General features: G+C 45.3%; 7 protein-coding genes and 1 long non-coding RNA gene across 26 annotated transcripts; 3 read left to right on the forward strand and 5 right to left on the reverse strand.

Annotated features, from left to right (window-relative positions):
• Positions 1–8,982: 8,982 nt before the first annotated feature.
• On the reverse strand, positions 8,983–18,486 carry SFXN3 (sideroflexin 3). Of its 4 annotated transcripts, none has more exons than XM_079137313.1 (11): positions 18,288–18,486; positions 15,988–16,151; positions 15,052–15,226; positions 14,645–14,739; positions 14,219–14,294; positions 13,978–14,063; positions 13,004–13,131; positions 12,771–12,820; positions 11,460–11,509; positions 10,704–10,751; positions 8,983–10,457 (listed from the first exon to the last, which is right to left on the reverse strand). In XM_079137313.1, exons 1-11 carry the CDS (start codon positions 18,315–18,317, stop codon positions 10,361–10,363), a joined length of 999 nt encoding a protein of 332 aa, XP_078993439.1. In that variant the 5' UTR covers positions 18,318–18,486; the 3' UTR covers positions 8,983–10,360. The 4 variants fall into 4 exon arrangements, with proteins under 4 accessions (XP_078993439.1, XP_078993438.1, XP_078993441.1 ...); XM_079137312.1 differs by having other exon boundaries at positions 14,645–14,743; positions 15,056–15,226; positions 18,288–18,485; XM_079137315.1 differs by lacking the exon at positions 18,288–18,486 and adding an exon at positions 18,236–18,254 and having other exon boundaries at positions 14,645–14,743; positions 15,056–15,226.
• Positions 18,487–18,591: 105 nt separating this feature from the next.
• Positions 18,592–36,282, forward strand: PDZD7 (PDZ domain containing 7). Of its 9 annotated transcripts, XM_079137307.1 has the most exons (17): positions 18,723–18,970; positions 19,279–19,669; positions 23,091–23,231; positions 23,499–23,673; positions 24,203–24,379; positions 24,635–24,782; positions 26,023–26,083; positions 26,491–26,886; positions 27,358–27,555; positions 29,423–29,473; positions 30,062–30,231; positions 33,263–33,354; positions 33,476–33,567; positions 33,704–33,775; positions 34,507–35,103; positions 35,374–35,474; positions 35,885–36,282. In XM_079137307.1, the coding sequence occupies exons 2-17, from the start codon at positions 19,444–19,446 to the stop codon at positions 36,266–36,268; spliced, it is 3,081 nt and encodes a 1,026-aa protein (XP_078993433.1). In that variant the 5' UTR covers positions 18,723–18,970; positions 19,279–19,443; the 3' UTR covers positions 36,269–36,282. The 9 variants fall into 9 exon arrangements, 4 of the variants coding, with proteins under 4 accessions (XP_078993434.1, XP_078993435.1, XP_078993436.1 ...); XR_013763367.1 differs by lacking the exons at positions 18,723–18,970; positions 33,263–33,354; positions 33,476–33,567; ... (2 more) ...; positions 35,374–35,474; positions 35,885–36,282 and adding exons at positions 18,592–18,673; positions 29,035–29,129 and having other exon boundaries at positions 29,426–29,522; positions 30,062–30,194; XR_013763368.1 differs by lacking the exons at positions 18,723–18,970; positions 33,263–33,354; positions 33,476–33,567; ... (2 more) ...; positions 35,374–35,474; positions 35,885–36,282 and adding exons at positions 18,592–18,673; positions 29,035–29,129 and having other exon boundaries at positions 27,330–27,555; positions 29,426–29,473; positions 30,062–30,107.
• A 532-nt stretch (positions 36,283–36,814) lies between these two features.
• On the reverse strand, positions 36,815–46,803 carry LZTS2 (leucine zipper tumor suppressor 2). 3 transcript variants are annotated; one of them, XM_079137317.1, is made up of 5 exons: positions 46,663–46,803; positions 40,950–41,399; positions 39,664–40,326; positions 38,886–39,155; positions 36,815–38,171 (listed from the first exon to the last, which is right to left on the reverse strand). In XM_079137317.1, the coding sequence occupies exons 2-5, from the start codon at positions 41,355–41,357 to the stop codon at positions 37,488–37,490; spliced, it is 2,025 nt and encodes a 674-aa protein (XP_078993443.1). In that variant the 5' UTR covers positions 41,358–41,399; positions 46,663–46,803; the 3' UTR covers positions 36,815–37,487. The 3 variants fall into 3 exon arrangements, with proteins under 3 accessions (XP_078993443.1, XP_078993444.1, XP_078993442.1); XM_079137318.1 differs by lacking the exon at positions 46,663–46,803 and adding an exon at positions 43,895–44,389; XM_079137316.1 differs by lacking the exon at positions 46,663–46,803 and adding an exon at positions 43,944–44,388.
• A 2,336-nt stretch (positions 46,804–49,139) lies between these two features.
• TWNK (twinkle mtDNA helicase) lies at positions 49,140–54,562 on the reverse strand. 2 transcript variants are annotated; one of them, XM_079137453.1, is made up of 6 exons: positions 52,917–54,562; positions 52,670–52,796; positions 52,246–52,486; positions 51,894–52,001; positions 51,218–51,359; positions 49,140–50,338 (listed from the first exon to the last, which is right to left on the reverse strand). In XM_079137453.1, exons 1-6 carry the CDS (start codon positions 53,910–53,912, stop codon positions 50,072–50,074), a joined length of 1,881 nt encoding a protein of 626 aa, XP_078993579.1. In that variant the 5' UTR covers positions 53,913–54,562; the 3' UTR covers positions 49,140–50,071. The 2 variants fall into 2 exon arrangements, with proteins under 2 accessions (XP_078993579.1, XP_078993578.1); XM_079137452.1 differs by having other exon boundaries at positions 52,670–54,560.
• Positions 54,563–54,629: 67 nt separating this feature from the next.
• MRPL43 (mitochondrial ribosomal protein L43) lies at positions 54,630–55,446 on the forward strand. Its single transcript, XM_079137454.1, has 3 exons — positions 54,630–54,815; positions 54,919–55,025; positions 55,130–55,446. The coding sequence occupies exons 1-3, from the start codon at positions 54,685–54,687 to the stop codon at positions 55,369–55,371; spliced, it is 480 nt and encodes a 159-aa protein (XP_078993580.1). The 5' UTR covers positions 54,630–54,684; the 3' UTR covers positions 55,372–55,446.
• Positions 55,447–56,625: 1,179 nt separating this feature from the next.
• On the reverse strand, positions 56,626–69,857 carry SEMA4G (semaphorin 4G). Of its 4 annotated transcripts, none has more exons than XM_079137450.1 (16): positions 69,746–69,857; positions 66,302–66,802; positions 66,062–66,210; positions 65,753–65,815; positions 63,180–63,278; positions 62,981–63,074; positions 62,725–62,838; positions 62,356–62,525; positions 62,104–62,273; positions 61,676–61,820; positions 61,328–61,550; positions 60,981–61,096; positions 60,699–60,859; positions 60,460–60,521; positions 57,858–58,911; positions 56,626–57,726 (listed from the first exon to the last, which is right to left on the reverse strand). In XM_079137450.1, exons 2-15 carry the CDS (start codon positions 66,423–66,425, stop codon positions 58,082–58,084), a joined length of 2,520 nt encoding a protein of 839 aa, XP_078993576.1. In that variant the 5' UTR covers positions 66,426–66,802; positions 69,746–69,857; the 3' UTR covers positions 56,626–57,726; positions 57,858–58,081. The 4 variants fall into 4 exon arrangements, with proteins under 4 accessions (XP_078993576.1, XP_078993574.1, XP_078993575.1 ...); XM_079137448.1 differs by having other exon boundaries at positions 57,854–58,911; XM_079137449.1 differs by lacking the exon at positions 69,746–69,857 and adding an exon at positions 69,414–69,555 and having other exon boundaries at positions 57,854–58,911.
• LOC306659731 lies at positions 67,820–70,959 on the forward strand. Of its 2 annotated transcripts, none has more exons than XR_013763401.1 (2): positions 67,820–69,293; positions 69,434–70,959. It is a non-coding gene; the product is annotated as an uncharacterized lncRNA (long non-coding RNA). The 2 variants fall into 2 exon arrangements; XR_013763402.1 differs by having other exon boundaries at positions 67,820–69,286.
• Positions 70,960–77,755: 6,796 nt separating this feature from the next.
• SLF2 (SMC5-SMC6 complex localization factor 2) lies at positions 77,756–120,918 on the reverse strand. Its single transcript, XM_079137975.1, is given in 22 exon segments — positions 77,756–78,526; positions 81,503–81,571; positions 83,925–84,011; positions 85,425–85,502; positions 85,851–85,982; positions 87,307–87,394; positions 88,198–88,295; positions 90,152–90,328; positions 90,910–90,938; positions 90,941–91,011; positions 97,170–97,290; positions 97,293–97,310; positions 98,544–98,619; positions 101,887–101,989; positions 103,345–103,512; positions 104,100–104,222; positions 108,065–108,135; positions 109,103–110,088; positions 113,629–113,686; positions 115,026–115,765; positions 116,526–116,569; positions 119,448–120,918. Coding segments are annotated over 22 exon segments (3,513 nt in total). The 5' UTR covers positions 119,588–120,918; the 3' UTR covers positions 77,756–78,490.
• Positions 120,919–132,945: the final 12,027 nt, after the last annotated feature.

The following is a 132,945-nucleotide window of genomic DNA, read 5'->3' on the forward strand; positions in this document are numbered from 1 at the left end:
GCGCTGAGCTAGCAGCGCCGCCCCGGAATCTGGGCTCATCTCCCTGCCCCGGAGCCGGGCAACTATTAATCTTGGTTGACGGTTTCTCACGTCCTAATTGGGAGGTGGGGGAAGCAGCCCAATACGCCCTAAAGGTAGAAGCGGCTAATGGGCCTCTTCATCACCGCCAGGAGCCGGTCCCCTGCGGAGCGCAAGGGCGCTGCAGCAGGTGAGACTCGGAACTGGCGGAGGCCCTTAATGAAGCTGCACGAGGTGGGGCGAACTTAGAGGAGCTCGAGGGGAGGGAGGCGGTTCCAGGTGAGAGGAAGGTTCGTCCCCCCAGCGCAGACAGCACAGCTCGGGGACTCAGTTGGCCTCACTTTACCTGAGGAGGGCTTCCGGTTCGCAGTGCAGGTGGCGGGGCGGCGCGGGGTGGGTAGAATGCTGAGTAGACCTCACAGACATGGATATTTTCAGAGGTGACAGGGATTGGTTGGGATTTGGAGAAGAAGGATGAGATCGGGCTCTCCCTGTAATAGCAAGGACCGGGCACAAAGTGGTCGCACTGAAACTCCGCATAACAGCGGGTCCCTGACTGCCTAGCTTCCTGGCTCATACATTAAAGATGCCTAGGTGCCGAGGCTGCGGCGCCAAAAACATGAAGACAATTTTTAATCCCGAGCAAAAAGATACCAGGAGATGGGGGATGCGGAGGGAAAATGACCTGCAAGGCCTGACCCAACATATGTCGGGGATGATGTTAGGAGCAAGTGTGAATTGCTGGACCTTCATATCCGTGATCCAGAGGGTCCAGTCTTTCCATAACCGCATTCCTAACCCCTCTGTGGCTCAGTTTCCCTTCAGAGGCGGGTTTGTGAGTTCCTCAATCCTCCAACTCCCAAGATAGTACCTCTTTTAGCATATTCTAGAGAGATTCGAAATAGTCAACACCCCCTCCCCCATCCTGACCCAAACTGCCCTGGAGATGGGGGCTGGGCCCACCCAGACACCGGCAGCCGCTCCTTGGCCCTCCCCTGGGACCCGCCTAGTGCTGAAGCCCAGGCTTCTCTGCCGGTTTTGCTGTCTCTGGCTCGCTGTCAGCCTCTCTCCCGCCCCATCCCGCATCCCGCCGCATCAGAAATATATTGTATTCTCACCTAATCCTGTTCAATTACAGCATAATAAAACACATAATAAAAACCTAATTCATTTTTCTCCGCGCCCCCCATCTCCCGGAATCTTCTTACTCGGGATTAAAAATTTGTCTTCATGTTTGTGGCACCGCAGTCCAGCGCCTCGGCATCTTTAATGTATGAGCCAGGGAGTTAGGGACCCGCGGTTTCTTCGGTCGTCGTGCCCGACGGCGCCTGCTAGTCACTTGAGGATACCGGTGAGGAGGGAGGGAGGGCCATAGCCTTGCGAGAGGCCCCAGTAGCACATACCCTCTCCTTTCTCCGGCTAGGGGCGTTCAGAGGTCCCAGATTTCCAAAGGTTGGGAGGATGGCACCTCTTCCGTCCAACAGATCCCGTGTGGCCTCCAGGAGGCGCAGTGTGGAGCCGTGCTCTGGATCCAATTTGCCAAGGAAACTAGGCCTAGGGAGATGCAGAAAAGGGGCCTCCTTTTCTTTTGACCGCCTGAGCTAGCCTGGCCAGTGAAGCTCTGATTTCTAAATCTCATCACTATTCCAACCACCATGTCAGTCTCTATGGGCTCCCTCATACCTTCTGTTCACACTGTGAATGTGAATTCAGTAAGAGGTTGGTATATAGCTCAGAGATACATGCTTGCCTAGCATGCAGTGAGGCCTTGAGTTCATCCCCAGTCCTACAAAAATGAAAAGAAGAATCCAGTAAAAGAAAATTTCCTACCAAAGCACAGTACATGGTGAGTTTACAGATCTGAGACCCAAATATAACCCCAATGGTATTCTTTCATTGCTTCATTTCTTCATTCATTTACACCAGAGGTTCCCAAATTTCCTACATTCATGGAACACTTAGTTTCTCTGTATTTTTTATCCCACAGCATCCTAGCTCAAAAGAAATATTTAACTGGATGTGGTAGCACACCTATATTTCCAGCTACTGAAGAGACTGAGGCAGGAGGACTGCTTGAATCCAGGAGTTGGAGGCCAGCCTGGACAACAGTGAATGAGATGCCATCTCAAAAAGAAGAGAGAGGGAGAGAGAGAGAGAGAGAGAGAGAGAGAGAGAGAGAGAGAGAGAGAGAGAGAGAGAGAGAGATTCAACTGTTCCTTTAAATACGTAGGTCCCAACAACTTAAGTTTTTATGTCCTAATAACTTTGTAGCTGTTTAAAAAACTAATGCACATAAATTGGAGGCAAAAATAATTTTTTGTGTGTGGTACTGAGGATTAAACCCAGGGCCTCATGCATGCTAGGCAAGTGTTCTACTGTTGAGCTGTATCTCCAATCAGAATATTTTTATTTCATTCTTAACCCCAATTACTTACTAATGAGATGTATACACCTGTTGGACTCTGCATAACCTCAGAAAACCTGAAGTCACCTTGGACACTGCCACCCTCATTTCCTTTTTCACGTTGACTCTTGTTTTAGTTCTTTTAAATCACAGCACCCATTGAAAGCCAGTTATGCAAATATATCATTAAATGTTCAATCTCATGTTCAATCTCTGAAGTACTTTATGCAGTGTCCAACAATGGGGTATTGCTGTATTTTCCTTAAAATTTAAATGTCTTTCAGTAGTCCTGTGAGTTCATTGTGGTACCCTCAGGACCATTTGAAAACTGCAGATTTAGGAAGTCTGCCCATTCTCTTTGTGCAACAAGCCTCCTTAAGTTGTGTTGGAAAACTTTAGACAACTGAACCCAGGTCATCTATTTAGCCAAAGGAAAATAACTTTAATCTTATCTACAATTTGGAGGTTGGATATATGCCGAGGAGTCTAACGGCCTGGGGATTCAGGTGTTGGAAACCACCTTACAGAAATGGGGCATGGAAAGAAAATCACTATCAGTGATGTGTAAGCCTAGAAGGATGAACCAGACTCAGCTGAAGACTTCAATATTGCAGAAAGTGATGTTTCCAGGAATACTGTAGGGTGATGCTTTATCTTACTCCACCACTACTTAGCACCAGCATCCCATCCCACTGTGCCTGGAAAGAAGGTCGTGAAAATGGAACTTTATCACCAAGGCCCAAACCACCAGGCTCTGGAACCACTCTATAGGAACTGGACAACTGTAAGGTGAAGGCATCTCCCTTCCAGCATGCTTTCAATGACGGCAGCTTGGTGCCAGCCCCAAGAAGCTGCAGAGGAGAGGGTGAATCAGGAAGTGACGAAGGAAATAGGCATTGACATGTGCAGGGAAACAGATAAACCAGCTGGAGAAAGTGGCTCTTATTACATGTACTAAACTCTTTACCATACCATCTTCTGCACTTAGAATTCCTGGAGAGACATAAGAGGGAGGGTCATCCTCTTGTTGACTCATATCTTGAGACAAGTTTTACATTGCTCAGGGGACTTTTCAAGCCATGATCCCCATAAGATTCTTATATACCTTACTGGGAGAATGATCACGCTCCCGGCCCCCTCCAGGCTGAAAATCACTAGAGGTCTGAGCCATTGTTTCTCCCGTGGATGTGGCATGTTTTTTACGTTGGTTGAAATGTAAAACAAACTGCCTTTGTAACCTTATCTAGGATCAACATAGGAGTGGGGTTTAGGGCACTTTGGGATTCCACATTCATTTATTCAGTACCTACTGTAGATCAGGCACTATTGTAGATGCTGGGGCATATAAAAGTGAAGATTTAAGTTGTTTCTTAATCTGGGCTTTAGGTTTGCGAGATGAAAACGTTCTGGGCTCTGTTTCAGGACTACATAAAACTACACTTAACACTACTGTACATTTAAAATGGTTAAGATGATTTTATATGTTTTTAAAATGTTTTTGTGGGGGAGGTAACAGGAATTGACCCAGGGGCACTCAACTACTAAGCTACATCCCCAGACTTTTTTTTTTTTTTTTTTTTTCTTTCCTTGAGACAGGGTCTCACTAAGTTGCTTAGGGCCTTATTAAGACTGACTTTGAACTTGCCATCCTCCTGTCTCACCCTCCTGAGCCACTGGGATTACAGGCATGTGCCACCACACCTAGCCAAGATGGTAATTTTTATTTAAAAAAAAAAAAGTGAAGGTTGGGGCTATAAATAGTAGGGTATTTGCCTGGCATAGTGAGGTCCCAAGTTTGATTTCCAGCACCAAAAAAAAAAAAAAAAAAAAAAAAGTGAAGATATGGGAACTTCTCTCGGGGGATTTTCATTTAAGCTAGAGAGAAACATCTATATAGGACCAATAATAATATATGTTGTAGTAAATACCAATTAGGGTGATAACCAGCTCACAAGTGTTGCCCTTCTTTAGGAATAGTCCCAACCTCAGAGGAGAACCTGAAGTTATGATGTCCAATGTCCTTTCAACCTGACCCTGAACCCTGGCTACCACCAAGAGGTAGACAACTGATCTGAACTGTGCCCATAAACCCCAGCTGCTGAGACTCCAAGCTGCCTAGCTTCCTGATCTTTCCACGGCTTGTTAGTTAGCACCATCTCTGCTTATGAGAGTGATAGCCAAATCCTTCCAATATATTCCTCTATTTACTGATGCTAAACACAATCATTTTCTCTATTGCTTTCAACAAAATAACTTTAATTAAAATTCAAACCTGCTGAGGCAGGAGAATTGCAAATTCCAGGCCAGGCTCAGCAACTTAAACAGAACCTATCTCAAAAATAAATAAATAAATAAATAAATAAACAAATAAATAAGAAAGGGCTGGGAATGAAGCTCAATGGTAAGCATCCCTTGGTTCCCAGTACAAAACAAAACAGGGCTGAAGGTGCAGCTAAGTGGCAGAGTGCTTGCCTAGTATGCCCCAGGCCCTGGGTTCAACCTCCGGCATCGCAAAACAAAAATCAGAAGTACTCCTTCTAGGAAATAAAAATATTGTTAATTGCCAATTAAGTGAAGATTTTCTGGTGATGGGGGGGCCTTCAGTCAGAAAGCAAATAACATAAGTGGTTAATTAATAGATCAACATAGCAAACTTTTGTTCCATAGGTAAGCACTTTACTCTGAAGGAGCTTCCTGGTGCCTGTTAGGTAAGGGGTTATTTTCCTATTGGATGTGTTGGGGTAGGGTAGGGTTGTGTGTGTAGCCCAAGCTATGCTGGGTTCCTTCCATGTTGTTCCAGTAGTTAAACAGTTGCAAAATCTAGCGGTTTGAGAAGATTGGAAGACAAGATAGAAGCAGCCCAGCCAGGCCCGGAGCAGGGTCTATCATTGTCCTCCACAGCCTGGGTGGGAACTGGAACTCCAGGGACCCCCAAACAGGAAAAAGATGTGCTTAAAGGAAAAGAGAAGGGAGCACTCCAGGAAAAGAATGATCCGGCCAGGCCAAGATTTCTCCATAATTTATAGCAAAAGGTTGTCCCCGCATCAGGCCCTGAGATCCGGCAACGTCCATATTAAAGAACAAGGACTAGAAGAAGGGCCTTAATACTCGTCTGGCACAGGCTGCGTCTCTGCAGGTGAGAAGGTCCCAGAGGTCCATTTCACAGAGTAGGCACAGAGCCACAGTGAACAGAACTCAGTAAAGGCTTCCTGAACGATTGGGTGCAAAGGCGAAGAGAAAGAGTGAGAGGCTGGCGCGGAGTTAGAGCCAACAGCCTGGGAGGCAGCGGAAAAAATATCAGGGTTTGGGCAGGAGAGGCCTCGCATAATTCTTCCAAAACCCCGTGGATGTCACAGAAGGAAGTCAAAGGGCGAACGCTTTGTGGAGAGTATACCTGGCTAGGATTTGTCCCTTGAGAGCCTTTGAAGTACCCTGTTGCTAACTTGCTTCATTTGAGAAGCTGGTGTGAAACTAGGAAGGACAAGTGACAGGAAAGCATTTCTTCCTAACCGACCCACTGGTGCCCTGGGTGGGTGCTGGTGGGTTTTGAAACTGGAAAGGAGGTGGATTTGGTGGACTTAACTGTCCAGGACTAGGTCGGCGGGGAACCGGATCTGAGTCGCAGGTTTCACACTCGGGAAGGTGAGCTGGACTCGGTCCTAGTGGCGGTAAAACCGTTGCACAGGAAACCGGAAGGAAGCGGAACTGAGCTTAGCTTTCAGTGACTGCAGCCACAGCTGGAGGCGGGCCCGTTTCGGACGTGTCTACGTCCTGTGGGGCGTGGCTTATCCAAGACTGAATTGCCCTGGGGGCGGAGCTCGAAACTGGCCGACTTAAAGTGGGAAGAAAAGGTGCTTTATTCTAACTGTAGGGCACCGGACTAGGCTAAAGTCTGACTGGTACAGCCCCACAGGACCGGAGCTGAAGCTGGCCTTAACCATCTACCCTTAGGATGCCGGCCTGCCTCATCAGTCCCAGTGATCCGGGAAAGATGTGCCCACTTGACCCTCTCCCATGGCCAGGCTGGGCCAGGGCCCCAGGATTCAGGCTGTTATTTTCCCTTAGAATGTGGGTAGGGAGGGTTGTGGTCTTTCTGGCCTTAATAATAGGCAAGGTAGAGGGTTTGAAGCAGAGACAAGATTAAGGGAGGAAGACTAGGGAGGGAAGGCCAAGGACACCTGTATACTTTCCCAGAAAAGTTTCCTGAAGTCTGAGCACTGGAAGAGGGGAAGCCCAACTAAGAATGGAACGAAGTAAATTTCCAATGAGAAAGTGGTGTCCCTGCTCAAGTGCTGATTTCTGAGGAAAATTCCAAATACATAGAAACAATGTGGAGAGTATATCTGGCTAGGATTTATCCCTTGAGAGCCTTTGAAGTACCCTGTTGCCAATTTTTGCTTCATTTGAGAAGCTGGTGTGGAACTAGGACGGACAGGTGACAGGAAAGCATTCCTTCCTAACCGACTCACTGGTGCCCTGCCAGTTTTCTCTGATGCAGTTTAGCATTATCGGTACAGCATAGATAATTGTTATAAAACATTCTTACCAGATTTGTTTTGCAGAGATTCCTGCACCTCACTCCTCAAATGGGTTTATCCTACATAGATTCTCCAGTAAAAGTCCAAGACTTCTTTTCAAGGGGATTCCCAGAGGCCAAAGCTTAACTATAGAAAGAACTTTCCAGAACTGCCCAGGGATCCAGCAGGCTTGGTGGGAGGTGCATGATTGGCAGAATGGGATGGAATTGAAACTGGTCATCTAACTGTTATCCCATATTCATTCAATCAAGAATAGGAATTTTTGCTTACATGCAGACTCTAGCACTCTCAAGTTTGGATCTGGTGTGATGGCATACACCTGTAATCCCAGCTACTGAGGAGGCTGAGGTAGGAGAATCACAAATTGAAAGCCACTCTGGGCAATGTAGCAAGACCCTGTCTCAAAATTTAAAATTCAAAAAGGCCTAGAGATATAGCTCGGTGGTAGATTGCTTGCACAGTATACACAAGGTCCTGGTTTCAGTTCCCAGCACTACCAAAGGGGGAAAAAAAAGACTCTAACGTTTGGAAACTCCATAGTGATGTTAGTGACAGTATGTTTGTTTTAGAGGAGGAAAAGTTTTATTTGGGATTTGGGGCTCATAGTTTCAGAATTCTGAATTCATAGACTGCTGATTTCATTGCTCTGGGTCCAAAGTGAGGCAGAACATCATGGTGGAAGGGTGTGGTGGAGGAAAGCCAGTCAGGACATGATCATCAGGAAGCAACTAGTGAGAGGTTTATTTTACAATCGTGGATCTGTTGGTTTTGCAACAGACAGGGAGGAGATGCCCTGGATGTCAAAGGGACCAGAAAAGTGACCTCAAGTTTGGCTGGCGGGTGAGAAGTACAGCAGAGTGGCTTCAAAGTCACAGACCTCAACTTGAATCGCAGTTTGCTGTGGGTAACTTTCTTAATGTCTCTAAACTTGTGTTTTTGCTAAGAATGGGCATAACAAGCCAGGTTTGGTGGAATATACCTGTAATCCCAGCTACTCAGGAAGCTGAGGCAGGAGGATTGCAAGTTCCAGGCCAAACTCTACAACTTAGCAAGACCCTGTCTCAAAATAAAAAGGGAAATGTAGCTCAGTGGTAGAGCACCCTATGTTCTATCCCTAGAAATATAAAGAAATAAAGAAAGAATAACAAAAATATGGCCACTTGGCAGGGATGGTTGTGAAGAACAAGAGTCCTTAAAACTTGGCATCATTGATCCTGGGACCACACAGCAGAACTCAGGAAACAGGAGCTAGTATCAACCCCAATTCCCAGACAAGTACCCCAAGACGAGTGAGTAACCCCAGGCCAAGGTTTACTTCCAGCTGCTCTAGGACCAATCAGTCCTAAAAATATTCCCCTACCACCTAATGTGAGATATTTAGGCTGAAAAAGGAAAGGTGAGGGTTATCTAGCTGCAGGGAGTGGGGAGTAGATTTTATTATAGACTCACTTATGTTTATTCCCAAAATCTAAGACTTAGGAGAAGAGTGGTAACTACAAACTGTTGAATGGTGGCTCTTAGCAGCTATGTATAGGCATGAACTTTCAGCATCATTTTTCAAAAAGGGAGGGAGAAAGAGAGAGAGAGATTACATGAGTAGGGAGGGTTTGGAGGGCCCCCAGGGTGGTAGAAAGGGGTAACTGCCAGGTCTGTTTCTATGGTGAATTGATGGGGTGTGAAGGTGTGTTGGTTCCCTAACAGCTTCTCTCATGCAGCTGGACAGACCTTGGCCTTCTCTCCAGAGGCTTCCTTGGGGACCACATGTCACCATTCAATACAGATGCCTGAAGGAAACCAAAAAGCCCAGAATCTGAATTGATAATGTAGGTTTGTGATCAGCACTACTGGCAAAGACAAATATAAAGGTGCTATTGAAAGAACTGATTTTTCAAATCTCAGAGTGCCCTCTACTGGGCGATGAGGATCCCTACAGACAGGTAGGAACCCAGACTTTGGGAGAGAAGGGGAAGCTGAAACTCTTCCTGGGCATTCAGGACATGGAATCAAGTGAAGATCAAGAAGTAGACATATTTGCAGTTTATTGACTAACCATGGTATCGTAGCTGTTATCACCGGGTATGGTGGATTAGAGGGAGAGGGAAAGTGATCTCAGAAGATCCACTGGGACCCTTTTATCCACCCCACCCACTCTTCAGCCAGAGGTCATGGGAATCGGAGTCCAGGTTTAACTCTACTTTCTGAATTCACTGCTACCCATTCCATCCCCAAGCCATCTTCCATTTGGTCCAGACATTGAACCTGGGCCCTTCCTCTTCTTGAATGTGAGGGTAGAAGAAGGGCCAAGCCTCAAGAAAGAGAAGGGCTGAGGGCAGAGCTTAGTAATAGAGCATTTGCTTAGCATGTGTGAGGCCCTGGGCTTGAACCCCAGCACCACAAAAGAAGAGAAGGAAGGAGCCAATGGGGGAGTTATGGTGACTGTCTTACAGGTCCATGGAACACAAAATTCTCTGTCTTTAAATTACAAGCTTCAGGCCTGTGGAGTTTAAGCACCATTCCCATACATGTCCCCTGTGAGCAGGTGTGATGGTAACTCCTAGAGGAGAAGGCTCACTCGGCCCGTGTGGTTTTCCGTTCAGGAGAGGAGTTGGGATTGTCAGATACGCATTTGAGATTATGATGTCAGAGCAAACCAACAAATCCTCAAATTGTGCCTAAAGATGCCCACATGGGAGAAACAAGGGCAGTACAGGACACTGACACTCCTTTGTTCTGGTAAAGAAAAGGAGAGGATGTGGATCTCTTCCAGGAGGTTGGGTATGGTACCAAAGGGACACATAAGTCCCTGCCTCCTGGCTTCAAACATGACTTCCTCTGCTGGCCCAGGTCTTGAGCTAGCTTTGGCAGTTAGGTGCCAGAAATCTGAAGTATTCAGTCCAGTTTGGCCTGCTTGTGTCCCTCAGTCTCTGTCCTGAGATCCCAGGGCTCTTCCTGTGTCCAGAAAGGGTGAGGTGCTGTCAGAAATGACTTGGCCCATGGAACAATTTAGGAAAGGAAAAAAAGTCCCACCTGTAACCTGGCTTGCTGGTAGGTGGACAGGAGGCTGAGGAGGGAAGCCAGATATCAGAACATCCCACGGCAGGATGTCTGCTCTCAGCTTCCAGGACCAAATGTATAATCATATATGTGTATCATGTATGTATGTGTGCAGACACACAAGCACAGGAAGGGAGGGGTCATGTGACCCTGCTCTGAAATCAGAGGAAAGAAAAAGACTTATGGGGGACACTTCCCCCAGCCTAATGAATTGCTGCTCTCAGTGACGGCTCACCTACCATGCCCGCTGCCCAGTACCAGGCTGATGGGCAGCGGCATAGAAGGGAAGGGAGGCACTAAAGCAGCAGCTCAGGGAAGTGAGGTAGAGGACAGAGGCTGACCCTCCTCAAAGCCCCTTGTTGTAGTAAACCACCTCGGTGCCAGGGTTTTGCTCATGGATCTGAGCTCTCAGCTCCGGCTCCAGCCTGTTCACTTGTATGGAGCTGCAACAGAACAGCACAGGACCCAGACCCTCAGGCCCAGAATCACCACCCCTCCTCCTCCCAGGCCCAACTTCCCTCTCCTTCTGCTTCCAGAAGGGATGGCTCACTGTCATTACCCCACCCCCCAAATCAATTGAGTACTTGCCAGACCTCCCAGGAAAACACCAAAGAGCCCCAGGGTCACTTGATCCAGAAATGTGGGGACCTGTTCAGAGATCCCAGCCAAGCCCAGGGGGCAGCACTTACCTTCTCTGGGGGAACAGGGCACAGCACAGGGGAGTGGCAAATATCAGGCTGGGGGAGAAGAGTGTTAGAAAAGTTTGTGAAACTTTGGTCTCAGAGTGCTCCCTTCCTGCACCCTACCTGACGGAGCTAGCCTAGAGGTAGAGATTGGTTGTTTTGGGGTTTTTTTTTTTTTTTTCTGTGCTGGGGATCAAACCCAGGGCCCCATGCATGCTAAGCTGCCCTATACCACTGAGCTACACCTCCAGCCCTCAGAGGAGATATTGATTAAAACCCAAAGAATCTTTTAGGATCATTAAACCCAACCCTGTTATTAGGTTCTGGCTGGGTAAAGTGTTTCCCAAGTATTGATTCAAACCCCTGAGGCCAAAAAATGGCAGAATCAGAAACTAAATGGGCAGGAGACTTCTGGGTGGTACCAGAGGGTATATTTCCATGGTTCTCCCCTGGTAGATAAAGACTGGAACCCCTCAACTGAATCTGACCTTCAAGGACAGGGACCGGGCTGGGGAGATAGCTCAGTTGGTAGAGTGCTTGCCTCACAAGCACAAGGTCCTGGGTTCAATCCCCAGCACCGCAAAAAAAAAAAAAAGGGACAGGACCACCCCTAACACACACACTGCAGTATGCCCTGCAGTGTCCAGGACCAATACCAGAGTGGATGATGCATATAAATGTCTTAAAGGCAATAAATACCTGCCCACATTCACAAGGGAAAGGTGCTCCCATGTGCCCCCAGCTAACTCCTTGTACACTTACCAGAAGCCCACCAGTCCCACCTGCAGGGGTGCCCCCAGCCAGGGGCGGCGCTGTGGGAGACAGACAATGGAATGGCTCATATCCCTTACCCCCTGAACCCCCATCCCATTTTACCCACCAAGGCTCTATCTCATCAACCCTGTCTTTGAACCTTTAGACACATGGCACTTTTCTCTCTTCCAAGCCCATACAGGATTGGAACCTCCAGATGACAACCTTTCCTGCCAGCCAGTCCCATTTCCTGCCATCTCTTCATATATTCTCATCTCTTAGAACCAATTCTCATGGAATCCTTCAACACTAAACTCTTGATTTTCAGAACAGGTTCCACCCCCTACCACACAGTATGCCCTATGGGTGTCCAAGATACATACATACCAGCTGGATAGCTGAGTGATGTCTTTACTTCATACATTTGTTTTCTTTCCTCCCTTCCTCCAGGAGTTGCTTTCAGGAAGCCTCCTCTGAACCTCTACTCACTTCCTCTGATCCCAGGGGCATGCATCTCTCCCTTTACCCACACATCTGCTCGGCAAACGCTCCTTCATTCACTTCAGTCACAGAACCCACTACTGTTCCTCAAATGTGCAATCTTTTTCCTACCTCAGGGCCTTTGCTCTGGCTCTTTTCTCTACCTGAAACATCCTTCTCTGAGCTCTTTGCCTGGCTGTCTCCTTCTCATCCTTTGGGTCTAAGAGACCCTTCTCTGGTGTTTCCTATAAATCATATATCAGAACTCATAATAATAGTTGTTGGTTGCTTCTTTCTTTATTGGTTTCTACACTAGAGCATAAACTTCATGAGGAGAGGGACAATGACCATCTTGTTCCATGCTGGCTCCATAGCTCTAAAACATATCTGATGCATAATCAGTACTCAGTGAATATTTGTGAATAAATAATTCAAGGAAGGAGCCAGATTTTATATTCCTGTGCCTTGCTTCTCTGTTGTGTGTGTGTTGGGGGGGGGTGCAGATAGAGAGTGTGTGTGTTGGTGACATAGCGGGTGACAACATGACTCTATGAAGCATGACTGAGTCATGTCACACACAGTTCATCCCTGTGTGTGACAGGGATGCCTCCAGAGTGACACTAGCTTCTCTTGGGAGAGAAACTATTTCCTTCTTTCCCTAGTCTCCTCTTGTTCCCTCAAGTGTTCCTTCACTACAGCCCAATTCATTCTTGCTGAATGGATGAAGGTTCAGGGCCAAAAGAAGAGGTAGATAGACTTAGGCTCAGGCCAGGCGAGAGAGAGGGGACTGGTCACTTCTCTCAGATACCACCACTTCCAGAATGGGAGTGAGACACCTACCTTTAGGAGGTCTTTCTTCTCTAAAGTATCCATGATCACTGGGGGAATGGCTGAGAGGACAGCAGGGTAGGGAGAGAGGGAGTTAGTGGAGTGACAGTTGGGAACCCAAAAGAAGGGGACCCCCTTCACAGCTCCTCTTACTCTTCCCCGCTGAGTTCCAAATGTCCCCTAAGAACCTCAGCCCCCACTTCTCTCAGAGCTTCCCATGCCTCACCCAGCCACCCCTATCTCACCCATGGCAGGAATCGCCATGCAGATTCTTGATACCACCACCTGGAAAATGCCCTGCTTGGCTGCAGTCACTGAGTGGCCAAGCCTCTGGCCTGCCTCATCAGTCACAGGGATGCCCACCTGCAGCTCCCTAGGAAGAGAAGAGGGCTGCAGTCAGATTGCAGGGCCCAAGTCCCACCTGCAGTGCCTGAATGGGAAGCTGCTTCTCAGAGTCCCCTCAAGTATCCCGACTTAAAGGCTGCTTCTCTGCTGGGCACAGTGGTGTATGCCTGTAATCCCAGCAACTTGACAAGCTGAGGCAGGAGGATCATGAGTTTGAGGCCAGCCTGTGCAACTTACCTGTCTCAGAGAGAGAGAAAAAGACTGGTTCTCCTACCCAAGGATCCCAGGGTATAGAGATTCAGCTTGACATGACTACAGCCATCTTGAATCATAACCACCATGGTTACCCCTGAGTAACCCTGATTGTTTTTTCCTGTACAGTTTCTCAGAATATATAAACAGACAAAACCATTAGAGTAATGTGTGGAGCTTTACTACTTGGACTCTGTTGCTGTCAGTGCTAGAAACATGCTTGATGTCCTTGATAATGGCTTAAGATAAATCAGGTATATTTTGGCTTAGATTAAATCACTTTTGTCCTATTACATATGCCTACTCCAGATCTAAATCATGGGGAAACACTGATATTGCTGCTGCCTAGGACAGTGCTTCTGTCTAGTAAGTCCCCAATAAATTGCACTCTGTACAATCCTGGATCTGTCTGCCTTGTTCCTCAGTCTCACAGCACCTTGGGGCCAGTTCTCCTACATTGGGACTGGGTTGTTCTGGAACACAGCGTCAGACTGAGGTAGGGCCCAGAAGCTCATGTCCAGTGAAGGAGAGAGGTTTGTCCCTATGCTGGTCTGGTCTGCACGACTGGATGGTGCATCAAAGCATGCTGGGCATGTTCGTGCCAGGAGTCAGGTCTACTCACCTCTGCCTCATCAGTGGGATGTTGATGCAGTTGGCAGCAGCCACAGCTGCAAAGGGCACAAATCTGCCAACCAAGGGAGGCAGGTGCTGGTGGGGTGGAAAGGAGTTTTTTAGTGGCTCATGGAGTGGGAAGGGACTCTTGGGGGAGAGATGGGAGCCTGTAGGTCAGGAATGGATGGTAATGGGAAAAAGGAAGGTAGATAAAGGATGAATGGGGAGCCTAGTGGAGGGGGAGTCTTTACCTTGGTGAGGGATTTGAGTCCCAGAGCTGTGGCCACAGCCCCAGTGGTGGCACTCACATAGGCTGTTCCCAGCTGCCTGTGGATGAAAGAACCAGGTGACAAGGGAGAGTGGAAGAGTCCAGCATATGGCTCTTTCCTTAAGGAAGATGCCAAATCCTTAGTGGATGAGGCTAGGAGGGTGGCCTCATTGCAGAGGAATCCCTGCCCCAGCTCCAGCATAGACTTACCTGGAAGCCCTGCTCCCTCCCTTCAGAGGGGAGCAGGTCCCGAACAGCATACACAAGAGGGCCTCATGCCCTCAGTGAGCCAGGGAGAGTGAGGAATGGCTAGACTGGGAGGAGAGCTGAGCCCCTGGCTGCAGGGCCCAAGGAAAGCACAGTGGGCTGGGAGAAGGCACCACAGTTTTTCCCAGGGACTGGCACTCACTGCACAGTGATGGGAGCATCGCCGCTGCGGTTGGAGTAGTTAACAACAGCATTGAAGGACTGGTTCACCCACTGCCAGAACACCACGGTTGGGGTCTTCCTGAGGGAACAAAGTTAGTACTTACGTCTTCTCCCTCTACGGTGTCCCTCATCCTTGGACCCCTGTAGTGAAATCCCAAAGGTTACTCCCAAGCCCTCAGGAGGATCTAGGCGATGATCCTAGACCCTGGTCTAGTGGACCCACTGTCTCTGGGGTAGGGAGACCTCCGGGGCTGAGTTCTGAGGAATGGGAGGGATTCTAACACAAGCTCCTGCCCACCCACTATTCTCTACCCAAATTGGCCCAGAGAGGAGACACCTACTTATACTCCAGCTTGGATCACTCAGGAAGGGGATATGGGATAAGACTTGCCTGTAGAAGGTAAGCATGCAGCCAGTGATGGTCATGTTCATGGGCACCTGGGCTGACATGCGGCCAATCAGGACCACCTTCTCCCCTGTGTCTGGATGGAAGGCAGAGTCATACACATACTTGGCCTTCCACAGCTGGTCCTCGGTGAGCCCTGGGGTCACTACACCAGCCCTGCAGAAGGTGACAAGGAACCGACAGGCTGTTCTAAGAGGCAGATCTAGCCTCTAAGGTTCTGTTTGCCCTGCTCAGAGAACTCTGGGCAGAGGGCTAGGAACTTTGATCCCCCAATCTCAGAATAAAGGAGCTCCATGACTCGGGAAGAGTCAAAGCTTCCCAGAAGTGGAGGCTCCTGGTTCAATTTCCCTTCTAGCCACACATTTTCTGCTAGGTTATAGGTGAAGGTATTTTTGTGACAAGTCAAAAATGGCTGGGAGCATCACAAGAACTTTTGCTCCTGAGGACAAAAGGGATGCTCTCTTACCTCCTTGGGACTCTACTTTGAGCTAGTCATTCTTGTAGACAGTAGCAGGAAAAGTTCCTACGGTGGTTTGTGAAACATAGAGCAGCCTTCCACTCATAAATATCAATGTCACTTCTTCAACCCAAATACCATAAAGTACTTTAGATTAAAGCTCTGTGCCATAATTGTTTGTGGTGCCAGCAAAAAGAACCAGAGTGAAGGGGTTGTGGAATGGGACAAGGTTACTCTTTTCTTTTAAATGTATTTTTTAGTTTAGATGGACACAATACCTTTATTTAATTTATTTTTATGTGGTGCTGTGCATCAAACCCAGTGCCTCATACATGCTAGGTACCACAGAGCTACAACCCCAGCCCAAGGTTACTCTTAATCTTAGGAAGGCAGGTACAAAATGTACTAGATTAATGGCAGTGAATGACACCCTAAGATTACAGTGTCAGATGGGGGTCACCTGTAGTTCTGCACAATGTTCCGAGAAGCTTCCAGCTGTGCCCCAGACAACAGCAGATTTCGAGGATCAGTAACAGTGAAGAAGTGCCGGGCTCTGCCCAGGAAAGTGCTCTGGTCCCAGCGAGGTTCCTGGATGTTGATATCTAAGGGCAATTCACCCATTTTCTGCAAGACAAGGACAAGGGTCAGAGGACTTCAAGGAGGGAGTCCAAGTGGTTCACCTGGGGAAGCTTTGATGGCTCTGCACTAGTCTCTGAACCTATCACCTTTCCCTTCAAGAGCTGAAGGTGACTCCAGAAATAAGCAAGGGTAGGGGAGGAGTTGTTTCCTAGACAATGTCCTGGCCAGGGACCTACAGCCACTGGAAGAGGGGGAGGAGAAGACCAGAATCAGGAAAATAGGTTTCCATGGGCTCTGGCCTGGCGCAAATTTTCATGAGTAAGGATTTACATGTGTGTGGTTGATGCATGAGCAACAACTAATCCTGTGCAGATACTTGTGAGCTCTGCTTGCACAGAAATGTGTAATATATGCATTACACAGCCATGTCCATGTCAGCTTCAGGCCCCCGCTGCCCTAATACCCAGATACAAACCCCCTCGGCTATTTGGGAAGATGGCAAAGACATCCCACGTTCCAGCCCCTGATTGGAGGACAACCTGGAACAGGGCTTATCTGTTCCAGATCTCAAACAGGGGACTCGATCAGCCATGTGCATTCACATGGGTATGCATATGTTCCCTGTTCAAACCCATTTCCCCCAAGCCACACTGAGTGACCCAATGCTTTCCCTGTTGCCTGACTGGGCAAGACTGGCACAGACACCCATCTGCTTCTCTCGGAACCACCCATCTCCAGAAAGCAGGATTCAGTGGATACCCTGCCACCCAGCACTGAGAGGAAAGCTGGGAGCAGCCATCTGGCCAGGCTAGGCAAAATCCTGCAGAATGACTAATCCCCTCCAACCCCACTTCCTCCCTCAGACAGGCACACCCAACTCTCTCGCACTCACACTCACATACCCACACACAAAGACAGGCACGCCCTACCTAGACATACAAACAAGTTGGACACAATACACCAACCACAAAGACTCTTACACTCACACACACACAGAGCACAGATCCATCAGTTGCAGACGCTCAATGACACTCCTCCCCTCAGCCAACCTCCCCTTGTGCACGGGCTCCACAGAGGCCAAGATACTGAATCCCACAGGACAAAGAGCACGTTTCCAGGCAGGCATCCTTCTCCAACCCCCAGCCTCTACCCTCCACTCTCCTAACTCCCCAGCCTTGCCTAGACAGGGAGCACTCACGCTTTCCGGGGTTGCCTGCCTCTGCAGTTCTCAGACCCGCCTTCCTTTCCGCGCGGCTGCGGCCCTCACAGCCATCAAACCCGACGTCACGCATGACGCTGAGCAACGGGGAGGGGCGGCGGCTCCCCCTGGCTTGTTCGCCTAGCCTGCCCCAAACCTGACAGGCCCTGGGGGCAGTAGATGTCACTTGGGGCTATGCCCCCAGCCCAGGCTGCCAGGACTAGGTCCTACGCGGCCTCCTAGAACGAATCATACTGCAGGGATCAGTTCTGCGCCCCCCCCCCTCCCCAGGCAGAGAGAGGAGAGGAGGAGCCGCATCGCTGCCCGCCTCGCGTGCAATGCTCTGGCGGGCCTCCAGAGGCACCCTGTCCCTGCAGCTGGGGTATGAGTGCACTTGGCGCAGGTGGGTGGTGTGAAGGGGCGGTCTTCTGATGGTGAGCCCGCCCCGAGGGACTCGGGTTACTGATTGTTTACTGGACGGCTGTCTTCGATCGCCTCGGGTGCTGGGCCCCCTGGGGTCCTAGCACGGTACCCACAAGCTCCTCTCTCAGCACCTCGATATTCAGCATCCCTTCACAGCAGAGTTCTTGTCGTGCCGCCCTCTTCTGCTCTCCCTCCCTGACTCCTAACTCCACTGTGCCCCCAGTATCTTTATACCTCCAACCCTCATCCCTGCACCACATATCTTAGCCCAGTCCCTGGGATGTGGATGGCCAGAAGGCTCAGGTAGCCTCTATCTACCTCTAAGGAAATACAGCAAAAGGGTTCTTCCTTCCCATAGTGTTCAGGGACAACTGCCCTGCCCTGCGACCTTTCCAGGGTGGCCTGAGAGACACCTTCTAACATAGAAGGATGCAAGTGACAAAGGCAACCCTCATGCACGCGCGCGCGCACGCACACACACAATTCACCCAGTCACCATACAGCACACCTGCTACACGCCCAGGCGCCAGCCTGCGCCCTAGATCATCGCGGGCTCATACCCTGGCTCTTCCCTGATGACATCCCCCCATGGAGGCCTCAGGAGTGACCACGGAGGGGTGGCATTTCCACGAGCCCGGGATAGCGTGGCCCGGAGAAGACGAGTTCCAGCGGGTGTGGGGCGAGCCGAGAGCCAAGCCCTAGGTGCGCGTGACGGGTTCGGGCAGAGCCCTGTGGCCCCAAACCCAGGTGACAAGCGGCAGACTCTGGCGCCCAAGGGAGGTGCTGGGAGTGAGTGACTGGCGGTCCCACCAGCCAATGGGAGTCCAGGGCCGCGCAGGCCAGCCCTATTCCCGCAGCCCTGCAGGACGTGGGCGGGGTCCCTGGTTGCTGCAGTGGCTGGCGCCTGCGGGTGCTCAAAACCCGCTGCGATCTCACACCCGAGCAGGTGAGGGGGCCAAGCTCGAGAAGTGGGGCCCGGGAGGGCCAGGCCTGGAGTACGGTTTTCGTTCTGGGTGCTAGATCTGCTCTGGGAGACTTGGCCATGGGTTTTTCGCGGAGTATTGTGGGACCCTCGCCAGCAGATCCTCCAACCAAGCGTGGGAGAGGGTCTCGCAGCAGCTTTAGACCCGGAGCAACAACCTGCGGCCAGGGCATCTCCCGGGCCTGGGCCGCAGCTGTCCCAGGTCCTGAAGCCCTGCCCTGAAGGCTGGCCCTTACCCGTATACATAGAAGAGGTATTGCAGTGAGTTGTCCTAACCCTTTGTTTTCCCCACATCGCTGCAAGCCCCAGGGCCCGAAATAATCTCATTTCCCAGCTGAGCGCAGAGATGAGGAGAGTTCCCCACACACCTTTCATATAAATGGCTCCAAAGGTCCGAGATTATGCCTGGTCCTGGCAGACCCCTGGCCCAGGGTGGGAGAGGTGGGGGGCTAGGGAGACTAAGATATGGGAGGGCAAGATGCTCAAACCAGGGGGAGGGATGGCAGTTTGGGGGAAAGTAGGAACAACTGTTCACACCCTCTCACCCAATCTACGCTCTCCCTGCCCAGGTCTGGAACCCACACTCCTGAGAAGTGGTGCAAGTAAAGGAATTCCACCTCTTTGAGACCCCACTCTGCACAGAAGACTCATGGAGCCCAGAGCACTGGGGGTTGGCCTCTGGAGGGTTGGCAGATTCCTTCTAGATCTATAGGGTGCCAGCCCAGTCAGCCACTATGGCACATGGCTTCACAATGGGCTTTGACCCACTGGGTCTAGGAGAACTCAGTGCTAGCTCTCTGAGCTCCCTCTCCTCCCGAGGCCACCTGGGCAGCGACTTGGGCTCCACCGCAACGCGATACCTGTTGAGGAAGCAGCAGCGACTGCTGAATGGGCCCCCCCGTGGAATCCGAGCCTCATCACCCATGGGCCGAGTCATTCTCATCAACTCCCCCATCGAAGGTGGGTGCGGGGCCCAGTCACTAGCTTGGCCTGGGGAAGGCTAGGGTAGAGGACAGTAGGAACTAAGTAGGAGGCAGAGGAGCCAAGATGATTAGGGGGACTCAAGAGATGGGAGTCTTAGGGAAGTGGGGCTCTGAGAACGCATACACTCTTCCTTGCTTACCCTTGCCTATCCTTCAGGCCAATCCTTTAGGGCTCTAGGATTGTAGACCAGTCGGATTTAGAAGGTAGGGACAGGATGGCAGGGAAAGCTGTGTGTAGAGAAGTGAGCAAGGTTAGGTATTGATCAGGTCCCTTCCTCCCATGAACTCTGTTTCTCTCCTGGTCCATTTGTGTGTGCTTTGTGGGGTGAAGTAGGATGGAAAAGGACATCTTCCAGCAAAGAACCAATTGAATGAGAAGCTCTGTGCCTAACTCTGAGGAGTCAATACGTACACAGGCTTCAGGAGCAGAAGGAAAGGCCTGAAGGCAGAGCAGCAAATGTTCATTCAGAAGAGGGTATAGAGAGGAGGGTTGAGGGCCACAGAGGGCGGCCTGGGTCTGGGCCCTAACAGAGGGCATGACCTGAGCTGGTGTAATTGCCGGATGCTGCGTCATTGCACACCAATTCTGCCCTGATTAGGTCCTGTGGAGGACCTAGGGAGTTGAGCCTCAATTCCAGAAACGTACATTGTAGCAGGACTTAGAGACAAAGCAACAAGAACAACAGGTGGTAGGGTGCAGCTATCACCCACAAAGGTTGGAGTGAAAAGCATGAAGCATGTGGGTCAGGCCCTTTGGAGAGTGCCTGGTTGCAATGACAGATGTGAGGCGGCAAAGATCTGGTGGATGCGACAGGACCTTGACTGCCAGGCGGGGAGCAGGGCCCTCTGGGCCTGGGCTTTCTGTGGGCAGGACCAGATAAATATCTCCAGCTCCTCTCCTCTTTCTTAGCCAGCAACACTCCCCTGACTGGATCCCAGACTGGACTTCTCAGTCCTTGCTCCTCTCCTCTGACCCAGCTGGGCACCTCTGCCCCACTCCCCAGCACATTCACACCATTACCCACCACAGTGTGCCTCACCTTCAGGTGAGCAGCAGGGCACTGCTGAGGGTCACCACTGTCATTCTGGTCATGGAGCAGAAGTCCCCAGAGGAGCTAGGAGATGTGTGAGGGGGGAGGCCCTGCAGCACTGCCCTTATGGTTGCCACTCTGCTAAAACAACTGTGCCGCCAGCAGGTGGCACAAACTGTGCAGCCAGCAGGTGGCACAAGCCCGTAATCCCAGCTACTTGGAGGCTGAGGCAGGAGGCTCACAAGAGTCCAGTCTGGCAATTCAGTTTATATTTTGAGACCCTGTCTTAAAATTTAAAAAATTAAAAAGGACTAGCCTAGTGGTAGAACCTTACACCCTGGGTTTAATGCCCTACACACACACACACACACACACACACACACACACACACACACACATAATCACTGGGCCTCACTCCTGAGTTTCTGGTTCTGGGTCTGTGGCAAAGCCCAGGAAATTCACCTTTTTAAATATGTTCACAAGTGACACTGATGCTGCCGGTCCCACCACATCCTGGGAACCTCTGTGATAGGGACCAACTGGGAGGAGGGCTAGGAGTCCAGGAAGGCTGCCCTGAGAAAGTGGTGTCTAAGGAGGGAGGGAATGAAGAAGGGAACTGGCCTATGCAGGTCGAGGCAAGGGTATTGTAGGCAGAGGGGACACGAAAAGGGTGGGCTTCCAAGAGTAACAGGAAGGAGGTCAGTGTGGCCAAAGTTCAGTGAGGGAGAGAGGCCAGAGGTGGGCAGAGGAAGCCTGTGAGTGACATTGCTGGGCCCAGGGAGGAGTCTGGAGTTCCTCTAAAAGCTAGAAGAGGGGCAGGAGTCGACATTTTTCATCAGGGGAAAGGCATGCCCTAGTACAAATGCAGGCTCTGGCCACTGTGGAGAGGATGGAAAGGGCAAGACCAGAAGGGCCCAGATGGAATTCCTGGAGGGTGGGTTGGTGACCAGGGCTAGGGAAGGAGAATGAGAGAGTTCCATCCTCAGAGAATTCAACTTCTGGGCTCAAACTTCAGGCCCTAGGGGGCCCCAGGAAGGGACTGAAGAGGAAGTGTGCTGGGGCTGGGCGCAAAAGACTCCTGGGTGGAGGCTGAAGTGTCCTGTGACTATAGTCTACTGGGAAACCCCACAATCACCCAGATCTCTGTCCTGCACTGTCCCTGCTCAGGCTGCCCTTGGGGACATCTGTCTAATGTCTGAGCTGGCCATGCACTGTAACCTGATTTCTGTTAGATCAAATTGAAGTGTGTGTGTGTGTGTGTGTGTGTGTGTGTGTGATTTTTCCCTCTCAAATACCTCTGGGTAAGCCTTTCCTGAGAAGAAATCTCTTCTCACTTGGGACCCAACTTATCCTTAGGTTTTCTTGCTTTTCTCTTCCCAGAAGTTGTCCTCAGGTCCTGCCTCTGAGCCTGGCTTGCTCCAATCCCTCTTCAATGCTTCCTTTCCTTCCATGCATTCAAATCCCATCCATCAGTCCTCTAAGAAGACTCCCCTTATAACTCAGGCCCCAGGACACCCCCACACCTTCTGACTTACCCCAGCACTGGACAGAGAAGGTAGCTCTGGGCACACCATGCAGCATGGTGCTGTTTGGGGTTTCTCCCCTCAGGTAGCCAGGTAGTTAGTTCCTCCATGCTTATCCCAGAAGCATAGGGTCTACAAGATGGAAGTGGCCTCAGCACTCCTTCTGAAACATCCCAGTCCGGGATTTACCAGGTCTGAGCTTGCATACCATTTGCGATCTGTCCCAGGAAACCCATTCCATTTCTGGCAGCCACATGTTTCTGAAAGGTTTTCCTTACACAATATGTCTCCATCTAACTCTACCACATGGGCTTGGTTCTGCCCTCTGGGTTCCACAGACAAAAATATCTAATGCCTTCTGGAGGATAGCTCTACAGCTATTTGAAGTTACAGCTGATCCACTTGTTTCTGTTGCAAGCAGAAGAGCCCAGCCTCCCTAAACTGTGCCCCAAAGAATGGAATTTGAACCTTCTTTTCTGTCTATCTGGCCCTCAGAGTGGCAACAGTTTTAGGAATGTGGGCACAGGAGGCTCAGTAAGCATTATACACACACACAGACACACACACATGCACACACACACACACACACACACACAGAGCACACAAAGGAGCAGAGTCCTGTCCTGCTGTTCTCACCTGCTCCCACCTCCCACACGCTCCATGGCCCAGGGTCAAAATCACCCAAAGGGGACTTGGAAATTGACCCCCTCCCCATTTAGGGCCTTCAGTACCTATGTGGCTCTGCCCAGCAATCCACTTTGTGCAGGACCCAAATTGGGGAACCCAGGGGTCCTCTGTGCCCAAAAGAAACATGGGAATCTTGCCTGTGTCCCCATCCCCACAGCCAACAGTGATGAAAGTGACATCATCCATGCAGTCCATGTGCAGAAGAGCCCAGCAGGGAGGCTGGGTTTCAGTGTGCGGGGAGGCTCCGAGCATGGCCTGGGCATCTTTGTCAGCAAAGTGGAGGAGGGGAGCAGTGCAGGTGAGCAGCCCCGGAAGCTGCTGGCTTAGGGGGAGGCAGGGGATGCTATGGTCAGCAATGAGGGAAAGTCCTCAGCTCTGAAGGGCTGGATCTCATGGGAGATGAGGCGGGCCCTCCCTTGGGCAGAGTGGATCAAGGGACAGAGATTCCTTAATAGGCAATACTCAGAGCCTACTCTGAGGATCTGCACTTTGAGGGAGGAAGCTCCGTGCCCCAGGGAACTCTGTCTGGTGGGGAGGTCAGCCCCCTCCCGACTCCCTGGTGCAGAGCGCGCTGGCCTGTGCGTCGGGGACAAGATCACAGAGGTGAACGGACTGAGCCTGGAGAGCACCACGATGGGCAGCGCCGTGAAGGTGCTGACAGGCAGCAGCCGCCTGCACATGATGGTACGGCGCATGGGCCGGGTGCCGGGCATCAAATTCTCCAAGGAGAAAACCACGTGGTGAGCAGCCCCAGCGCTCCCAAACCCCACCACCCCTGAGCAGGAGACGCCAGAAACACTCCAATTCCCGGGCAATCCAATAGACTGAGTCTCCCTCCCTGCCCTACTTCAATGGCACTGCTGTCCAACACCAAGGCCCTGTTCCCTCATTGCTGCTGCTGTGAAACTAGGGCACAGTATCAGCACCTCCCCTACAGGGGCATTGGAAGGAGTAGAAATAGGGCCCTGGCACTGGGGGTGTGGTTTAACGTAGAGTGCACGCTCAGTGAGCTCGAGGCCCTGGGTTCCATCTCCAGCACCAAGAAAAAAAGAAATAAGAAATGGGGCCCTGCATATTGCAGCTGTTCAATAAAGAGGTGATTAGGATGGCCCCCCAGATTCAACACAACTATGTCCCACTGAGGATCCTAGGCCTGGGATGTCCCCGGGAGGCAGCCTCCCTTTCCCATGCAGCTATTAGGGCTGCTGGAGGGGAGATGGGTGGTGGCGGCTGGGGACCCCACCTGAGGGCCCCTTGCTGTTGTCCCAGGGTGGACGTTGTGAACCGGAGGCTGGTGGTGGAGAAGTGCAGTTCCACTCCGTCCAACAGCAGCTCGGAGGATGGCGCAAGGCGCATAGTCCACCTGTACACGACCTCGGATGACTTCTGCTTGGGCTTCAACATCCGAGGGGGCAAGGAGTTTGGTCTGGGCATCTATGTGTCCAAGTGAGGACAGGGACAGGGTTGAAATGGAGTAACTAGAGGTTGGGCTGGGAATGGGACTGGGGATGGCCTGCAAATGAGGCCTGATCAACTACATGTCCAAATGAGGGCCCAGGTCAGGGGCGGACCTGATGGGGGATGAGGTTACCAGGAGGTCACCAGGAGGAGGGATGAGGTCCCATATCCAAGTGAAAGGTGACTAAATCGGGGTGAGGGAGACAGACCAGAGTCTCATCAACTGACACCTGTCTGACCCAGAGTGGACCATGGTGGGCTGGCCGAGGAGAATGGCATCAAGGTGGGGGACCAGGTCTTGGCCGCCAATGGTGTCAGGTTCGACGACATCAGCCACAGCCAGGCCGTGGAGGTGCTGAAAGGCCAAACGCACATCATGTTGACCATCAAGGTGGGCAGGACTCTGGGAGTCAGGGAGAAGCCAGAGTAGTGGAAGTACTTCCCAGACTACCCTAGTTCTTAATTGTGCTCCTTGCTTTCCCCATATGACATTTCCATGGCCACATGTAAGGGAGAGAAGGTATTGTTCGAATTCCCCTTTTGAAAAAGAAGAAACTGAGGCTTGGAGAGGCATAGTCAGTGATTGTGCTGGTCAGTAGCCTAGCCTGGCTCCAGTCCTGCTCCCAGGATTCCTAAAGCAGCACCCTTTCTTCTGAATGGTGGAGGCCTAGGGTTGAAGGAGCAAATGTCCTGCCCACAAGGGTGGAGTGGTAGCTGTGGCTTTGGGCAAAGTCCTGGTGGTATGTACCCTCAGGCCACAGGGCAGGGAGCCCTAGGCTGGGGCCAGAGATCAGATTTCAGGGGAGGCAGCTGGATTCATTATTCATGTAGGTCTCACGCTTGCCTGAGGATCAGGTCCTTCTCACTCTGCAGGAGGGATGCCTCACTCTCCCCTGATGCCAACTGGTGGCCCCTACTCTGCCTTCTCCTTCATCACCGGGTCTTGCCCATCTCAACATTCAGTGCTTCCTCCACCCCCACCATTTCCCATCTCTCCCACATCCCATTTCTCCCTTTCCTTCCTCGAATTCTCCCAGACCCCCTCCTCACTCCTGCTCTGTCCATTATTCATTCGTTTAACAATAATTTTGAGGGCTGGGGTTATACTCAGTGGTACAGTTCTTCCCTAGCAGGATCAAGGTCCTGGATACAATTCCCAGCACTGCATAAAACAAAAATGAAACACAATAGTTTTGAGCACCTACTGTGTGCTGGATGCTATGCCAGGTACTGGGGCTTCAGCAATGAACAGGACAGACAAGGTCTCTGTTCCTGGGGGGAAACTAACAAACCAGATGCTTGTAGACTGTGACAAATGCCACCAGGAAATTAACAGAGAGGCGGAATGGAGTAATTTAGGAAGATCCCTATAACCAGGGGACATCAGGGTAGGCCTCTCTGAGGAAGTGACAAAGAACAAGAGTGAGCTGAAGGAAGAGAATACAGGCAGAAGGAAGGGCAGATGCAAAGACCCTGCAGTACAAGGGAACTTGGCATGCTTAGAAATGAAGTGGCCAATGTGATTAGAGCAGGGGATTCAGAGGGGAAAAATGGAAAGTAAAATTTACTCCTGTCCCATTTCTTACCTTCCCTTCTCACCTGCTCCTCCTTACCCACTGTGACCTCCCCAGGAGACAGGCCGGTACCCTGCCTACAAGGAGATGGTTTCTGAGTACTGTTGGCTGGACCGACGTAAGTGGCTTAAGTCCCCAAAGTTGGAGGGAATGGGCTAAGGCCTAAGGGTGGGGCCAGGATTTCTAAAGAAGGAAAGGACAGGGACCAAGATCCACTCAGGACCCTCACATTGCCTAGAGCTGTTTCTGCTTCTTGGACCCTCCACTGAGGTCTTGCAGATTCAATTCCAGGCTCTACCACGGCCCTGAGCCCCAGAGAGTGAATAGAGAAGTGCTTTGCCTGACGTTTCTCACAAGCCAGAGGCAAGACTGCAGAGTTGCCGGTGGCTTTAACCTTGGCGGCTGCCTGACCTTCCTTCCTCTACCCGCAAGCCCCAGGGTGATCTGCAAGCCTCGCAGAGTGCTGGGTAAACCAGTCATGTGCCCAGGTGCTGCAGGTGCCCCTGCCTTGCCATCTCCCTGCAGTGAGCAATGGGGTGCTGCAGCAGCTGTCACCTGCCTCTGAGAGCAGCTCCAGTGTCTCCTCATGTGCCTCCAGCGCCCCCTATAGCTCGGGCTCCCTGCCCTCCGACCGCATGGATGTCTGCCTGGGGCCTGATGACCTGGGCAGCCATGGACCAGGTTGGGGACGGGCAGACACGGCCATGCAGACAGAGCCTGATGTGGGGGGCTGTGTGGAGACTTGGTGCAGCGTGCGGCCGACAGTCATCCTCAGGGACACAGCCATCCGCTCCGATGGACCCCCTCCTGCCCGCCGCCTTGACTCTGCCCTCTCAGAGTCCCCCAAGACTGCTCTGCTGCTGGCCCTCAGCCGACCCCGGCCCCCCATCACACGCTCCCAGAGCCACCTGACTCTATGGGGTACGTGGGGGATGGGAGGCCGTTTCTTTCTCTATAGCCCCTGGTCCAAAACCTGCCTCATACTCTGTCCCAGGCCCCACGCCTCTTTTTGCCTCAGATCTTGACCCAGGCTCAGCTCCAAAACATACTCAGACCCTGCTCTAGGCTCCATTTTAAACCAGCCCTGGGCCCCAAACCCGCCCTCAGTCCTAGCCCCAGCTTTGATCCCCAAACCAGCCCTAACCCCTGTCCTTTCAATTTGGAGTACCCAGTCCTGTTTCCCTAAGCCCCAGATTCCTCACATAGCTGCACTTGTGTGATGCAGGAGGGGTGGAAACTGCAGGAGGACCCCAAACCTTTCCCACCCTACACGGCTGCAGACCTGTCTGCCACCCCCACTCTCCCTTTTCTCTGCCCCTTCCCACACCCCTGCCCCTCGTCCTTCCCTTCTGCCCACCCTCCAGCCCCCCGGGTGCTCCCTCGTGTCTGCAGAGGAGAAGAAACAGCGGAAGAAGGAGAAGTCGGGGTCCCCTGGGGAGAAGGGGGCCCTGCAGCGCTCCAAGACTCTGATGAACCTCTTCTTCAAGGGAGGGCGGCAGGGGCGGCTTGCAGGGGATGGGCCCAGAGAAACCTGGACACTGGACAGCAGGAGCCCAGCCAAAGTCCGCCCTCACCTGGACCTGGAGAAAGGTAGGTGCTGGATTGGTCCGACAGGGAAGATGGGGCAAAGTCCAGCAGCTGGGGCCTCTGGCATACCACGTCACCATTCAATCTGGAGAGCCTCAGTGTCCTCATAGTTAAATGGGAGTAATAATACCTGTTTCTTCAGAGTACCAGGGAGTAAGTGAATTAGTGAACCTAAATCACTTCCTACATTGTCTGGCACACAGAAGGTGCTCAGAAAATGTGGTAGTCGTTGTCATCTTGCCCTACCTCCCATTTTAAAGAAAGGGAAAATTACAGAGTCACAACACAGCAAGGAAGCTCTTGGTGGTGGCAGTAGTGGGACTTGCTTTGCCAGGCATCTGGCTTCTCAGGCCCAATCCAATTCTAGAACCATCCTTGAGCAAGACCATTTCTAGATCAGGGCCTAGGCAGAAGGGCTAGCTCAGGCTGAACTCACCCGGGCTTCCTAAGGACACTCCTAAGAGGGCTGTTCTCCCTGGTAAGGCCCAGAGATCATACCAAAAGTGATGAGTTAAGACTCTTAGAGTTGTATCTGACAGAAACTCAGCCCAAACTAGCTTTAAAAATCACCTCTTGCCAGGTGTGGTGGTGCATGCCTGTCATCCCAGTGACTCAGGAAGCTGAGACAGGAAGACTGCAAACTTGAGGCCAGCCTCAGCAACTTAGCAAGACCCTAAGCAACTTACCGAGGTCCTGTTTCAAAAGAAAAAATAGAAAGAAAGAAAGAAAAAAGGCACCTCTTGGCAGACTTGGTGATGCACACCTGTAATCCCAGCTGAGACAGGAGGATCATAAGTTTGAGGCCTGCCCAGTAATTCAGCAAGGCCATAAGCAGATTTTTTATTTAAAAAATAAAAAAGGGCTGAGGATGTGGCTCCCGGGCTAATCGCCTCTGGGTACAATCCCTGGTACCAAAAACAAAAACAAACGCAAAAAAATAAACCCACCTCTTAGCTCACTACTAACTTAATCAGGTTTAAAGGTCTGAACAATGTCACCACATGTGTCCCCCTCCACCTTTTGGTTTCATTTTCTGGTGGGTCGGTTTAGCAGACTTCACTGATTTGGAGGTAAGATGGCCGCTATTGTTTCACAACCCCCAGGGAGAAGGAGTTTCTCCTGTGGTAGTTCCAGCTAAGTCTCACAAACATGCCTCTCATCCCCACTGGGGTCACACCATGCTAAACAAACCACTGTGATGTGGGAGACAAAGTGCTTTTGCTGGCCAGCCTGGGCCACATGCCCACCAGAGAGCATGGGCTGAGAATGTGGGCAGCTGGGTCCCCAGGAGACAATCAGTGTGAAGTTTCCAGAAAGGGGAGTGGATGTTGGGTAGGTGAAAACAATCAGAGGAAGAGGAGCTGGATGCTGCCCCACCCTGGGGTTGGATGTTCTGGGGTCTCAAAGTGACAATCCAATGGGAGAGACCTCCCTGCAAATTAGGGCCAGCCCCCACTCCTTCGTCTCTCTCTCTTCCCACAGCTCAGAACACTGTTCTCTCCTGGTTCTCAGCTCACCTCTCTGGTCACTCTACTCTGTCCTTTGAAGGCTCCTCTTTTCCCTTCTGTCCCTTGAAGGTAGGTACCCCAGGCTCTGCCCTTGGGGTTCTTTCCTCTTTCTTTCAAAAGAATCTCCCTGAACAGCACTCACACTGAATTCCCTCTTGATCCAAAGTCTTCACCAATTCCCTGTTGCCTAAGAGTGAAGTCCCTAGCTACGCACGACCTTCAAGTCCCCCGGGTCCAAGTCTCTTGTCTCCCTATTCAACCTACTTGCAGCCTGAACTCTTCCTTTCTGTCAGTCTGAGTCCCCCAGCCCCTGTCTCTAATTGGGGACCCAGAGCCTGCCTGAATCTTTTTCTTCTTCACAGCAGGGGGCGTTGGGCCTGTACAGAAGTTTGTCACCTGGAGACTGAGACGTGGTAATTCATCCATCTCTTTCCCAAGGCCTGGTCAATAGTAGAGTAGCAGGTGAGGGTGCAAGTGGGACCAGTTTGGTGGCTTTGGACTAAACTCTATTGGGGTCAATCAGGTAAAGAGGTACATATTGGGAGCAGTTCAAAGAATTGGACTAAGCTTACTTATCGTTCCCAACTAGGAAAGATAGGGCTGCAGAGAGATAAGGGGGTACATTTTGAGGGTTTGTGTTTAGTTTCCCAAAGACATATTTGGGGTCAATAAGAAAGCCTGTGATAGGACTTCCAATGGGAACCAGACTGGTATGACAGTGTATTTTTACAGAAGTCCCTGGGACAAGACTCCATTAAGGAATAGACTGGTGTAGGGTGTGTCTGGGGACTAGCGGGAGTAGGGTTGGTACTCCACTGGTGGGCAAGTTGCTGTGGAAGGGCATACTGGGGAGTAGGTGGGCTAGATTAGAGTTTCGTGCTAGGTACCTGGGCTTCTCAGCTGGCCTATTTTTCAGGCCTGACCCTTGCTAGGGAAGCCCTGCCCCACCCACCCCAACAGCTCCTGTTCCTCCATCACACCTTTTTGCCCCTGCCCTGCAGACCGGGAGAGGGCCCAGGCCCTGATTTCTGCCAGATCGGGGAGCCCCTCCAGCCAGCTGCCCAATGAGCAGGTGCAGGCCTGGGAGAGCCGGCGACCCCTCATTCAGGACCTGGCCCGGCGGCTGCTGACAGATGATGAGGTGCTGGCGGTCACTCGTCACTGCTCCCGGGTAAGTCCCCTCCCATTCCATAGCCCTGGCCCACAGCGGCTCACTCACCTAGCCCCTTATTCATCAGGCCACTATCCACTGACCAGTATCTGGGCTTGATTCTGAGAGGCCAGCAGTCAGTAAAAGAAAAATACATTCTCTCTCTCACACATGTGTGCGCGCATGTGCGCACACACACACACACACACACACACACACACACACACACACACACAATCTCACAGGAAAGGGAGCTAGACAATAACTAGATCCTAAACACCCCTAGTATCAAATCACTCAAGATTCTGTGAAGGAAAAGAATATGAAAGATAACCCTGGTGATATATACTAGGTGGCGTGGTCTAGGAAGGACTCTCTGAGGGGGTGACTTTCAAGCTGAGAAGAGAGAAGGCAGATGGGTGATGAGTGTGTGAAAAGGAGTCCCTTAGAGTCCCTCTAAGCCTCCATCCAGCCTTATCCCCCTTGTCTCCTTTTATTCCTGGGGCAGTCAGTAGATCCAGCCAAGTCCACTTCTGTTACCCAAGTAACTAAGTTACTTACTTACCCAAGTAAGCAATCTTCCACTATTATTCTGTTCCCTCCTAGTTCAAACAGAGCCAAAGGACCCTAAGGCAGGGTGGGCGTCAGTTCTTGAGGAGTCCCTAAAACCTGAATGTTGGGGAGATTGTGTGGGTGCAGCTTACCCCCCTAGGAAGACCAGAAGATTCTGTCCTATCCTTCTATCTCAGGAAACCCTGGAATTCTGTGGGTTCTGTACAGCTTGTGCAAGCTGAGGGGTTTCAGAAAGCCATGTGTGGGGGCTGGGGAGATAGCTCAGTCCGTAGAGTGCTTGACTTGTAAGCATAAGGCCCTGGGTTCAATCCCCAGCACCAAAAAAAAAAAAAAAAAAAAAAAAAAAAGCCCATTCAGAAAGTCATGTGTGGATTCCTCCACCCTCACATTGCTCAGGCTGATGTTGTGTATCAGTGCGATGTGTGCATTGGCATGTCTGTGAGCTACCTGGTTTGTGTCAACATGATTGCATGATTTTATCTATGTTTGGGCTTGTACGTGTTTGGCTAGTGCATATGTGTGTCCAGGTATTATCACCTGGACACTAAGATGTGGTTATTCATGCATCCCCTTACCAAGGTCTGGTCCACAGCAGAGCTGCAGATAGGGGTGCATGTTGGGAGGCAGCTACTGGACTCAGAATTAAACTCAGTGGGTGTCACACTCAGCTCTGAGTGCTAAGTACAGCTGTATGCATCAGCCTCCAGTGAGCTTGCACCTCTGAGATATGACCACTAGGTGGGGCTCTGTACCTGTTTCTTTGGCCAGCACCTTTCCCCCTCATCCCTCCACTGCACAGCTCTCCAGTCAGGACCTCCTCTCACTGTGTCCCCATATCACCTGCAGGCTCTGCATATGTCCCAAACCTGACCCAGTCTCTTCCACCACCCTCTGGGAGGAATCCTGGGCCTCAGGGATTGGTAAAGTTCCTCTAATGCCTGGGCTATAAAGTCCCAAACCTCAGGCCTCCTTTCTCTCTCCTCTCTGAGCCATCTCTCCACAGCCATCAGTCCAAACTACCTCTCCAATCACTCTATGCTTCCCAGGGCACCTCGCCACCACTTATATTTGGCAGAATAGAATATAAATGGCTTATCCTTACGTTCAAAGCCCTCTCCGATGTCACTCCTCATCCTGATAACTTCAGCTTTCCCCTGGTCTTCCTACGGTCACCAGCTTGGCCTGTACAGATGATGAACTAAGCTGCTTCGGGGAGGACTAGTCACAGCACTCACACCTGTGCAGCCCCATGTGGAGGCTCCTCATGGACCCCGTGGCCACACTAAGCCTGTTTACTCATTGTTCCACCTTGCCTTTGGAGAACTTTCCTCCCAAATTTCATACATTTATCTGATCTATCCTTTTAGAGTCTGAGTAAAGGCCACCATCTCCAGGAAGCCCACTCAGATCCTCCGCCTCTTCTGAAGCCCCCTGCCCCACCACCAGGGGTTTATGTTTCACTGCGGAACATGGTTCATTTACCCTTCATTCCACTAGACTGGGTCTCTGAGGATCTGGGACAGGGGTCTTCATGATTGCCCAGTACAGGGTCTGGATGCTGAATGATTTGTGGACATGATGTATGTACACACGTGGCTGTTACTGTGTCATTTGCTTGTCTTTCTTCAGACAAAAAGGAGTGCATTATGATTTGTGTATGTATGAATGCCTGTAACTTTGTGTGTGGGTTAGGGCCACACACGTAGTTTATATTTATTTCCAGCTATTCATGAATGACTCACTCTGACCACCAGAGGATGCACTATCTCTCTATGTCCATAGAAGAGGTTCTCCTAGTGCATGTCCCTGAATCTGTTTCCCTCTCACCACCAGGGGACAGTGTTCTGTCCAAGTAGGGTGGTTCCCAGTGTTCAGTTCTCCTGAGTCTGTGGGGTGTGGCATCCGGGCTGGTGGCATCCAGGCAGTGCCAGGCAGCAGGGTACTGACTGGAGAAGCTTTTTGTAGAGCCACCCCTTCCCCAAGGTCCCCACGCTAGGTCCGAACAAAGGGCCAGGCCCACAGCCCAGTGTTGGGTTCAAATTCTTCCTTTCTGCCTGGAGGAGGGGCTGGGGAGAAGAGCCTGCTCCCTGCTCACTCTTTTCTGCCACCAGAGCAGGCAAGAGCCAGACATCTCTGGTTCCAGTCCCTCCTCATACTTCCTTATCTGTAATGAGCAAAGTCCCTTCTAAGCCTCAGTTTACTCATTCATAAAACAGAAATAGTTAATATCATCTCTCAGGGTGGTTAAATGAGAGGTCATATGTAAAAGGCTTAGAAAAGTATCTGTCACAAAGCTGCCATTTATCAAGGATCTGTTATTATTTCAGGCTTCTACATGGACACTGAGATAAGACCATCCTCTAGACCCTGGAGTGGTGTGAACATTTCCTAAATCATGGAGGGTTGAATGGGTCCCAGGGTCTCTGTGTTTTCCCTGGCCTAGCTCTGAAGTCCCTACCTTTGGTGCCTCTATCTGCAGTATGTGCATGAGGGTGGCGTGGAGGACCTGGTCAGGCCCCTGCTGGCTATTCTGGATAAGCCTGAGAAGCTGCTGCTGCTACGGGACATCAGGTGGAGAGGGGCTTGAGGGGTGGCGTCGGGAGGGAATCCCTGATACCTCGACATCCCGAGGGCTGAAGCTCCTTCCAGTACCTCCGAAAATGAACTCTACTCACCCACATCTCTTCCCCAGGAGTGTGGTGGCCCCCACAGACCTGGGCCGCTTTGACAGTATGGTGATGCCCGTGGAGCTAGAGGCTTTTGAGGCCCTCAAGAGCAGGGCAGGTCAGCAGCGGGGGGCCAGGACTTCAGGATCCTGAGGCCTAGTGGGGGTGGAGGTGGGATCTCACAGTGGAGAGGCCAGCAGAGGTTGCTGAGCCTGGCAGGCCTGCCTTGCCTCTGACGTGTTCTCTCCAACCAGTGAGGCCTCCTGCTTTGAGACCAGCCCGGCAGGACACGCCACCCAAGCGTCATCTCATCACCCCTGTGCCTGGTCAGTTGGAATCACAAAACCCAAGGAGGGGGCACAATCCTGGGAAAATTAGGAGAGAGAAGGGGCCTTCCATCCCTGCCCCCAAATGGGGTTATCATGGCTTAAGGCCCATTAGGTTCCCTGAAGGAAAGCCCTCGTCCATTTTCATCCTATCACTCATTACCTGTACTGTTACTCACTTCATAGCTGCTTTTAAATCCTCTTGCTTTTTAAATCTAGTCTCATTCTATGTGATAATCTTGGGGAAATTATCAGTTTGTTGTGCTAGTCGTATTTTTTATTAGACACACATGAAAGTCGAAATGTAATATGAACCGGGCACAGTGGTGCATGCCTGTAATATTTGGCTTGGGAGGCTGAGGCCGGAGGATCACAAGTTCAAGGTCAGCCTCAGCAACTTAGCAAGGCCCTAAGCAACTCACCAAGACCCTGTCTCAAAATAAAAAATAAAAAGGGCTGGGGATGTGGCTCAGTGGTTAAGCACCCCTGAGTTCAATCTCTAGTACCAAAAAAAAAAAAAAAACAGCATTACAATAGAAAGTGTGACTATAATAGATCATGTTTGTCTCCTGTCCCAGTGGGCAGTGCCTTTACTATGGCTCAGCAGTGGGTCTGAGCAAATGCAGGTCTGGTTCTCATAGGCCACACACAAAGGCAAGGCCCCGGGGCTGGAAAGGTGGTCTGAGCTGGAAGGCCAAGAAGCAACAGCCTGACCTTGGTCTCTTCCCCAGATAGCCGAGGAGGCTTCTACCTGCTGCCTATGAATGGCTTCTCTGAGGAGGAGGATGGGGAGCTGAGGGAGCGGCTGGGGGGCCTCAAGGTCTCCCTGAGTGCCTCGGCTCCCCGCCACCCTCATCAAGGGATCCCCCCTCTCCAAGATGTGCCAGTAGATGCCTTCACACCATGCCGAAGCACATGTACGCCCCCTCTCCCACCACCCCCTGTGGCTCCCCGGCCACCTCGGCCTAACTGGCTGCTGACAGAACCCCCAAGCAGAGAAGGTCCCCAGCAGAGCCAGAGTCAGAGCCAGGGCCCAGCCCAGAGTCGCAGCAGAAGCCACAGCAGGGGTCGAGGCAAGTCCCCTGGGCGTAGGCGCTCCCCTTCTCCAGCAGCCATCCCCACCTCCAATGCAGCCAATGGGCGCTACCACAGGCCTCGAAAGGCCAGGCCCCCTCTGCCACGACCCATGGATGGGCAGGTGGCCAAGGTGGGGGCCAGGCAAGGGCCCTCAGAGAATGGATCTAGCAGGGGAGCTGAGGAGGCAGCCAAGAAGGCCCCCAGTGGGGAGCTGAGGACAGTCACACTTTCTAAGATGAAGCAGTCCTTGGGTGAGTCCAGGGTGGACTGGGCCAGCCGGGTGGACCCCTGAGTTTGGGTGGTTGGTGAGCTTGAATTTTGAGGCCTGGGCCTCAGAAAAAGAACCTGGGGTAAAGGGGGCTCTAGATTTGGGGGAACTGGGATCTGAAGGATTTGGGAGCTGAGACAAGGAATAATAGAACCTGGGGTTTGGGAGAAGTTGGGGGCCCTGGATTTTGGATGGGGCCCCAGGGTTTGGGGGTGTGGCTGTATTCTCACCCAGAGCTTTTGACCCTCTCTAGGCATCAGCATTTCAGGGGGCATCGAGTCCAGGGTGCAGCCTATGGTGAAGATAGAGAAGATCTTCCCAGGGGGAGCCGCCTTCCTCAGCGGAGCCCTGCAGGTGGGTGAAGCACCAGTCCACTCCCAAGGCCCAGAGCTGAAGTCTGGCAGGGTGTGGGGCTGCTACACGTTCACCATTCAGCCAGACGTGTTCAGACCAGGTCGTGGGAGGCAGCTTGAGAGCATGAGGGTCAGGAGAGCAGGCCTAAGGGGAGAATCTGTCCCTCGATGCTAGCCTAGGCCTGAGGACGGCCCATCCTGTTCCACCCTGGGCCTCAGGGACAAAAGGCCATTGTCTGTGCCCCACCCTGCCCCCAACTGCTCCAGGCACAAAAGTCCCATTGTCCATCTTCTGAACCCAGTTGGGGGAGGAGTGTCCTAGCCTGTGGAGGTGAGAGGACACTGCCTTCAGGTTAGATGGTGAGGTGGGAGTGACTAGGGGAGTGCATGACTCTCTGACCTCCATCCCAGGCTGGTTTCGAGCTTGTGGCAGTGGATGGAGAGAGCCTGGAGCAGGTGACCCACCAGCGAGCAGTGGACACCATCCGCAGGGCTTATAGAAACAAGGCTCGGGAACCCATGGAGCTTGTGGTCAGGGTCCCTGGGCCTGGTCAGCTCCCCTTACCTGCTGACCTGTCAGTCCTCACTGATCAGCACCTTCCTCATGATCCTCCCTCTGTCCACCCACCCCTTGATGCTGCTCCAGTTCCCTCCTGCTGGCTCCCAGAACCTCCCATCAGTGCCCTGTCCCTTCCTACAGAGGCCAGACTTCTCCAGAGGACTACTAGCCCAGACCCTTCCCCAACCCTCCAGACTCCTGAGACCAACCCCTCACTCTCCCCAGATTCCCCATGACCCTTTCCAAGGACCTCAGAAGCATCCCGGGCCTGCTTGCTCTGCCCACCAGAGCTCCACAATGCTAACTCTGCACCCTCCCAGCTTGTCAATTAGGCTCTGCCCTTTCCAGATAAACTTGGGGTCCTCGGACAAAGTGCTAACAGGCAGACTGTCACCTGCATGCACTGTCCCCGTAAACTCCCAAGACAGGGAGGGGATTGAAAAACCTAAGGTCTGGAGCCTAGGATCAGTGAGCATTTTCTCATCATGTCCTCCCTCCCCAACTCCCAATTCCCTCAAGAATTGAGGAACAAAAACTGATGAGAGTCCTCAAGGGGTCAATGCATCCACCCCCCAGTTACAAGATGGAAAGCTTTTCCAGTTCCTAAAGCAGAGACACGTCTGTGTTGTGGAACTCCAGGACCTCACTTTCTGCTGGATTTGTCCTTCCCCTATCACCCTTCCTCCCCTTAGTAAGAGCTGAGAGATATGGGAGTTGCCAGCAAACAAAGGGATGGAGGTCAAACAGGTTCCTCCAGCACTCGTTTATCCAGCAAACTCATGTTTTTAAAAACCAAAAAACTTTTTTTTTAATTTTTTCTTTGGGTTTTTACAAGAAATTTACAGTGTGAAAAATATACAAGTGAAAACAAGGCCATAAACCTGGGTGTTGGGAAGGGCTGCTTGGTCACAAACACAAATAAACAAGACATTTCTAAGTTCTTCCTTTGGTCTGACTTCAGCCCCCTCAGCCCAGGAGGGAGGCTGCAGAGCTGGGACATGGGGATCCGACCCCAGTTCCAGCCCTGTCCCCCAACATGGCCAGGTGGGGGCAGGCACATCTGGAGCAGCTGGTGCCATCTGGCTCTCTCTGGCTTTGGGGTGGGGAGAATATGATGAGGGCTCCCCTTCCTCCTCCCAGCTCCCTTAACTGGAGAGGGCTGACAAGCATCTGGGGCAAACAGAACTGGAGGGTGGCACTGGCAGCAGCTGGGGAGTGAAATGGGCAGAACAGTAGGAGCCTCTGGATAAAGTGAACATGGGGGCATTCAGGGGACTGATCTTGCTCTTCCAAGTCACAGGGGCACCCAAGTTCTTAGCAGAGGCCCAGAGGCCTGTACCCTGGAAGACAAGTGGCTCTGAAGCCTTTAGACTTGGGGATGCTCACTGGGTCCTGGGTTCTGAGTGGCCTTTGGCTCCTGCCCCCTTCCATGGAGCTCACTGTGGAGCTGGAGCCCTAGATTTCAGTGGCAGTGATCTCCTCTAGGCAGATGCAAGGTGCTGGCTCAGCCAGGCCCAGGTCGGCGAGCTCCCGGGCCTCCAGCTCCAGGCTGAGCTGCTGCAGCTCCTGCTCTAGCTGCCGGTTGCGTCGGTACATCTGGATGTAGTTGTGCTGCAGCTGCTTCTGGTAGCGGATCACCTGCTCCTTCTCCGCCTGCCAGGCCAGTCGCTCCCCCTCAAAGCTGTCCCTCTGCTCTTCACCCCGCCGCCGCTCCCGCTGCAGCTCTGCCCGCAGCCGCTCCACTTGGGCCCGCAGGCTGCCTCCTGCCCCAGCTGCTGCCCGCTGCACCTTGGCCTCGTCACTCTCTGCCAGGAGAAACGGATCAGCCGTGGCAGGTGGCACAGGGGGCTCCCGCAGTCCAGCTGCCTCAGCGTCCAATTGCCCAGCCTTCTCCCGCAGCCGCTCAGCCTCCTGGCGATGCCGCTGTAGCTCCTGGGAGCAGGTCTCCAGTTCCAACTCCCGAGCTCGGGCTGCCTCCTGCAGGCCCCGGGCTCGGCCCTCACTGACCCGCAGGGCAGCCCGGGCCTCCCGCAGTGCCACCCGCAGGGCCACCAGCTCGCTGCCCTTCTGTACCAGCTCTGCCTGAGACTCCTTCAGTTGCTGCTTCAGCAGGGAGATCTCGCCTGACTTCTGGCACACCTGCGGGTGGAAGGTGGTCAGGAAGGATGGTGAGAAGGGTTCTCTGGGGGGATCAGGCCCTGGGCATCATGCTGTGCATTCAGGAGGCTCAATCATTACCCGCATTTTAGAGAGAGAGACACTGAGGTGAGACTAGTCACATATCTACGGTCATACACATTGTAAGTGGCTGAAGGGGAACACAGACCCGATCTTTTCCCTTCAAAGTGGTGTTGTCAAAACATCAGAAGATACCGTGGAAGCACTGCCTAGCTGTGGGAACATGGTGGTTGTGGTGCGGTGTGAGTGGGAGCAATCACGGGCAGAGCATGTATCCAGGTGAGAGGTGCCACAGCCGTGGGTATGAGAACAGACATCAGAGCCAGATTGCCTGGGTTCAAATCTTAGCTCTGCCTGTTATGTGGGACTTGGCTCCAGCTTATCTGGGCCACCATTTCTTCGTGTCTAAAATAGGGATATTAACAATACCCACCTTGTAGGGAAGACAGTGAGACAGCAATGCCACTGGCTATGTGGGTACCAAGCCAGACCAACAAGGAGACCTAATGAGGAGACCCCCACCCAGAAAGGGATATCGGAGGGGTCCTCATCTCACATAGGTGAGAAAGGGCAGGCATTCTGAGGGTGGCCGGCTGAGGGGTGTATGGCTGCGCCTGCCTCTCCAGGGTGTGTCCTGGTGTGACCCTCCTGCCCGTCCCTCCTGGTCTGGCGCACCTCCCACTTGGTCTCCTCCAGCCGTGGCCCAAGTTCCCGCTGCTCCCGCTCGAAGGTGGCACAGCGCCTCTCCAGCTGCTCGCGCTCCTGCAGCAGCTGTGCGAAGTCGTCCTGCAACTGCCGCTTCTCTTGCTGCAGCTGGAACACCTGCAGCTGCAGCAACTGCTGGGCGCGCTGGGCCCGCTGTGTGGCCTGCTGCGTCTGGGCTGCACAGTCCTCACGCAAGGCCTCGCGCTCTCGCGGCCAGTGCCGCTGCCGCTCCCTGAACGCCTGAGGATGAGAAGGCAGGTCTGTCCTGCGCATGCTCTCCAGACCAAACCCTGCCACCCTCACTAGCTCACTGCCCAGGTGGCCCACAGCTTGGGTTCTGAGAGGGCACAGTCCATGAAACCAGGAATAATTATAACAACAGTATTAGGGATGGCTTTTATAGTAACAGAAACTACCACCATAGTAATAGCAAGCATTTACATGGTACTTCTAGGTGCCAGGCACTACTTTAAGCACTTTATACCCTTTGCCTTATTTAATTCACATGATGACCCTATGGAGCCAGCAATATCCCCATTTATAGATGGAGAAACTGAAGCTCTGTAAAGTTAAGTAACTTGCTCAACTTAAAAAACTGGCACATAGCAGGCAGCTCTGACACCTTACCACAGATCATGCCACACACCCTGGCAGGGGTCTTAGACTAACTGCCCAGCCCCGCCTCCCCCAAACGGAAACCTTCCTTGTAGTTCTGCCACACCACCCCCAGGGCCACCACTGACCACACCTGGCACACGGTGGCCTCGCTCTCATCCAGACTGTCCCGTAGCTGCTGCAGCTCTGCCTCACGGTCTCGGAGTTTTCCTTCCAGGACACAGTGCAGTAGGGCCTCATCCGAAGGGGGAGGAGGGGGTGGTGGTGGTGGGGAGCGGTCCCCACAGGAACTGCTGTCAGGGGAGGCCCTGGGACCACTACCCAAGAGTCCCCCGGCCACTCGGCCCCCCAGAGAGCCCGTGCTCTTGCTGGAGGAGGACCGGCCACTGTCTGAGTGGGAAGGCCCAGTAGGAGCTCCTCGGGCTGGCCCAGGCAGTGCCCCCCGCCCAGGGCCATGGGAGGGTAGGTGCCCGCCTGGGGAGCTGGTGGCTGGCTCAGCACCCCCTGTGCTGTAGGTAGGCAGGCTGGACAAAGAATTTCGGCCGGAGTCAGATAGAGTCCCTGATGGGCAGCCACTGGCCCAGCCACTCAGTGCCAGGGGTTTGTCAGCGGCCGAGGAAGAGGAGGAAGAAGAGGAGGAAGAAGCAGGGCCCCCAAACAACTGTGTCAGGCTGCCTTGGCTCCCAGACAACCCTGTGGCCCGAGGACCCAGGAAGCTAGGTAGGGAGGGCGCCCCTCGAGGTTTGGGCAGCACTGGCTTGAAGGCTGTTGGGCGGATCAGGATTTTCTCCATGTTCTGAAACGAGGTAGCATGTAACACTGAGGATGAGCTGCCGGATCCTTCAAAGCCCTTGACATGCTCCCTGCCCTCCCATGTGGGGTCCCCAATCCCCATAAATTAATAACAACTGCCACCACTGGCAGAAGGCCTCCTGAGGGACAATTTTATGTCAAGTGATTCGAAAGGTTCATTTCCAGTCAATTACGACAGACAAGTAAAACATTATCACCATCCCCATATTACAGATGAGGAAATGGAGGCTGATCAAGGCCACAGGCCTTGTCCAAAGTCAAATTCATAGCTGTTGTATACTGATAATTTAAGAAACTAACATTTACTGAATACTTGCTAGGTCCTAAGTACTAAGTACTAAGCATTATTTGACTTAGTTCTCATATAACAGCCTATGAAAATTGGCCCATTACCGTGACTAGATAGAAAACAGAAAATGAGGCTCAGAGAGACTAAGTGATTTCCCTGAGGTCACACAGCCAGAATGTGACAGTTGGGATTAGAAACCAGGACTGGCGAATCTTGAGCTCACATTTTACCCTGTAAAAAGGCTTCCAAATTCCTGCTTCCCCAGGGAAGGGAGGTTCTGATTCCACCCAGGCCTCCTAAGAGGGGCTGGTCCTTACCTTCTCCAGCTTTCCAGAGACAGGGATGAGCTTTGGTGGTGGGCCACGGAGGTGGGCACTGCGTGCCCGCTGCTCTCGAGTATCTTCAACATCACTGCTTGGGCTGGGGGGTGTTTCTGTCCGGAAATCCTCATTGATGTAGGTGAAGCTGGTGCCAGGGACAGCTTTCCTGGGGGGCACAGCTGGGCACAGTGGTTCTTGTGTCTCATAGCCACCCCGTAGCAGCCCATCCTGCTGGCGGAAGAAGGTGGGCCCAGGGGGGCCATGGTGGCGGGAAGGAGCGGGCCCCCCAGGGCAGGGCCGGCCAGAGATGAGACTGCTCACGCTGCCCATGGTGGGAGCTTGTGGGGCAGTAGTGGCCTCAGGAGCTGGCTCCAATGGCACTGGCAGAGTGTGCACAATGGCCATGGCAGCAGAGGCTCAGGCCTGGCCAAGGGCCTCCAGGGCAACCTGTGTAAGCAGGGCAGTGGTGTCAGCGTCCCCCCCACTGTTAGCCCCATCCCCATACAAGGTCTTCTCCTGATCCTGTGATCCAGGTTAATATCCCCTCCATCCCTGCATCAATAACAAGTCCTGATCCCTCCCAAGGCTCCTCCTCCAAATACCAGCATGAATCTCAAACCCTCTCTAGGCGGCAGACCACTGCCCAACTGGTCTGAACAGGCTGATTGATTTTACCAAGCTGAGATGAAGGGATGGGAGGCCTGAGTGGTTACATAGGGCCATCTGGCAGTGGAGACTGAGACCCATGCCCAAGCTCAATCCTACGATCCTTATAGAGGCCAGGAATCAGGTTAGGTGGGGAGCCCTTTCCACCAATTCCAAGCACAGATCCCTGCTCTCCTGGGACAGGTGACCTCATTACAGGGCAGTTTAGTCTGAAACATCACGGATGCAATCAGCAACTCAGATGGTAATTACAGAACAAAGAGCCAAGGCCAGGTAGTGCCCAGCCTCCCCCTGCTGGGCCTCAGTTTCTCCCAGACAGAGAGGCGGCAAGGGTGGAGCTGGCTAAACAGGAATCCCACAGCTCTTAGGGAGCCCTCTCGGGTCCCCTGCTTCCCAGAAGTAGATGCAAGCTAATGCTTACTTCTATGGCAACTCCTAGGCTCTCCACACTCCATCCTTAGGGCTCAAAGAGGCTTGAAGACTCTGCCCTGTGGCTAACCTCTATGAAATCTTCCAGCTTTACCTGGTCTCCAGAGTAAGCCCCAGGGGATGCATGCAAAAGCCCACCACCACCTCTAGCAGCTGCTCCCAGATTCCCTTGCCTGAATCTCAAGCAAGAGGGCTCCACCTCCCCAGGCCCTGCTTCTTCCTGGAAGGGGACAGCAAACCTCCACCCGGAACTCCCTCCCAGTCCTGAGACTGCTGATGACCAGGACTTAGGCATCTGCTGAAGTCATCAGGCAGAGTAAGGGCCAAGAAGTGGACAGAGAATTCAGGAGTAGGAGTGTGCATATTTATTTATTTGTGTACGTGATGACATGCACAGGAGCATAAAAATGAACATTGTCCATGTATATGAAAATGTGAGAGTACACCATGAGGGACTGTGAATATGTGTTTGGGCAGATGCATCAATACATTCTAAACATACATGAAAGTATGTGTGAATTCTTAAGTGTATCTCATAAGACAATAGTGCATAAATAAGGGGTCACTATTAGAAAGTAGATAAAAGCAAATATATATGTCACAGTGAACTTGTGCCGAACACGATTATACCTGAGAAAATGTTTGGATAGACGTATCAGTGCCTTATGTATACGTGAGTTTATGTGTAAACTGCTATGTGTATCTTACACGAGCATGTGAACAGGCAGGTGAGTGTGTACAATTATGTAAAAAGGAGTCTGTGTGAGCATGTGCAGGAGTGGGTGGGGGCTTGGGTGGCATGCAGGGTCACCTGGGGTGGTGGGAGCCTGATTTTTTTTTTACCCTCTGAGGGGTGGGGAGAGGCATCTGACTCCTTTGCCCAATCTGTTTCCCTTTCCTTGCCTGTACTCCATTGAGTCTATACCCCTACCCCAACCCAAGAGTACAGGCACCATAACACTGGGAACCAAGGAGTCGGGACTGAGGTAAAGGAGTTGCTGGGAGCCAGGCAGGAGGTGAGCTGGGTGCAGGGTGCAATCACAGGCTCCTCTGAAGGGCAGGGCAAGGGTAGGGGCTGAGACTACCCCCATAAGTCCCAGCCCTGAGCAAAGCTGATAAGGTCACTTCTCCCCACTTTTCCGGACCAATCCAGGGCATGGAAAGAACAGTGGGGAAGGGGCAGGCACTCTGTGTGCACTTCTCACTTCAGACAGCACAGAGTGACCACAGCAAAGGGTGGCTGCAGACAGACTCCGATAGACAGACCCAAAGACAAGAGACAAAGGCTCCAGAGGCCTAGAGGCTAAGGTACCAAGAGACAGAGGCAGACATAGTGGGAACTAGAGTCACTTAAGCTCCAGAGCCAAGGGTCCCTAAATCCAGAGGGACATGGAGCTGGGTCTTGAGAGCCAGGCGTCTGGAAAACCAGGCCCAGCCAGCCAGGCTCCCGCTCTTGAAGCCCAAGAGAGAAGGAGGGGCAAGCGAGGCTCCATTTTGAGAAATGCGTTTGTGGCTGTGGGAAAGGGAACCCCTCGTTCTCCCCAGCACTCCCTGAGCAATCACGCTGGCATAAGTATGCCCCCCAGTTTAGAGGGCTGGGGGGCTGGGGCTCAGCCAGGGACAGAGAGGCATCTGGCCAAGGTCCCAGTTCTCACAGACCTCAGTTTGAAGGGCTGCAGAGTTGGGGAAAGTCTCTCCCCCTCCCAAACTCCAAGGACCAGTCAAGCAGGAACAAGTCTGGGATCTCGAGTTCCCATTTCGCGACAGGAAGCTGGGAGCCCCCAACCCACCCTTCACTTCACCCCCTTTCCACGAAGGGGGGCGGCGGTGGAATGTCCCCTCCCTACCCGACTGCACCGCGCAGAAGTTGGGGCGACTCAGCCCAGGCCCCCTCACCTCCGCCGCGTTGCTCCATGCTCAGCCCCGGGCCGCCCCAAGCGCTCCACAGGCGCGCCGCCCGCTCCAGCCCGCGCGCGGCCACTCGGAGCGACCCGGCCCGACCGGGCCCCGCCTCCGCCTCCGCCTCGGCGGTGCCCCCGGCCCGAGTGGGCGGCGCGGCGCGGAGGAGGGTCCAAGGGGCGTCCCCGCCCCGGGGCGCAGACACGCGCAAGCACCCCACGTCACGCGTGTCCGCCAGGGCGCACGCAGGGGCTTCAGGGCGGCGTTCAGGATCCCTCCCTGCGAAGCCGGGTGGACATGTGTCTTGGGGCTCGGAACTCAGCAGGCGGGTCACCCTCTACCCCAGCCTGGCCCCCGGGGCCAGTGGCAGCTGGTCATTGTTCGAGCACAAAGGGCCAAGGCGCGCTGGCGGCCGCCCCTCCCCCTTCGTTTCTCTAGGAGAAGCCTCCCCCCGCCCCAGACACTCTCCAGCTTCTTAGTCCAGACGGGAGGCCGAGGTTCAGCTGCCCCCCTCCATCTACCAGCGCCCCAAGCCTGGGCACAGGTCGGGGCCGAGGCTCTGTGGCTGCCTGCCCCACCCCCAACGGGTTGGAGGCAGCACACTTGGATTAGCTGAGACCGCGCCACCTGGCGGCCAGTTCTGACCACACATCAGTCACTCCCCCTGTGGGGGGTCACCCACTCCACTCCCCAGCACTGGGCCCTGGCCCGCAAGTCCAGGCCTGCCGCTGGCGAAGATCCGTGCTAAACAACCTGCCCTCGGAGTCATTTGCTAGAAGAGGTCATTGCTCGGAGGTGGGGGAGGCCTCTGGCCCCACCAATCGCTGGGATAAGCGATCCAAACCTACAGTCTAAACCTACACCAGCCTCAAAGCAGACAACATTCCACTGTCTTTCTCAGGGTCACAGATATTTTCACCCTCTCGAAAACAACACGATCTTAACACCCACACGACCTTTCCCACATTCAGTCTCAGGCAGCCACATCACACGGTCTCATCCATCACGTGGTTGCATGTTTCTCCTTTCCACAATCTTCCAGGCCAACTCACACACCGAGACCCTGGGTGTCACACGCCTGTTGTGCACGTCTTTCACAACTCACAGTCCTTTGCATCCAGTCATAACCTTAAATACATTTGGGTCTCCTAACCATTATTCACTCATTGACAAGTCTTATTCAACACTCCCAAGAACTTCTTAAACACACACACACACACACACACACACCTTACACACTACCACAGGCTTTCCCTGAGGGGTCTCAGTGACCTGGTCAGGTCAGCTGATGCGACACCCCTGGGTAAGGCCAGCCTCCCTCCTCCTCCTCCATGTCTCCCCCCCACTAGGGCCAAGGCCTGCCAGAGCCGGCTGGGCCCCAGGAAGGAGCATCCCCCCCTTCCAGGCCACAGCCTGGCCGGCTCTCAGCTCTATTTTTAGCTCTATGGAAAGGGTTGTTTTTCTTTCTTTTTCCCTGGAAAAGGAAACAGCCCAACCACCCTCAGGCTCACCCCAGACCCTCAGCCTCACAAGAACTAACTGAACCCTTCTCCCTAGTAGAGACCCCCTCCTCTGGCCTTGCCCCATCCCTGCCTCCTGGGGCACTAAGAGCCTCCTCCCCTTTCTGGCAGTGGGCCCAGAAGCTCAGGCAGCAGCTGGGCTCAGCGTGTGGAGGGGTGGGGGTGGGGCAGGGAGGAAGGCAGGACTGCAGCCCCTCATTCCCTGGGGGCGGGGGTGGGGGGCTCCTCCTCCTTCTTACTAGTGGGGATAGACCCCTTGGGTATTGAGGGGGCATTTACTCTCTTGCATTCTCGGTGCGGATGGGGGCTTTCACTCTTGCACGGATGGGCTCTCCGTACCTACTCTGCAAGGAGGAGCTCCCAGATCGGCAAGGGGTGGACGTAGTGGTAGAAAGGGACCCGCAGAGAGCTGCTCGTGGGGCTGGGGGTAAGGGGCGGGGTCAGAAGTCCACTGCCTTCATCGGCCTCCCTCCGATACCTTCAGGGATGCGGACTTCAAAAAAAGTGTTTTGGAACCGTAAGGTGAGGAGCCCAAGTACAGAAGGCCACCCAGCCTAATAGTCTCCTGGCCTCCCATCCACCCCGGCTCCAGGGGGCGTAGTGCTCCTATTCGTAGAAGAGGGCTTATTATCGCTCCGGGCAAAGAATGGAATCAGTCTCGCACCGGGCCATGCAAATTCTCCCTGGCCAGGTCGCGGTCCCACGGAGGGGCTGGGGAAGCACTGCCCACCAATCTGGGAGCAATCACGTGCTCCACGCCTGTTTACGTCTTGGTCATCACCTGCAGGGAGGCGGCTGGAAAGCAGGAACCTCCGGATGCGTCCCACCCTGCCCGCCCCCGCAGGCAGTCACGGGGAGTCCCCTTTCCCCAACCTCCGACTAAATAGCATCACCCTGCAGGCTGGGGTCGGTGCGGATCGCTCAGACTTGCTAGGGTATCCAACTGGGTGCGTCCTTTCCGACGCACGTGTATTCATGTGTCCTAAGTGCATGCGTGGGTCCGCGTGCATGTGTGTGTGTACGTCCGTCGGTTTCTATATCGACTTGTAGTTCGGACTCTTCACCCGCTTCCCAAGGAGCAGGGATCCCCCACCTCTCACCCTAACCCCCAGCTTGCCCAGACTCGGAAAGTTCGCTCCAGAGAGAAGATGTACAAGAGGTGGGAGTTCCTGCGCCCCCGCCGCCCTACCACTCACCGAACTCCACCTGCACTGCCGCTCCAGCTCCTGCCGAGCTTCTGCTCCAATGCCCCCACTTCCAAAGGGAGAGAACGCCGGATCCCCAGCCCGCTCCGGGCTCCGGGCTCCCGGCACCGCCAGGCCGGACTTAGTGGAGCGGGGCGGGGCGGCTGAGGCCGCGCCCCCCACCCGGGGAGGGGAGTGGTCTGCCCCACACTCCCTCAACAACCCACCCAATACTCAACCCAACAGGACCTCCACAGTGACCTGAGGCTGCCCCTGTGGCCTGACTTCATAGCTTTCCACTTGGGGAAGGGACGGGTAGCACGTGATCCAGAGCTAAATTACCTGGCTACCCTAAATAAGGGTATAGGGCTTGACTCTGCAACCCTCCCCTGCTCGGTTGAGAGCCCCGCCGGGTCCACTCTCAACCCACTCCCCACAAAGAAGGATAACCCCTAGAGAGTAGACACAGAAGGCTTGTATTTCACCAAAACAGCTCCCCCCACCTCCTGGCAACACACACACCTTGGGTTGGGGCTGCCCAAGCAGAACCACCCCGCCCCTTTCTCTGGGGTAGGTGTCTGCCCAGGTGAGCCAGCTGCCAGTCCTGGCCCCCCACAGGGCCTGGCTAGGTTTCCCTTAGACTCATAAAGTCCCACCCACAGGCACAAACAGGAAGTTGGCCTGTATTGCAGGGAGGCACCAAGGGCTCCCTCCCCCCCACCCCTGTACTCGAGGCAGCCTGTGGAAAAGCTGTCTACAGGTATCTAGGCCATGTTTGCAGCCAGAGTACTGGAGCTGCAGGCCTTAGCATGAGTTTAGTCTCTTCACAAACCCATCCACAGTATGGAAGCTGCTCCTCACAGCCACAAGTGACACATGGACACTGTCAATCTGAAGACAGGCCCTTCCTGAGCTCTCAGAGAAATTGTTAACTAGTGGAACACTGGCAGATTACCAGCCTTACCCCAGAAAATTTGCCTTGAGCCATTTTAGTTGAGAACATGGACAATAGCTCCCAGGGACCTTATACAGGACCTAGGGATCCATCTCCCCAACACTGTTTTCTAGGCTCCAGGGACTTATGAACATACTATGGGGAGTATGTAGATCTTAATGTAGGGGAGTTTAAGGCAGTTATGGAGGGGAATGTTTGTATAGAGGGTGGGGGTTGCACTGTGTTAGCTTCCCCTCCCCCTCATCATTCTGGTTTGCACTGTGTGGGGGTGTCTGCTAGGAGGGTGGGGCAAGACAAATAGACAAGTGTGTATCTATCCCTCTATCCCAATTCACAGGGTCCTCTCAAAGGTCCCCTACTGGAAACCCCTAAAGGACCTTCTGAACACATCAGACATTCTTGGAAGACTAAAATGTGGAATTCATGTCCTTGTAGGTAGTACTGATCTGGTACTGTACATCTGGAAAGCATGGCTGACATTCAATGTTACAGACCCTGGATGAGGCCTAGACCAGCCAACGCCTGGGAATGATTATAGCAGGATTAGGGAGGCCTGGCTCCAGCCAGTCTGGGAGAGACCCCCAAGAAAGCAAGCCCTGGAGGAACTACTCCCACCCCCAGGATCTTCCCCACAGAGAACAGCTCAGCAGCAGCTTTGATCCAAGGTCTATTTTTGGAGATATTTGTGGCCATAGTTCTCATATCCTTCCATAGGGTCCCTGAAGCCCCCTCTTGGGTTGACTGGGAGACCTTGAAAAGGAAGCCCTGCTTCCAGAGAGCAAAAACCTTCTCTCTACCCATAATAAAGGATTCTTCCCAGCACCCTCCTTCGAATATCTTGTATTCTCACCACTTTTTCAGGCAAACTGAAAGGGAAATTGGGACTTAAGAAGACCAGAGGAAGTGAGCTGACAAAGTAGCATCATTTAGGAATATTTGTGAGAGGATCTGTGGATCATCTATTTTACAGTCTCTTGCAGAGTTTGTTAAATTGAGGACTTCCGTACCCTCCTCAAAATTCGGAATATGTGCAGAATGAAGGAGAGGGAAGGGAAGAGCAGGGCCTAGGTTCTGTGTTTTTAAAAAGCCCCCAGGAGTTTTGGCACATGTTAACCTCAGAGAAATATGGGAGAGGGTACCGGAGGAGGGGAATGGATGGGGGAGGGGGTAGAGATTAGAATATGCTGAGTCTTGAGTCCATATTCAGAGATGAGTGGCTCACATCAGGAGGGAAGAGGGACAGCTGGTCAGATAGGGCCTGGGCATGTGGCCCACCAACCCACACCTCTGCCAAGAATCTCATAGAGATCCTTTGGGAAGTTAACACAGTACCCTCTCTCTCCTAGGCCAAGAAGAGGTATAAAGGGGAGGTGGATGTGAAGGCCCTTTAATGCCCCTGCTTCCTTGGGAGCCCACAGCTCAAAAGCTCTAAGTGGGGGAGGAGACCCATCCACTCCCAATTCAGAGAGCAAAGTCCAGTTACAGACTGGGGAGACACCTGGTGGACAAATAGGAAAAAGCACAGAAACAAAGGTAATGGAAAATAATTTTTTTCACGAAAACTGGAAAAGTCTCTATAAAAAGTCCTAACTCCAGCTGTCCGTCTAAAGTAACACATAATGGAAACGGTGTCCAGGTGGCAGGCACTCTGGGCTCATAGCTTCCTATCGCCGTTCCATGGCCAAGCAATCAAGCAGGAGGAAGCTCCCATCTCAATCTGAGGCACTGATATTACAGAGCTAAGTTCCTAGTATGGATTTTAGCAGGTGCCACCTCGTGCCTGGCTCTACAAAGCAGGGAACAGGAGGACTTGATACTCATCATGTCACCCTTTGGCTCCAAAAGCCTAAAGGATGCAGTTTCAGGAAGAAGTCTCTTATCCTACTCTATTTTCAGGGGGTTTGACCCCACTACCTTGAATTTGACTTGCTCATTCCCTCTCAGCTTTTCTCTACCTGGATCTCTCTCCCTAGATGCTCAAATGATCCACTACTTCTAGTTCTTAAGGCCCCGGCTCACATGCACTCTGCTGACCTTTCTAGACCATTTTCATCTATGCTAGCCTATTAGCACTCTATCACATTACTATTTTCTTTATAGTATTTTTACTAACTAAAACATTTTATTTGTTCATTGCTTGTCTTGTTTTTTCAACTAGAACACTGGTTCTGTGGAACCAGACCTTATTTTTCTTTTCAGTGCTATTCAGGACTGTGAGAAAAGCCCAGCACATAGTAGTTCTTGGAAATAGCAGCTAAATTGAATTTCCTCACTATGAAATCCTGCCCTAGGTTGAGAAGGGCCCACAGCTCAGGACTGCAGGACAGAGAAGTTGCAGCAGAAGGCCAAGAAAGCATCTATGGCCCAGCCTGTCCCATCAGGCTCATTTCAGTGACTGCTCTGCTTTGCCTTCACTTGAAGGCTTAGAGGTGGTCTGACTAATAGGGACTGGGGTCTTGGCCTGAGTTATGTCTCAGAGTTTTGGGGCATAGCCCCTTTTTTGCCAGAAGAGGGCTTTTTGGCCACTAGTCCATTGTCATCCTTGATCTTCTTGAGTCGGGCTTTGCTCTTTGGAGGGATGGAGAAGGTGAGAGAGTTCTTGTTGAACTCAAGTGGAAAGACACCCACATCTCCATCAAAGCGGTTCTTGGAAACCTGCAGATAGCGTTTCCCTGGCCCAGTTACCAGTTTCCTGTCCTGCAGGATCAGAACGTTGTCTGCTTCTTGGCTTGCCTAGGAGATAGGGGGCAGAAAGAAGAAGCTAGGAATAAGAAGACATATGAGTGAAACAGAAAGGAAGACTAAAGGTGCAGTGAGGAGTGACAAGAATTGGAAAAGGAAAAGTACTCCCCCATCACTAAAGCTCTTTGAATAAGTGATATGGGTACCACTTAAGTCTCCGAGTTCCCTCACCACAAGCTTGCTACTGTCTCAGACTTTGTCTGTTCTGCTCCCTTGACTTGCAATACCGCTCCTCCCCAGCGGGCCACCCTACTCAACCCAGCTTTTCATCAATAGGTCTTAATCTAAACAGCACATTTCAGAAAGAGCATTCTTGATCTCCTGAAAGAATATTCTCTTTCTCAGCCCCATGTCTATTCCATTATGGCACAGAGTTTGTACTCCTTACCCTGAATTTCCTGTGCCTAGCCCAGGCCTGGCATGTAATAGGCACCCAGTGTACCACTGGAAGCTTTAGGATTGGGTTGGTCCTAATGTTCAGAAGGCACTCCCATGTACTTGATTATCTAACACCTACTGTCTGCCAAACTACAGCCCAATGTTTGTTGACACTGCCTCTGGGAAGTCTCCCAGATGTTCAGGCTAACTCAGACCTCTCCTCTTTGTTCCCTAAGTACCTCATCACACTGAGCCATAATCACTATCTCACTGCTCCCCTCCTAGAGGATGTGAGCTCCAGAAGGGCAAAGAACCAACTATTACTAGCCTTTGTATTCCTGGTGCATGTATTCCTCATGTCATGGTCCTAGAGATATTGCCTCTTGCCTCTCCCACTAGAGTCAAGATGATCTAAGGCTGACTGAGACCTGTCTCTGGTCACATCTGTCCCCTGTACTCTCTAAAGCCTGAGCCCCTTTAAAGCACACTCACTTTGGCTGAGCCAAAAATGGATGCTGTCTGCAGTTCCTTGTCATCATCCTCCTTCCGGGGGTGAATGACCAGTGTCACATGGCAGTTATTGTCTGTTGCAAACTTCCGAAAGGCCCCAACGATGTAGTCTTGAGCTGCGATCCTGTTCCCACCCAACAAAACAAAGAGGTAACTGGACAGTCAGAAAGGCAAAAACATAGTCTTTTTTTTTTTTGGTAATGGGTATTGAACCCAGGCAGTATAAAGGGTATTGAATCCAGGCACTTACCACTGAGCCACATTCCCAGTCCTTCTTGTTTTTTATTTTGAGACAGGGTCTCACTAAGTGGCTTAGGGCCTTGCTAAGTTACTGAGACTGGCTTTGAATTTGTGATCTTCCTGCCTTAGCCTCCTGAGGCACTGGGATTATAGGCATGAGCCACTGTGCCCCGCTCCAGAACAGACACATGTATCTCCCCACAAAGCAATCCAACTTTACTCTCCACCTCCCTCTACCCAAGGACTCACAATCAGCTCCTCATCCATACTTCCTGCTGCCACACCCCCTACCTCTAAATAATACATACAGGGTGGTATGTACCTGTACACCTCTCAGAAAACAAGAGAGTACAGACTATGTACCTAGAGGCCAGCTGCCTCAGAAGACATGTGTTCAAGTTAGACAAGAAGACATCACCTGTCTGTAGACAGCTGCTCGTGACCCATCATGAACTGCAAGTTGTCAATGACCACATGACAAACGTCATAGACGTAGACTGCATGTTGCATTGTGTCTATTACAGACCTGGGAAGAAGAGGAGGCAATGAACTCAAGAGTCAATCACAAACAGCTCCAGACAACCCAGGCAGAAGAGCCAGCATCCTGAAATTCTGCAGGCAATCTCTTCTTCCCTCCCATTCTTTGAAAACCCCAAACCTGTCTAAGGAGACCTGGAAGGAGCTCCCACTGGAGTTGGAAAGGGAACCAAAGGTGCAAAGTGCTGGGATTTGTCTGGAAAAGCAAAGTGGCTGGAGTCTGAGGATCTCACCTGATGCTCTGCTGCCCGTGGAAAGTCATGAAATAGAGGGGCAGGTCCTCAAAGCGGTCAGCCCACTCTTCATATTTGTCCAGTTGTTCTTCCAGCCGCCCCACAGCAAACTGGGTCAGCATGACCCGGGCTAGTCTCACATTGCTGATCTCAAAGCTACCCCATAGTGTGTTCACCCCCTGGGTACACAAATCCAGGGCATACTCACTGATGAATGTGGTCTTTCCACTGCCTGTTGGCCCTGTAGGGGGGATGAACACAGTCCTGGGTGAGAAGAAAAGTCCAACCCTTGAATCAAAACACTGGTCAGAGCTACAAAGCTGGGAGGGGAAGCCTCCTTAATATTTCAGTGGCCTGAACCTACATACTTTTGTCACCTGATTTTCTGTCCCTTTAACCAAAGCAGGATTTCCCAGAGGGTCACCTGTGAAGACTGTTAGCTCGCCTTTCCGGTGCCCCTTCAGGAGACGATTGAGGTCTGGAAAGCGGCTCCAGCGGACACCAGCTGCTTGCTCCACATTTGACAGTTCTCCTAGCACCTCTTCTCGAAGCTGCCGGAAGGACACAATAGATTTGTGCCAGGCAGGCAGAGCAGTACGAAGAATACGAGAAAGATTTAAGCCTTGGTTCATGGCCTCAAGGGGACGGGGCTGTTGTTCTCCAGGACGCACCAAAGAGCATCGCTTGGGGTTCAGTTTTCGGGCAAACAACTTGGCAGCTTCCCAGGACCGAAGGTCATCCCCTAGCCAAAACACAATCCGTCGGAACTGTTCAAGGTAAGGGAGTAAGGCAGGGGGTAAGCAGACAGTTCCTCGGGGGAGGGCAAGGGTGGGCAGCCCTGTAGACTGGTTCAAGGCCAGGCTGTCCAGCTCACGACTGGTCAGGACCACCTCAACATCTCGACGGCTGATCAGTGGTAATCCAAACAGGTTGTGGTAGGCACCAGGCCGGGGAATTGTGGTCTCCATGTAGTGTACTCCGTCTCCCTGGCCTTCAGCCCCTAGTAGCTTCAGGCCTCGTAATCCTAAATCCCGAGGGGAAAACCAAGGGAAGACCAGGCTTCGAGCAGGTCGCAGATATCGAACACTGAAACGCCTGAGTGTGTCATCTGTCACTTTGGTAAGGCCAAACATCACACGAGCCAACTGGGCTTCCTCTGGGTCAGGCAACTCCCAGAGAGGTATTGCTCTGTCCCAGATCCTCCGGACCTCCTCCATGTCTTTAGCTTCTGGGGCCTCAGTAAGCAGGGCCCCCTCTCTGGCCCCATCCCCTCGTCCCTCCACACTGGCCTGGAAGTCTTCCCAGCTCCCCTCTGCTAAGCTGGTCATGCAGAGAAAGCGGCCTGTGGTCTTGTCAATGAAGAGACTGAAGGAAGTGGCAGCACCAGTCTGATTCTTGAGGTCTGAGGACCCCACAAAAGGGCTTGGTGCTCGAAGGCAACTGTAGCCATCTTGGAAAGGGATTCCATGTGCCCGCAAATACTGCCGAATTTCAGTTGTAGTTAGAGGCAACACTGGTACCTCCAACGCTGGAAGAGCTTCCTTCCTATACCTGCGACGAGAAGAGCCTGGGACCAAGCTTCTGGGCAGACCCCTCCGACCCATCCACTCTCCACGCATGGGCAGCAAGATCCGCAGGGGGTATGCTCCCCGTAGGAGGACCCACATTCTTAGTGGAGTAGGAAGTCACCACTTGAAAAGCCTTAAATGCCTGGTTTGGGTGCCTTCATTAGGTCAAACCCTAGGGAGCACTCCACAGAGTTCACTTTAGCTGGCTTGTCTCCCCTAAAACTTGTCATAAACATCCACCTGAATCTTCCTCAGCCTTTTTACATTGCTACTTCACATCTCTGCCCGTCCACGTGACCCTTTCACATCGGTGTCCCTCTATAAAGCCTCCCTTATCTCAAGGATCCTTTACAGTTTCTCTCACTCCTGTGACCCTCTACACAGTCCTTGTCGCTAGTATCTGTATCATTTTCTCACCTCTACCACCCTTCCACATACTCTTCTCGTAGTGCTCATCTCTACAGTCACAGTCTTCTGCATTCTTTTTGTGGTCCCTCTATTTTAGGACTCCAGTGGAGACCCTCTTCGCCGCTCCTTCCCCTTCACTGGGACCCTCCACACGGCTAGGACGCTACTCTACGACTCCTGCCAGTCTGAACCCAGAAGAAGGCGCCCCTCTCCTCTCTCCCTGTGTCTTCTCCCCATGTCCTTCCTCCGCTGTTTCTAGGAGGTCCACGGCTCGGGTCCCTGCTCGAGCGTCACCACCCTGATCGTTCCACTTCTGCCCACAATGTGAGTCGTTTGCACGCGCCACTCGCGGTAACCTCGGAAGCAAAACTCTGGAGCTCGAACGTCTCCGGAACCGGAAGCTCGTCCTCCGTCCCGCCCCCTCCCCCCAGCTCCTGGGCTCCACTGCCCCCAAGCTGTAGCTATGACTGCGCGCGGGACTCCGAGTCGCTTCCTGACCAGTGTCCTCCACAACGGGCTGGGTCGCTACGTACAGCAGCTACAGCGTCTCAGCTTCAGCCTCAGCCGCGACGCGCAGTCGTCCCGCGGCGCCCGGTGAGTGCGGGAAAGCGCACGGAGGTGGGGGGAAGGAGTAACGATTCCCCGCAGACGTCGCCCCGGGTCAGGGGTCACCGTGCTCACTCTTCCCGGGTCTCAGGGAGTTCGTGGAACGCGAGGTGACCGACTTCGCCCGACGGAACCCCGGGGTCGTCATATATGTGAACTCGCGGCGGTGCTGCGTGCCCAGAGTAGTGGCAGAATACCGTGAGTGGCGCCGGGTTGGGGCTGGGTGGTGGGATCCGGGCTCGGCTCTCTAGCCTCCCCATGCCAGACCCCTGACCTGTCTACTTCTATTTCCACCCTGCCAGTTAACGGAGCTGTGCGAGAGGAAAGCATCCACTGCAAATCGGTCGAAGAGATCACGATTCTGGTGCAGAAGCTGGCAGACCAGTCGGGCTTGGACGTGATTCGCATCCGCAAGCCCTTCCACACCGACAATCCTAGCATCCAGGGCCAGTGGCACCCCTTCACCAACAAACCGACAACCTTCCTGGGACTGCGACCCCGGGAACTCCAGGATCCTGTCCCAGCACAGGTGCAAACACAGTGAAGAGTTGCCCCACCAACTCCAACCCTAGACTTGAGACTGTTGCCCCAATAAAAGTGGTTCTTCCTCTTTTTTCCACATTATTAGGGATCAGTGACCTTGTGATTCTAAATTAGACGCTAAAAATCTAATCCAGTTGGCATCCCTGAGACCTGAGATGATAGAGCTTCCAAGTATTATACAGGGTCTTTGTTTTCTGAAATCCAAATTGATTATGGTAATCTCAAACCCTATAAAGGGTTTCACAGCTGGCTTTTGAAGAATCCCTGATGTCCTATTGCCACAACCTTTAATCTAGAGAGCTCCTCTCCACTGAGGCTGGATTTTGGGCAAGGCACTGTCTATCTGTGTTTCTGTGTACAGATTAGAAAACTGAGGTCATTAAACTTACCAAACATCACACTTGAGTTCTTACTTCAAAATATGTGCATTTTTAAATCATAAACTGGAGATTTCATTATCCTAAAACCAGAAGCAGAACATATAGCCCTGTCATTAGGATCAAAGGCAATGTGATTAATCTAGGCCTGACTCCTGGAGGGAGTTCCTGGTAACAAGATTTCCCTTGTCCCAGTTGCATCCCCACCCTCAAGACCCCGATTTGTGCAGCTATGAATCCACATCTTCTGCTGGACCAGTGGGTGGGAGGTACTGGAAAACTGCTTAGAAGAACAGGAAGACTGATAAATAAGGAACATCTCCTAAGCTTAGTTTTAAAAAGGCAGGGAAGCTGGGTGTGGTGATGCATGCCTGTAATCCAGTGGCTGGGGAGGCTGAGACAGGAGGATCAGAAGTTCGAGGCCAGCCTCAGGACTTAGTGAGGCCCTAAGCAACTTAGTTAGACACCATCTCAAAAATAAAAAGCTGGGAATGAGCTCAGTAGTAAAGTGTCTCTGGGTTCAATCCCCAAAACCCCAAACAAACAAGAAGACATGGCACACAGGCATGGCGACACGTACAGGAAGTAAACATCAGGAAACCTTTGTGTGAATTTTTGAACTGTTGTAATTTTCTCGTTTGTTATGACCTTATCACCACAATTAATGAATAATGTGAGCCTTAATAAAAGGGCCTGTGTGCCCCCCCAGCGTAGCCTGGATGGAAGCTGAGGATCCCAGTTTTCCTCAGCAAATAGTTGAATGGGGAGCAAAGCCAAGCCTGAATGCAAAAGTCACCATAGCACTTTCTCTATAGGCTCAGTCTGTACCCTGATGATTAGGGTGAGCTAATTTAGACCAACCAGACTACTCAGAGATGTGGGGAAAGAGGATATTTATTAACCAACATTGGGGGAGGAGCTGAGCCCAGGCTCCCCACTCTCACATGCCTATTCCACCCACCGGGGGATGAGTGGGGGCATTCCTAAAGAACTGCAGCCGTTCTCACAATAAATACATTCATTGTGGGGTGGGGCAGTGGGAGAGGTTGGGTGAAGGGCAGTAAAAACCCGTGGGATTCCACGTTCTCAGCTACAAAAATAACAGTCATCCTCACCCAATGGGAATGGGGGAGCTCAGTCAGGATTGATTGTCCCATATGGGCCTGAAGACTTCAGAGGCCCCTGGACTCTGAAAGTGCCCCGGTGAGGTAGGACAGGGGTGGGAGCCAAGCATCCAAACTCCCAGCCTCTGCCCTTTGCATAGTTCCAAGAACGGGCTTTGTGTGCCAGGTGAGACATCAGTCCTCTTCTCCCCCTGCTGTGGCCTAAGGGGAGCAAATGCTTGGTCCCCAAAAGGGAGGCTGGCTCATTGAGTGCAGTGTTGGTCACTCGTCCCAGGGAAGGGTCTGCAAAGACAGCTAAATGGGAGGGGGATCTCCCTTTGAAATGTCCACGGACCAAACCTGCCAGACACAGGTCCAAGGCAGCAAGGGGAGGCTCAGAGGTGCATGTGGATGGAAATGTAAGCATGTGTGTGGTGGCTGTTACCACATATGCACAGGGAAAGAGCTCTGTTGCTCTTCCTTGTGACTAAGGGGCGTGGGGAGCTGACTCACAAGGGCTGTACAGGAAGGCAGAAGAGGGGAATGATGCAGTCTTACCTCCCAGGCTGGCCTGATCCCAAGCTCTTGCCAAAGGGGTCAACATATGGGGCTGGGGCTGGGACTGCAGCAGACAACTAGATAGGGATGTGACATTTGGGAGGGTACCCAAATCCAGAAGGGATGAAAACCAAGAATGCAGCAGGAGAGGGTGGGGTGGGACACTGCAGCCCAGCTGATGAACATTCTTCCATGTGCACATGTGAATGTATGCAGGGCTCAGGTGGCTAGCAGAGGTCTTATTTGGCTTCAGGATGATCCAGAACACAGGGCGGTGCAGAGGGTGGTGACATTGAGGCCATCTGGATCTGCAGAGCCCTACCTGGGAGAAAGGAAAGGTTGAGCAGATAATGAAAGAGGAGAATGGAGTCCTCCTCCCAAGCATTTAGGTTAAGAAACAGGAACTGTGTCTGGATCAGCAGAGCACCTGGTCCCCAGGGAGCACCTACCTCTGAGGAGCACCGGTGGGCCTGGGCTGCTCATACATAGGTCTTGGAGACTGAGAAAGGGGCTTTGGCTGGGCCTGACTGGCCAGCCCTATAGAGACATCAAAAAGTTGGGAGAAGGGCATGGAGTGGGGGGTGTGAAGGAGGGTGGCTATGTTGGGAAGGTGGCAGCCCAGCCTGGGGTACACAGGCTGGCTTGAAAGAGAATTTGTTAGGGGAGGCTGGGCTCAGACAGAGCTCTCATCTAGCTGCTCTACGAGCTGCGTGTGCTTCCTCTTCTCCAGGATGCGGCTGAGTTCCTCAGCGAAGGAGCAGGGCCCTGCTGGTACTCCATTGTTGCTCTGCCTCAGGAGCACATAGCTGTTGCCATTCATCCTCCGCAGCCGGCTGGGTAGTGCCACCAGCCCATTGGTCAGCTCAGCCGGTGGTGGTGGAGGTGGTGGGGGCGGTGGGGCTGGGGCACCCTCCCCAGGGATGATCTGGAGGCAGCTGCCCTCCAGTCCCCCAGGCTCCTCCCCATCATCACCCTCATCTTCCTCTCCAGGACACTGGCCTGAGACTGTCTGCAGTTGCACAGCAGAGCCCCCTACCCGGCCAGCCCGACCCAGTGAGTATTTCCGTCTTTGTCCTCGTCTGCCTCCCCGCAGACAAGCTACATAGAGGAGGGAGGAGGCCAGGATGAGGCAGAGGCCACCAAGTGCAGCAATGGCTAGCACATAGAGCAGCCTCACGTCAGGTGCCAGCTGTGCCCCAGGCGTGGCAGGGGCTTGTGGAGCTGGGGCAGGAGTGGCGGGCCGGACTGTGAGGCTGTAGGAAGCCAGCAGGGTACGGAGGCCATTCTCCTCAGCATAGCAGCCATAGTTGCCACTGTGCTCAGGCTGTGTGTCTGTCACTAGCAGCCCATCCACGCCCACACGGTAGCCATCCTGCCCATCGTTTAGGCCTTTGCTCCCATTGAGTAGCCACAAAGCCCGGGCCAGGTTGGATGGCTGGTCACAAGGCAGAAGGACATCATCACCCCGGAGCACAGAACGGGTCTTCAGTGGTAGTGGTGGCCCTGGGAAGTGGGGTTGAAAAGTCATTACCTACCTATCCCAGGAGGGCATTGGAAATGGCAAGCCAAAGTGCTCACTGCTGAGACCCTGGTACTAAGCATAGAGTCTAGAATCAGTGACAGCTTACCAATTCCGTGTGCTCACACTCCCACACAAGGTTCCCATGGCCCTTCCCAGGATGCATGTGGCTCCTGGGCCCGTTTCCCTTCTCTTCTGCTCCCATGCTCTCCTGTGATTTCAGTCTGTGCCATCTGCTGGTGACTCCTAATCTCTACTTCCAGCACAGACCTCTCTCCTGAGTGCCAGACTTGACTATCTACTATATTGGGCATCTCCACGTGAAGTCTCTTGGGCACCTAACTAAGGCCAAAGCCTCACTTCCAAACTAAACCACTTGCTTTGAATTGCTATTATGGTGAATGGTGGCACCAGCTGCTCAGTTTCCCTTGCCTGTCTTTCCTCCCCACCTTTGTATGTATCCAGCTTTCATCAGAATCTCTCTCAGAACTGTTCACGTCTCTCTTTCCACGACTGCCAAGCCACTCAGCTCCCTATCGAACCCATTCTCTAAGAAGTAGTTGGGTGATCCTTTAGAAACACAAATCTGATTCGTGCCACTCCCCTAGCCTATAACTCTTCAGAAGTGTCCTGTCACTTTTCAGATAAAGACCCAAATCCTCAGCATGTTGTTACTGGCCCACCTCTCCAGCGTCTTCGGATGCTCTAACATGCAGAGCTCCTTCTGCCTGCTGTTCCCTCTGCTTAGGTGTCATTGCCCTACCCCAGGACCTCCACCTACCTGGTTAAGTTGTGGGAGACAGCCCAGCACAATGGTCGAAAGTACAAATTGAGTCAAATGCTAAGGGTTAGGTTTAAATTCTGACCCTGTGGTTTAATAGCTGAGTAACTTTGATCAGTTTACTCATATTCCTTGTGCCTGAAGGGTTGTCCCTGAAGGGGATAACAATGGCACCTCTCTCATAGGGTGCTGTGAGAATAAATGTACATAATGACAGGTGTTTAGATCAGTGCCTGGCACACAGTAAATACTCGTACACGTTAGCTATGATTATTAACATTTGTTCTTCCTTGACATGTCACCTGATCTTCCTTGGGGAAATATCCACTACCCTTCTGAACCTTGTCATAGTTATGATCATTAATAATTGTAATTGGTTGTTGGTGTGATCATTTGAGTGCTTGCCCCCCACCACCACTTGGCTGTAAGCTCCAGAAGAGAAAAGACACTTGACACTTTTTTTTATCCATTGCTGGAGATCCATCACAGGATCTCATATGTGCAGACAAGTGCTCTATTATTGAGTTACGTCCCTCGCCTGACACTTTATTTACACCTTGAACCTGTTTCCTCGTTTATAATTTGTTTGGGCTGTTGAGCTCTTATTCTGTGCCAGGCTGTGTGCTGGGTACTCCTCACTGAAGGCACAGATGCAGCCACTCACATACAAACACGCCCATACAATGATAGTAAATGGCAAAGAGAACAGGCTCTGCAACCAGACCCATACACATCCAAGAGTGTCACCTACCTGTATCCCTGCTGCCCTCACAGCCTCTGTTTCCTCTCTCTATGTCCTGTATCAGTGCTGTCCTGGGGACAAAGGATCAGGGTTCATGAACAAGGGGAACTGGGCTTTAGTTTCCCCAGCAAATGGGCTGATAGGGCTATGAACCAATGACTAGCTCCCACATCCCCTGTGACTGGCAGGCCTTCCTCCTCCACTTGGGCCTCATGTGACCCTCCCTGCCCCACCAGCTACTCTGGAACCTGTTGGCTGTGGTGGTGGCTGCCATGCAGGCATGGGTGCTGGGGTCCCAGCCACAGTAGGGGTCCCGTGCTAGAATGCAGTCATAGCAGGAATGGTAGCGGAAGCAGCTGGACAGTGGTAGCTGGATGACTCCACTTGGGGCCCCCACGTAGAGGCTGTGCTGGAAGCCAGAGAGGACACCTGGTTGGCAACACCCCCACTCCCATTTACAGAAATACACACAGCCTCCCCACTCCCCCTGTTTCAGCAAGGACATATTGAGAGTCAGAAATCAGGGGTACCTGCATTGGAGAGATGACTAGATTCTCCACAGACTGGGGCTCCCTGAACACTTGTGTCTCTTCGATAATGTGCATCCCAGAGCCCAGGACAACAGCCTTATGGATCCAGCCATCAGCTGCCATGGAAAGGGAAGAAAGTCAAACCCAAACAATGTGATCTTCCCTCTGCAGCCCACAGGAGGCCTGATGGAAATAGCTCAGGAATTATGAGGTGAGGAACAAGGATTCAGCAGTAGCAATGGCCCCTTAGGATACTGGGAGCTCCAGGATAGTCTTGGCAGGAATGTTTGGGTTTAGAAACATTAGTGATCAAAGCTAACAGGGATCAGGGATTTGGGTAGAAGCACCTGTGCCCAGAAAGAGCAGGTCATAGATGACTCCAGAAGGTGTGGTGACAGGTGTTCCTGTGAGGTGTGTATAGCGCACATTTCGTTTGAGCAGCAGGGGCCGTCCACGTGTGGGTACCACAGGACGAGCCATCAGTGGGTGCAACTTCACGAAGTCCAGGACCAGGGAAGGCAAATCTTGGGATGAGTTGTAGCCTTGGCTGCGCAATGAATCTGTGATGCACTGGGGTGGGGGGATGGGGGTGGTGAACCTCAGGACTCTTACCATCTGCTTCCCATAAGGCCAGACCTTCCTACCCCTCCCAGGGCTCTGTCTACTCGGCACTGGTCCTATGCCTGAATGCTCACCGAACCAGGCCGGGGTTCAGGCACCCCACCCTCATAGCGACCCCAGCGCCGGACACCATCCTGGTATTCCATGTAGGGCCCTGCGAAGACAGCCTGCACCTCGGCCAGGTCATAGCGGCAGATGGCTGAGGCCTCCAGGGTCTTCCTAGGAACGGACATAGGGGAATAGACTGAGTCACACTAGAGGAGCCTTCTCCCAACCCACGTTTAGCCTGGAGCCACTGTTTCCTTGTCTAGACCTGACTGTAGACCTTTAAGGCCTGTTCCACGGGTCAGTGGGCTGCTGTGGCCTCTGGCCCTAGGCTAGCTTGATGCCTGATGTTCTCATTTTGCAGCCAGTCTTCCGCACAGTGGACCTCATCCTCACTGACCTCCGCTCCAGCCCGCGTTGTTCCCAGTCCTTGCCTCCCCACTGGCCCTGCACTTACCACTGTGTGGTCAGTGTGAAAGTGGCATAGAAGTGTGTGCGGGCTGAGGTATCAGCATCCAGGCTGCAGACCCCACGCAGTGTCTCATACTGTGGAATGTGGCATATGAGACGAGCCTTGAGGAAGGATGTCCACTTCTTCTGCAGGATCTTCTTCCCTCCCAGATCTCCCTGGGGAGGTAGGGCAAAGAGGTCAGGGAGCAGGGTCAGAGGTCCAGCCTCTATCCTACGCCCTGACTTCAGCCATATCTACCTTGCACACACGGGCCACACGAGCCACACGGTGGCTGCTGCGGCTCTGAGTGAAGCTGCTGGAGCCTTCCTCGGCGGCACGCTCCGTGAAGAAGTAGTAAACCTTGTCATCGTCACCCACTGCACTGGCCTTGCTCTCCCGTACGAGCACAGAGAACACAAACTCAGCATCTGTGGGTTGAACAGTTAGGTGTCTTCTGAGACAGGTTGGGGACTTCTGCCCCTGCCCCATCCCTCCCTTGACACCACACAGAAGTGGAATGAATAGGCTCACCTGGGGACCTGGGGATGGGATGATCAGCTGCCCAAGGGAGTAAAAATGAAGAAATAGACCCCTACCCCCCTTCATCCTGCGCCTCATCCTCCTAACCATTGAGCCAGTGCATTGGCGCCTCCTCAGTTCTCAGAGAATGTGGGTGGCGGCTCCGGCGGATGTCAGGAATGCTCCGGAATTCATACCGTGTGGCTGTGTAGAGGCCTCCATCTGAGGCAGGGACATGCCAGGCATGAGACATGTCATATACAACAGGGCACATGACACATGCAGGTGGCAAGTCCTGTTGACGAGACTCACTAAGTGCCATCCTTGTGAATGAGGGGCTCAGTGGGGAGGAACAGCTGCTCACCAATGATGAGGCCTGTGAAGCCACGGGCTGGGTCGTAAGGACACTTCTCCTTCCCCTCCTCGAAGCTGGTTGGTAGAGTGAAGGCCTCGGCATCCTGGGGAATGAGGTGCCAACAGTCAGTCACAGAGCAGGCGGGGGCTGCAGCCCATGGTCAGAACAGTCTGAGGTTGCAGTCACGGCTGGGGGCAGGCATACTCACAATGGCTGCACAGAGGGGCTGGAAGGCATGAGTCCCACATGCATAAAGGTGGGTGGCATTGAGCCGCTGTAGGAACCGGACATGGTTGTAACACTCAGTCTGTGGGACGAGGTAGGGGAGAGGTGTGAGTCCCCTGCCTAGTTAGAGGCCTCCTCTCTTAATCTAGTTTTAGAGTCTGTCTCTTGCCCCTACTCACAGGACAAACAGCTCTTTCTAAGATGCTCATGGGCTTTCTCATTGCCCAGAACACAAAATATCCCCTGGCACTCGCTGTGACACAGCCCTTGGATTACCTGACACCACAGCTTCTCCTGTATCTCCTGCAGCTCCCTCCAACCCCAGTTCAGGAGGTTCCAGGGCTCCTAGCACCCTGAGATGCTTCTCTCCCGCTGAACTCCTTCTCAGCAATGTCCCCAGTTTAGGAGCTTCCACACCCTGTCTCCTTCTCTCCAGCTGCTGTCCCTTAGACACATTAAACTCACCTTGTCAGGAAACAAACTCATCTCCTTAACCTACATCTTCCCTCCTAAACCTGCTCATCCAGTCTTCCCCACCTCCTTCACTGTTCTCAGTCTCGAAGCCAGGAGTCAGGAGTCATCTTCTCACTCCCTTGCCCCCGCATTCAGTCCCTCTTCATGATTCATTTTTTGTCCTAAATTGCTCTTGAACTTGGTCCACTTTACCTTCATCACCACTGCCCAATTCAAATCACTACCATCATTTCTTCCTTGGACAACATCAGCAGCCCTTCAGCAGACTACCCTCTGCCACTCTTTATCAAAACTGCGCAGTGGATAAGGAATACTTGCATGTTGTACGAAATTTGAAAAGGTACAAGGGGATGTGTTATAAACAGCCTCCCATTTACCCCTGTCTCCCAGGTAGCCCATGACTGGGGATTGCTACTACCACTGTCTGGATTCTAGAGATATTCCACCAATCAACACGTTCTTGCTCCTCTCCAACCCAATTCCCAAAGTACATTTAACAAATGTAAACCAGATCACGTCACCACAGTGGCTCACCAGTGTCCTGAACAAGGAGTCCCACAAGCCCCTGGCCCTGCATCACTGGGCCCTGCCCCTTGCCCCTTTCTCTGCCTCTCTCACTCTATGCTGGCCACACTCGTCTTCTCTGTCTTTCAAATGCCCTACGATACCACTCTCTTCACTTCTTTGTCTTGTTAATGATTCTTCCTCCTGTCTGTTGCCCAGGGTTTGAGTCTGCCCAGGCCTTTCTATCTCCTCCACTCCCTCCCCTGCTGCAGCCTCTGGCATCCATCCCTTCTCTGTTCGCCTATTCGCCTACCAGCCCTCTTTCCTTTGACCCATAGGATACCCCAGCCTCACCACTGCTTTTCCTGCCTCTAAATTCAGCCTGTTTTAATCTTTCAGGTGCCTGGGCCAGATAAACATTCCTATAGTGATCTTTCCCTAAGATGTTCACATTTTAAAAGCAACCCCCTCTGCCCCAGGAACACACACTGCTTTCAGTTCTGGGGAGGAATTCTGTGGTCAAATAAGTTTGGAAACCACAGGTAAAACCTATCTTAGAACCTTAAAGTTATGCTTTGTGGAATTGAGCATGCAGCACTTTCCAAACAAACTTGATCATTAAACCCCTCTTTTGAAAATTAATCTCCCTCAGAACATGTGAGAAATATTCTCTGAAGTCTTCCCACCTAGAGTGTTATATGGGAACCACTGCCTCAGTGTCACCTTGGAGCTTATCAGAACTACTGAATCCTAGGCCCTTCCCAGACTTACTGATTTAGCATCTGCATTTGTAATATACCCAGGTGATTTCACATGTAAAGTCTGAGAGCCCTGAGGTAAGGTATCAAATTGTGAGGGTGCCCATTGTCACAAAATAAAATCCAAAGCCTCTGCTGGGCATTATGGCCTTCCATGACCTGGGTTCCACCTATCTCACTAACCCTGTTATCTACCCACACTGCACCAAGAGGCTGCCTTTTATAGAATCTCCTGGAGGTGCCTCTTTAAATGTAGCTGTCCCAATATCACCCCAGAATCAAGAATCTCCAGGCCAGTGAACCTTTGGAGTGTGTATTTTTATAAAAGCTTTCCAGATAGATTCTGTTACATAGTTAGATAAAGGTCCCTGTGGATACCATGTTCTTCAGCCAGAAAGGGCTGACATTTCCACAGTGCCCCTCCATGGAATAGTGGGTACTAGAGCTAGTCCCCCACCAAAACCTCATTTCTGTCACCTGTAAAATGGATGACAATACTACTACATAGAGTTATTTTAGAACTTGAGGAAGATAATAGCTTATGTGAGCACTTACTAAAGATTACTTATTCTTGTTATCATGATTATAATTTGGGAGTCCAGAGGGGATTAAGATGCCATGACAGGATAAGCTAATAGGCCATCAGATATTTGGATTAGAAGGACTGTGCCCAAGACCTGCCACTGCAGCTGCACTTGTATTTTTGTGGTTGTGCAGTTGACTGGGGAGTTTGTAACACCTCATCTGTGTCCCTGTCAACCCCGGCATCCCCAGTTGAGGAGGAAGAAAGGAGCTGGGGACAGGGCAGACCACCACATACCTGGTTGTTTTTCCCTTTTTGATGACATTTGCTTTGCATCTCTGGGGAGGCCTCCCACCGGATCTAGCAGGGGTAAAGGGAATGGATAGATGCATTGACAATACCCATTACCCAGAGGGTTTAAGGGAGCTGGCAAAATTGGGATGGGTGAATTCCAGGAGGAACACTGGATGCAAGGGAGACCTGGGCTGGGAAGGGCAGTGCTGTCCAGGGGGCTATGGAAATCTGGCAGAGTTCCAGGAAGCTGAGGTCCCTGGGAGCAGGATAAGGCTGTAGTCACTGAGGGTGGTCCAAGTTTCAGGGGCTGACCTCTTTGTGAGCCCCATCTCCTATGTCATGGGCACTGAGAGAGAACAGGGCGCCTCGAGCTCCCACCAGCAGCCTTGCAGAGGCCTCCTCCAACAGCAATGTTGAATAGTTCTGAGCTTGGCCCTTGAAGTGCCGGGTCCCGGAGAGCTCTGGGGAGAGCAGAAGCAGTGAGCCCAGTTTGGGGGCTGCCTCCTGCTCCCAGCCTTGGCTGCTGTGGCCTTTGAAGGTTGAGGGTCTAACCTTCATAGGAAATGGTCATCCGTGGGGTGGCATCTAGTTCTCGGGAAGGTCGCCGCAGGGAGGGTCCAGGGACAGCTGTTGCTGTGAGGAGGCTCAGGAGGAGGGACCAAAGCCTCCCCCACATCTTCCTGGGGAGGCCCAGACCAACAAGACCCCCAAGGGGAGCCAGGGCCAGAGCCACAGGAAGCGATGGGAAACACAGTCACAGGGATCAAAGTCTAGGAAGGTCACGTGGAAGGTCAGGGGTCATGAGGCCATGGGGTCAAGAAGTCATGGGGCCAGGGAGGATCCTGGAATGGAGGGGACATGGAGCCACAGGGTTGTGTGGCCATGGAATCACAGCTACGAGGTCAGAGGGAAGGATGGATCACATGCCTTTCTGCATCAAATGCAAACTTCATGGTAATCGGAAGTTGTGGAGTCATAGAGAGTTCGTAGGTTACTGATGGGTCACCTTGCCCCTGATAGCAGGGCTAGTCCTGGTTCTTTGAGGTCCGTTTTCTGAAGGAGGGGGAAAAAAAACCAAAACAGGATAAAAATCTCTGATCTGTGGGTGCGTGGAAAATGGATGGCATTACCCAGATTTCAGGGGACACCAAAGGGTGGAGGCCCAGCATCCATAGAACTCCCAGGCCAGAATCAACTCACAGTTATTCTGTCCACTCTGTTCTGATGCAGGAGGCTAGCATGGGAACTTGCCCTCTTTACATGATCCTGGACTCCCTTCAACTCAAACCCCACGTAATACCCCTCCTCTGGCCAGGTCAGAAGCTCTGCTAGAGAATGAAGCTCTCGTTCTCAAGAGAGAATGCTCCTTCTCCAACAATGGGTAGCTGCTGCCCCTGCTGCTGCGGGGGTGCCTTATGCAAGAAGGCCTGAGCAGGGATGTTTAATGGGCCTTTGTTAATTTTGTCCTGTTTTCCCTTTGTTTTTTCTTTTCCTTGGCCTGAGAGCTCCCTCTGGAATTTCTCTTTAATTAGACACTTCTCCTCAGCATTCTTCTCTGAGGGGGTGCGCATCTCTGCCCTGCCTATACGAGTCCATACTGCACCCTCTGGCTAGGCATCCACACATGTCCCTACCTGCTAGCAGGCACTCACAGGCACGAGGGGGTAGGAGCGAGGTGTGAATATATGGGTCTCCCTAGCTGCACAGGTGTAACATCTGTGCAGGAGACTATAGTGTGCAAGGTGAGTTAATGGAGACATAAGCAATGTGGAGAAGGTGGGCGATGGGATCCCTGAGTTCTTAGCCATCTCCCCTAGAACATCTTGGAGATTATTCCCATACCTGGATCCTCCCTCAAGCCAACAATCCGGATTGGGGGACAGGCTTCCTCTGACCCCTTTTACAGGCCTCCTGATTTCTGAGGAGGCTGCTTCAGCTTCCTGGGCTGGGCTTGGTGTGGAGGTGGCCCAACTCACCTCATCTCATCAGACACCCAGAAGCAGGGTCAGAAGGTGCCACTGGCTTCTCCTCTCTCTCTTCCAGGTCAAATATTAACTATCTGGCCTTGAAGAGAAGGGAGGAATCAAGAGCTGGCCAGGGATAACAGGAATTTGGAGGGTTTATTCAAGGGTTAAAGGTCAGCACTGCCATGGGAGGGGGAGAGTGGAATATGAGAGGGAGAAAAGAGGGTCCCTGGACCACAGAAAGAGCACTAGTTCCTGGTTTGGGGGCTGGGGCAGCAGGAGGCTTCAGGCAAGCTGCTCATGCCCCACCCCTCACTGTGGAGGCACACCTGTTTACCTTTGGGGCCTCCTATTTGCTTAGCACAGAAGCGGGGAGCCCTATGGCCAGGAGGGATCAGTCCCTAGGATTGGGCAGAAGGAACACACCCCAGGTTAGAGGAACCACTCAGAGTGTGGCACGCGGCACATTTATGTAGGTTTATCCTGAATAAAATGGGCCCGGAGGAAGGTGATGTACATGCACAGGTGTGCATACACATTTACAGGGAGGGCTGTGAGCACATGCATTCACAGGAAAGTCATTCACACGCTCACACTCACAGGGAGGTTTGTGCACACTTATGTTCACATGGAGGGCCATGGCCATGTGTAGTGATATATTTCACATGTAAAGTTGTATTCATATGCCCATCCACTCAGCAGGTCACACAGCCTGAGAGATGGATGATCAGGGTTCTAAACCTACATATGCAGGCTTATATAAAGGACTGCATACCTATTCAACAGGAGGGTCCTGTATCCATGCACACAGGTGTGTAGGGACATGCACACAAACCCATTGATAGTGAGTCAGGCATAGTAATGTTCACGGGAGGGCCAGCCACATGTTGTGTTCACAGAATTCTTGAACAACACATGCAAACAGGGGTTTGATTCTCACTGTAGGCTTGGTGGCTACCAGTTTCTACTGGGGTAGGGTGCAGAGCAGAACTGTATCTTTCTTCCCCAAAGTCCCAATTCTAAGGTCAGATTCTAAGTGTGTGTGTTGTATTTCTGTGCGGGGATGGCGGGTGTAGGGGTAATGAGGGGGTAATGAGGCTTCTGACCTGGAATGAGTGCATAGGTCAAGGCTACTCTGCAAGGGAGGGAGGGAGAAACTAACCCAGGCAGGAGGAGATCCTTAGTTTTATCGGAGACGGAATAAAATACATAACTTAGCAGTCCTCTACCCCCATGCGTACTGCAATTCTAGATATGGGGAATTAAGGATACCAGTAAGTGGGAGCTCTTAGCCCCCACTTAACCTGTTGGGAAGGAGGACGGGCGGGGCTAAATGAACTAGGCGGAGCATACCATACCCCTCCCCCAGTGGCTAAGCGGGTTCAAGGTCTCCAGTTAACACCCCACACTTCGCCCTGAGTTCTACAGTTCGGATTGCCTGTCCCCTTAACTCTGATCACCGTCTCACTATTAGATACTAAGGTGGAGGAAACTGGGGAAAGCCCCCCCCCCCCAACAGGATCAATGGAGGATCAGCCGGCTTTCGACCTTCATCCCAGATGTCCACCTGCCTGTAGGCGGTATCTCCCTCTGCCTAGTAGGATGGCGGTCTCTCCTGGCTCGAGGGAGTCCCTCCCTTGCCACCCCCTCCCTCCACCATCCTGGACAGTCCGCGGTTCTCTCCTTTCGTCAGATCTAACCTCAGTCTCTATTGCTGCAGCTCGAGGACAAGCTCTCCTTCGATCGCGCCGGACGCCGAGAGACGTGACCCAGATCCAGGGGAACACCGTTCGCCACGCGGGTCCCCGCCCCGCTCCAGTCCCAGACTCCGCGGCGGCAGTCTGCGCCCCGCGCGACCCGAGGCCAGGCCCGTGCCCCTCTAAAGCCTTTATGCAGGACTGGGGGTCTTGGCAGTGAGAAAGGCCTGGCCCAGCTCGTAGGGTGGAATGGACGTGGAGAAGGCTTTGCCCGGCCCCCGACCCCCGGCCTGGGCCCGGCCCCGCGGGCTGCCCGCACTCTCCGCCTTCCTCACCTTTGCGCTGGGATCCGGGGCCATAGAGATAGCGACGCGCGGCTCCGCGGCCCCACAGCACCAGCTGCGGGAGGAAGGGGCCGCGGCCAGAGGCGGGGCGGGGGTGGAGGCGGAGCCGGGGGTGGGGCGGGGGACTGGAGGCGGGCCCACGGGCGGGGTGCGGGGAAGGGCGCTGCTCTCTTCCTTCGCGCCCCCAACCCTAGCACAATAGAGAAGACTTGAGCGTAAAGCTCACACAGCCCTTGGGCACCTGGCGTCCCCTCTCTTCTAGGCCATGCGGCCTGGGCACCGCCCCCTGGTGGGGGCCTCACTGACCGGTTCTCCCTCCACAGGTTTGGCACCCGCCCACCCATTCCCTCTAACCCTCGGACCCCTCCCACTTGCCTACTGCTGGTGACCAGCAAATTTTGTCCTTTGAGGTTTTCCCTCTCCGAGGGCCCTCTGGCCTGTTTCTAACCTCGACTTCACTTCTTGCGTTCTCTCCTACCCCGGCCCGTGTCCCTGCTCTCAGCCTAGGGTACTATGGGGTGAGTGTGGGGTGGGGGTTGATGCTACAGTAGGTGGGGATCAGGCGTCTGGGCAGCTCTGAACACAAGGATCTCAATTTCCAGCTCAAAGGCCTCCCGCTGCCTAACTTCAGCTTGAGGTCTGAGTGGGTGAAGGGGATGAAGAGACAGCTTGACCTGAAGTGCACCCAGAAAAGTGCCCTTTTCTGAATAAACCACAACCTTTTTTGAGGGGGTGGGTACCAGGGATTGAACTCCGGGGCACTTAACCACTGAGCCACATTCCCAGTACTAGGGCCTAGCTAAATTGCTAAGTCTGGCTTTGAATTTGGGATCTTCCTGCCTCAGCCTCCTGAGTCGCGGGGATTACAGGCATGCAAAGCCACAATCTTTGGCACAGGTTTGCTCACCAAATCCTAGCTCCAACTCAGGTTCACCTCAGGGACCGGGTCACTCAGACACCTGCCTTCCCCTCTAGCTTCTCTTGAACATTATTCTTATTCCAAAACTTGCAGTGCATGTTTCCAAGCAATCAAATATTCTTTTCTTGCCAGGTTTAATCCCTTTCCAGCACCAATTCAGAAAACCCCCCAGAATCAATTCCCCAACTCCTTTAACTAGGATGTTTTTCCTGCAACCGCAGGCCCTGCCTCCTTCCTATGGTCCTTCCTATGGTCTCAATAAAACCTGAGCTCTGGTCATGACCCAGACCAATCCCCTCCCCTACTAAATTTGTGACAACATTGGTGTGGGCCCTAGAGAAGGACCAAGTAAAGGGCCACTGGAACTGACTCTTGCATGTGTCCAAGAGTTTGAACAGAATCATGGTGACATTTAGCTGAAGGGGCTCTGAGAAAGACACTTTATCCTTCTTTCTGGATTCCTCAAAGCTCAGAGTTTGGTACTTAATTCTATAAAATCTCATAGTTTGGAGTGCAGTGTGACTGCAGACGGCTAAACAGCAGGACTCATATCACACTTCCACCCCCACCTCTAAACTTGTCTACCAGCACTATGAAAACAGGATATGTGTGTGTGGCGGGTTGAGGGAGTGGCTTAGAGAAACACTCATATTAAAAAATACACACTTTACTGAGTGCCCAGTTTAATTTTTTTTTTTTTTTTTTTTCCTGGTTGTATTGAGGATTGAACCCAGGGGTCTCTCTACCACTGAGCTGTAACCCCAGACATTTTTATTGTTTATTTTAAGATGGTCTCACAAAATTGCAGAGACTGACTTATAATTTGCAATGCTCCTACCTCAGCCTCTGGGGTAGCTGGGGTTACAGGTTATGCATCACTGCACTGGGCTCATTTCTTTTGTTGTGTCTCATCCTGAGGAATTAGTAGTCCCATTTTATAGAGGGGAAACAGGCTCTAAGAGGTTAAGGAACTTACCTTGGAATTCATTGTTTATAGAAAGTTCTCAAACAAACTGGAAAAGTCTGAGAAAGGGGATGCAGAGGAAGCCTGAGAATTATTACTAGCAAAGGCAGAAGTGTACAAATTTATGCACAGACTTGTTTTGGGAGAATAGGGAGAAGGGGCATGCGAGAGGCCAGTGAGTTTGATGTGATCAAACAGAAAGCTATTTAGAGGGAAATAGAAGGGAAAAGTCAGATTGTAGCTTGGAAAAGACCACAGAACATCCTGAAAGAGCTGATGGGGCAGGTGAGGAAGACAGTAAAGACATGGTTAAGATTAATCTGTAGTCCTTATGTTAATGGGTTGGAGGGAACAATGGGGTGGGAGAAGAAGACTGCCAGCCACAAAGTACCTGACAGGAGAGAAAGTAAACTCAGGGGCCAAGGAGATTGGTGGCATGAATCCCAAGTTCTCATAGAGTCAGTGCTAACTTCACATACCTCAGGAGTGACAAACACTCCAAGGTGGTAGGTTCTGAGTCTCAGCTTCACTGAAGTAATCTATCCTCTTCTCAGGTGTTCCTAGTGGCAGACTCAAAACTTTACACTTTTTTTTTTTTTTTTTTTTGGCACGCCACTGGGGATTAAACTGCGTGGCGTTTTACCACTTAACTTGCCTCAAACTTGAGATCCTCCTGCCTCAGGCGCTCAGCTAGCTGAAATTATAGGCATGTACCACTGTGACTAAGTTAAGACTTTTTTGGCGGGTTGGGATGGGGTGGTGGTGGTGCCTGTGGTGGTGGTGGCACTGGAGATTGAACCTAGGAGTGCTCCATCATTGAGCTATACCCCAGCCCTATTTATTTAAAAAATTTGGAGACAGGGTCTCATTATGTTGTCAACGCGGGCTTCAAATTTATTATCCCTTCTCAGCCTGCATAGTTGCTAGAATCATAGGCCTGTGCCACCACATCTGGCTAACCTCCCACATTTCTAAATGAACAAAATGTATGATTTTAGTATCTTACTTTCAGTATGGCACTTGTTAAACTGTTACTGGGCAGTTACTTCAGTTATTTCTGTTGTTGTTGGTACTAGGGATTGATCCCAGGGGCACTTCACCACTGAGCTACATTCCCAGTCCTTTTTTTACTTTTTGAGACAGCCTCCCAAGTTGCTGGGATTGCAGGTGTGTGTGACCATGTATGGCTACTGTGTCAGTACACTTGATAATATGGATTCAGACTACAATCCATTTCTTTTTTTCCATTTAAAACTGTGAACCTAATTAAAATGTCAGATGTTAAGGCAGCTAATGGTACTTTCTATAGGAAGCATCTTTGACATGATTCCTCCCACGCAAATCAAGGTGATAAAATATGAGGGAAATACTGACAGTAGAAAAATATTTGAAAACAAATATTCAAGAAATTAATCCTAACCCAGCATTAACTTTGTGCCAGGTTATTCCTTGAGCAGGCTATTACTCATCCTTGAAATCACTACCCTTGCTACTTGATAGGGTGGCTGTGGGAAGATTCCATTTTGAAACCTTGGAGTACTTCACACATATACAAATATAAATCTTGTTTTTGCTAGGCCACTTTTTTCTGCTGTAAGAAAGTGGATGATAAGAGTGTTCTTTGTCTTCACCAAAGATTCTCAGTCATCTACACACCAGGGCTGGTTAGGTTCCAGGGTCCGCGCAGAGCGGTTACTCACTGTAGCAGGGATCCTAGGTGAGGGGGTGGGTATGAACTCCTGAAACTTTGAGGACAGGCTCCCTGAGGCAGAGAACTCTGGCCTAATCAGGTTGTCTTACTTCCTGTTCACTGTGGCAGCATTTCTATTCCTGCTTTGCCATCTCCATCTCTGGTTTGCCTAGCACTTTCCCTTTAGGTGGTGTGATCTTTCTGGCCACATACAGAGCTGAGGTGTTTCAGCAGACACGGTCACCAGTATAAAAATATTGTAGTCTCACTGTTCCACAGAAGCCTGTTTTGCCTGCTAAGTTTTCCTCCAACCAGTCTTCTTGGAGTCAGACCCAAAGTTGGGTCTTCCGGTTTGCCCTCTCTTGACTCCAGCCTAGGGAATGGTTAGCAAGGAAAAGGGATTATCAGGACACATCCATGAATACTGGAAAACCACCACCCCACCACCTCTTTCTCCGCCATTTGGCATAAGGAAAAAAATAAAAGAAACTTTATTTTTTGGTATTGAGAACTGAACTTGGGGGTGCTTTGAGCTACATCTTCAGTACTTAAAAAAACTTATCTTTTTGAGAAAGGGTCTTGCTAAATTGCCCATGCAGGCCCCAAAATTGTGATCCTCCTGTTTCAGCCTCCTGAGTAGCAAGGATTACAAGTATGCAAATGGCACATGGCTTATTAAATTTTACCAGCAGAGACAGGGCTAGACAGAGCAGCATCTGGAGACCCCTGAGGTTAAAGGAACAGAGCACACAACTATACTTTCTGGGGATAAAATTTGATCAGACATCAGCACACCCCAGAGTACCTGCGTAGAAGCAATTTTAATTGTCATCAGAAGAGTCTCAAGTTAATGCAAAATTGTAAGAATAGCTAGCAATGACTGAGTTCCTGCCACATGCCAGGCACTGTACTGAGTACTTTTCATGCAATAGCTCATTTAATCCTTACAAACCCTGAGGCAGATACCATTGTTGTTCCTTTTAACAGATGGAGAAACAGGAACTTGCCCAATATCAAATGGCTAGAGTGGTGAGACTGGAATCTAAGGCCAGACCTAGGGGCAAGGTCAAAGCCCTTCTCTTATGTTGTACAAGGCTGTGCTGCCTGCCCAATTTAAGTACTGCAGCAGTGTTTCTGCTTCTGCCTGGTTGTCAACCCCCATTCCTCCACCCCACTGTCAAGAGAAAAAGGTGGCATCCTCCAACTCATCTATGGGAAGGGATAATGAAATACTAGTATGGTTCTGGAATTGAAGACTCCAACAACAATGTCTAGGCCTTCTGAGTTTGTAATAGCTTCTTCTGTAAGGAAGTATAAACTTGTGTCTCCCCATAGTTGGCATACCCAGAGTCTTATCTGCCTGGTTGGCCAAAGGTGATCCTGAGCCCTGTCTCTGCACCGTAGGGTGTCCCCCTTTTTGGTCCTGCACTCTAGAACATTGCAACTAGGTCAAGGTAATTTTTTTCCAGCCCTCTTTGCCCAATTGATTAAAGTATTTTAACGTGGTATCAGCAGGCAAGATCCTGAGAGCTGTTTGTATTGTTCATCACCAAGTCCTTACTGACTCCTAAAAAGGGTGTCTAACATGTAGGTACTAAAAAGTTGTTAAATGAACATGGCAAATGAGGTAAAAATGAACTGAATTCCTGACTATAAAGTATACAGCGAATTATTAACTGGTTACATAAAAGTGAACTATGTACAGCTATAGCTTTTATGTTTTACAGAAACAGAAGCTATGGAGCTAAAAAACTGGAGAAACCAAAGAGAAAGAAAGGAATAAGTCAGTTTAAAAACTGAGCAAGGGAATCAACAGGGAATTCCAGATACCAACCCCAAACAAATGTTGCCAAACACATGTTCAAACTGAGAAAAAGCAGTTTTAATAACACACACATACATTCATAGGACTTTAAACAAGATGTAGTATAAAATTTTAAGAGGAAAAAAAAAAAAAAGAAGAGGGAAATCTGCATTTACTGTCTAGGAACTGGTGGACTCACTGACTGACACGACTCTTAGGAAAACAAATGCACAGATAATGAGGTGCACCAACACTGCTGATGAGTGAGAAATAACCACCAAGATCATGCTTAACTTCTCTACATGGCCAGCCATCTGTACCTACACTTGCCCCCTCACAGACAAACCAGGATAGTCAATTCCTAATTCTCCAACTCAGTCACTTGTTAATGGGTCACTTCCCAAATTCTTATTATTTCTTTAATTTAAAAATTATTCTTGGTTTAAAGACTCCACACATTATTACTGGCCAGTCCCCACCAACTATATCTGTTTTGATTAAAAAAAAAAAAAAAAAAAAAAAAAAAAAAAAAGCAAATGCTTCAACTAAGTCTGGATGATAACATGCCATTACCTAACTTTTACATCTGGGGAGATTTTGTGAAGTCAAAAGCAAGCTACTACTTGCATTTCAAAATGAAAACAAAATGCCAACCTTCTAAAAGGTGACAAAGGCACCACTGCCATCAGGAGACAGACAGCAAATGTACAAATGCTGTTACTTTACTGCTACGTAGATGTGTTCTGTGCATGAGTGTCTTCACTTAACTAACAGAATTATATTTTTCAGCTAACAAGAAAAGCAGGTTAGAAAAGGCAAATGGTTACACACAAAAGCATAAACACAATTATCTTAATTTTCAGCTTGCAATAAGGGTAATAAGTTTGACATATACAACCAGATAATTAAACAAGGTGATTTTTGGCACAGTAATATCGCCAAACACACCACCACTCAGTGCAAGCTTTGTTTGCCAAGTCCCAAAAGTGGCCTGACATTCTTTGTGCAATGAACATTTTCTCCCTCTCTGTCATCCCATTCACTGGGCAACAACAAGAGGAGGGAGACAAAGCATGGGGACTCAAGAGGGTGAAGGAAAATACTTTATTTGGGAGAAAACCATGGGCTACTTGTGCTAAAAGAAAATCACAGAATTTCTATGAGAACCCGAATGTAGATACTGACTGGACTATGACCTGGAGACAGAAGATGTCTACCAGAATCATAAATAAAAGGGCCTAAACTGACGTCTGGCCATTTAATTTCAAGGGACACATGAAATATTTTTCTTTTAATGGAGAAAGACAATTAAAAATAGAGATTTTTCTTATTGGAGCTGCTAAATAAAAATGTATCAAAGTGGTTTTAAATTTGATGGGCAGTTATCTGTTGAAACTGCAATACAAAAGGGTCACTTAAAAAAAAACCTGAATAACCCACTTGTTCCCCCCCCCCGTCAATGTACACGATTAGAAAATATTTACACACTGTAATTACAAGCAATATAAGCAGTATTTTATACTTTGAGATTTTTGTACACTTTACACAATGCAAAATGAGAAAAATATGAACACTTATAAAATTACACACAAATAATGTATCTACAAAGTATTAAATTACAGAGTGAAAGCCCCCATTGTTGGGCAGATAGATGCCAGAGTTTCATCAAGTTCTGTCAAATATAACTCTTTGTATCTATCTTTTTAACGTTCATAAGTGGCATTTTGTAACAATACCCTTGAGAGGTAGTATCAAGATAATATTATTCTTACCAGTAAACTCAACACAGAATAAAACTTGTTGGTCTGACTCTTGGAGCCTCATTCAGCCTGGGTTCTTAGAAACTGGATTTATTTAGTCCTGCCTATGAAATCTCTAACTGCCCAAAGCTTGACATGAGCTTCAAAAGTTACTGATGCTATTTTAAATGATAAATTTAAGATAAAATGGTTTTTTTTTTACTCCTAAGCCTCAATTTAGAGGTAGAAAGTTAGTTCTTAATTAAAACTTAATTTCTCCCTTCTCAAACCATAAACATCAAGTCCAGTTCCCTTTACTTCCATCATCTTTTCCCCTATAACTAGACATGAGAGTGCTCAGGAGAGAGCAAGTCACCCAAGCCAATGTTGAAAGAACAAAAAAAAAAATGTTCGTATTCTCTTTCAGGAACAAACCCTACTAAAAGAGACATTCAGTCAACGAAAGAATTTTTGAGTTGGCTAGTAAGAGCCTGTTACTATCCAATGGCTTTAAAGGGCCCCTGGGCTAAAACAAGCACTGTACACTTCTACTAACCCTCCACCATTTAAAACCAAAGGATGGCTTTCCAGTGTTTAAGAATTTAGAGCAGCTGTGATTTTCAAGTGCAACAACTTCAAGGTACAAGCACACGAGCGCACACAGGCTTGAGTGTGCGTGTATGTATACACGTGTACACACACACACACACACACACACACACACTCACACACACAATATCCTAAAGAATAAACACCATCCAGGTCTCGGCCAAAGTAATATACTTATGGAAACAAGGTTTTCGGAAACTTTTCCAGATCTTTAAGCTTTTATAATAGAGACTTCTGTAATATGGCTATCAAGGGTCAGAATTCTAAGATTTAACCAGTATTTTAAAAAAATATGTGCATTTAAAAGCAATTCAAAACAAGCTGCATATGGATATTTTGGCATTTTAAAAACAGAGTCCACTACAGCTTAACCTCTTCCTCTTAGGGGGATCTGTTTCATTGTTTTAGTGTGTTTTAAAAACCTAATAGATGTATAATCTTGAATAGTGAAGGAAAAAGGAGAGATTGAAACCTACTGTGGTTTACACAAGTTACAGAAAAGATTGCTACCTTAGTTGCTAAACTCTGTTCTAAGCAATCTCTTTGCATCCTAAAATAGCCAAGAAGGAAAATTAAACCCAACTGGACTTGGTCCTGGTTTCTACGTCCAACTCCTCAAAGTGGTCCAAACTCTTTTCTTCCATACTTCCCATGATTATCCGAGTGCCACAAATACTCCCTAAAAAAGATAATTGGTTTCTAATATAACAGGAGGAGTTAATAAAGGCAGGTTAGACTATGAGGTGCTTCTATCCTTTCCCTCCTTTTATAGGACTCTGCTCTTTTAAAAGGTCAGTTGCCTTAAAAATTAAGCAGATCACATTTCATATCTGCTTTAGAAATGGCAATTTTTTCATTACCAGCTTCATACTAGTTATTCAAGTGGCACATTTGCTGTGTATTTTCTTAGCATTCTGTAGCACTGGAATCCATAAGTAATCCTTTTTATTCTTCTTGGAAAGGCTCTTAATGAATTTCTCTTGGTTCATATTTTTGCTGCTGTAACTTCTGTTAAGAATCTGGTACCCAGAAGTCATGAAGCTGCCCCTAGAAAAGGAAAACAAATAAACAAAAAAGCAGAAGGAAAATTTAATCAAATTATGAATTAACCCTTAAAAAACCACTAATCATCAAACAATGGGTTTTGATAACAAAAGTAATAAAATCTTCATATTATACATTTCTTTGAAAAGTTCTGATAATCAGGTCCAAATGTCACATTTTGTGATCTAACAGTGAAAAGAAGTGTAACATAAACACAGGACATTTTTTCTTACAATGGTAACAACACTCATGAAGGACATATTTAAGGAGATTAATGTTAAGCTGATTAATATAAGGTTTTATTATTAAATCCTTTTCTAATTTTAATGGCATATCAGCATAGATGGTCAGACTAAAAAAAGTCTACTGAGGGTTAGAAACTGAAACAACAAAGCAGTACAAATTTGCCAGGCGTGGTTGTGCACCCCTGTAATCCCAGTGGCTCAGGAGGCTGAGGCAGGAGGATCAGAAGTTCAAAGCCAGTCTTAGCAACTTAGTGAGATCATCTCAAATTAAAAAAAAAAAAAAGGAAAAACAGGCTGAGAATGTGGCTCAGAGGTTGAGCACCTATAGGTTCAATCCCTGGTACACAAAAAAAAAAAAAAAGAAAAATATTTTTTCTAGCTAATATTCAGTGCTCACATAATTTTGAAATGAATTATAAACAATTTCAAGGCTCTGGCTACTCAAAGTTTAGTCTCTGGACCAGCAGCATTAGTATCAATCTGAGAACTTATTGAACTTCCAGAATATCTCAGTCCCACTCCAGACCTAACGAATCAGAATCTGCAATTTCACCAAGTTCCAAGATGATTCCTATGTACATTAAAACTTTAGAAGTTATTTTAGACAATCATGCATCAGTTAGTTTACAAACAAACAAAATGGCAAACTGATTAGCAGATGTTAAGAAAATGCCAAACCGAGTCAAAAAACCTCTTTAAATATGATACCAAAAGCATGAATGACAAAAGAAAAAAAAAGATATGAATTGGACTCCACAACTAAAAATATTTGTGCTGTAAATGATACTATCAAGACAATGAAGACAATAGAGGGGATGAAATACTTGCAAATTATATTTCTAATAAGGGACTTGTATTCAGAACACATGGAGAATTCTTACTACTCAACAATAAAAAGATAATTAAATCATTAAAAAATGGGCAGTGAGTCTGGCATAGTGGCACAGGTTTGTAATCTCAATGATTTTGAAAACTGAGGCAGAAAGATTTCAAGTTTGGGGCCAGACTTAGCAACTTAGTAAGACCCTGTGTCAAAATAAAAAAAAATAAAAAGGAATGGGAATAGAGCTCAGTGATAAAGTACACCTGGGTTCAATTCCTAAGCACCAAAGGAAAAAAATAAGTGCAAGAGATCTGAATAGACATTTCTCCAAGGAAGCTATACAAATGGCCAATAAGCACATTAGAAGATGCTCAACATCATTAGTTATTAGGAAGATGCAAATTAAAACCATAATATGATTTCAATTCCCACTCCCTACTATATATTTAGTCAAAAAGACAGATAATAATTGGGAAGAATGTGGAGAAACTGAAATTCTCAAAATATTCTGGTAGGAATGTAAAATGGTGCAGCCACTCTAGTAGCTCCTTAAAACACTGATCATAGAAACTGGGTTTGGTGGTACATGCCTATAATCCCAGGAATTTAGAAGGTTGAGGCAGGAGGATTACAAGTTCAAGGCCAGCCTTAGCAACTTAGCGAGATCCTATCTCAAAGTAAAAAAATAGCTCAGTGGTAAAGATGGGTTCAATTCTAAGTGCTGCAAGACAAAACAAAAAACTCACATGCAAAAAAGCTACAAAAACAAAAAAAGTTGAACATAGAATAACCAAATGACCCAGGAATTCTACTCTCAGGCATTTGCTCAAGATGGTTTCATTTGTAAATATATTCACATAAAAACATATATAAAAATGTTCTTGGGAGCATTATCCATAATAGAAAATAGAAACAACTGAAATGTCCATCTAATAAGTGGACATGTGACAGATATATCCACACAATCAAATATTGTTCAGCAACAGAAAAGAATATACATACCACAACATGGATTCACTTATCATTATGTTAGGTGAAAGAAGTTAGTCAAAGACCACATAATGTATCTCATGTAAAGAAAATGTTCAGATTAGGTAAATCTATACAGACAGAAAGTTAAGACTTTATTTGTCTAGATCTAAAGAGAGTGAGGAGGAGAATGAGGGAAGTGAGGGAATGGGGAGTAACTGATAATGGGTATGGAATTTATTTCTTAGGTGACAAAAATGTTGTAAAGTTAGGCCATGGTGATAACATTCACAATTCTCTGAATATATTAAAAACCATCATATACTTTAAGTTGGTGAAATATACACTATGTGTATTATGTCTTAATAGAACTGTTAAGAAAAATATTCCTTAGCTGGACATGGTGATATATGCCTGTACTCCCAGCAACACAGGAGGCCAAGGCAGGTGATTGCAAGTTCAAGGCCAGCCTGGGCAACTAAGCGAGATCCTATCTCAAAATAAAAAAATAAAAATAAAAAGGTCTGAGGTTATAGTTTAATGGTAGAACACCACTGGGTTCAATTCATACCAGGGGAAATAAATGGGAGAGGGGAGTAATGCTCCTTATGAAGTAACCTCCATTTGATGCATTCTGAAATGGGTTTGGCCATCTCTGAAAATAAATTAATGAACATAAAGCAAACAAATATCATTCACACACACACCACATATTACACCGGCATTTTAAATTTAAAGAGAATTAGAAGCAAGTCTTCTGTTGTACTTTGTTTCAAAAGTATGAAAAGGGGCTGGGGAGATAGCTCAGTTGGTAGAGTGCTTGCCTTGCAAGCACAAGGCCCTGGGTTCAATCTCCAGCACCGCAAAAAAAAAAAAAGAAAAAAGTACGAAAAGTACCATTTAGTAAAACTATTAAGAATAAATTGTTTAATAAAATGACACCTGAGTAGGCCGACAGTTCTGAATTATTTCCTGCCATTTTCCATGTATCCTGGCAACCAAGTCTTTCACCTTAAAAATATCAAAAAGAGGAAAATGGATCAGATCAAAACATCCTCACCTACAATCCATTTAACACTCGATACAAAAGAGCTTATAGCTTTGACAGGCACACACTCAATTTGGTTTTTGTTAAGAGAAAACAAGTTCCTCATCATTTAGAGGGGCTTTCAAATTATAGTAATAAACAAAACTTTCCTTTATCATCATAATATAAAATATTGAATGCTTAGAACTCAATTTCCCTATTAGTTATTAAACATAATACAGAAAAGCATAAACCCTGCATTCAAAGGAACTTACATTTTTGATTTGCTGGCTCTGTAACAGTTAAATAGAGAATCTAAGAGTGGATTGTGTTATAGGGTTCAAGGCTTTAGCTATTCCCTATCTTACCAGCTTCTATTTGAAAGACTCAAAACCACAAAAAACATTTGTCCTTTGTTCCTTTCCACATTATCAGAAGACCCAAAATTCATCATTCTTCTTCTCTCTGTTTTTGCAAAGTGCTATGAATCCCCTTCAAATACCTGGTATATTCCTACATTTAGAGGTTTGGCAAGTCTTTGTGCAAAACTCAAACTTTTCCCCAAAAGCAAAATTCTACCACACTTGAGATTTTTCATTAGCTCCTGACCATAACTGCTTGAGAAATGTTTTTAAACAAGGAACTTTATAGCTGCACAAAGTAAATTGTAAACTCTGCCTTGTTTCTCATCTAGAGTTCAGCAAATTGTCACCAAAATAATCACTACGTTTTCTGGGAGAGGCTTTTGGAGAGGCATGCAAACTCACCAATTTCAGTAGGACCATCCTTCTGAAACAATTTCCACAGACCACTATTGTCACTCTTCACAGTAAGAGGAGCCTTGGCACTAATCTGTGCTAGGCCCTTGGTTTTAAGAATCATAAAGCATGTTTGTTATTTCAGTGACTTGGAAGGCTGAGGTAGGAGGTGGCCCATTTTAGCATTTCTGTCAGTAATGGTCACTACCACCAAGTTCTACAGACTAGTAACTCTAGTCAGAATGTGCTTTGAAAGGTAGGGCTTACCTTCTAAGGCAATGAGCTATTCCTTATATGTATCTGAAAATCAGAAATCTGGTTTAATTTCTTCAGTTAGAATGATTTCTGTATTTAACTTCAATTCACTTAAGTAAATATATACTACATCCAAATGGGCATTATTCAAATGATTAGCCTTTGTAGCTAATTAATGTGAGAGATAAAGTTATAATGCTGAGACTCAATGACAAGCCAAACACCAGAGGAACAAAAGAATCCACTTTACATTACAAAAACTAAAAAGATGATTTGGGAATTAAAAAATCCTTACAAGTTTTAAAAAAGCACTATTTAATTTTATGTTTCAGGAAAAACCTCAAAATAATTCTATTAATACTAAAGTTGCTTTCCTACCCTATGTTCACAAACTTGGTTTTTCTACTATAAATATATAAAACCTTTAACAAGAAAAAAACTTAGGCTTATTGTTGAGTTACTTCCATCCTAGAGCTCAGAATGGTTGACTCAGATTTCTTGAAGAGGTCTTTTAACAATTTCTTAAATATAATATTTAAAGAATAACAGCTGCTGGGTGTGGTGGCGCGTGCCTGTAACACCAGCGGCTTGGGAGGCTGAGGCAGGAGGATCACAAGTTCAAAGCTAGTCTCAGCAACTTAGTGAGGCCCTAAGCAACTTAGTGAGACATGGACTAGGGATGTGGTTCAGTGGTTAAGTGCTGTTGGGTTCAATCCCTGGTAATAAAAAACAAAAACAAACAACAACAACAAACAAAAAAAGTTTTCAACCATCATAAAATTTCACAGCCACTATTTTGTAATTATATATTTATTTAAACAGTGCTTCAATCCTTGACACTATCTTAAGCATAAGGGCTTCAATATGTACTATGAGAAAAAAACTAAGACATTCTCCTTTGGTGTCTGGCTTGGGGCTATAGCTCAGTGGTAGAGCACTTGCCTATCTATGTGAGGCACTGGGTTTGATCCTCAGCACCACATTAAAAAAAAAAAAAAAAGGAACAAAGTCCTATTTTTAATCTTTTATGTATTTATTTTGTAGTGCTGGGAATCCAGGGCCTTGGCATGGTAGGTAAGTGCTCTACCAGAGAGCTAAATCCTCAGCCTTTTTTTTTTTTTTTTGAGGCAGGGCTTGGTAAGTTGCTGAAGCTGGCCTCGAACTTGCAATCCTTCTGTCTCAGCCTCCCAAATTACAGGTGTGATTTACAAATTACAGCTGGGAATTACAGGTGTGTGCCACCACGCCTGGCTTCTTCCCTTAAATATTAATGTAACCAAGATTTAACACAAAAATGAAAAAATAAAAAAAAAAAACAACTTACCTTAGTTCTGTAAAAAAGTCTTGCATCTTCCCTAATGTCACATTTAACATGCTTTTCCAAAGCCCCACAGAGTAGTACGAAGTGCTTCTGTGCAAGACAAAACAAATGTAATGGATGAAAACAACTATGAAATATTACAAATTAATGAAGAATTAGGTAAGTAGAACAAATTAATGATTTAAAAAAAATCTGTCATCCCCCAGTTAGCAGTTTCTGATGTTAGATCATCCAACATAATAGCAGTCCTATCAGTGTCACTTCTATGATAACAGGATGGTTATAGTCTACTGCTTGTTAATAGTAAAAATATACACAAGCCAGGACTGGTGGTGCACACTTGTAATCCCAGTTATTTGGGAGACTGAGATAGGAGGATCGCAAGTTTGAGGCCAGTCTGGGCAACTTAAATAATATAAAGAAGGACTGGGGGTGTAGTCCAGTAGTAAAGAACCACTGGGTTCAACCCCCAACCCCAAAAACAAATAAAAAAAACAGGGACTGAAAAGGTTGGACATGTAGCTCAGAGGTAGAGCACTTGCCTAGCATGTGTGGCCCTGGGTTCAATCCCTAGTACTGAAAAAAAAGAAAACATTAAAATAGGGACTGGACTAGTTAAGATATGAAGCAAGAGGTATTAAATTAAATAAGACCTTTCCCCAATAGCATAGGGATAAAAGGTTAATTCAGAATGAAAATCTTAATATGGGGAGTGGTGTACACCTAAAATCCCAGTGACCTGGGATGCTGAGGCATGAGGATTACAAATTCAAAGCCAGGCTCAGCAACTTTGTGAGACCTTCAGCAACTTAGTAGACCCTCTCTCAAAATAAAAAGGACTGGGAATGTAGCTCAGTGGTAAAGCACCCAGGGTTCAATCCCCAGTATCAAAAAATAAAACAAAAGTATAATATGTAGAGATAATTTAGAAATGAAATCCACTCCTGAAGTGGTATGACTTAATATAAGTTTAGTGTTGAAGGCAAATGTTGTTTCTTTTTTCATTTTTTAATTTTTTGGTACTGGAGACTGAACCCACAGGCACTTAACTACTGAGCCACATCCTCAGCCTTTTTAAATGTTTAATTTAGAGACAGTGTCTCACTGAATTGCTGAGGCTGGCTTTGAACTCATGATCCTCCTGCTTCAGCCTCTCGAGCCACTGGGGTTACAGGCGTGCCATGACCAGTCAAATGTTGTTTGTTTAAAAAGAATAAAAAGAAAAAAGAAAAAGAAGCATAAGAAAAGGTGAGAAGAAATCAGCTAAAAGCTGCCCATATGGTATTTGGTGACCTTGGTTATGAATATATTATACTGTTGCCAAGTTATGGTGAAACTGAATAACATTTGTTGACAATTCTTGTTAATATGATGTATTTGCAGGTTACTATTACTTCCCCTCTCCAGTTAACCCTTATTAATTCTTCTCTTTACTAAAGCATGCTCATTCATTCTATCAATAGTGACACCTTTTAAAACACATCACCACTAAACTTCACCTACCCGTTGTGCAGAAGGAAAAGAATGAGAACAACTAACTTCACCGACTAAATGAAGAAGAATGTAGGTCAGGTAATATGCCTGTTAGAGAAATAAATAAAATCAATACCTAGGAATTAGTTAGCACTGATGTCATTCACAATTTACCTATTAGGAAAGTGGCTCAGGGAGGATAAAGGATTTAAACCAGCTAGTAAGAAAGGAAAAGACATGCATTTAATCTAGGCCTTTTAAAGACTTCTAACTCAAGTGCAATCCTCACAACTGCCCTAGTATAGAGCTACAAAAATTTCTCCCAGTATTAAATTATCAACAACCGTCCTTTTACTAAATTCTCAGCTCTTAAGTTTACTGAGTTATGTCATGATAGCAATAAATAGGAAACATCACTTTATGCTCTTATGTGCTCTGAGATCCAGCCCTGGATACCTGCTTTTCAAGTTCTAAATGAAGACTGTCATCAATAGTTCCATTTGGTTGTTCAGCCCTTTTCTTCAAGACCATTTTCTTCAACAAATCAGAAGGCTTCATTTGCACAAGATATCGATGTAGGACTGATATCTATTGAAAGAAAGAGACAATGAATAATGCTAAGCAATACAGTTGTTCTTTCTTAGGTCACTTTTCCCTAGTGTTCCCCACTGTTCATTTTGCCTTCTCTAATTTTGCCTCTTTACCTTTCTTTATAGTCCAATGATACTCATTTCTCCTTTACTTAAAAGTCCTCAATTGCTTAAAAAGGGATTTTAAGTTAAAGATTTAGTACTTGTAACTAAGGATAAATGTTTAAACGGCCAAATAACATAGCAGAGGTCACAGGGAATGCTTTCTCTGTGAAATTATTTGAAAGTCAGTGAAGTTCAATTTCCCAGTGGATAGACGTCATTGAATTCTGAACAGAACTATTATAAGGAGTTAAAAACAAATCTAGATTGCATAATTCAAATATGAATTAGTGATAGAAATCATATCCTGGACCTCTTTTAATAGTAGTAAATACCACTGAAAGGATTGTGAGTTATATATTAATTATCCTGCTGGTTCAGGAATGGTGTCCATATATCTGGAATCAAATCTACCTCAATTCAATGAAGCAAAAACTGTCTGTCCCCATTAATCTCTAACACCTTGTGCATACTTCTATTATTGGTTATTACCACAAAAACCCTCGATGATTGCTTTATTTTGTGTTTCAATCACCAGGTTATGTTCTTAAGAGTAGTCTCTAATTCTTTTTTTGTTTTCAATCTCTAGAACCTGGTAGATGGTAGAGTACCTTGTACTGAACTGCATTCAAACAAGAACACTTAATTTATATTTTATATTTTTTTTATGGTAGCAGATACTATTTTACTGAGCACTATGTACAAATAATGGTTTCTTTTTTATGTTTTTTAATTGGTGCACTATAATTATATGTGAGATTTATTGTGACATATTTCTACATGAACATTAATTTGATCAATCTCATTCCTGGTATTTTCCCTTTTCTTCCTCTCAATCGCTCTCTGAGATTTCCTTCCTCTAGTCTACTGGTCTCCCTTCTATTCTAATGAGTACACTATGAACATACATAAAAGTGGGATTCCCTATTGCTGTATGTATACATGAACATGGTATAATTTAGTCAATTTTATTTCCCAAAACCTCCCCTTGCTCTTCCTTCTCCCTTCCCTCTTGATCCCCTTCCTTTTCTTTATTGGTCTCTCTTCTATTAAGAAACTGGATATTGTTAGTCAAGTACCATGCTAAAGATTACATGAATAGTAACACCACTAAGGAATTTTGACTTAGGAGTCATTAATTTTCACTATACTTCATTACCATTCCCACATTAAAAAAAAAAAAAAAAAAAACAAACAAACAAAAAAAACAGTACTTATACCTGCAGATTATTGGCATTAGGGACATCTTCATGTTTCTCATCCAAAAGCTTTGAAATAATCACTAGACTGAGGCACTGTCTGAGTTGTCTGAAATTAGAATTTTAAAGTATTTTAATCAACATGACTTACAAAGCAAAAAGAGCCAAAAGTTGGTCTAGTTCTAACTGGAAATACAAGCAATGTTTCAAGAGAAGGCTGTATAAGAACATAGGAACTATTATAGAATAGTAACATTTTAATGTAAAATACTAAAACATAAAGGTAGAAAGATTTGTGCACTCCCCCAAAGCTAATTCATTCATTTTTACAATGTATGCAACCTATATTATAGATAAACTAAAACTAAACCTCAAAAGTACCATAGTAAGTCCAGTGCTGCATGCCTGTAATCCCAGCCACTCAGAAGGCTGAGGGAGGATGATCACAAGTTTGAGGCCAAGCTGGGCAACATAGAAGTAGCTGGAGAGGTAGCACAGTGGCAGTGGTGGTAGGAGAGCAGAAGAGAGGGGTACACAGGAGGAGGGGGATTACAAAATGACCTAAATTAAAAATTGGAATCAGCTGAATGTGGTGGTGCACACCTATAATTCCAGCAACTTGAGAAGCTGAGATAAGAAGATCACAAATTTGAGGCCAGCCTTGGCAACTTACCAAGATCCCATCTCAAAATAAAAAATAAAAAGGGCTGGAGATGTAGCTCAGTTCTAGGTTCAATCCCCAGTATTAAAAAGAATCAGAATCAGGCTATCAATACCTTTACCCTCAACTAAATAGAAACAATAGCTCTTATGTAACATTAAAAGAATAGTGGCTGAAAATAAAGGACCCAGAAGTATTTCATTGTAAATATTATAAAGTTTCTTAAATGTTTCATTCTCACTTCTCAATACCTTCCACGTGATGTCCAGTTAGGGACTAGCTGTACCAACCACAGAAGGTTGTGTGGATGACTAGAGAGTTCATTTATGCCCAGGCAGAGTTCAGGTACCTGAAAAAAAAGAAATGTGCAAGATTTCTTTCCAAACAGAATAGCAGAATCAAGTCCACATTCATTCCCAGCCTAATGGAAGCAGTAACAAAATAGAATGCTCAGTTTTTGAAAATGCATGGAATCTAGAACCTGCTAAAAGTACACAACAGATTCTGTTTTATCTTAAACCAAACACATTCATCAGAATTTCATTGGCTCTCATGTCTTGTCATATCATATCTCTATTCATATTTAAACAGTCCTTGTTGGAAGAATAAAACAATTAACAAAAACGCCAGTTTCCAAATGTGTATATTGAGGGTTGCACAAAAATCATATATGCTTTTGACCTGGAATTTCTTGCACTTTAGGGATTCTATTTCAGCATTTTATTTATTTGTTTGGGGTTGGGGGAAGGAAGGTTTAACTGGGGATTGAACATAGGGGTATTACCACTGAGTTACATCCCCAACCCTTTTAATTTTTTATTTTGAGACAGGTTCTTGCCAAGTTGCTTAGGGCCTCACTGAGTTGCTGAGGCTGACCTTGAACTTGTAATCCTCTAGTGTCAGCCTCCCAAGTTGCTGGGATCATAGGTGTGTGCCACCATGCCAGGCTCCAGTATTTTAATTATTATTTTTTTAGTGCTAGGGACTGAGCTCAGGGGTGCTTTACCATTGAGCTATATCCCCAGTCCTTTTTATTTTTTATTTGGAGACAGGGTCTTGCTAAGCTTTAAGGCTGGCTTCAAATCTATAATCCTCCTGCCTCAGCCACCTGAGTAACTGAGATTACAGGTGTGCGCCACCATGCCCAGCTTCAAGTATTTTTGAAAGCCTAACAGTTGCAGTGGCGTACACAGTTCAGGAGGCTGAGGCAGGAGGATTTCAGTTCAAAGCCAACCTCAGTAACTTAGCGAGGCCCTAAACAACTGAGCAGGTCCCTGTCTCAAAATAAAATATAAAAGGGTGGTTGTGTCCCTGGGCTCAAGGGGCAGGGGAGGGGGGACTAATTTTAAACAACATCAAAATCAGCAACATTATTTCATGATCGTGGTAACCTTCTGAATGGATGGATGTACACAAGCCGAGAAACTTTTTGACATAAATGCTTCAGAATAACTTGATGACTAGAGGAAGTATGGGGTAGGATAACAGAGTAAGCAAGACTGTGTTGATAATTTTTTGAAGCTGGTTGGTAGCTACTTACAGGCTTATTACACTACTCTCTACTTTTGTGCTTTTAATTTCCACAAAAAGTGGTTGAAAAATATAATTTTTTAAAAAGGTCTTAACAAAATTGTACATATCCACACTCCACGTGGCCTACTGAAGTTTAGCTTTAAGCAAAAATTATTACATCATTTCAATTAGGTATCTCTGCTCAAAGGTCATTTCAGAAAGGTCTTCCCTGACTGCCTCAAATGAAATAGCCTGGCATCTGTGTCTTTCTACTCTCTGTACCCATGTCCTGCTTTGTTTTAATTTGCAGCACTTAATTACAACCTGATATGTTATTACAATCCACCTTTACTTGTTTTATCATCTAACTCTGAGTAGGATGAAAGCTTTGTGAAGGCAAGGGCATTGTCCTTTCCACAGCTGGGTTTCTAGCACCTATCATATGAATGCTTAGTCCATAATAAATCCTCGATAAATAAATCTTTGTTGAATGAATAGTTGCAGTTTTAGAAAAGAAATATTTTTAATTTATGTAATACAATTTCAGTAAAGACAGCACTTTCCACAGTCTCTTTTCCATTTGTTAAAGATTTTAATTGAGCTTAGGAACAATTTTAATTCTGTAGGCACTATGAAAGTCAAACTGTGATGCTGTAAAAAAAAAATCAATACTCAAATTTTAAGTAATGGTACCTTTGTGTTCCAATCTCTGATGTTTTTCATCAGGTTTATCAGGAGGCTCTGAAAGTCTACTAGAGGAATCTGTTTCAGTTGTTTTTCCAAACTCATTTTAAACAACATCAAAATCAGCAACATTATTTCACGATCTTGGTAACCTTCTGGATGTATGGATGTACACAAGCCTAGAAACTTTTTGACACAAATGCACAAAGCAACTTAAGAAGACATATTTTACTTGAAGAATCTCAATTGCAAAATCTTTTTGGCAAAAGAGAAATATACATAAAACGAGTATCAGATATCCAGAAAAGGTGGCCCAGAAACACTCTTGCTAATAATCTGAAGTAAATGGTAAATGTTTTTTTCTTTATTTTTCACTTTCAAGATTTTGTTAATGGTTCAGTATCATTGATTTAATATTTGATTCAGTCATGAAAATGTTTTACACAGTTATTCTTGATCACTAAGTTATACTGTAAGTGATAATTTTTTCTTTACACATCCAATTCTAAAAAGTTACTGGTCTCCAAACTATTTTAATGATATAATTCTGACCTAAAGTTCCCTTCCACTCTTAATATTAAAACAAAAATAAAAAACAGCAAAAACCCACCTTCAATAAAAGATTAATTACTGCTAAGAAATTTAATTTGGTAAAAAACTAGTTTTTTTTCCCTTTCTTTTTTCTTTTGATTATTATTAACCATCACTAAAATAATTCTAGCTCTGTCTGCTAAAGACACATACATGCACAAGTTCTTTTTTCCTACCTTAACCACATTTAAAATGTTGGTTTCAGAAGAGTTGAAAAAATTGGTTTATAAGATGAATCTTCACTTCCTTTCCCCTCCAACGTTGTCTGTGTTTCAGAACTATTGAGAAGTGAATAAAGAAATGTGAAATTAGGCAGAATAATAATCAGTCATTTAAGAAATACTGAACTACTTAAAAAAATTGTTGCTGGCCTAAAATTTGTGATCCTGTTGTTTCAACCTCTCTCAGAGCTGAGAATACAAAGGATGTGCTATGGTGCCCAGTTTAATGTTTTTGTTTTTTCCTTCTTTTTAAATTACATTCTAGTGAGGAATAATTCACATAGAGGTAAAAAGAATGTGCCCATTTAGTTTTGATAAGTGTACATACTAATATAATCATCATTCAAATCAAGAAATAGAACATTTCTATCACTCCCCAAAGTTCCTACATGCCAGATTCAAGTCAATCTGCTATTCCCTATTGGTAGTAAACACTAATCTGATTTCCATCTTTACACATTAGTTTTCCTTTGAACCAGTTACTTTTTACAAGATACTATTCTCAATGCTCTTGGTGTTCAGAAAACTATGTAGGAGGTGGCTTTGAGGACAGAATTTTAAGTGCCTAAAGAAACTGCCAGAGTAATATGAAGGAACAATTCTTAAGCATTCCAATTTGGGTTGAAGCTGTCAGTAAAAGTTCACAGAAGAGGAGATGCATGAACTTGGCTTTTGAAAGATTTAAAAATATATATATTCATACAGTTAAAAAAATATCAATTGTACAGTAACTCTGTGAAGAAATGTCCTCTCAACATTAGCTCCCTTCAGCCACCCATTTCCTCAATTACTATTATTGTTAGTTCCTTCCTTCCACAAGCATTTTATGTATTAAGAAGAATCAGGCAGGGGTGGGCATGCCTGTTAATACTTAGGCAGCAGAACTGCAAATTCAAGGCCAGACAGAATTTAGGGAGACTCTGTCTCAAATGAAAAGGGTTAGATATGTAGCTCAATGATATAGCACTTGCCTAGCAAGCCTTAGGGCCCTGGGTTTGATCCCCACAACTACATGAACACATAGCATGCAAATAAGAATATATATCCCCTTGCAGTGTAAGAAATATATCTGGTCTTTGAATCAAGGCACAGAGCTCCTGAAACCCTTAAGGGTAAGAAGAGCCTCTTCTGTTAAGTCTCCTGTTGACCACACCTGAGTTCATGCTGATGAGGTGACTACTGAAGGATGGGGCCTATAGTGATGAGAGGGTTTAAACTTTGAGCCCATACAGGAGGGTCAGATATCAAGTGGCCACTGCTTTAAACAATCATCTTTAGTAATGGAATCTCCATGAAACCCCTAAAGCTTGGAAATCTTTTGGATAGTGAACACTGACAGATGATGGGAGGGTGGTAGACTTGGAAGGCCTGGGAGATTCCAGGCACACTCTCCTCAGGCCTTGTCCTCGGCATCACTTCCATTTGGCTGTTCCTGAGTTGTATCTTTTACGACAAATAAACTGTTTTCCAAGTTTCTGTGAGCTATTCTAGCAAATTAGTGAACGTGAAGTGGGGACTATGGGACCTCCCAATTTATAGCTCACTGGTCAGAAGTACAGAAGACTCAGATTTGTGACTGGCATATTAAGTGGAGACAGTCTTGTGGGACTAAGCCTTTTACTTGAGCCTGCACTAACTCTGTATAGAATCAAATTAAACCATAGGATATCTAGTTGAGGGTCTATAGAAAATTAGAGAATTACCATGTGTGGAAAACCCACACAACTGATGTCAGAAATGTTTTTTGGTACTGGGTATTGAAATAGGGATGCATTACCACTGAGCTATATCCCTAGTCCTTTTAACTTTTTAAAAATTATTATTTATTCATTTTTTTGTGGTATTAGGGATTTAATCCAAGGGTGCCTTACCACTGAGTTATTATCTCCAGCCCTTTTTATTTTGAGACAGGGTCTCACTAAGTTGCCAAGGCTGGCCTCAAACTTGCAATCCTCCTGCTTCTGCCTCCCCAGTAACTGGGATTACAGGCATATACCACCACACAAGGAAAAAAACCTTTGTCCTCTTCTCATTCTCTCTTTTTATTTTTGGTACCAGGAATTAAACCCAGGGGCACTTACCCACTGAGCCACATACCCCCCCCCCCCAATTTTGAAGCAGAGTCTCCCTAAGTTGCTGAGGCTGGCCTTGAATTTGCAATCCTCCTGCCTCAGCCTCCCAGTTGATGGGATTACAGAAGTGTGCCACTGTACCTGGCAATAACCTTCTTATTCTGAAAAACAACAGTTTAGGCCAACGTGGTGGCATATATCTGTAATCTCAGTGACTTGGAAGGCTGAGGCAAGAGGATCACAAATTTGCCTGGTATCACCATTAGCAACTTAGCAAGATCTTATCTCAAAAAAAAAAAAAAAAAAAAAAAAAATTATAAGGACTAGGGGATATAGTTCAGTGGCAAAAGTGTTCCTGGGCTTAACTGTCTTTACAAAACAAAACAAACTTAAACAGAACAAAACCCTACTTACTGTCCATTGTGCCCCTTCCAAGCTGTATAACCTTGGGGCAAGTTAACCTTAACCTTAATGTTAACCTTTCTGTGTCCACCTTACTTGTAAAATGAAAATGAGATACTCCAAATATCTGCAGTTACTATTAAGTGAGGTATTATGTTCAGACCTTAGAATAATGTATGGTGTATAGAAAAAACTACCAAAGGGTTAACAGTTATGATGTGAAGGGAACAGGAAGGAAGTAGTAGATCAATTTGCTTAGAACAAAGTCTCAAGAGCAAAAGAGAAAACAGGTCAGAGTAAAATTGTAAAATCTTAAATATGGGATATGAAGGGGAGAGAAATTTTTTTCTAACAGTGCAAAGAATATCTTGGAGGTAGAAGGATGATGGAGAATAGGGATTTTGCCAGGTAGGAATGAAAATGGGCATCTGAATTAGAATGATACTGGGAATAAAAAGGAAGAAATAGCTATGAAATAAGGAGAGGAAGAGGAACACAGGGATGTGAGAATTGATTCGATACAAAATTGAAACAAATTAGGATATATTTAGTACTCAGTCTGTGTATATAGCAGAATGGTCAAGAAAAGTACCAGTATACCTTGATATCCCTATTTGAGTATTTAATATCCCTATTTGAGCACTTAACAATCTATAAAAATTTTTATTCCAAATCTATTTGTTTAAAGAACTTCCTATAATTAATACATAAACAAAGCAAAAATGGATGTGTTGTGTTAAGTCCCAGTTAAAAAAGAAAAGTAAGCTGTGATCATATCTGAAGAGAATTCAGACTCATTCATGTTATTTAAACAGACATTTCATTACATTGCTTTCATTTCTATGCCACTTCACTTTTACTAACCTGTTCCCAATCTTCACTCAGTGAAGTAACAGTGACTATAGCCATAACCACCCTGTCCAGCCATTAAACCTAAGTGAGGCAACTCTTCAATTGGTTAAGTGACCAACAAAAAATTATTTGATTTTGCCAAATATTATTTGCATTTATTATGTATTGATGGAATCATTATGTATCTTTGATTTGCTGTTTATTTCAACTACTGTAAATACTTTCAACAGTAAAGAAAAACTCAAATGCATCGCATACAACATAGAAAATTACCACAGAGTTCATTAAAATGTTAACTAATAAAGTAATTGGTATTTTATTTTTAAAATTTTTAGTTGTTGATGGACCTTTATTTTCTTTATTAATGTGCAGTGCTGAGAATCAAACCCAGTGCCTCACACGTGCTAGGCAAGCACTATACCACTAAGCCACAACCCCAGCTGGTATTTTAAATGTTTATAATATGCAGAAATATCAGGTACTTTTTTTTTTTTTTTGTGGTGCTGGGGAGTTGAACCCAGGGCCTTGTGCTTGTGAGGCAAGCACTCTACCAACTGCGCTGTATCCCCAGCCCAAGGTACATTTTTTATTATAGATGTTCAAGAGTATTCTAGTTATATGTGGGAGAAATGTGGGTTTCTTTTGCATGGGCTAAGAGTATAGCTCAGTAGTAGAGCACTTGCCTAGCACGTGTGAGGACCTGGGTTCAATCCCTAACAAAAAAAGGAAAAAAAAAAAAAAAAAAAAGTGGAATACAGGCTCAATTTAAAAATTTGCTATCCAACTTATATTCAGATATAAATGACATCTGAGTAATGAGGGGTCCTATGTAGGATGAAAAGAGAACCAGAGAAATGAAGAATTTTGTTTTGGACATGCCAAGTTAACAATAATTTGCATTTTTCTCTTTAAGAGAAGCTGAATATATTTTCATAATATTTAAGAATTGCTCTTATTTCCTGTTAAGTTTTCATTTCCTTTGCCACTTTTATAGTAATTTATCTTTTTCTTACTGATTTGACATTAAGCTTTATACACATAAGTTTCTGATATACACACACATACACTTTTTACCCTCCCTCTCCATTTTTAAGTTTTTCTTTGACATTGTTTATAATGATTTTGCAATGCAGGTTTTTTACAAATGTGGTCAAATAAGTTAATATTTCCTTTTATGGAGGGTATTAGTTCACATATAAAGTCATCTTCCTTTCTTCTAAGATTATAAAAAATTCTGCCAGTTTCTTCTATTACTTTCATGTTTTCATTGTATACATTTAAAATCTTTGATCTGTAACTTTGAGTTATAATTCAAATTTTTCTCCAGGCAGCTACTAGGGTTTTCCAGATACAGGATAATCTGAATACTGAAGAGTTCACTTTTTTTTTTTTTTTTTGGACTTCTCTATTTTGTTACACTGATGGAACTTTGTCCTTTGCCACTTTTATAGTAGGTGATGAGGGCTGGGTATATAGCTCAGTTGGTAGAGTGCTTGCCTTGCAAGCACAAGGCCCTGGGTTCAAATCCTCAGCACCGTAAAATTAAATAAATAAATAAAATAAATAGATAAATAAATAAATAATATAGTAGGTTATGTACTACTATAAACTTTTGTATAGTAGTACACACACAATTGTACTATACTACTTTATGATCTGCTTAGGCTAGTCCTGCCTCATAACTTTTCTGGATATTCCTACTTACTTTTTTTTTTTTAATGACTTGAGAGTTAGCTGTATGTTCCCAACTACCCTCCAACTCTCAAAAATCCTATTGGCATTTATTATTAGGATCTTATTATTGATAATGTGTAATTTTCATACTGTAACCATAATAGGCTTTCCCCTCAAGGTCCTTTTTGTCCTGTAGTAATGTTTTACTTATTATACACACACACACATATGCACTTTTAAATTTATTCCTAGGTATTTATTTTTTAAAAAAATTAGTCAATGAAAATTATAATAAAAAAATTACTGTCTCTTCTTCCAGTGTATCATTTAAATTAGCTGCAGATCAGCTATCTGAGGGTAACTGGTTTCTCATAAATTTTGCATGCTGGCACCCATACCAAATTCTATTTGCCATAGTTTTTCAACTGATTATACAATTCTATGTATACATTAAATCACTTATCAAATAAATGATCTATCACCAACTTCTTTCCAATTTTTATATGCTATTTTTTTCCCTTTTATCAATGACTTTGGTCAATACCTACAAAACAATGAGTAGTCTTACTTTTTTTTTTTTTTTTTTTTTTTGGTGCTGGGGATTGAACCCAGGGGCTCTTTATCACTGAGCTACATTCCCAGACCTTTTCATTTTATTTTGAGATAGAGTGTCACTAAGTTCCCAAGGTTGGCCTCGAACTCATGATCCTCCTGCCTCAGCCTCCCCAGTCACTTGAATTACAGGCATGTGCCACCACACCTGGCTTTAAAAAACATTTTTATGGGAGCTGAGTGTTGTGGCATGCACCTGTACCCAGCAACTTGGGAGGCTGAGGCAGGAGGACTGAAGTTTGAGGCCCATCTCAGCAACTTAGTAAGACCTTATTTCAAAATAAAAAATAAAAAGGGCTGAGGATGTGGTTCAGTGATTAAGCACCCTTGGGTCAGAAAACAAAACAAACAAAAACCAAAACAGAAAAACCACAACGTTTTGTGGAAATGTTTCCATTATTTCCCTGTTAAACATGATGATGGCTTTTAGATTAAGACAGATGTTAAGAATAAATCTACTTTAAGATTGATCTCAACTTTAAGAGTTTTTTTTTTTTTTTTTTTAAATCAAGAATAAATACTGAACTTAAACCATATCAACTGTTATTTTAAGCAGATATTTTAAAATGTTGTTTTGGGAGTTAATATGAAAAGGAAACTTACACTAGATTGTCTTCATTAAAGTCTGGTTGAAGATTCTCCAGAGGAAACAAAGATCTAAAATCAATCCCCATATTGAAAAACACAGCTGCTATATCAGACAATGATGGGATCCAAGGCCAATTGGTGAGTCACTGAAAGTATCTGGTTAACAGAAGAAAATATTTTATTCCAAATCACTGGTCTAACAAACCACATTTGCAAAGTGATAGCCTGCATGTAAAACATAGATTATTAATATTAAATAACTTCTGCTAATGATGTTAATAATATGGTTTTAAGTTATAGAATGATCATAGGAATTATAGATTTTCAAATAAGTATGAAGGAAATGACTTTAATGAAGAAACTACCTGAGAATGATAGATGAGTATAACTCAGAAGGAAGTAATCATTTTGTTTTGTTGCTGCTGTTGTTGTTTTTTTGGATACAGGGTCTATGTTGCCTAGGCTGGCCTTGAACTGGTTAGCTCAACTGATCCTGCTGCCTTTCTCCAGCCTCAGCCATATCCAGCTTGAAGTAATACATTTTGAATGAACGGATATAACAATGGTAAAATCACAACCACCATCCACATAGGAAGATTCTATTGTCTTTATAGTCTTAAATCTCCCAAACAAGTAATCAGGTAAACTACAACGCTTCTTTTATTTAATATAATGGTTCTCAAAGGTGCAAAAGCAACTGTCACACCTTTGCATTAGATGTTCTTAATCTGACTTACTGCACTATCAATACCATACTGGTTGTTCACCAAAAAGTCATTAAATTAATTGGGTTAAATAAGTTTGAATTATTTCCACTTATTGCTCTAAAATAGGTTATGATTTGGTAAATATTAAGAAAGGGTTGCCACTTGCAAAATCTTCTACCTCAAAAAAAACCAAAAAAAAAAAAAAAAAAAACTTCTACCTCTTTTCTCAATGCAGCTAGAAAAATCAGATACCAGTGCTTTTTTTTGCAGTGGTACATTGGACTGAACCCAGGGAAGCTCCTGTATCTTTGGCCCTTTTTATTTTGAGACAATTGCTAAATTACCCAGGATGGCCTCAAACTTGCAATCCTCAGGAACCTAAGTAGCTGGGATTATAAGCATGCACCATCATGCCCCACAAATACACTTACTTTTTTTATTTTTTTGGTGCTGGGGGATTTGAACCCAGGGCCTCATGCATGCCAGGCAAGCACTTTACCACTGAGCCACATCCCCAGCCCCATACACTTACTTTTACTGGAGTTCATTTCATTATTAAAGATGTTTGGTTACAAAATAATTTTTTATTCTACACTTCCAAATATATTAACATTCAGCAATAAGAGATAAAAAAAAAACCAATAATACATGCTATAAATCACAGTACAATTTATATACTTACCATTTCTAATTGTTATTTCCATCAATGTACTTAAAATCTGCACTGACACAATACAGTCTGTATGAACTGACATCATCTGTTAAAAATAAATTGCAAGAGTATAAAAATATGAGCATTTATATTTTCCAGGCACATATAAAGATGTTTCATGTGCAGTTAATACTTAAAGTAATGTTATGAAATGGTCCTCATTACATATATGAGGAAATAGAGATTAAATACCTTGCCCAATGTAACACATGTGATACATGGAAGATGTGGAATCTAAATGCAGGTCTCAATCCAAAGTCAGAGCTGTTTCTATTCTAACATGTTGCTTTAAAAAACAAACAAACAAACAAACAAAAAAACAACTTTCATTTAAACACTATAAACATTTGAAACCATCAAAAAATGCCTTTTGGGCTGGGGTTGTAGCTCAGTGGTAGAGTGCTTGCCTAGCATATGTGAGGCATTGGGTTCGATCCTCAGCACCACATAAAAATAAGTAAATAAAATAAAGGTATTATGTCCATCTACAAATAAAAAATATTTTTAAAAAATGCTTTTCCTGGATACATCATGACACAAAACCAAGACCCACATAAGAAAAGGCTGCCAGGTTAATTACATAATAAGCAAAAATCAAATCACGAACTAGTAAAAGTATTTGAAAGGACACAAATATACAAACTAATACACTTTTTTCTTTTTTTTTGCGGTGCGGGGGATCGAACCCAGGGTCTTGTGCTTGCAAAGCAAGCACTCTACTGACCGAGCTACCTCCCCAGCCCGCTAATACACTTTTTAAAAAAATGTTATTTATTTATTTATAGATGAGGTCTCACTACATTGCCCAGGCTCATATTTTTTGGGCTTAGGCAATTCTCCTGCCGCAGTTTCGTGAAGAGCTCGGACTTCAGGGGTATACCACTGTGCTGGCTTATCAAGGCACTTTTTAAAAGATGTGCAATGGTACTAGCAAACAATGAGATACAATGGAAAACAATGACGATATTATTAGTTGACCACAAAATTAGCAAAGATCAAGAATATTGGTAATACTGTGTTTACAAGAATACCACAAAAGAGGCAAGAAGTCTACGCCTACTGTTGAGTGTAATTTTGTAAACATTTTAAAAATAAGTAATTTAGTAATACTAAAGCCAATTCACTGTATTTACACTTTGATCTAGTCAGTCTTTATATGTACAGGCATTTAGATGCAGAAAACTAACTCTTAAAAGATCATCAAAATCTCAGGTTTAAAAGCTAACTGTTAGGCTGGGTGTGTAACTCAGAGGTAGAATGCTTGTTGAGCACATAAAAGACCCAGAATGAAAAAGAAAAAAGAGTTAAAAATCATGTAACATTGAAATATATTTTAAAATATATTTATAGGAGAATATATTTATAGAAGAATACACATTGTATTTTTGTTTGGGAATCAAAAATTGATTATAATAAATTTAGGTCTAAAATGTAAGGGGGATTATAACTTGAACTGCTACATTAAAACCCAATGTATGGCTGGGGATACAGTTCAGTTGGTAGAGTATTTGCCTTGCAAGCACAAGGCCCTGGGTTCGATCCCCAGCATCACCAAAAAAACAAAAATAAAAACAAAAAAACACCCAATGTAGAAACTCTTATATTTTTTTCCCCTTCTCAGTTTGCATATAATTATGGTTCTCTGATATGCAACTTTTACATAATGCAAAGGATTCTTTTATACTATGAATTATTTTCCCCTAAAGCATATTTGTTATACATCTAGAGTTTTACTAAAATGGAACACTCTAGCAACCTGATAAAACTTTTGTCATTCATAAATTTAGTCTCCGAAAGAATGACAATTGCAACCTACCTGGGCAAAACTATATTACTTATCAATATATAACCTAGTGTAGTGTAAAAAGTCCTTTTCATAGCCTCTTACTTCTGCCAACAAACACTGTATTTAATCCTGAATAGATATATTCTGGATGATAGACATGTCAAGAATAGTAAAATTCTAATTTGAAGTTTTCTGCCTGAAGGTCCGAATTATCTATAGTAACAACAGGATTCTATACATGAAATCAATAATATCATCATAAAATTACAACTTATAGGGCTGGGGATACAGCTCAGTTGGTAGAGTGCTTGCCTCGTACGCACAAGGCCCTGGGTTCAATCTCCAGCACCAAAAAAAAAAAAAAAAAAAAAATTACAACTTATATACAATAAGTATTTATGTGAATTTAAGTGTCACATATACATGGGGAAAAGAAACATTTGGATTTGCATTAAAATACACATATGAAGAGAATATTACCATAAACATGAAAAAAGTTCAAAAGAAATTTAGGTATATAAACATTAGAGGACCCTTCCTTAAGGTTATGTGCCTGCAACAGTGATTTTCCACTCTGATAAAGGATCTAATTATGCAAAACATTATTTTTATCCTGACCTGAACATGATCTACATTACCATTTTATGTGTGTGTATGAGTGTGTGTAGGGGGGTGGGGACAGGGAGTACTGGGGACTGAAGCCAGGGGTGCCCTCTACCACTGAGCTACATCTCCAAACTTCAAAACAATTTTTTTTCTTTTTTAATTTTGAGACAGGGTCCTGCTAAATTGCCCAGGCAGGTCTCAAACTTGTAATGTTCCTGGCCTCAGCCACCTGAGTTGCTGTGATTATGGGCATGTGCCACTATACCCAGCTCATTATTGTTTTCTTCCATTTATTTACTTCTTTGCAGTACCAGGGACTGAACCCAAGGGTGCTCTACCACTGAGGTATATCCCCAGACCTGTTATTAATTTTTAATTTTGAGAAAGAATCTTGCTAAATTGCTGAGGCTGACCTTGAACTTGGCAAATGTCCTGCCTTGGCCTTCTGAGTTGGTGGGATTATACATGTGTACCACTATGTCCAGTTCATTAACATTTTCTTTACAATCTCCTTACACTGATTTTCCTTTTTTTCAAAAACAAAAATTCTGACATAGGGTCTCACTATGTTGCTCTGGCTGGCCTGGGATCCTCCTGCCTCAGTCTCCTGAGTCTCTGGGATTATAGGTATGCACCACTGTACCCAGCTCTTAACACTGACTTTTCCTCCCTCATTCTAAGTCATTGAAACTAGGGTTGATATATTTTTTTTCTCTAGTAACATACAAAAAAAATTATATTTAAATAGTTATTTTTTATTTTTAGTTGTGGATGAACAAATATCTTTATTCTATTTATGTGGTGCTGAGGATCGAACCCAATGCCCTACGCATGCAAGGCAAATGCTTTACCATTGAGCCACAACCCCAGCCCAAATAGTTTGTTTTTGACTGAGAACAAGAACCCCAAAACATTTCTTACCCGAAAGAGCCACTTTAATACAGGTACAGGACACTGAACATAGTGGTAAGCCGAGGTAAGGAAACCTTGTGTTGTCAAAAAAATCTGATCTGTTTTTCCTGATCTGAAAAAACAAAGTAAAAATCAATATGACTGTTTTCATGGCAAAAACACTTCCACCATCACCATCATTTTTCTGATATAATCAGGAAAATGAGCAAATTATCCCTAGTCTGTGGAAGTGAACTATACACCAATATCAATAGGCTACTCAAGGAAAAAAAAAAAAAAAAAAACAAACAATTCAAGGCTTAAAGCTGATTCAATCTGTTGGTTTAATTCTATAGTTATCTGGTGGACAAAACTACATTTGCTAGTAGTGTTGAGAAAAAGTCTATCAAGTCTCAGGACATCATCTACTTTGGCCAGCTTGGGGATATACTTCATAAATCAGCATCAGAATTAATGTGATCTCTGTAGACTTGAGATATACACTGAGAACAATCATATTATAGCTTGGACATTATGATAAAAATTATTAGTTGTCTCCAGTAACCAAAAAAAGAAAGAAAAAAAGAAAAAGAAAGAAAAAAAATTATTATTTGTGAAATTCAGTATTTATTTTTGCCTATTTTTTTTTTTTTTTTTGCGGTGCTGGGGATTGAACCCAGGGCCTTGTGCTTGCAAGGCAAGCACTCTACCAACTGAGCTATATCCCCAGCCCACTATTTTTGCCTATCTTGTTGATAACTTAACCCTGATTTTTAGCTGGGCACACTGAATGCCTGAAATAAAAATTACTTCTTAGCCTCCCTTATTGCTCGGTGTGGCCATGTTGACTGAATTCTAAATGTATGGGATTTTGGGGAATTTTAACATAAAAGTTGAGCTCTAATAATACCTGAAGTACTGAGGTGCTAAGAATGGTATAGAACAAATAATATATAGTGAAAACAATATACCAGCCCTGAACTTCCTATTTCTGTACTACTATTTTTTTTTTAGTCCTGGGAATTTAACCCAGGGTGTCTCTTTGAGCTACAGTCCCAGCCCAGCCCTTTTTATCTTTTATTTTGAGAGTTTCACTAGTTGTGTAGGGTCTCGCCAAGTTGCTAAATTTGGCCTTGAACTTGCAATCCTCTTGTCTCAGCCTCCCAAGATGCTGGGATTACAGGCAAGCACCACTACACCTGGTTACCCTATTGCTTTACTTCTCTCACATAAGAAAGCAATATACTTACTAAGTCCTTGCTGTTTTGACCATCATTACGTACTAATCTTAAACCAATTAACAAGAGCATATGATGTGCCAAAAAATTATTTAACAAAACACAAAGAATGGTAACGGTAAAAAGATAAGGAAACTAGATAGCTCATAATAGAAATAAACTTTTAGAAGATTACATTGGTCAGAAGTCTTTTAGTATAAATTTTTGCTGCACCTGGCCCCAAAATAGCAAATGTCTACTTTCTACTTACTTGAGAATAAGCTTTTCTACAGCACTCTGTCCGATAAAACCAGAGTCTCTTAAATCCAAGGTATACTGATTGAAAATTTTTCCAGAGTTGAGAAAATTAAATATTTCTTCACCTGGATGATGATCAGGAATAGCATCAATTGTAACTGAAAATTTCTTAAGAAATTCCCTGAAATAAAAAAAGTCATTGAACACCAAATAGTTACACTGCATATGGTTTTGTACTTAAAACATTTTCAGAATCAATGTTAATCCCAGATTAAAAGACCAGCATAAGAAAAAGTTGTTTTGTTTCTCCCACTCACCGTCTATACTAGTCAAAAGCCACTGAGTAAGTCTGTATGAAAAGGTACAATAAGCCAAAGAAAAGACAAAAGATGCAATTGGGCTCTAACATTTGCCTTTAAGCACCATCAGAGGTGGATTCGAAACCCAGCATACATTGTTCTATATGCATTTTACAAAAACAAAATTAAAAAATGTAAGGTGGGGCATGGTAGCACAAGCCTGTAATCCCAGCGGCTTGGGAGGCTGAGGCAGGAAGATCTCAAGTTCAAAGCCAGTCTCAGTCACTTAGTGAGCCTAAGCAACTTAGACTCTGTTTCAAAATAAAAAATAAAAGGAGCTGGGAATGTGGTTCAGTACTAAGAGCCCCTGGGTTCAATCCCTGATTTAAAAAAAAAAAAAAAAAAAAAAAAATTAAATTAAATTTTTAAAAAATGTAAAAATTTAGGGCTCATATAATGAGAAATGTACCTGTGCTCTTCCAAGAGGCCATCCTCATCATCTGTACTGTCTTGATCTCCGATTCTGATTGGAGATTTAATGCCTCGGCCCTGCCTTATATCTTCTTGTAGTTGCTTCTGCAGTTCATCTAGCCTGATAATCAAAACAATGCTGTGATAAATAATTATTCTAAAAAACAAAAATACAAAAAGCCCCCCAAAACTTTAGCTGATATCAATTCAAAAGCAGTACCAAGGAAAAACCTTAAGTATCCTGTTACTTTATCCTGTTATACTATAGATCACATCATGTCTCCCAAATACATTATGCTGTTTAAAACAGTACATCATTTTCACTAAAACAACCAAAGTCTACTTTAGGTATTAATAAGCTTTTATCCAGCAAGTGGTATAATATTAGAACAGTATTTCATTACAAAAAAGATTTGAATATTCTTTACAGCTAGTACTTCAAGAATGACTCGTCCAAATTATTTTGGAGAATGGGAAAAGAAAAATGGCAAAGAATGAACCTTGTTAATTTGGTTATCCTCTCTAATCTTTAACATACATTTGATGCCTAGTAGACCAATAGCCTAAAATTTTGTTTTGTCTTTGTGGTACTATGGATTCAAACCAGAGATGCTCTACCACTAAGTTATATACTCAGTCAATTTTATTTTTTTAAATTTTCAGACAAGATCTTGCTAAATTTGCCCAGGCTGGCCTAGAACTTGCAATCCTCCTATCTCAGTCCCTGGAGCAGCTGGAATTACAAATCTGAGCAACAATCTTTCCAGCAGTGGTTTTTGTCATCATGGTTATCATCACAACACCTAAACCTGGAGTTTAGGGCTGGAGTTGTGGCTTAGTAAGCACTTACTATATGCCAGTAGTAAGTGTGCTAAACTTTCCTAAGATGTATTAAACTCTTTTCTTTTGGTACTGGGGATTGAAGCCAGGGGTGTTTTACCATGGCATTATATTCCCATGCCTTTTTACATGTAATTTTGAGACAAGTTCTTGTTAAATAGCTGAAGCTGGTCTCAAACTTGCAATCACCCTGCCCCCGAAGCCTGAGTCACTGGAATTATAGATGTGTGCCACCATGCCCAGCTGTATTAACTCTTAATCCTCATAACAACCCCATGTAGTAGTTTTTAAAACTTATCCATTTTAGAGAAAAAAAAAACCTAGCCATTGAAAAGGCTAACTAACAAATCAGGTGCAGTGGTGCACACCCATAATCCCAGCAACTCAGGAGGACCTCAAGTTCAAGATCTGCTTCAGCAACTTAAAGAGACCCTGTTTCAAAATAAAAAACGAGAAGGGCTGGGGATGTAGCTCAACAGTAGAGCACCCCAGGTTCCACCTCCAGTGGCACTTGCGCATGCGCGCGCGCACACACACAAAGAAAGGCTAAGACTCACAATGCAAAAAGCTGGGATTCAAAGTCAGAGAATCTTGCTCTAGAGTCCTTACTTATACGGACTCTTTTAACCAGTTCTTACTCCCAGCACCAAAAGGGGATGAATGAATGTACAGAAGAGTAAATGACTAGAGTAAGAACTGCTCCATCACTGAAAAAAAAAAAAAGTCAATCATCAAACTGGCTTATCTACCTCCAATCTGAACAATGCTCCATTTTTAATAAGCGACTTCAGCTGGGCATTGGTGGCACATGCCTGCAATTCTAGTGACTTGGGAGGCTGAGGCAAAATGATCGCAAGGTCAAAGACAGCCTCACCAACTTAGCAACGCCCTGATTCAAAATAAAAAATAAAAAGGCTGGGGATGTGACTCAGTGGTTAAACACCCTGGATTCAACTCTTGGCACCAGAAACCAACCAAACAACTTCAAATTCATCTCATGAGTTCATGAAACATTTAAAGAACTTTATAACAGAGACAATTTCTCTTAATTAAATTCAGAGAGAGAAAAACTTTTGCCCTACTAATTATTTTCAATTCCTATAATTAGCTATTTGGTTATCAAATTTGAGATACATAGATACGAACTTCTATGTAATCAAAGTCAGCTTAATTTTTGTTTGTTTTCTTGGTACTAGGGATTGAACCCAGGGACATCTAACTACTGAGCCATATCCCCAGCCCTTTTTATTTTGAGACAGGGCATCGCTAAGTTGCTGAGGCAGGCTTTGAACTTGTGATCCTCCTTGCCTCAGTCTCCTGAGGCACTGGGATTATAGGTGTTTGCCATCATGCCTGGCAATCCAGCTGAATTTTTAAGTGAAGTGCTCTGGGTTCATGGAGAGTCCTTGAATTAATAAGGAATGTCTTTTCCCCCTCTCACTAGCAAAAACAGTCTGGATCTAGTTACATAAATTTCATTAGGGAAAAATTATGATCCTCAACTTTCTGATTTGTGGGAGGTGGGCAGCAGAGAGGAGGGATGTTCATCAAAATGCTGCAGCTATTCAAGAGTAACTTGATGTAGAAATACCATGTCTGGTTATTGACCTCTAAACTTGGACTTGGTGAACATCCTAATGTTTAAAAAACATTTTTCCTGTGTGAACAACAAAAACATGAAATAATATGATTAAAAATAGGCAAAAGAGGGGCTGGGGAGATAGCTCAGTCGGCCTTGCAAGCAGAAGGCCCTGGGTTCGATCCCCAGAACCCAAAATAAATAAATAAATAAATAAATAAATAAAATAAAATAAAATAAAAATAGGCAAAAGAGGGCTGGAGTTGTGGCTTAGTGATAGAGCACTTGCCTGGCATGTGTGAGGCCCTGGGTTCGATACTTAGCACCACATATAAATAAATAAAATAAAAGATCCATTGACAACTAAAATAAATATTAAAAAAAAATAGGCAAAGGGTTTGAACAGGTATTTCTCCAAAGAAACTATGCAAAGGCTCAATAGTACATGAAAAGATATTTAACATCTTTAGTCATTAGAGAAACACAAATCAAAATCATAAGGGGTTACCATTTCACACCCATTAGTATGGCTGTTATCCAAAGTGAGAAAATAGTAAGACTATGTGGAAATAGGAAACCCTTATGCATTGCTGGTGGAAAGCAGTGTGGCAGTCCCGCTCAATGAAACAATCACCTTATGATTCAACAAGTCAACTTATGGATATATACATAAAGGAACTAAAAGCAGAGACATAAGATATATATACATTCAAGTTCACAGCAGCATTATTCACTGTAGCCAAAAACTGATACAACATGTGGCCATCGATGAATGAATAAACAAAATATGATCTATACATATTACAATGGCATAACTGACCTTAAAAAGGAAGGAAATTCTAACACATCCTTACCATCACTGAACAATGCAGGTATTACACCAAGTGAAATAAATCAGTCATAAAAGGACAAACACTGTATTATCCTCCTTATATAAAATACCTACAACAGTCCATTTTATAAAAACAAAAAATAGGATGGTAGTTGCCAAGGGCACAGAGGTAGGGGAGTATGGGCAGTTAAGTGTCCTAGGTATATAGTTTCAGTTTGGGAAGATGAAAAATTTTGGACCTGAATGGTGACAATGGTTGCACAACATCAACTTACTTAAATGAACTGAACTACTATACTCTTCAAAATAAGCTCTGTCCATTCTTTTGATTAAGGATTTCAGTTATCAGATACTACTGATAAGTTGAATGGAATTTATATTAGTTAATGCAACATACAATACACTATAACAATCTGGTTTTTTTTTTTTTTTTTTTTTTGGTGGTGCTGGGGATCGAACCCAGGGGGCCGGGGCATTCAAGGCACACTACCACTGATTCACATCCCCAGTCCTGAAAAACCTGGATCTTTGATTTAGTCTATGAACAAGAGAACCCATCTTATTTCTAACACAGCTAACATTGAACTGTTGTTATAAAGGTACTAATACAACATGAATGCTAATTTTTCATGATCTTTAAAAAAAGGCAAATTAAAAGTCATACAAGCGACAGTATGCTACATTTAGTAAAATAATCATGATGCTAACTAACCTTTGTGTGTCTTCCATCTCTTTCACTAGACGCTCTAAAGTATTTGTATAAGTTCCACTATGAACGTACTCCTAAAAGAAGAAAATTCAGAAATCCTTTACAACATACTTCATAGAAGATCTGAGATGTTTTAAGCTATTCTGAGTACTAAAAGAGTATTTTCTATTTCAATAATGAGGGCCAGGATGACACCTGTCTTAAAGGAGAACTTTCACCATCATGCTTTAAATCTAGTATTTTATACTGCAGGCAATTTGATTGTTTCATCTATTAGGTAAGGCACTACTTATAAAACCCTGTTAGCCTTAGGATCTGACTATAAACACCCAAGGGCTCTGTGGTTATCCTATCTTTACTTCTAAGTTTTATTTTAGTGAAACCAAACTAATCTTTAGGTGTTACCATGAAATATTAACACCTTCCCCACCAAATTTTACAGACATCTTAGAATTCAGCTTACTCCCAAGATAGAATGAAGCACTTTATAAATAAAATTGCACACCACAATTAACAACATTTCTACACTCTACCTTCATTTACAGCAGTGGTCTCCAAAGCAGGGGGTGTGCAAGGTGATCCATTGGGGTGCAGGAAGAAAATAATAGAACTTCTATTTATATGGAACGTCTATAGAAACTCCAATAGAACTCACTCTATAGTAACTTCTATATAACTTCAATAGGAAAATACTTATTTTTTTCTCTTTTTATATTCTGTTTTTGCATATATTTTAGAAAGTACACAGTATTATAGTGGTACATGTATATAATCTATCAGTATACACATATATGTTCGGGTACATGCTCAAATTTTTTTTTTATTTACTAAAAAAGTGTGTGTGATCAAGTAAGTTTGGAGACCACTGATTAACAGTAATAAAACTAAAGATATGGGAAACTCAATTACTGAAAAAGAATTATACCAGTTTGGGTCTAACTATGAGTTATAATAAATATTGAATTTTAAAGTAAGTTTCAACAACCTATCTTCCTTCACTAATCCATATTTTCAAGTAAAGATAAAAGTCACAGAACTTACTGTATAGTCTGATGACTGAGCTCTAAGCCCCTTAGAAAGAGGAGGAGGCTTTCCTGAAGTTGCAGGAGTCTGACTGAAGTTCAAAGCCATTATTTCTTCCAGTGATTTTAATGTTTCCTCTTCCTCATCACTGTCTAGGTTGTAACCTAAACTTTCTTCATCACTATCAAAATCACCCCTTAATTTTCTTTTCAGTGCGCTGCTACCTACATTGGAATTTCCTGAACTCTCTTTATCTGAAGGCGCTTTATCTGAAGGTTCTGTAGGGCTTGGGATACGTGGCACAACTTCCAAAGCAGGTGGGGGAGATTTCGTAGGAGTGCCACATTCTGAACGTAAAGATCCCCCAGTAATTTTCCCTGAAGATATGTTAGAATCAGCCTTATTAGTCTTTGCTTTGTGTTCCTTGTGTTTGGAGGATTCCGTAGAATGCCCAGAACATTCTTTAGATGAGGAACGCTCTTTATCTTTTTTAGGAACTGGAAGAGTGCAATTTTTAGCATTTAATGGTACCCGAGAGGAACCAGCACTTGGAACATGGGACAGCAAAGGTAGAAGTTTTGTCTCTTTTGATGTTACAGAGCTAGCAGTTTTATTTTTCTGAAGGTTGCTAGCCTTTTTAATTGTAGATTTTTCCTGAGGTAAAGATAAGTGGGGTTTCTGTAACTTAGTCTCTTTGGTACTTGCCACACGGATTTGGTCGCTATTCCTGGAAGAATGGTAGCCAGAATTTGAAGGTGCCAAGCTTGTAGAGGAGTGATCAGTTTCATCATTCGGTTCCTTGGATATATCTTCCAAGCGTAGCACACCACCAGGTGTCTTCAGTGCAATATGTCTTATAAATTTTTCTCTCTGATGTGGTCCATCAGGACGTTTCTCAAGGATGGACTCTTTTGTTTTTGGTATTACAGATTCTTTTGTGCTTTTCAGATCTGAGTCCACAGAGTTCCTTTTTCTCTTGTCAGGGAATTTATTCGGCTTAGAGCCTGCTAAAATTTAATTTTTTTTCAGATTAGAGGAAAGTATACTGTCCTGAGTAAAGCTTATTCACTAAGTATCCAGAATACACTGACAAAATGTTAAAGTTCTAAGCCAAATGTGGTGGTGTACGCCTGTAATGCCAGCGAATGGGGAGGCCAAGGTAGGAGGATCCCGAGTTCAAAGTCGGCCTCAGCAACTTAGCAAGGCCCTAAATAACTCAGTGAGACCCTGTCTCTAAATAAAATTATATATATATGTATATGTATATATGTATATATATATATATATATATATATATATATATATATACATGGGCTGGAGATATGGCTCAGTGATTAAGTGCCCCTGGGTTTAATCCCCAGTTAAAAAAAAGTTCTAATACTTTAGGATAAGATTATTCATCATATATATAGAATGAGCAAAGAGCCATTTATTTATCAATTGATAAATTGATAAATTTATCTGGTATCCAAGAAATAGAGAGCTAATAACAAATGTTCAGTTTTATTCCAAAGCTATTAAACATTTACTACCATAGTAGAATTAAAATCACAACTCCCTAAAACATAAACAACCCATATTTATACCAATGAAAGGGTTTCAAAAGCACTTTGGATATTCTTTCAAGACCAGGACTACCTGGTTGCAGAATAACACTTCTGTATTTTAAAGTACCGTGCCAGCCTGGGAATGTAGCTCAATCCCCAATACTACAAAATAAGTGAATAAAATAAAAATGAAAATATAGTACCTTCAAACACATAAACGATAAGTAGTTGAAGGCAGATTGATTTTTTTTTTTTTTTTTTTTGTGGTGCTGGCGATTGAACCCAGGGTACTTGCAAAGCAAGCACTCTACCAACTGAGCTATATCCCCAGCCCATGATATTATTATTATTATTATTATAATTATTATTGGTAACAGGGATTGAACCCAGGGGTACTTAACCACGCAGTCATATCCCCAGTGCTTTTTATTTTGATACAGGGTCTTGTTAAATTGCTTACAGCCTTGCTAGGGTGCTGGGGTTGGCCTTGAACTTGCAATCCTCCTGCCTCAGTCTCCCAAGCCACTGGATTAAAGGTGTGTGCCACTGCCCAGCAAAGCAGATTAATTTAAATTTCTCATTTAAAAATAAAGTCACCAGGGCTGCCCTTATAGCTCTGTGGTGGAGCACTTGCTAGGATGTATGAGGCACAAGGTTCAATATTCAGCACCATAAAAGAATAAATAAAAGTATTGTGTCCATCTGCAACTAAAAAATAAATAAATAAATAAATTCACCCATGTTTCCCCCGCAATGGTTAAATACTATTTATTCTTCCCCATATATCCCTCTAGTCTTCAGCCATGTCATGGGCTGCATTGTGTCCCCAAAAATAATACATTCATATCTGATGCCCAGCACATAGAATGTGATCTTACTTGAAAATATTATCTTTATAGGCATAAATGAATTAAAATGAGGACTTATCCAAGAGGATATGCAAACTGTTTATGGAAAATGTTTAGGACAAGTCAGTTTATTAAGAGCTTTTAAAATCTAGAATTAGATGGAAATAAACTGGTACTACAAGTAGGTTCCCCTCTTGTAAAATCTCTACGGCAGATTAATTGCAAAATTTTCATGTTTTCTTTTGTTTTTTTGCACTCCTTATAGTGTCTACAGACTATCTGTTTTACAGGTTTTTTTTGCGGTGCTGGGGATCAAACCCAGGGCCTGTGCTTACAAGGCGAGCACTCTACCAACTGAGCTATCTCCCCTGCCCCTGTTTTACAGTTTTTCCAGTGTTTGTTAACATAAAATATTTGAAGTGGAACTGAGTTTGTAAGAAGAAAAGGAAAAATATAATGTTCTTTTTTCTTTTCTCCCCAGTACTGTAGATCAAACCCAGGAGTGTTCTGCCACTGAGCTACATCTCCAAATTTTTATATTTTGATACAGGGTCTCGCTAAGTTGCCCTGGCCATTCTTGAACTTGGGATCCTCTTGCCTCAGCTTCCCAAATCATTGGAGTTACAGGCAGGCACCTCTGCACCTGGCTCCAATATATATTAATAAGCAATTTAGGACTGAGTTCATTTGAAAATATTCAATGTTCATTAATAGGGGATTGGTTATTAATAAATTATCAAAGATACTAGGGATGGATTAAATTTGACCTCAGACTATAACCAAGGGACATGGCTCTGGAAGACCAAAGACCTAAATGCCTACTCTACCAACATTTCTAAAATTCTTGTACTTTTGTGAGTATAATAATCATGTGATTATGTATGTCACCATTACAAATGATAAATGGAATACCAGTAAGATTAAGCAAGACTTACCTTTTTTTTTTTTTTTTTTTTTTTTTTTTGTACCAGGGGATTGAGCCCAAGAGTGCTTATCCACTAAGCCATATACACAGGCCTTTTTATTCTTTGAGACAGGGTCTCACTAAGTTATTTCAAGTCTCACTAAGTTGCTGAGACTGGTTTGAACTTGCAATTCTCCTGCCTCAGCTTCCTGAGCTGCTGGAATTAGAGATGTGTATCACCATGCCAAGCTCCATTTGTATTTTTAATTTCACAAAGAATAAGGTATGATACACAGTAAGTGCTCAATAAATGTTAACTATTATCACCATGTCCACTGTATCTTATTGAATAGAATCTAAAGTTCAATTTTCAAAGTTTGCACTTATAGCAGGAAAAAACCCCGATATACAATATTATGAATAGTTATTATTTCTGATGGCCTTTCGTTTTCTGTGTCATCAATTCCTGCAGTATTTGAATTTTAATGTTCTATTTTCTAATTTAAAAAAGATACTTTAAAAATTACTGAGTTAACAGTAACTATGTATTTTTTCAATCAGTAGATACTTTTAGACACATAGCACTTATAAAATGTCCTTGAAAATAGATATTAAACAGACATGTTTGTACTTGAAGTATTAAGAAACACTGTTTTGAATCATGATTAATAGTTCCAACCTTATACAAGGTATCTTCAACATAATACCAAGACCCCTGGGTCTACCATTCCAAGAATATAAGATCATGTTTCTTGATGTATCCAAGGATTCAGAAATAGAACACTGAATACTAATGAGATACACACTGTTAGAACTAACTGTGGAGAGAAGTCAAGACAAACCAGATCATGCATGCTAAATTCAAGGACTATTCTTTTTTGGAGGGTGGAGGAGTATTGAACTCAAGTGCACTCCACCACTGAGCCACATCCCCAGTCCTATTTTGTACTTTATTTAGAGACAGGGTCTCACAGGGTTGCTCAGCACCTCGCTTTTGTTGAGGCTGGCTTTGAACTCTCATCCTACTGCCTCAGCCTCCCTACGTGCTGGAAATACAAGTGTGCGCCACCACACCCAGCTATGGACTATTCTTTTTAAATATAATTTTGCCAAACTCTTATTAACCTGAAACACTTAATTGACATCTAGAAAGAGAACTGAATATTTAAGCAAATTTGTTTTAGAAAGTAGTACCACTAAGCTGCAAATTTATCTTGAAATTTGCAAATTTAAATTTGATTCTACCTGAAGTAGGTTCCCATGAATCAGAGGAGGATCTTTTTCTTGAGAGATGTCCATTTTCCTATTTGGAAAATAAGAAAAAATTAATTAGGAACTTGGGGCAATAAATATGAACTTTTCTTCCTAACATTTAAACAGATTTCTAGACTAAATAAAGGAAATACCTGTATTTAGAGCTGAAATCTAAGTTCTAAACAAAATGTTTAAGATCTTAAGCTTTAAAATGAAGGTATGGGTTGGATATGTAGTTCGGTGGTAGAGCTCTTGCTCTACCTAGGGTCTCAGCATGACAGGCAAGAGCTGTACTACTGAGAGCTAAATAAAAGTAGGCATTTGTGTTATAAAAATATAAAAATTAAGTCAGTTTTCACAATGCTAATTTGGAGATTTATATTAATAACTCAAGGATTATTTTAAGAGAGAAACTGAAATCTAGTATTTCCCAAATGGATACAATATGTTCTTTGATACTTATGTTTAAGGTCTGATATACCACTGAACACTGAAATCTTAAAAAAATGGACCAAATCTTACTTGTATTGATCATTAACAAATCTCACTGATGAAGGCAACAAACTTCTTGCGAATAGTAACACACAATGCAACAATCTTATTTACTCCTGGAATGTCCTAAGCTTATGAGCAGCCTATCTGATTTTAAAATTTCACCTTATTAACATTGCATTCTGACATCTGACTTTCCTTTATTTGCTCTGAGAAGCACTCTGAAATTAAGAACTTGACTTTTTTTTGGGAAAGACAGAGTATGCTAATTTAAATTCACTCTATGCTTAAAAGAAAAATCTATGAGATAAGATGAATGTGGGCAGTTTTCAAGTCATCGTCATCATCATCATCATCATCATCATCTAAGTTTTCCAAGACCCATATACAACATATAATCTAAACCATTGCCTTTTGAGCTTCGAGGTGCATAAGAATCATCTGGAAGGCTCATTAATTGAAGGTTGCTGGGCTTTTACCACCACTGTTTCTGATTTTAGTGTGTCTGGGAAAGGACCTGCATTCCTACAAGTTCCCAGTTGATGCTGCTCCCACTCCAAGGGACATTTTGACAATCACTGCTCTAAACCAGTCTCTGTTTTCTTAGATTTGTCATTACTTGAATACCTCCCTTAAGCAAACCCTAACTTAAAAATGGCTATACTTGTCTAAAAGTTCTAAAAATGCTATTTTCCTGATTCGAAAAGATCTTTGTTCCTGATCTGAAAAAATTAAGGGAAGAATTCAATGAAGAACAGTTGGAAGAAACCTAATGAAAGCAACTTCTACACAAATTGTGTATCAGTGTTTCCTTAAAAATATCAACGTAACATTAACAATTATTAAATATTTTGATGTAGTAGTGGCAAAACTAGTTCAGTAATTATTGCACATACCAGGTTTGAAAGATTACTCTTTCCAGGTATGACATCATTATGTTTACTTTGTTCCTGCCTCGGTGTACATTTTCTTCCTACGCTAGAAGATTTTAAAGAAAGATTGCTTGCTTCAGAGAAAGAATTTTCTGAGTTGATTCTTTGCTCCATTTGCTCCTTTCTCAACCTCTTTAGTTCCCGTTCTCTGCAATAAGAAGCTAGTGACAACTGGAACTTAGCTCCCAACGGGCTTTCTCCTGGATGGTGCCTGGACAGGCTGCTCCTGCTACTAAGACTTCTGGAGCTGTTCTTGAAGATGTCAGCTTCTCTCACCATGGCCTGCTTTTTGGAGTCTGTATTCATCTTGCCTCGATCTCTATCATTCTTCTCCCTGCTATTTTCATGGATGAACAGTGATTTCCTTCTCTCTGGAGACCGATGTTTTTTCTTTAGTGACTTCATCTCTTTTGACAAGCGATATGAAGAAGGAACATAGATATTTGTTCCTTTGGATAAATATTTGGAGCCTAGTGACACACAAGGCCGACGTGACTCATGTACATCACGATCTTTGTTGTGCTCTTTGTTAACACCTTTCATGAGAGCTTCTAAAATAGGACTTTTCTCTGATGACACCCTTTTGGGTTTAGATTTTTTTTGTGAGGATAGTTTCCTTTCAAATTGCTCTGTCCCAGTGATGGACAATCCACTTCCTCCATATTTGATGTTTGATTTTTGTGGAGAATCCAACATATGTCTATCTGAATAGCCAATTAAAACACATACAAATTACATGTTATTAAAAATAACACAAACTAATGCTTTATATTTATCTTAATTATCAGTGTTAAAAATACTAAACTATATTAGTTATCACAAAAATTATCAAACCAATAATATATGGGTAACAATACACATTTTATGGGGAGGGGACAAGTGAAATTAAGACAGATTATTTGTTAATAGCCTTTCACAAAGCTCCCTTTTGCTATATTATATAATATTTCTATGGCTTTGTAATTATGTTACTGTATTACAGAACCAAAATGGTATGCACTATAAACATTATAGACTGGAATATTTTAAAATGTAATGCATAACAGCAAAATAACTTTGTTTAGAACTGGTTCATCTTTGTTAAAAACAAAACAAAACCCCACTGTATCATCATTAAAACATTATTTTGTCTGGTGCAATGGGGCACACCTGTAATCCAGCAGCTCAGGAGGCTGAGGCAGGAGGATCAAGAGTTCAAAGCCAGTCTCATCAAAACTGAGGCACTAAGCAACTCAGTGAGACCCCGTCTCTACATAAAATACAAATAGGGCTGGGGATGTGGCTCAGTGATCGAGTGCCCCTGAGTTCAACCCCTGGTACCAAAAAACAAAACCAAAAACATTGTTATTTTCAATTTTGAACACTATGTTTAGCCAGTCAAGAGTTTAGAATAGGTTTAAAGTTGAACCCATCTCCCTCTTAACCTCCAAAATAGCCCCCCAAAAGTATTAACAGTATACATACCTTGTTTTGAAGCTTGTTTGAAGAAATCTATAATCGACTGCTTCCTGAAAATAAAAGCATAACTAATATGGTATCACATAAGCAAATATTAAAATCTCAAAAATTCAGATTAAAAGGAGAATGTTAGATTTATAGAATACAAGCTAGATTTCACTGTCTGGTTTAATTAACTGAATTCTGATAATAGCAATCATGCTTTGCTGAGCTGAAAAAATATTGAAAATTCATCATTCTACATGAGCTTATAAACAACAGGATCTATATAATTCTTAGTACTAAAGTGGTAAGACTGGAGTGTAGGTCCAGAGAATTGGTGTAGAGTGCTTCTTAGTACTGAAACACTGCTTCACAGTAGAATGGAAGATCATGGGGATAGGCATCTTATTCTATTAATTGGTATCTCTAGTAATTGAACAAAATAGCACTCAAATAGAAATCTGAATGAATAATGTAGATTGTAAAAATGAACTAAAACCTCAACAGACTCTCATAACAAGAGAAATACAGTAGATGGTAGGATGGCAATATGAGTAATCTGGTTGATCTGGAAAAGTAGTTGTTGAAGAATGTTTACTTCAATTTTTGTGGTATTGGGAAGTGAAGAAGAATGTGCTAGGCAAAGGCAGAAAGGATCAAGTACTAAGCTCATACTACTCTATACACTATAGTCAAATGTCAAACAACAGCAAAAATGGCATGAGACTTTACAAGTGGTGTTTCAAAATTTTTAATTTTTCATTTAAGAATCCTTAAGATATTTACAAAAATAATACCAAGAAAAATGCAAAACAAAAAGAAATGAAAGTTAACGGGTAAAACAAAAACAAATTGCTTTAGTTTTAAGGGACTTTTGTATCTTAATTTGGGCACAAAATGAAATAGGACTATACTGCCAGAATTTGGGATTTGTTCACATATTTAGAGTTGTCAGATACAAAATTTTTTGCAAAGCAAAAAATTAACTTTCTGGCCAGGCACGGTGGCACATGCCTATAATCTCCGATACTCAAAAGGCTAAGGCAGGAGGATCACAAGTTCAAATCAGCCTGGGCAACTTAGACAGACCCTGTCTCAAAAAATAGAAAGGTCTGGGGAAGTAGCTCAGTGCTAGAGTGCCTCTGGTTTCAGTCCCTTGTACAGGGGGGAAAAAAAAATCTGGACATGCAGCTCAGCAATGAAGTACCCCTGGTTTCAATTCCCCATACCAGAACAACAAAAAATTCTGGCAAATTTTGCTAAAATGTATTCATTTTTCTGAAAGAAAACAAGCTGTAGACTAAACATGTTTCTCTAAACATTTATACAGGAAGATGGGACTACTCAGTGAAAACCTAAACAATTCAAACCCAAGGTTAACCTCCTGCTACACCTTGTACACTTTATTGGTCACATTAGAATAAAAAGCACACCTTTACTGGTTTACTGAGAACGTCCACCATATTTTTTTTGAGATGTTGGTGGAACATTTAAGGGGTTATGAGATGAATATGAATGACAGGTTATGGAGGAATGTATGCATTTAATTACAGAAAATAAATTATATTAGGTAAATTAAATCTACCACAGAGTAAAGGAAGAAATGCTGGAGAATATTAAAGGGGAGAAACATGATTCCTTGTTACTGGTGGAGGAGAGATGCAAAGAACCCAGAAGTAGCAATTCAAAACAAAATATATTAAGTATGTTTTATCTTAATTACTAAATGTAACACTGTATCTTTCCCCTAAAGTATTAGATCTCAGGCTCCTTTTCGATTAATGTATTAGACAAAAATGGCTTTGGGTAAAACAAACAAGTAACCTGTAAAAATATCATGAATATAACTTTAAGAGAAAATAGTTCCCTTAGCTCGTCCACACAGAAATGTCCACTACTTAGTTATAAATGGTTTTAAAAAAATTTCCAACAGCTTCACAAACCCTTATCTGAAACTTTGGGGCCAAATGGGTGTTAGAATTCTAAATTTATTGGACTTGAGAAAGGGGATAATTTGGATATATTATACAAAGCCCCCAGTGGCTTTCCAGTGCTGCAACCTGTAATCAAGCACATCAATATTTCTCCAGCAAAGCTTATTAATATTCACACTTAATGGAATAAAGTCCACAAATAACCTTACATTAGTTCTGGTACGGTTGACTGCCAAATAAGATGTGGTGTCAAAACTTACTGAAAACGTTTCATTTTCTAAGCTTTCGGGCTTTCAGAATTAAGGGATTGTGGATCTGTACCACAATATTAGAACATGAATTTACTATTAAAATCATTACAAGCTTAAAATAAAAGACAGTACCAAGTTCGTAGAGAATTTAAGTATGTTTTATTGTCAGAGTATGTCATTTGTTGAAACTCCCCATATCATTACATAGCTCCCACACAATCTTTACAAAAAAACTGGCCTCTTGGAGAGGCACAAAATAACTGAAAGAAAAAACAATCACATTCCAAATCTGCATGCTCTAAGTATGAATTATCGTATACACTGGACTATAAAGTAATTCGTGGAAGGGTTTTTTCCCATCACATCTTACATAATTTCACCCACAATTATAGGAAAGGTTCATACTAAACCACTAGGATCAGAACTGCGAACGTACAAAAAACGATCTAAATATGCATCAAGTAGCAAGGGCCCCCGCCAAGCTCTCGGAAAGGACAAAAATCACGTTCTACCAAAGGAGAGCTCTCCGTAGCCATCCAGGCTGGTGATCACTAGACCAAGAGCAGCTCCCCAACCACAGAAAAGGAAACTCCAACTCCCAGAAGCCCCCGCGCGGAGGCGGGGCGAGGGTTTGCCAGGCCCCGGAACTCTAAGGCCAGAGCTCGCGGAGGATGGCGGGAACTGAAGAGCGGCCGTCCGTAGTCCTCCCTCATACCCTTGCCCCCGCGACCCGGCCCCTTCTCAAGCCCTCTGCACGGTACCTGTCCCCAGGACTCTCTGTTCTCTTTCCCGCTGCAGCAGGGGCGGTACTACCGGGTCTCGGATGGCAGCGCGGGGGCGACGACCCCGGGGCTGGGGATGAGGGGAAACCTGGCCTAGCGGGCATGCAGCGCCTTGTCATGTCGGCGCCGCTGGCGACGGCGGCATGAGCTGTGGCTGGAGAAGTTGGGTGTGTGGTTGCCGTCTTGTTGCTGGGACTCGGGGAGGCTGTCGGAGCAGAGGTGGGCGGCACCCCCTTCTCTCTTCATGGCGGTTCTCTCTCTTCGGAAGTGACTCCGGTGTGAGCGGGAAGGAACCTGAGGACCAGCAGGGGGCGGGTCTTACTTGAGGACTGGCTTTCTGATTGGCTGGGACGGGGGTCATTCTGTTGGTGGCGCAATAAAAAGCTGCAGCCTCTCAGGAGAAAGGCGGGACTTCAGAAGGGGGAGGGGAGGAAGAAAACTGCCCTCCCCACACCGTCACGTGTGCCTGGAGCGCGCGCCTAGGCGTCTGGGCTGTGTCGGCCTTGGCCCCTAGCGCGGGGGCGGAAAGGCGCGGGCTGCAGCTGGCGGGTGCGGCAGCTGGTGACTCCCGCCTGGTGGAAGGTGGGAGTGAGGTTTTCAGAAGCAGAGCGGAGCTCGCAGCTGCCCTTAAGTGAAAATAGCCAACAGTTGGGCTTCTGTGTCATACATCGTGCCCCACAAATCCTCAGCTGCTTATTACATCGTCAAGCATCTCAAGCCAAAATGTCATAATGCTGTCACCATTTCCTCAGTAGTCTGCATAGGCGAATCTGAAGACGAGTCTGTTCTGAGGGTTCTTGTTAAGCGTTAGGAGTAGATTTTTATTTTTTTAAGAACAAAATTGAAATAAAGGCAGTTTTTATTCCACAGAAACATTTTTGTTTCTTGAGTTATCCATGAAGTAGAGACTTCTTGAAGATTTTTGAAAGCAACATGGGATTGGCTTTCAAATTACCCATAGTAGTTGTGGACAGCACAGAATAGTAAAAGCTGCTAGCAGTCTCCAAGTCATACTTTGTAAAGGGCTTGTGCTTTGGAGGTTGTTAGCCAAGGTTTTCCTTACAAACTGAGAGACTGATCAGAATATCTAAGCCTCAGTTTCCATGTCTATACAGTGGGTATATTTTTTTTCTGGGCAATTATAAATCATAAATAAGCAATGTAAAGTGCACAGTTTAGAATCTCTCATGTAATCAAAACTGAATAAGTTATCGTTCTCCTTTGTCCTCTACACAGATTCTTGCAGTGAATTTAATATCCCATCAAATTCTAGAGATGGAGCAAGTACTGTTTTAGTTACTATTAAGAACCAAAATATCAACCTTGAGGGTGTCCATGCTTTAATCAACAGGGCTGTTACACCAATTGGATGGAACAAAATCTTAACACAAAAGAATTTGTACAGATCTTTCACGTTTATTGTACTGAGATTGAACTGCTATCGCTAAGCATGCCTAACTGAACTAAGTTTCACCTTTCTCTTCTGGGTAATTCTCAGGAGAAAGAATTAAGGAGGAATCAAGTGGTCAACAGGCTGCAAACAGTGAACATACAGGTCTTTCATCCAAAAAGTTTATGTGCGTAGCTCTATTTGAGGTAGTGGTAGTTGCAAGAAAGGAAATACCAAAATAAAGGTACTTTTCTGCTCCAAATAATTGAGAACTTATACTGCTTTGATATAATCATTGTTTTTACATTTAAAAAAAAAACCATAATAGGTGCTGAAGTGTGTTGAAATGAACAATGGCTTATCTGTTTATTAAGGGCTTTTTACATATATTGTTTCCTATCTCTTGATTTAGTGCTTTCTGTTGGATGTTTCTGCACTAGGAAGTTCCTTTTTATAATAGAACATATCTACAAAACATTTAATCTGATTCGTTTCATTGCATATTCAGTCCATAAAAAGAATAAAGCATAAAAACATGTTCTGCATGATCAATTAGTTGCTTTTCTTGGATTATACTGTTTGAATCATTCAGACTCCAAATATCTCTTTAAAGTCTGTACTTATACTACCAAACAATAGTTTTCACATTTTCTTAATCTGAGCAACAGATTATGGAGTTAAGTGAGGCAAGAAATCCCTTGATCAATATATGGAGATGGAGTCATAATGAAAACATAATTTTAAAAATCTCTTCTTAACAGGAAAGTAGTTACCTAAATCCTCAATAAGCACTAAGGCTCTTTTTTGTTTAAGCTGTATCGGAAAATGAGGCAGATTTGGTTTGCGAGGTGAGATATGTTCAACATACTAACAAGAACAGCTGAAAGTTTCTAAGGCTTTTCTCCTTGACCCCACTCCCAACAGGTTTGGACCCCTATTTTGTCCTTACACCCCTTTTTCCACTTTAAATGTGTACATATACACCACACTCAAAACACACATGCACTGATTGTTAGAGCTTTTTCTTTTGGGCACTGGGGCTTGAAACCAGGGCCTCATGCATGCTAGGCAAGCACTCTACTCACTGAGCTATATCTCCAACCCGTGTAAGGGCTTTTTATGCTTTAATTTGTGGTAGGTTGGGAATAGATGGCCAGGAAACTGTACACTGAGTAAAGGATGTTAAAGAACTCGTGTGTTCACATGGGGAGATGAGGGGAGAGAAAAACAGGTTGGGCTGGGGCAGTGGGGAGGATGATGAATAATGGAAGCAAGAAGGAGTTACAGACCTAAAACAAAGCCTCAGCCAGCATTGGAAAAATAAATTGGAGAAATTAAGACTGGAAGAGCAGAAATGGCCAGTTTGGGAAGATTTCTGAGCATGGGGATAAGGAAGCAAAGACCACAGGACTGGAGTGGCTTCTGTACATGAAGCTGTTATGGGATACAGCTTAATTCAGTTTAGCATCCCTGAGTTATGAAAGACAGAGAACAGAGGCTCTGGCCTTGATGGGAAGAGATGGGACAATTGCTGAAACAAAGTTACATGAACAACAGATCAAGTTACTGAGAGAGTCAAGCCAAGGTGGGAGTCCTGAGAGGAGTGACAGTATAACTGATACCAGAGATCCCTGGCAATCACAGAGGGAAAACATCTTGGGAGTACTGGCTCACACAGTACCTTAGCATACAGGAACTGAGAGAACAAAAGGTCAGTAAGTTACAAAGAATGTTACTAAAAAGCTAGGAACTTGGAAAGTAACTCCTGATTCTACAGACATGGCAAATTTTTGCTCTTGAGATTGCTACACTGTGGAATTAACTCCAAGGTTGTTGGAAGATGCTCTAGGGCAGGCCAAGAGACAAAGACCTGTTTGCTGTGGACCTGCAGGGTGGGGGTGGAGGTAGCACAAGAGCTTGTGTAGAGATGAAAGTAAGTAGAGGGTGGTCTGAGGGGGGATAAGGAACAGACTCAGAGAACACAGGAAATAATTAACTTGAAAGCCTGACAGAGAAAGACCACGTGAGGGTTTCAAGAAGGGAAGGTGAGCTCACAGTGGCTCAAGGTCCACACAGAAAACTGCTAACAGATGCTGAACTCAAAATTGCAGGACAAATGCTTAGAAAAAGCACTGGCTTGATTTCAGGGGCAGCAGGGGAAATGCCAAATGTAATTTAATGTAGTGACATGTAACCCAAACTTCCTGAGAATAATTAGTAAAACTCTGCAAAAGCAGATCTGATGTTAAGGAAAGGCAGTTCCTTGTTATTTCATCTTGGAATGGTACAGAACAGTTTACCACACACACTGAGAAACATATTTGTGATTTTTGACATATCTGAAGATTTTCTTTAAGTCACTTTATAAATTTAATTTTTTTTAAATTAAGATATTTCCATAATGGAAAATGAGTACAAATCCTAAAATTGAAGATAACTGTAAAAATTAATAAATAACCAAGTAATAAATGATGACTACCAGAAATATTCTTTCTCTTTATATATAGATAAAGATATCCAGGTTTCTTCTAAAACTACCTTGTTCAGCAGTGGTTGTAGGCATAGATACCACTTGTACATCTGAAATATAAGAAACTGGGAGCCAGACATAGTGGTGCATAACTATTACCCCAGCTTTCAGGAGGCTGAGGCAGGAGGATTGCAAGTTCAAGGCTGACCTGGGCAACTAAGCAAGATCTTGTCTCCAAATGAAAAATAAAAAGGGCTGGGATGTGGTTCAGTGGTAGAGTGCCCCAGATTCAACTTCTGGCACTACACACATACACACACACAAAAAAAATTCTTTGGGATTTATTGTTTTTAGGAACTCTACAAACCAGTCAGGTGATTCTCTCACACTCAGCAAGCCATTAGAAGACTTTGATACTGATGTGATGGGTCACTAACCATATTAAAACAACAACAACAAAACAGTATAATAGAGAATATTGGTATACTACGCATGGATATGGGCATATGTTGTTTTGCAAAATATTTACTTCTTTGGTTTTATACATATTTTCCAACACTGACGTAAAAGATTTCTGTGGCCCTTGCTATGGGTCAAGTTAGGCCTGGAGATATACTTAATGGTAGAGCACTTGCCTAGCATGCATAAGGCCCTTTGTTTGATTCCCAGCACTATACACAGTGGCTTGGGAAGCTGAGGCAGGAGGATCTCAAGTTCAAGACCATTTTCAGCAATTCAGTGAGACCCTGTCTCAAAATAAAAAATAAAAAGGGGATGTGGCTCAGTGGTAAAGCACCCCTGGGTTCAATCCCCAGGACCAATAAATAAATAATTTGAGAAATCAGTGGATTTCACACAAAGTTCTACATTTCTGACTTCAAGTGATACAAACTGGTCTCACACTGGAGCCTACAGGGAGAGGTTGGATAGGTAATTTAAGGAAGTGAATCAGAGCCATTTTCCTACCTCTTACAGAAACTTGGGATCAGAGAACATTTCTTAACACCATGGTGACGTCAATGACAAATATTTTTGAACCTTATTATAGATCAGGCACTGTTCTTATGAATACTGGCCCATTAATCACCACATTCTTACAAATCAGAAAATGGTGCCTTTGTCAAATGGTACCTGGTTCTCAGCCTCAGTGTGGAGGAGGTGAGACATTGAGAATTGGAGGGCACATTCTTGACTAAATGGGGGCAGCCTCTCCAGACCATAATTTCCATGTGGGAATGCAGGCCTGTCTCCCCTCCTCTCAGTGTCAAACCCTGGGGAGCTGTGGAATGAGACTTGACAGACCTGCAGGAAAAGCATGCAGCCATGTGATATTTTGACTTATACCCTAAATTTGTTTATTTCTTTCATACTATGAGATCATGCTCTCTTAAAGCAAATGTTTCTTAGAGCCCAAAGTGTTTTGGGGACCCAGAAAAGTGTTACAGGAAGTAAGTAGGCAAGCTTCTCATTTGGGAGTTCTTACTTAAAGAAATTGCCATACATTACCTATGATAAATACCCATGGGCATTTGAAAGAACCAATTACCCGATACCTATAAAAATATAAAATACATATGTCCTTTGATCCAGCAATTTCCCTCCTAATATATCTTAGCGATAAGCTTTTATGTTCACAAAGATGATCACAGAAGTAGTCATTGCAGCATTATCAGTCGTAAAAAACTGAGAGGGAATTTGTACCTAACTAGTCAAGTAGTAGGGAACTAGTTAAATAAATAATGGTGCATCCTCACAGTAATATACCAGGCAGTTAGGAATTCTGAGTTCTGAGTAGATATACAGGATATGTCATAGTTAAATGTGTCTTGCTTCCTGGGTTCAAATCCCAGCCCTGCCACTCAGGATATCTGTGACCTTACCTCTGCACTACTGTGCTCATATGTAAAAAGGAATAATGATAGTACCTATCCCATAAATTGCTGTGAGTTTTAAGTGAGTTAATACAATAAAGCACTAGGAACAGTGCCTGCCATGTAATAAGCATGAGGTTTAGCTATTGCTACTGGTAACAAACTGATATGGCATAATTTCTAAGATATATTAAGTGAAAAACTTAAGTCACAGAACAGTGTATGCTGCTATTAGATTGTTCATACAGACAAAAGGACTTATATACATGTGGATGCCAACATTATGTCTGGAAGGATGCTGTGCTTCCTGAGTGATTTCTTCACTACAGCCTAGTATTCCACAGGGTGAATGTACTATCATTTATTTAATCAGTTAGTTCCCTTTTAGTCTTTTGCTATTGATAAAGCTGCAATGAATACCTTTAAACACCCATTTTTTAAAACATAGAAGTACATGTATTTCCTTCTAAAATACATTACAAGGAAAATTTGCTGTGTCAAAGGATATGCACATTTTTATAGAAGCACACATTTTTTGCAGTGCTGGGGATTGAATGCAGGGCCTTGCACAGGCTAGGCAAGTGCTCTCTCACTGAGATATACCTTCAGCACCCTATATTTTGAGAGACGTCAATCTTTTGTCCTTTAAAAATGCCCAACTTAGAGAAGCTAATAAGAGGTTTTCCCTTATGTCTAAAATTGATATTTTACCAAGAACATACTACCTATGCATATCTGTCTCATAAAAAAGGGACCAATGGTTTTAAATGAAAAGTTAAACTGAGTGTTATGCTCAATACTTTGAATGAAGACTGCCAGTAGCCCCTGCTGTCTCAGTTGACCTGTGCTCACTCACGGGCTCACTTTTTCAGGACCTCATCACTGACCTCCCCATTCCTACCTGCCTCTGTGGCAATGCGGCAGCCATTATTATACCTGAAAGATTTGGTAGCATAAATTTTGTTGCTGGGTTCTTAAGCTCAATGTGTCTGAAACAAAACCTATTTTCTTCACTCCTAAACCCCAAATTTGATGCTCTTTGTCTTTTTATTTCTTATCTTGTGAATCATTTCATCATTTCCGCTTACTTGTCACACAAGCCAAAAAACTGGGAGCCCTACTAACCCTTTCCTCTGTCCCCCTCAGCCCCCATGTGTTATTTGCCACAAAGTCTTACTAATTTTGCACCCTAAGTATCACTTGTATCTTCTCTTTTACACACACACACACACACACACACACACTCTTCTATTTGACTCTTTAGAGAAATGTAAAAGTTATAGATAAATGCAAAGAATAATATTATAAACACATTCACCACTTTGAACTCACAACTGTTAGCCTTTATCTAGTTACTTCTTTTCTGGTCTTTTTGTTTCTATAGTATAACATTACTGATTTTTTTTTTTTTTAATTGCCAGCACCAGTTTAATTTCCCTCTTTCCAATTACTGTGGTTTTCAGGTCTTCTAAAATTCTTTTACATATACACATTTAGTCATCAAGAACATATAGGATTTCACCAGGCATGGTGGTACATTCCTGTAATCCCAACTACTCAGGAGACAGAGGGAGGCGGCAAATTTAGAGCCAACGTTGGCAACTTAGTGAGATTCTGTCTCAAAAAAAAAAAGAGCTGTATCTGTAGCTCAGAGGTGATGTTTCCTGGGTTCAATTCCAGTACTGAGAGAGAGAGAGAGTGAGGAGAGAGAGAGAGAGTGAGAGAGAGAGAGAGAGAGAGAGAGAGAAAGGATTATTTTGTATATGTTTTTAAAACATGCATATGTGTGCATTTTGTTTATGCATGCAGATTAATATGCACCATTTTATTTTCCCATTACAAACAATGCTGTCATGGCTCTGTATATCTTTCTTTGTGCCCGTGTGGCAAGAGCTTCTATGAGTTATATAATCAGAAGGGAAATTACTGAGGTCATAGGGTATTTGCATTATCAAGTTTATTATATACTGCCAAATTACTTTCCATAAATGGCTAAATTAATTTACAGTTCCACTAGCAATGTACAAAGTGTTGTTTTCCTCATGTCATCTCTAGTATTTGACATTGCCATCCTTTTTGTTGTTTGTTTTTGCTAATCTGTAAGGTAAAATGGGTTCCCATTGTTTTATTTGTTTGGCGCTAGGGTGCTGTACCTCTGAACTGCATTCCCAGCTGTTTTATTTTTGTACATATTTTTTTTCTGTGCTCTAGGATCGAACCCAGAGCCTACACATGCCAGACAAACCACTCCACCACTGAGCCACATCCCCAGCTCTCATTTTTGAGACAATATCTCACTAAGCTTGCTAAAGCTGACTTTGAACTTGCGCTCCTCCTCTTCACCCACCGGAGTGACTGTGATTACAGACATGTGCCTGTAATATCTTGTATTCCCTTAATTATTAGGATGATGTCTTTTATACATTTGGGGGGGCCTATTTGAATTCTTTTGCCAATTTTCTATTTCTATATTTCACCCATTTTCTTTTAAATTTTTTTATGTTTTCCTGTATTGGTTTGTAGAATTTAGAAAAATACATAATTTGAATACTCAAAAATTCTTTCCAATGCTCGGCTGCACCTTGATATAGGTCCTGGCCAGCCATTGCAAAGTCTCTTGCTAGAGTTTTCCAAACTGTTTCCTAACCTTAAGTTTTGCCCTTCATTCCATTTTCCACATCAATAGCCTAAGCTATCTTCTAATAAAAGCAAAGCTCAGCATGCTGTCATCCAGACTCTCAACCACAGGGAAACAGAATAAAACAAAAATATCAACACAGAACAAAATCACACAAAAAACCCCAAACAAATTTTAAAATTTGCCTTGCTAGGTGAACCATGATTTGCTTCTTCTCTACTTGTGCTGTGGCCACACCCTTGCCTTCTGTGCATCTTGTATCGAGCCATTTACAACAATGGTATCCGTCATGCTTTGAACACATCAGCCTCACTCATGCTTCTGGGATTTTGTACAAGCCATTTGTAGGGCTACTTGTCCTTCTAGTAAAAATTTCCCTGACATGACTAGGAGACCTGTTTGTTCCTTGCTAAAACCCTACATACACCATGAGGTCCACAATAATATGTATGCCTTACATTGAATTGATTTACTATATATATCATATATATATATATATGATTTTTCTAGATTAAAACTTCAGATGGATAGGTTTCTGATTGCTTGTCTCAAGAGGCAGGCTAGCACAGTGGTTAGGAGTGTGGACTGGAAGCTACCCCATTGGCCTGGGTTTGAATTTTAACTTTGTTACTCTTTGGGAAGTTAATCACTCTGTGCCTCAGATTCCTCATTTGTCAAATGGAGGTAGTAAAAGTACTCATCTCATTGGTTTGTATTAAATCAGTTAATACATGTAAGTGCTTATATAGTGTCTAGCATCTATAGTTGCTCAAAAAAAGTTCATACTGATGATCCCTGTTTATTAACCGTTACTAATAACTGTCATTTTCATATCATCATAGTAGGCATATTTGTACAAATCTGTAGGCAAATTTGTACACTTGGCATATTGTACAAATGACTAATTTACTTGCCCTGGATGTCTTAAGGTTATTTTCAGAATTAGGAAACATCTAAGGTTGTTGAAACATCTGTCCACTGTCTTTGGAATGGTACATCTTCATAGGGGCCAGCTCCTATAGCTGAATTAATATCCCTAGCCTGTCTGCTGCTCAACTTGCCTTCCCCTGATTTCTTGACACAAGGATCATTCCTTAAATGGAGATTCCTATGGGATGGGTGTATAACTCAATAATAGAACGTTTGTCTAGCATGCCCCACCAACACACACACACACATGCCCAGATTCCTAGGGCAAGAGGACATACATGGTGCAGAAGCAGCGCTAGCTTAGGTGACAACTGGACATCCCCAACTAAAGTTTCAGGAGTCACACCACTGATCACTTTCTCCTAGGTTGGGTCTTGGTCAGTAAGTGCCCTTCTTCTTCCCTCCTTCTTTCCCCAGCTCCTCCATCCCAGGCACTTAGCTTCCCTACCAGAAACAACTGAAGGCATAGAAAAATTCATCACATCCAATAAATCTGAGAACATTCTTTGCATTTTAAAGGCTCTTGCTAGCCACTCTGGACTATCTTCACCCCAGTCCTCTCCAGGTCACTCACCAAATCTGCCTTTTTCTCTCTTCTTTTAAATCTTGAGGCTTCAGTCTCAACATGTGGTAAACCCAAGCTATTTGTGCCAAGATTTGCCCAGAATCCAGTTTCCCATCTTGGGGCCTCATATGTTCCTTACCATAATGATCTCTTTTTGAACTCTTCCCAGCACAAAATTCTCACTTTGTGTTCTTATGACCAGAGCAGGAACCAGCCTTTCCTGGGTAGTCAGGAGTAGAAAAAAATGTGCTTTGTTTTTGTTTTGTAGTGCATAGCCTAGAAATGCCACACCTGATTTTCTTCAGACCCTTAGAGTGCTGCTGGCTTAGATCACAAATGAAAAATTCAGATGTGGACAGGTGTGAAAGTCGAGAGATCAGCCTCAGGGATTCTGGGTGTCTCCAATTCAGCAGAACAAATGGCAAAACAACAGGTGTCCACAGATGTACCGACCCATGAGGCACACATACCCAAAGCTTGCTTCGGGATTGAATTCTCTCAAGAAATCTGCCCCTTTCTTTGTGGAGCCCCTACCATCCAATCGCTGCAGGGCTCAGGAAATTATGCATTCTGTTGGCCTTCCGTTACAGGTACCAGGAGGTTATGTGTGACTCACCCAGGATTAGCTGACTTTAGGACTGGAAGTTCTGACATTTTCAGGTTGTTTGTTAGTCATAGAACATTGTAGCCTACCTACTTAAATAATAATTAAAAAATATATGTGTTGGTTTAAGCAAATGCTTAGAACAACCAGACTGACTAGACAGAGACTGGTTGAATGGGGATCCCAGTCTAGGGTCCTAAGAGTCATAAAGATCTCTCTTAAAATAAGAAGGCACTTCAGCCTGGGGAAGAAGGTGAATTATGGAAGAATCAATCGGTTTTTCCTAACAGTGGAATAAGAAATGGAACTTGTGAACTTTGGAAAGTAGGCATTTCATTTATAATTTAATTAGGCTGACAGAAAACAGAGCCAGGGACTATGAAAGCAAAAAACAAACAAACAAACAAAAACACCTGTAAGTTTTGTACTTTATCACATTCTCATTGTTATTCTCTGTTTGCATCAAGGAGTAATGGCAAAGAATACCTAAAATCAAAATGTCCCAAATGTTGGTCATCAGGAGCATTAGTAAAGTAGGGAACTTAGGAGCCACAGAATGTTCCTTAGCCAGGCTTAGAGGCAGAGAACCCCAAAAGATGAATGAGAACTCCAAAGGAAAGTAAGCAGGTTAAGTACCTGCATTTACAGCAAAGAAGAGGAGAGCTTTGGGTGAGGTACACTGTGGGAGGTAGCAGTGGGTTCTCAGAAAAGATTCGGCAACAGCAGAGAAGTTTACGTGTGAATGAAGCTTTCTCATAGCGGCATTTTCTGTAATAACCAAACTGGAAACAACCCATGTGTCCCATCAAAAGGGGATTGTTAAAAAAAAATTACAGAACAGTTTTTCCATGTAATACCATATAACCATTTAAAGGACTGGAGAGGTTATAAATGTGCTGATGTGAAAAGATATCTGATATAGATTAAGTGAAAAAAGCAAAGTGCACAAAAGTTTGTAAATCCCATTCATATATGGAGTTTCTCATAATATTTACTTACAATGTCTTGAATGGACATAGACAGTATCTGGAAGGAAATATAAATCTCCTTCACTTAAAATGGGTTTACACATCTTGATAAACTCATTGTAACTTGAAAATATTGTATGTGAAAACTGCATTCAACATACCTCACCTCCTGAATGTCATAGTTTAGCCACATTCTGTACTGCAGATTACAGTTGTCTCCCAATGGCTGATTGGGAGCTATGACTCACTGACACTGCCCTGCATCCACTAGAGAATATTGTAGAGCATACTGCCACTCCCGGACAACAAAAGTAAAAGTATTATTTCTATTGAATTTATATTGTTTTCAAACCATCATAAAGTCAAAAATTGTTAGGTCGAACCATCATGAGTCAGGGACCATTTGCACATAAAAACTGTTAATAGGCCCTTATTCAAGCCAGCCCTCCAGGATTAGGAGTGAGAGAGGTATCAGGAAATTATTACTTTCAACTCTTATGTTGTTAAGTCATGGGTGCTTAACCACTGAACCACATTCCCAGCCCTTTTTAAATTTTGAGACAGGGCCTCACTAAGTTGTTTGGGTTCTCAATAAATTGCTGAGGCTGGCTTTGTTTTTTTTTTTTTTTTTTTTGTGGTGCTGGGGCCTTGTGCTCTCAAGGCAAGCGCTCTACCAACTGAACTATATCCCCAGCCCACCTGAGGCTGGCTTTGAATTCACGATCCTCCTGCGTCAGTCTTCCAAGTTACTGAGATTACAGGTGCGCACCATCACACCTGGATACTTTCAACTCTTCAATCTTTAATTTGGTTTGAAAGTCTTAAGACTTACTTGTAGTTTTAAAAATTATTATAATTATATTTTTGTAAAAGCCTTTCAGGGTTTCTGGACGGTGAATCTCAGGATTTACAATATAGTCAGTCCTCTGTATCCGTGTATTCAACCAACTGCGGATTGAAAATATTTGGTAAAAAAACTGAACACGTACATATTTTTTGTGTGTCATTATTCTCAAAACAATTCAACTAATTACATGGCATTTTCATTATATTAGCATTAGTATTTTAAGCAATCCAAATATAATTTAAAGTATGCAGGAAGTATACAGGAAAATGTGTGTAGAGTCGAGCATCTTCTGAATTTTGGTATCTGAGGGGGTCCTGGAGCTAATCCCCCATGAATTCCAAGGAACTGCCACACTTGAAAGCTTGTCTCTCAATGTGTTTTAAATAGGAATATGGATGTTAATCTACTGATTTCTTCCTGCACTGAGGATGATGGACAGAACTGCAATATTGATTTACATTCTTTTCATGCACATGCAAAATATTTACAAAGAATGACCATACTCTAAGCCATAGTAAGAGTCAATACAATGCCCAAAACTGATAGCATACAGATAATGTTCTCTGTCCACAGTGGAATAAAATTAACAACAACAGTGGCAAAGATACCATATTAAAGTAAATAATCCAATTGAGACACAGTCCAATTCTAAATTATCTAACAGACATAACAAAGAAAAAAATTAATGAATTTTCTTTTACCTTTACTCTTAATTGTGAGAACAGTCACTGCTCCTGGATTGAAGTACCTGTGAATAAATGAATGAGCTAATTCCTATCTCACCTCTTTCCATACAGCTTTGAAGGAAGTTCAGTTGCTTGTGAACTCAGTTTTGAATATGGAAAAATCCTCCTTGCCAAGTGGTTGTAATGCTAATTTATTAAAGCCATGAAAATTCCTCCAAGATCCTAACCCTTGGCTACAGGCACTGGCATTTGAAGAACCCTGTTTTTCTCTGGAGAGGAGCCCACACCTGTCAGTTACAATAATGCTTAGATACTGACATGGACAGATGCTGAAGATATCTTATGTGTGTGTGGCGGGAGTTGGGGGGGACCCAAGTTGTAAGACATTGTGCATTGCATTCATTGTTAGATTATCTAATTTGCAAACCAGACATATGCTTGGGGACCAAGAAAGAAAAGGGAAAAAAACTTTGAAAGTTTTATATATAAACTGGATTTATAGTTTTTT

The sequence above is a fragment of the Sciurus vulgaris genome, assembly GCF_902686455.1.
Source record: "Sciurus vulgaris genome assembly, chromosome: 4".
NCBI classification, from domain to species: Eukaryota; Metazoa; Chordata; class Mammalia; order Rodentia; family Sciuridae; genus Sciurus; species Sciurus vulgaris.

What these genes read in the sequence shown, in the direction of transcription:
- MRPL43 (XM_079137454.1), top strand. Translation starts at nt 54,685, where the DNA reads ATGACTGCGCGCGGGACTCCGAGTCGCTTCCTGACCAGTGTCCTCCAC. An exon ending in CAGTCGTCCCGCGGCGCCCG is followed by an intron (nt 54,816 to 54,918) that starts GTGAGTGCGGGA and finishes CCCGGGTCTCAG; the next exon opens with GGAGTTCGTGGAACGCGAGG. An exon ending in CAGAGTAGTGGCAGAATACC is followed by an intron (nt 55,026 to 55,129) that starts GTGAGTGGCGCC and finishes CCACCCTGCCAG; the next exon opens with TTAACGGAGCTGTGCGAGAG.
- SEMA4G (XM_079137450.1), bottom strand. Translation starts at nt 66,425, where the DNA reads ATGTGGGGGAGGCTTTGGTCCCTCCTCCTGAGCCTCCTCACAGCAACA. An exon ending in AAAAAGGGAAAAACAACCAG is followed by an intron (nt 63,279 to 65,752) that starts GTATGTGGTGGT and finishes CTCGTCCCACAG; the next exon opens with ACTGAGTGTTACAACCATGT. An exon ending in TTCACACTGACCACACAGTG is followed by an intron (nt 61,821 to 62,103) that starts GTAAGTGCAGGG and finishes GTCCGTTCCTAG; the next exon opens with GAAGACCCTGGAGGCCTCAG.
- TWNK (XM_079137452.1), bottom strand. Translation starts at nt 53,912, where the DNA reads ATGTGGGTCCTCCTACGGGGAGCATACCCCCTGCGGATCTTGCTGCCC. An exon ending in CACGGGCAGCAGAGCATCAG is followed by an intron (nt 52,002 to 52,245) that starts GTGAGATCCTCA and finishes TCTTCTTCCCAG; the next exon opens with GTCTGTAATAGACACAATGC. An exon ending in GAGCAGCTGTCTACAGACAG is followed by an intron (nt 51,360 to 51,893) that starts GTGATGTCTTCT and finishes GGGTGGGAACAG; the next exon opens with GATCGCAGCTCAAGACTACA.
- PDZD7 (XM_079137307.1), top strand. Translation starts at nt 19,444, where the DNA reads ATGGCACATGGCTTCACAATGGGCTTTGACCCACTGGGTCTAGGAGAA. An exon ending in CTGGGCATCTATGTGTCCAA is followed by an intron (nt 24,380 to 24,634) that starts GTGAGGACAGGG and finishes TGTCTGACCCAG; the next exon opens with AGTGGACCATGGTGGGCTGG. An exon ending in TCCTCAGCGGAGCCCTGCAG is followed by an intron (nt 35,475 to 35,884) that starts GTGGGTGAAGCA and finishes CCTCCATCCCAG; the next exon opens with GCTGGTTTCGAGCTTGTGGC.
- SFXN3 (XM_079137313.1), bottom strand. Translation starts at nt 18,317, where the DNA reads ATGGGGGGATGTCATCAGGGAAGAGCCAGG. An exon ending in GACTCAAATCCCTCACCAAG is followed by an intron (nt 14,064 to 14,218) that starts GTAAAGACTCCC and finishes CCACCCCACCAG; the next exon opens with CACCTGCCTCCCTTGGTTGG. An exon ending in ATCCCACTGATGAGGCAGAG is followed by an intron (nt 13,132 to 13,977) that starts GTGAGTAGACCT and finishes TTCTCTTCCTAG; the next exon opens with GGAGCTGCAGGTGGGCATCC.
- LZTS2 (XM_079137317.1), bottom strand. Translation starts at nt 41,357, where the DNA reads ATGGCCATTGTGCACACTCTGCCAGTGCCATTGGAGCCAGCTCCTGAG. An exon ending in TCTCTGGAAAGCTGGAGAAG is followed by an intron (nt 40,327 to 40,949) that starts GTAAGGACCAGC and finishes ACCTCGTTTCAG; the next exon opens with AACATGGAGAAAATCCTGAT. An exon ending in GCGAGGCCACCGTGTGCCAG is followed by an intron (nt 39,156 to 39,663) that starts GTGTGGTCAGTG and finishes TCTCATCCTCAG; the next exon opens with GCGTTCAGGGAGCGGCAGCG.